The sequence below is a fragment of the Artemia sp. Qi Xiang Cuo genome, chromosome 5 (genome assembly GCF_049724085.1).
Source record: "Artemia sp. Qi Xiang Cuo chromosome 5, ASM4972408v1, whole genome shotgun sequence".
Classification (NCBI taxonomy): Eukaryota; Metazoa; Arthropoda; class Branchiopoda; order Anostraca; family Artemiidae; genus Artemia; species Artemia sp. Qi Xiang Cuo.
In genome coordinates this window covers 80,884,017-81,028,195 of record NC_142798.1, presented here as the reverse complement: position 1 = coordinate 81,028,195, position 144,179 = coordinate 80,884,017, and the positions used below count along the sequence as shown (strand labels likewise).

The window sequence follows — 144,179 nt, the reverse complement described above, 5'->3', positions numbered from 1 at the left end:
AATTGTTAGAATTTTGTTTTTTAAAGCCAAGGGTCATTAAACACAGATTCAAGCCTTGAATCTGTGAAAACATTTTTTTTTCGGAAAAGTTAAATTAGGTACCACATAGGTAAGGAATTCTTTATGTCCAGGCTCCCATTTAGAAATACGGAAGGGATGGAAACAATTGTTTGGCAATAGCCTTGTCTCCAAGTCTATACCAGATAATCAGTGAATTTTATATATTCTTTGGATTATGTTTTTTAAAAGACTTATTCTCTTTGCAGCCAAAGTGATAATGGGAGATAAGATAAAATAATATTTATTTTTGAAAAACTATCACAAGCTATAATAGAGGCAAATTTGCTTCAAAGGTCAAAGTAAAGAAAACAAAACAGAAACAACAAAGACAGCTAAACAAATGTGGAAAACTAATCAAACAAGAAATCTGTCAAATATAAAAATGGTAAAAAAAAACTAATACATATTAGTAAAATATAACATTGCAAAATTTTGTGTCCAAAAACTAGTAACAAACCATGCACAATTAAGGGGGGGGGGAGGAAAAGATAATAATTTTCAAACAAATAGCAATCATAAGTTAAAAAAAAAAATCATCTCAAGTTAAATAATGTAAAAGTCAAAACATATGGAATTAAAAACGTAATTCAAGTCAAAAGTAGCATTAATAAGAGAAGTGATCAGATAAGTGAAAACAAATCATCATAAGTGAAAACAAATCATCATAAGTGAAAACAATATCAGATTGATAAGTGAAAACAATATAAAAGTGTGTAAAAGACTAGAGTAAAAAAATAGGGCTAAAAATTTGGAACATGGTGAAAGAAACTGAAGCCTAAAAACCATCACAAATGGGTAAAAATGGAAATGGGTATAGAGAAAGGGGGAATAGTTATTGTAACAGTACACCATCAACTAAAAAAGAGACAAAGGAGTTGTTTTTGGTCCAGGACCTGTATCAGGAATTATTAAGGTGCGTCAAAATAAATGGGATTGATCTTTTTTGGAAACCTCTTGGTAACAGCATGGATTGGAGAGTAAGTTGGGATTGCTGTGGATGCTAAGTGGGGGAGTTGGGGTGTAGTGGGTTTGTAAAATTTGGGAAAAATTTTCCCAGTGCGGGGATTGGAAGTGAAAATGAACTGTCTGTTGTTATTTTACCCATCTCCTTAAGAAAAGTTACCTGGTTCTCCTCCTCTCTAGATGCAGGAGATGTGTGTATCTATGCCAATAAGGGTAGCATGTGTATAGTTCAATGTAAGAAACTAATCTCTATAAATAAAGTGGAACTCGAAACATTGAATATGAATACTATTCTTGATAATAATTGAGCAGGGGTGCCAATTGGGGGGATGGGGAGCGGGTTAACCACCATCCCCCACTTTGTTTGGATTTTTTTTTGTATTTTAAATCAAATAGATCAAAATAACAAAATAATTTTCCACTCTTTGGTTTTGAAACACATTTTCCCCCTCCTTTTACATTTTCATGAATGGCATCACTGTTATTGAACAACACAAGATACATTTAAATTGAATTTCATTATTGATTGTATGTTCCATTAGGCTTGCTTAGCTTTTTCCTAAACAAGACTTTTGATTTAAATACAGTTTGGACCTCTGTAATCTTTCAATTTGAAAAATTTTATAATCTTGAATTTGTTTTTTCACAGTTGAAAAAAAAAAATACCAAACAAATCTTAGAACTAACAAGGCTGTGGAGTTGGTTATCAATTATACTGACTCCAGACATATCATTATACCAGCTCTCATAAAGAAAGGAAAAACTAGCAAAAATGGGATTTTTAAAGGCCAAACAAAAATACTGAAAAAACACAACAAAGCGAATATTTTGAGGGGACAAACGCCTCTCTTCTTCAATGCCAATGTCAGGCCAATGTGGTTTAAGAAATTATCTATAACATTTCTAATTGTGACTCCAACTCCTGAAATTTTAAATATAGTTTCTTTGACTCCATCCTATAATACTTCCTTTTTTGCCATAGATGACATGACGCCATTAGTAATCAGTCCTCCTCTTTGGGTAAGTTGAAACATTCTTTGTTTCCAGAAAAAAGCTCCTATTGTTAAATCTTCTGCTAGTGATACAAATAATTGAATAAATTGTTTCTGTAGTAGTACTGTAGTACTATGGTGTTTCAAAAATCAATATAATATAAAATATAAAATTTTATATATAAAAATTCAATATAAATAGCTTACAATATTAATTTTGTTATTATACCCACTTTTTAGTATTTGAAAAGGATTTGGCTTGACTCCAGCCATTATTTCTGCTACTCTGACTCCATTCAGCAAAAATTTCTTGAAACTCCATGACTCCAACTCCAAATCCCGAGAACTAAGAATGGGATGTTAGGGACCATAGCAATGGCAGTTGTCATTAACTATGACTGAAATGTGGGCACTTCTAAAGATGGGGGAACCTCTGGTGTATGCTTTTGAGAGAAATTGTCAAAGCCTAATTTAAACCAATTGTTTTTCCTCCCTGGCTTTTTTGAAAGTGTTAAGTTCTCTTCCAAGTAAATTATCAGATCCTTTCAAAAAAGTATGTACTGTATTTACTGTTGAACAACTACATTGTGCAATTATATAGGATGCTATAGTAAATTACTTGAATTTATTTTTGTATATACACAAATTATGTAGAGGATTATTCAATAAATGTTGAATGTAAAACACATCAAGTGCCATTCAGATATTTAGAGCTAGTGGTCATTCTAAGCAGTTTGTATTATTTTTCTATATTTTAGGAACTTCAAGATTTAGGGAGGGACCCACCTGCACAATGTTCAGCAGGGCCAGTTGGTGATGACTGTAAGTAGTTTTTTTTTATCTCTTCATCTCTGTAATACTAAATTTAAGTCTCTTGATTTTATGTTACAGAGGTGGAACCAAGTTAACTTCTTTTGGGTGTAGGGGATCAGAGAACTCTTGCTCTTGGTTGATTTTTAGGCAGCATTTTCAAGGAAGGTAGGGGGTTTGCAGACAATTCTGGGAGCCCAACCCCACTGTGATTTTCCAAAAACTAACACACAAGCATTTGTCCAATAAGAGAGTCGTACATACTCCCGCCATTTACCCTTGCCATTTAAACATTTGCTTCTCAATTATTTGGACTATCTGTCTTGGCTTTTTCTATAGTTAGCCATGTCTTGATGCCTACTGCAAAATACTTGATTTTCAATTCAATTGAAAATCAAGTATGTTGCAGTAAGCATCAACACATGGCTTACTGTAGAAAAAGCCAAGGCAGATAGTCTGAGTAATTGAGAGGCAAATGTTTAAATGGCACAGATAAATGGCGGGAGTAAGTATGACTCTTATTGGACAAAGGCTTGTGTGTTAGTTTTTGGAAAGGCACGCCTGCCTAGAGTCTCAGGCAGGTAGACCAAGAATAGGACCATTAGATTGCCTGGAATGAGAGGCAAACAAGGCACGCCCGCCTATGGTCTTAGGAAGGTTGACCAAGAATTTAGAATTGACACAGGACCATTAATTTGCTTGGAATAACAGGCAAACAATCGTTTAAAGCCATCTTCACCTTCCAAGTAGTACCTATTCATTGCCTAAGCATCTGCATCAGCCCTGCATTCTGAGCAAATTTTAGTTTTTCACAAATTCTTCAAATTTTTGGGTCACTTGCCCAAGACTCTGGCTAGGTAGGCGCCCCCATATATTGTCCCAAATTTTTCTCTCAGTTTAGCACTTGTTCACAGATGTTCACCGTCTCCAATCACTTTCCAAATAGTATCTGTTCATTGCTTCAGCTCAGTCCAGCATTCTGAGCAGATTTCAACCTTTCACAAATTTTACAAATTTTTGGGTCACTTGCCTGAGACTCTAGGGCAGGTGGGTGCCCCAAATTCCTCTCTCACCTTAGAACTTGGCATATCAAATATGCCAAAATTAAGTCTTGGCATCTTTTTCCATTGATAAAAAGTAAAATATTTAGAGTTTTTTTCAGTAGAAATTTTATTTGTGCAGCAAAAAAAATCGATATTATAATACTTTACATTTACCAATAAAAAAAAAAAAAAAAAATCAAAGGGGAGGAGAAGTCTTTTCAACTCATTAATGATTATTTCCAAATTTGTAGTTTTAGAGTATCCACCCTGTTTTGTTAATTGCTGGGGCATCTAATCAAAACTTCCAGAGATATTTTTTCTGGTGAAGGGGATGTGGCGACTTTGAATTAAGTAATGTATTGATTTTTTATGTGCCATTTCAAGCCCATGCTGTATTTGTGAGATACAAAGCAGTATCAAGATAAAATGTAACCCTGTATAAAGAAATCTTGATGTCATGACGTCCAAATGGACCTTAAATTAGAAGTTGGGCTTTTGTAAAATTACATTTGTTTTTTTATTGGACCTTTAACTTTTGCCTCGGCTTGTCTTTTACCATTATGAAAGACATATCGCCGAACCTTTGTTTCTTTTAATTGTTCAGGGGGTGGGACAAAAACTTTTTTTTCTTTCAACGATTTATCTAGTCCAGGTTTTTGATTTTCAAAGGTATGGAAGGCATTCACGACCACCTTTGTTTCTTTTAATTGTTCAGGTGGTGTGACAAAACTTCTTCTTTTGCCTTGGCTTGTCTTTTGTCATTGTGAAAGACGTATTGCTCAACCTTATGTTTCTTTGAATTGTTCAGGGGGTGTGACAAAAAATTCTTTTTCTTCCAACAATTTATTCAGTCCATATTTTTGATTTTCAAAAGTATGGTAGGTGTTGATGACCTTATCCATGTCAAAACCCAATCATCATCGCTATCATTTTGACTTTGTTTTGTTTGTTACACTTCGGCTTATCTTTCGTCATTATGAAATACATATCGCCGAACCTTTGTTTTTTTAACAATGGTATGAGGCACGCTGCAGTCTTCTATATATAGATTCTCACTGTCGCTTTTCTTCTATACGCAGACAATTTGAGCCTTTTCTTGATGTCATGACGTCCACATGGACCTTAAATTAGAAGTTGGGCTTTTGTAAAATTACATTTGTTTTTTTATTGGACCTTTAACTTTTGCTTCGGCTTGTCTTTTGCCATTATGAAAGACATATCGCCGAACCTTTGTTTCTTTCAGTTGTTCAGGTGGTGGGACAAAAACTTCTTTTTCTTCCAACGATTTATCCAGTCCAGGTTTTTGATATTCAAAGGTATAGAAGGCCTTGACGACCATCTTTGTTTCTTCTTGTTGTTCAGGTGGTGTGACAAAACTTCTTCTTTTGTCTTGGCGGGTCTTTTGTCATTGTGAAAGACGTATTGCTCAACCTTATGTTTCTTTGAATTGTTCAGGGGGAGGGACAAAAACTTCTTTTTCTTCCAACAATTTATCCAGTCCATATTTTTAATTTTCAAAAGTATGGTAGTTGTTGAGGACCTTATCCATGTCAAAACCCAATCATCATCGCTATCATTCTGAATTTGTTTTGTTTGTTACACCTCGGCTTATCTTTCTTCATTATGAAATACGTATCGCCGAACCTTTGTTTTTTTTAACAAAGGTATGGGGCACGTGGCAGGCTTCTATATATAGATTCTCACTGTCGCTTGTCTTCTATACGCAGACAATTTTAGCCTTTTCTTGATGTCATGAAGTCCAAATGGACCTTAAATTATAATTGGTGCCTTTAAAAAATTACATTTTTTTATTGGACCTTTTAATTTTGCTTCGGCTTGTCTTCTGTCATTATGAAAGACATATTCTCAAACCTTTGTTTATTTAAATTGTTCTTGCGGCGAGAAAAAAACTTCTTTTTCTTCCAATGATTTATCTAGTCCGGGTTTTTGACTTTACAAGGTATGGAAGGCATTGACCACCACCTTTGTTTATTCTAATGTGTTTTTGGCGGTGGGTCAAAAACTTCTTCTTTTGCCTTGGCTTGTCTTTTGTCATTATGAAAGACATATCGCCAAACCTTTCTTTTAATTGTTCAGATGGTGCGACAAAAATTCTTTTTTTTCCAACAATTTATTAAGTCCATATTTTTTATTTTCAAAGGTATGGTAGGTTTTGATGACCTTATCCATGTCAAAATCCAAAAAGTTTATCCTTAGAACTTCTTTTAACCTAAACATACATATACAAACAGGGAGGCAGGTAAGGACCCCTCCCCTCAGTTTTGATCTGAAGCCCTCCCCCCCCCCCCCGCCTCCAATGTCGGTCTGAAGAAGCTGCCTCTACTCTCTAGGAAAACCTGAAGATCAAAATTAATTTTTATGATCATTTAAAGAATTCCCTGGCACTCCACTTTTGCCCCTTCAAAGGTTAGACCTGTGTGCACATATGAATGTAGCAATTTAACAGGGACAAAGTTTTTAAGCCTTGATACCCATATGGGCATGTCTCCCGAAAACTCAAGAAATTGATGGCCTAAATATCTAACTTTTTAATGATTTCGACTCCTCTCCTTGAGAAAAAATCCTTTAATGCCCCCTCCCTAAGCCGTAGGGTTGGGCTTGTTTGTACCTTGTGGATTTTCCTGCATTTAACCGTGTACGCTGACTTAATGATATATTGATTTTTTGCTTTGAGACGAAATTTTCTTCTGTAATAAGCGGAAAAATCCTTAACTCTATGTCCTATTAGATTGTTCTAGCTCAAAATATGTCCCTAAACTTGCAAATTTTAGTGGCATGTCAAGCGCCCCCGGGACGAGAATCTTTTAAACAATGTCTTGCCACATAAATATTTCATTTTCTTCTTTTAAAATACTATCGCTTCCAAACTGGCTTGGGTTTTTTTAGTGTCATTTGACCAGTCTGTTTGTCAGTTCTTTTGAAATATTTGAGAATGAACTAGATAACAGAATAATCATGATTGTAAGACATGGCTATGTAGACATCCTGTATTATTATTGCTTCACTGTTGGGTTTAATTTGCTTGCCCCTAATAGTACATGTTTTGACAAGAGGTGGATATGTTTATGGATATTTATATGATATGTTTTTGGAGGAGGAGGTTTAACAGCTCACTATCCTCGCGGTATGGAGTTGCAAGTCCAGTGTCCGTGGTACACAAAAGAAATGAGAGGCAGATTATAGGAGGCACATTATTGGTAAAAGCACCTCTGAAATTGTCCCTCGTTGATAGTATGTTTGTTGTTACATATAATTGCCCTTATTTGTATTTTTTTTTCTTCTTGTCTGTTCTTCTTTGTTTTGGTTCTGTTTGTATTTGTCAGAATTTATTTGTTTCTTTCCATTTTCTTTCTTTATACTCCATCAGTGTTGTATTTTACATTTATGATGGGCAATAAATTTATACATATATATATATATATATATATATATATATATATATATATATATATATATATATATATATATATATATATATATATATATATATATATATATATATATATATATATATATATATATATATATATATATATATATATATATATATATATATATATATATGTAAATATAATGCTTCTAGAGGTCAGTTTTTGAGAGATTAGAACGAGTATAGGTATTAGGATGTTTTTTATGTGAATGTGGAATCTAATTCTTCTAAAAATGCGTTTTTAAGGCCCAAGTATAAAGACTCAAGACTTTAAGCGGGACTTTAGAAAAGTGTATTCCTCTGCTATTATGTTTCTTGGGAATGGGTTTCCATCTCCCCCCCCCATTCCCTTTTTGTAACTATACGTGTACTTTACACTTGATAGTATTCTGTTATGTATTTTTTGTAGCCAAAAATCTGGATGTTTTATATATTATGTAATGTATGTAAAAATACTTTTTAGCATAAAAATATGCATACGTAACGCATTTTTTATTTCAGTATTCCATTGGCAGGCAACTATCATGGGTCCGGTAAGTTTTTTGTTTTTTTATATTTTTTGGGGGTTTGTCCTGTTCGTTTCTTTGTTGTTGTGTTTCGTGTTATTTTTTACGTCGCAAAATTGGAAACATCGCTGGGTTTTGTTGCATTACCTGACTTTCTACAGAAACAATTTCTACTGTTTCAGTAAAATATATAATTGAAATCATAGTTATATTTATTAACTGACGCAAACTGGTTCTCTATGAAGTGTTTTCTCCAAATGTCCCAAATAGAGAAAAAAAATTAGAAAAGATTTAGCCTAATTGTTAGTTATCCCGAAATGGTATAAATGTATCACCCCCCCCCCCCCCCAAAAAAAAAGGTTAAACCGCTCTTCCTTTATTGCGAAAACTGGAGACTCATTGTCGATGCCCTAGGCTCCTCTGGAGGCACAAAAGGATCTAAGGTCTGAGATAAACCGCTCTTCCTATGTCAAATGCAGCATGTTACTTTTCATTAAACAACATTTGAGGCAAAAAGAAGCTTGAGCTGCTAAAGGAAGTTAGGTTCCTTCATCTTATTTTAGGATTTTCATATCTTTTAAAATTAATTCATATCTTTTAAAATTAATTCATATTACCCTTTATTATTGATATGTGAAAATAGAAGCTAAAAAAGACACACTTGCACAGTAAATCAAATTAGAAAAAAAAGTCCCAGAATAAGTCTGTTACAGACGAAAGGCAAACTTAAAAAAAACTATACAGTAGAATTCGGGGATTATAAGACAAAAGTAGTCGAAATTGAAATACCAGTCTCTTGGTAACCAAATGTACGACTTAGTCAGTGCATTGGTTTTGAGAGGGAAGAGGCAAGGGTGGGGGGGGGGGCATTCGTTAAAGGCCGGTTTGGTGTAAAAAGTATAAGCTGCTGGTAATTACTGATGTTCCACATTCCTACTAAATTTTAACTGACGATTCTGATCTTGTTGCCGTTATTTTGCCGTTTCTGATCTTATTGAAACTGTTATCTTTGTACCAAATACAGTTCAATGTACATTCAACCTTTAAACAATATGACAGAGAGTTGTTTAAGATGTCAATTGCTTTCCTTAAAGCGCAACTTAAATTTTGCCATAAAGAGCAGAGGGGATGGATGGTATCACCTTCATATTTAGGATAATTACTATTGATTTTAAGCATTAACCTAGTTCTTTAGTTTCATGTGAAAATTTTTTTTTTTTAATAAGCTAAGAACCAAATATAATGGTAACCTTGAGATAGTATGAGCTATAGTAATTGAGTAAGGCTTTAACGAAATTGAGAAACAACTGTTAAAGCTTTGTAAAGATGCTGATTTGAAATAAAAAGTAACAAAATAAGTAATAATTAATCAGGTCAAATGACTCAAGGCTAGCATTACCATTAAATGCCATCTAGAGTAGTAGGAGGCATTTATAATTTTTCCTGGATTGACCTTCATTTTGTTTTCTTTGCATTGCCTTTGCCAAGATTGAACATACCTTTATCTTTATTAATTAAAAAAACAACTTTCTGAAGAAGAAGTTTTTCAAAGAAAAGTAAAGAGGCATATTAAAGGCGAGCAGAAATGAAGTCCTATAGAACTGAAAACAACCTGAAATTACTATTAGAAAAATAAAGGAAGCGCATAAATAACAGATACTGATATAGATAAACAAGTAAACCCTGAACGAGAAGAAATTCAAATGAATGCTCAAGTCAAACTTAAAATGAACATACATACAGGAGTTTGATGCTCCCCCCCCCCCGCTAGTAGTTTGGATGCCCCCTCCCCCCACTAGTAAACCTGCGTTAGGCTGTTGCTTCATCTGCGTTCTATTGACAACCTATGTGCGTTTAATTACACACGAAGTTGGTTTAATTTTCAAAACGTCGAAGAAAAAAAAAGATATAGAATCAGCATAATAATCAAAATGACTTGAAAGAAGAGTTTTAGCAAATTAAAGTTTAAGCCCTTTTAATTTTGGCATTTGCTAGATAATGGATTGCCGGGTTTTGCTGTTCGTCTCTCTAATCATATCTAGATATTTCTGACACTGCAGGAACTGCATGACTTCCAAGGGCACACATTGCCGATTCCCGCCACGTTGAAAGTCACAAACTTGCACTTATCGGTATTGACATAAAGTCCGATAGATTGAAAATCACTGCAGTCGCCTCAGGTTATCTTGTAAGTTTGGTTTTGATCTGCTGCGAAGAAGAACATGGTCAGCGTAGGCTATGTAAGACAGGTCAGTGCCGTGGGGAGATGCAATTGAGACTCTTGGAGATTACACGTTTGAAAATAAGACGACGAAGGACTCTGGCGTTTCTCAAGCCTTTTCTGATTTTGGTGGGTTCAGAAACCGTTCTCTCTGTTTGGTAGACACTGTCAAATTTTTTTTACCAAAACTTGAGCTTTCACTACATTCACACTTACGCCACTGTGCAGCAGATAATTTATTTAAGTTCAACTGTTAGTAATTACAAATTAACAAACTTAACATTTCTTCTGGATTTAATGTTTTGTATTTTGTTAATGTTTTTTTACTTTTTTAATGTTTTGTACTTTGTAAAGTTTCTGTTAAAGTTTCAGAATTCAAGTAATTGAGACATAATTCAAAAAAGTTTAATGAAGGGAAGCCAAATATGTTTGCTTCAATATTACAATATACTCAAAATGGCGGCAGTTCGTGCATTATGTTAATGTAAACAAATTTTTTGAAGTAGTTAAATATAAATTAATCCGGATTAATCCGATCGAAAAAATGGGATTGTATATGGTTATGGGAACATGACCGAAGATTTTGAAAAAAAAAACAATCAAAGATTAATAGCAAGAGGACGAAACATCTTTTAGTAAAATAATCCAATCAATTTTTTGTAAAATATTTTTTTTTACGAAAAGTCCCTGATCGAAAAAAAATCAGTTGCATTTTCCTATGGGAGCTGAGCCACTTGATGCTTAGCAAATAATTTTTAAGATCCTGGAAATAAATAGCGTCGTATGTGCTCTCGAAATATGCCTTTGTGATTAAAATGTTAGTGAAAGTCATAGTGAAATAGAAAGAAAACGAAAGAATTGTCTAGATCTGATAAAAAACTTAAAAGTTCAGGGAAGAATTTTTTTAGTAGAATCGTTTTTTAGCAAAAGTCTCTGTAAAAAAAAATAGATTTTTTTAGATTGTTTTGTAATAGATTTGTTAAGATACTTGTGACTCTTAGGTTAGACTATTGTGTTTCCGCCCTTGTTCTGGGAAAGTAGCTTCTGGACTAAACAGATTAAAATTTCTTTCTTCTTGTAGCCTGACAGCCCATACCAGGGAGGTGTGTTCTTCTTAACGATTCACTTTCCTACAGACTATCCTTTCAAACCACCTAAGGTAAATATTCTCTTATTTGTCACCCTTTTAATTCCTTATTTTATTATTTCCTAGAGGTTTTGTCCTTAAAAATCGGTGACTGCTAGTAAATATCTCGTTTATAAGAAAGAGGCAACACAACACAAATATTAAAACATAGATGCTAGCATTTAAAAATAATGGACTTGAGCTAAAATTAATAGAAAATAGTAGACGAATTAAAATAAGGCGTAAACGTAAATGCGGTAGGGTTACATATACAATTTTAAGGAAAAATGACAACCATGAGAATACCAAATGGTGAGTGTTTGGAGCCTGACGTTTGAGGTAGAATGACCCCTAAAGTTTAAACATTAGTAAACTATGTTTCCATTTTCTTCACGTTCGGAATGTCAAATAGTTGTTTTTCGTATTCTATTCCATTCCCCTCCCCCTGAAACAAATAAATTGCTATGCCCCCCCCCCCCCGAGAAAAATTACTGCGTATGTGCCTTATTGCTACATAGCAGAATAATAAAGCTTAATTATAATTTATTAATATACTGATTTCAGTTAGGATCTAGTTTTATTTAGATTCAACCTTAAATATTCTGTAAGTATGCAGACTCTTTTGTTTTTGAATTACTTTTATTTATTATAAAATAGTTAAGATTAGATGAATATGAAGAACACAAAGAAATGTAATTTTTGAACGCTTTTTGAAAACATTGTTCTCTTTATCTTGTACCTGATTTAAAGCAAAAGTGAAGAAAAAAGATTAAAAAAAATAATACAACAGTTTTCTAGGTTATGCAATAAAGTTTTGATTTGTTAAAGCTAGATGGCGTTGTTTTTTTCTCTAAGAGACAAAAGTGAGTTTCCTTTTTTGTCAGCCTTTACACTCTTTGTTTCACTCCTAATCACAAACCTGAAATGGATCTGTTGGGTAATGCAAGATGGCGTTGTTTTTTTTTCTCTCAGAGACAAAATTGAGTTTCCTATCTTGGTCAGCTTTTACACTCTTTATTTCACTCCCAATCACAAACCTGAAATTTGGCTCTTGGCCAAACACCTAAAAATCCAAAAATTAGCTGCAGCCTCGATACAAAACTCTAATTTAGGAATAGGTGTAGCTTGTGGCAGGTTAAACATGGTATATCAAATGGTCAAGCTGTTACATCAGGACCCATTGAAATGGATTAAACCTTAAATCATCTTGAAAATTATGTAAAAACTCTTGTCAAAATAAGGTCTAGCATAAGAGGGTAAGAGAGGTGGCTTTAATAAAACATCCTTTATTAAAGTCTGTATTATGATATGTATTTGAACTTAAGCTGGGCTATATCTTCATAAGGCTAAAATCCAATAGCTTGTCTTTACCTCTATCACTGGGTAAGATCTAAAATTAAAACACATTCCGCACGTATTTCAGAAACGTTGAATGAAATTCGTTTTCAAGATCATTGCATGGTTACTCTTACCGTAACTACTCGCATACTGAGAACTACTACTAAGTGTGTACAATCAGTTAACACTAACTCCTATTATTAGTAAAACTTTTTAGCTAATGTTACTATTATTCATGTATGCAAGAACTAGGTCAATCAAAAGACGAAAATACATGTATAAACACACAAGTTTTTCCTTAAGAACGAGCTGTGGATTTAAAGGTCGATATTAACAGAAGTTGTAAAGAATTTTAAGGCTTAACTGAAAATAACGTAAATTTCCGCAAATAAGTATGGCGTTACCACCCCTCAAAACCTTCAAAAGATTGGCGTATTATTTGCGTTTTACTGCATAATTTTGTTAATACTTATTTCGTTTTTCATTTTAAGATTAAAAATTAGAGCTTCCAAAAAAACTTCTTGGCTGTTATTAATCACCTTTTTTTCATCAATCAGAATCATTAGTTTTTAACATATAATCCTAAAGAAGAAGATGATTTAGTAGTCCCTGGATTACCCATACCTACCACAATAGCTCATGCGCAGACCCCTCTGGGACGCGAAAGGGCATTCATAATGGTCCATATTCCTCGCTAAACAGAAGAAGAGGCCTGAACATAACTTTCAGTTTAAGCAATCTATATAGTTTTCAGTAAAGTGTGAATGGTGCTCTAGCCTGTTTGGGGTTGGAGTCAGGGGGGGGGGTAACGCTCAATATCTATGATACCTAATGCTTGTTTTTTTCCTCATTACTATTTCTGATCTTTTTGGAAATTAAATCTTATGTAACCAGTTTACGATTCCTTTGAGTTCCGAATTTCTCTCTTCTTTTCTTATGTTTGTTTATAAGATGTTGTAAAAAAAAACAAAAAAACAATAAACACTGTTATATAAACTCTTAAAATCCGGTCAGAATGCATTCTCTGCATGCTAGCTGCTAACTTCTATCTATTTGTATCTAATTTCTATATTGATCAATAATTTATATCCAATTTCTATATATATATCTAGTTGATTTATTCAATTTATCTGTTGAAATCTTTGCAAGATTTGATTCAAGTGAATCCAAAAATTAGCATTTGCAGAATCTTTATGAAACTAAAATCTTATGGCTAACGAACATTAAGCAACTCCTATCTATATCTCCGATGATTTTTTTTCTGTTTGTGTCTATTCTTTTGTTGTGTGTTGATAAAACACTTTTTTTATTTGACAAAAGAAATTTTATCTCTGTTATGAAGAGTTGCTTCGTTTTTTAGGTTGCTTTCACAACAAGAATCTACCATCCAAACATAAATAGTAACGGTAATATCTGTTTAGATATTCTACGTTCACAGTGGTCTCCGGCTCTAACAATTTCGAAAGGTACCAGTATATCTACTAATTTTTTCAACCCCCCCCCCGCTTTCCTCCATCTTTATTTTTTCTCCTCCTTTTCCCCTTACCAATCTTCTTCTCTTCCTCTTTCCCTCCATCTTTTTCTTTCTTTCTCTCCTTCTATCTCCTCCCTGTCTGTATCTCTTTTCTCTCTCTCCCTCTCTCCTCTATCTTTCTCCTACTCTCTATCTCCGCCCCCCTCTCTCTCTGTTTCTTTCTGTATTTTATTGATGTGTTTCATCTGCTATCTATCTGCTTGTTTTTCACCGCAGTGGCATTTTTGTGAATGCGAAGTTGTACGCCCACATAGGACTGTATGAAATTCATCCTTCTGATAAATAAATATGTTTGTAACAACAAAGCCATAGAGGTTGCAGTACTATCCAATGGAAGAAATACGTTTATGCTATTAATGACTATTTTTTTTGTTCAGTTATTTGACATATGTTACTTAAATGCAACATTTTATTGTGAATGTGCAATCAAGAGTCTTGTATTACAGTTCTTTTTTGCCCCAGAATATAGTCATATTTTTCCCAGCATCCATAATTTTTGAATCATGATTATTATTCTGAATATAATTCCCTAAACCAGTTTGTCCTGACAAATTCAGAAATGCAATCAGATATTGGCTGCGCTGATCTTTTTTGCTTATTTTTTTTTTGCCTGAAATACCAAGAAATTGGAGCGAGAAATTGAAAAAGTCTTCACGCAAACTATAAATGCTAGTAAACAACTGATTCGGTTTCTGAATTCAGCACATTTAATTGTTCCCAAAACTTCAGCTAATGCTTAAAGCTCTCAGTTAAAAATTTTTTTCCACCTATAGGTAAAGTGTGCAGGCTTCAGACTTTGGCTGCACTGATAATTTTTGTGTAATGATTTGTTTATATTTTGCCTGAAATACTAAAAATTCGAGTGAAAAATCGTAAAAGTCTTCACGCAAAACTATGATGCTAAAAATCTGACTCGGTTTTAGAATTCAACATATTTAATCGTTCCCGAAAACTTCAGCTAACCCTTAAAACTTTCGGGTAAAATTTTATTTCCACCTAAGGATGAAGTGTTCACAGATGTGTTGGCTTCGGGTGGCTTGGTGCTGCACTGAGGCGTCAGTAGTAGTATTAGTGACCTATTTTCATTTTTTAGTTCTTTTTTTCCTTGAAATTAACTAAAAAAAAACAAGTTTTTTTAACTGAAAGTAAGGAGCGACATTAAAACTTAAAACGAACAGAAATTATTCCGTATATGAAAGGGGCTGTCCCCTCCTCAACGCCTCGCTCTTTACGCTAAAGTTTTTTATTGTTTTAAAAGACAAAGTTGTGAGACAGAGTCAAACTTTAGCGTAAAGAGCGAGGCGTTGAGGAGGGGACAGCCCCTTTCATATATGGAATAATTTCTGTTCGTTTTAAGTTTTAATGTCGCTCCTTATTTTCAGTTAAAAAAACTTGTTTTTTTTTATTTAATTTCTGAATCTTTTTGAATTGATGCAGCTTTGATTTTGGCTCACCGTACATGAATATTCAAAACAAAATTCGCATATTAATTTTCCTTTTTTTGGCTAATTGGCCATCTCGAAATCTTGTTCTGAGACAACTTACAAATTAAGTTAAGTGTCGAGTTTCTATATTCGAATGTTTTCATTACGTATATTAGAGAATTTGGTCCCCAGTCGATTTCTCGCCCTTTACAATGACGTTCAAATTTTGTTCGAATCACAAGCCCCTGAATCACACAGTCCATGAAATTATAATAGATAGCTCTTTTGAAAGTACTAAAAAACTTTTGCGTAAAGAGTGAGGTTTTGACTAGGAGGCGAACCCATTCATATACGTAATAATTTCTGTTTGTTTTAAGTTTTAATGTTGCTCGTTATTTTCTGTTGAAAAAAACTTGTTTTTTTTATTTAATTTCTGATCGCTTTTTAAGTAATGCTGGGAAATCTGGCACTTCATGGAAATGCTCCTTCCCCCAAGGAAATATCCCCCATTGAAAGATCCTTTCTCATAACCCCTACCCTTACCCCGACCTCCCACTAGAAAAGAAAAGTCCTCCTGAAAACACCTGTATACTTCCCAATAACCAATATACTGTATGTAAACAATGGGCAAAGTTTATAACCTGCAGCCCTTCCCCCGGGAACTTCGGGGGATTAAGTCATCCTCAAAGACACATTTATTAGGTTTTCGACTATGCTGAACAAAATGGTTATCTCAAAATTTTGATTGGGTGACTTTGGGAAAAAAATGAGCGTGGGAGGGGGCCAAGTTGCCCTCCAATTTTTTTGGTCACTTAAAAAGGGAACTAGAACTTTCAATTTCCGTTTGAATGAGCCCTTCCACGATATTCTAGGACTACTGGACCGAGACGATCACCCCTGGGAAAATCAAAAAACAAAAACTAATAAATAAACCACGAATCCGTCATCTTTCTCCTGGCAAAAAATGTAAAATTCTATATTTTTGCAAGTGGGACCCTTTACAATACTGTTTCCTGAGATGCTGAATTTGAGGATGTGAATATCAATAGATTTCTATGACTTTCGTAGCTTGTTTCCCCCCTTTTTTCGAAAGAAAGGTACATTTTCTCAGGCGCGTAGCTTTTGATGGGTAAGACTAACCCTTGATGAAGCTTATATATTTGAAACCAGCATAAAAATCTGATTCTTTTAATGTATCTATTGATATCAAAATTCCGCTTTATAGAGTTTTGGTTACTACTGAGCCGAGTCACACCTTGCTTACAATTCGTTACCACGAACTGTTTGACACTGAATGTTGAACCAAAGAATGTCTTTGGATAAATCTATATTTCGTTCTAAGGGGTTAAAAAAATGTTCTTAGAGGAAATCCGTCTGGTTCTTTCTACGTTTGTATTTAGTGCAACATTTCGTTGTGTTTTCCGTTCTTCTGAAAGATTTGGCTTTAAAATTCATTATGTGCCCCTCCCCCCCCCCCCCCCCTGCAACAATCCTTTGCCTAGATCCGTAGATACTGATGCCATCAAAATTATTTATACCAAAGATTCTAAATAAAATAATGTTTAGTCCAAGTGCAGTTTGTTTCTTTCTAAACGTGTGCGTAGTGTAAAGTTGATCTACTTCGTTTTTAACGTTGTTGTCAATCCGTTCACTTCTCTGTGAATGGAGGTACCAATCAATGTGTTTTGTTGTAGATACTGTGCTCTAACTTGGTTTTTCTTTTCTAGTATTGTTGTCAATCTGTTCACTCCTCTGTGACCCAAATCCAGATGATCCATTAGTGCCAGAAATAGCTAGAATATACAAAACTGACCGGGAGAAATACAATGAATTAGCAAGAGAGTGGACTAGGAAATATGCTATGTGAAAAGGGGTTATTTCCCTGTCTGTCTTTTTCTCTGTTTCATCTGGTGTAACTCATATCTTTCTTTTCTCCTGTATTTAATATTAGTCTTTTGTTTTAGTTGATAAGAGAGAATTTTTTTTTGTATGTCGGTCTTTGTGCCTTTATTTCTGACAGCGTAAAAATCATATTAAGCTTATTAAAATACAATATCTGTTATTTTCATTTATGGTCCGTTCAGACGCATGGAAAAACCAATGAGAAAAACCAATCGGTACGATGGGAAAAGTATTCAAACGATAGGTGCCAAATTGTTTCTAAAAAAAAACACAGATAACCCATGCTTGGTCAGGCCAAGTCTCTAAGCCAACTGTTTTTTTGCCCAATATCTTCCTTTTTCGTGTCAGTTTTATTCATTTGTGTTGGATAAAAACTGATTATTATAGATAAGAGCCACCAAATCTCGATTTTTTGTGCGCTCAACAGTTGACATGCCACACGAAAACCGATTGGTACCGTAAGGAAAGAAGAAAAAAATAGCCCTTAAACCGATCGGTACTATGGGAAAAACCGATCGGTTTGTCCTTGGTACCGATCGGTATTTTAGCGTTTCCCCATGCGTCTAAACTGGCTATTAGAAGAGAAAGTTTAACAACAACCATTTATGCCACGTGTTTGATCAAAGATTGTAAAAATCTAAGCAAAGAAATGACAGGGTATAGCTCCTAACGTGAACAAAATAGTAAGATTGTTGCCAATGGGATGATGTTTTCGTGAAAACTGACTTAGAACAAAAAAAAGCGGAGTTGTAAGATTAGTTAAAGAGAAAGCTGACTGTTCCTAGCGGTTCAGCAACTCTTCCCATATGTATTAACTTGGTGGTATTTTGCCATGTAGAAATTTACTATGAAGCTTACTATCAGTTACATTAAACAAAAATATTTTATGTGGAAGCATAAATACTATCTTACTATCAGTTACATAAAAAAAATTTTTTATGTCGAAGCATAAATAAATAAAGTTTTTATGAGGAATGTCGTTTCATAGGCTACGCAAATGAAAAATACTGCCATCTATTTTGATGGATTGCTTTCTGTCACATTTGCTTAAAGTGTCATTTCTTCTTTGGTTGTGATATTCTGTGTTCTAATGGATAATAAGAAACTAAATTGTAGTTATTTTATTATTAATAATTTAAGGGCCCAAAATTATTTTAAATTAGAAAGAGGATTTTAAACTTTTTTTTTGCGTTGCTTTAAAATTATAGATAATAAACTGATAAAGTAATTCATACCAGAAAAACGATGTAATTCTAATATGACTATAAACATTAATTATTAAAAATTATATCATGAATTTCTTGAATTAAACTAAAATATTTGGCTTAGCAGATTTAGCGATCATCTATAGTAAAATGGGACGAAAGTTTTTTTTTAATAAAAGTTCTTGGGAAACTACATGTTTAAATGTACTGAAAATAGTTTTTATTTCTATGTTTTGAACGCTTAAGGTACATCTCCATTTGACAGTTTTGAAAATATGAGAGAAACATGTTTCTGCTGTCTACTCCAGTGGCCATTTAAAAATCTTGCAGATTTGCCAGGGCTGCCAAATCTTCGCAGGCGGAGGAACAGCCTATTTACGATACCTACCAGATAGGCAGAAACTGCCAGTTACAGATGTGCTTGCACTGTACTTCCCTCTTTTTTCCAAAAATCATAACTGAAGAAACTATCTATTGTTTATGATAATTTCTCAACGCATTATTGTATATCTGATTGTTATTGAACATTTTATTTATGTCCAACTGGGGGCTATATTCTATTAAGACTAAGTTTGATTGACTTTCTGCAGACTTGTTTCTATCGAAAAGGCTCTCCAATGCCCTTTTATCACTGTTATGAATTGTCACGCTAAGTTTACGGCTATAAAGCTGGAAAACGGCCCAATTTTGCACTTGCTTGGCTATAAAAGTTGATCTAATAAAAGTCCTAGAGCCTTATTAATTGTCTAGACATCTGATGATAGAGGAGACCAATTCTTCATAAGTCTTTGATTTAATTCAAGATGTCTGTCTCATAAAAATTCTCTCTTTCCTCCATATTTTTTTTGAAGGTAGTGACACCGATTTTTGTGATGAAAGCAGTGAATAAAAGTTTTTATTACTTTTTTGTATACTCTTTAGCTGTGATGAACCGTCGGTTTGTATACCGCTATACTGTCGGTTTAGTTACTCGTTATTATGAGCTTTTATTTGGATCTACACATCTTTCAACAGTAAAGACCAATTCTTTCACAAGTCTTTATTTTTGGTTTTTTTCATTTTCCCCGTTTTCCTTTTTTTCATTTCTTTTTCATTCTTTTCATTCCTTCTTTTCATTCCTTTTCATTTCTTTCTTTTCATTCCTTTTTCATTTCCCCCTTTCTTCTTTCTTCTTCCTTTTTAAAGCTGGCGAAACCGATTTTTGTGATGAAAGCAGTGAATAAAAGTTTTTATTATTTTTTGTACAGTCTCGACCTGTGATTAACTGTCGGTTTGGCTGCTCGTTACTGTGGGCAACAAGCTTCACATATTTCAACGCAGAAGACAAATTTCTTCATAAGTCTTTGTTTAAAGCGAAGATCTCTATTAAATAGAGATCATTAAGAGATGAAGATCTTTTCTTTTTTTTCGAAGGTCGCTATTAGAAGGCTATTTTTCCCATTGTTTTTGCTTTGCAGTTTTAGAGGTGTTTTTGTAATGTCAGCATCAATAAGTGGACTAAATTACGACCATATTTTGCAATGTAAAATGAAATCCCTTGTATATGTATTTTCAATGTATAGCATTTCATATTATATATCTTAACATTAAAACAGTAGATTAAAAAATAAATAGCTTGTTGAAATCATTGTATCTCTCCAGTAACGGAAAAATTATAATTAGTGTTGAAAGTAAAAGACTGTTCCTCATAAATAGGCTAATCCTTTTTTGTGGAAAAAAATAGTCTATACTACAAAAGAAAAACGAACATAAATATAAAATAAAGAATGTTTCCAAATATAAGTAAAGAGTGACGTGAAAGCTTAAAACGATCCGCAAATCCTGGAACGGAGGAGGGTTTGTTTCCTCTAGGTACCTCACTCGTAACGTTCATGTGGTTGCTAGGGCTTTATTGAAAACATTTTATTTTATGAAAACGCGCAATTTTTTGAATAACGACTAAGTACGACTATGTACAGTTATCAATTGGGAATTTCCTGTATTGTAAGCTTTTAGTTTTCAAGTTAAGCACAAGCAGCTACCAAAATGTTATGAGGAAGGGACCTCACCCTCTCCACGTTGGGTACTTGTTGCTTGTTTCATGGCGTAAAGTTTTAGTTTTTAGAATGCCACTTTTAACTTGAATTTGAACGTTTTTTTTCATGAAAGGAGCGAAGTTTGTATTATTTTTTGTACAGTCTTTAGCTCTGATGAACTGTCGGTTTTTATACTCCTACATGTTGGTACACTCTGTTGCATATAAGTTAATCAGAAGAGTTAAAAGCTTGACAATTTTTGATACCATTAAACGCTTAAGGGGTTTACAGTTTCGAAAAAATGAGTATCATCAGGGGTTAACTTCTAATTGTAGATGATTGCATCAAATTAATCGCTACTGCCATGGAGTTTTAACCCAAGATCGTCTGAACTTCCGACCTTCGACCGACAGACATACCTGGCGATCTTTCATACCTTTTATTTTAGACTTTGAAAACTCCAGGGCTGGAAGCTGTGCCCCATCAACACCGAGTAACCTTGGATTCGACTCCCATACCCGGTGCTATTTTTCTATGTAATTATTTTCAATTCGTAAATGAAAGTCAAGGAATTTATGTATATATATATATATATATATATATATATATATATATATATATATATATATATATATATATATATATATATATAAAGTAGGCTCAGCTATGCTTGTGCAGCGCTGGAACCAGTTTGTATATTTTTAATTTATTTTTTTACCGTATAAAAAATATCTTAAGTTTAATTGCTATGTCAAGCTATTTGATTACGTGTTTTTCTAACGTACCTTTATGTATTTAGATATTAAAACAAGATTCTGCAAAATTTTAATTGTGCGCCTTTCTGACGAAACTCCTTTGTTGAAATTTGACTAATCATAGGCAGCGCAACAGCGCTGCCTCAGTAAAGAGCGATGTGGGCATAATGTATGATTTTTTTATTATTTTTTTTAGACCAGGGCACTTTGTATCGAAGGAGTTGTCGTAGAAACTCCTAAAAGGGCTTATTGGGATTGACATTGAAAGGGCTGGTGTCTTTTTAATAGTCGAAAGTGATTCGAGGACAACTAACCCCCATTTCCGCAGACACATCCAATCAAAATTTTGAGAAACCCCTTTTTTCAGCGTAGTTAAAAGGTCTGGAAATTCATGTCTTTGAGAATAACAACTCCCCACAGCCCTCAGTGCCAGGGTTGTAAGTTATGCCCTGGGGGCATATAAAGTTTGTATAGAAAGGATGGTCGTAGAAACCTCGGAATGGGCTCATTGAATAGGAAATCAGATCTTTTAGTACCCTTTCTAAGATTCAGAGGGTGAATCCCCCCTCTACATTTTGTATTTTCCGGAAATGAATGTAATAGGAATTTTGAGATGGCCATTTGTTGTCTTGGAAACATCAAAAACAGCTCATTCTATTGGAAATTGAAAGGGCTAGTGCCCTTTTTAATAGTCGGAAGTGATTGGAGGGCAACCAACCCCCTCCCACGCCCACTATTTCCCCAAACCCATTCAATCCAAATTGTTAGATAGCCCTTTCGTTCAACGTAATTGAAAGGTCCAGAAATTATGTCTTTGAGGATGACCCCTCCCCCCCCCCACCCACACCCTCATGGCAAGGTTAATTATGCCCGGGGGGCATATAAGGTTTTTATAGAACGGGTTATCGTATAAACTTCGGGGGGGGGGGGGCTCATTGGATTGGTAATCAGAAGTTATAGTGCCCTTTTTAAGATTCAAAGTGATCAAAGGGTAGATACCCCCCTCCAGACCTTGCATTTTCCCGGAATGCATCTGATAAAAGTTTTGAGATGGTCATTTGTTGTCGAAAAAACTTGGAAAACAGCTCATTTGATTGGAAATTCAAAGGGCCAGTGCCCTTTTTAATAGTCGAAAGTGATTCGAGGGCAACTAACCCCCCTCCCTCCCCCCCCATTTCCCCAAACATATACAATCAAAATTTTGAGATAGCCATTTTGTTCAACCTAATTGAAAGGGCCGGAAATTACGTCTTTGAGGATGACAACCTCACTCAACAGCCCTCAGGGCAAGGTAAAATATGCCCTGGGGGTATATAAGGTATATATGTATATATACACATATATATATATATATATATATATATATATATATATATATATATATATATATATATATATATATATATATATATATATATATAGAAAGGTCTATCGTATAAACTTCGGAGGGGACTCGTTGGATTGGTAATCAGAAGTTCTAGTGTCATTTTTAAGATTCAGAGTGATCGGAGGGTGGATAACCCCACCCCTCCAAACCTCGTATTTTCCAGTAATATATCTGATAGAAATTTGAGATGGTCATTTACTGTCGTAGAAACTGCGAAAAAGGCTCATTCGATTGGAAATTGAAAGGGACAGTGCCCTTTTTAGTAACCAAAAATGATTGGAGGGCAACTAACCCCCTTCCTCGCTCACTATTCCCCAAACACATCCGATCAAAATTTTGAGATAGCAATTTTGTTCAACGTAATTGAAAGTACCGGAAATTATGTCTTTGAGGATGACCCCCCCCCCACAGCCCTAGGGGCATATAAAGTATATATATATATATATATATATATATATATATATATATATATATATATATATATATATATATATATATATATATATTTATATATATATATATATATATATATATATATATATATATATATATATATATATATATATATATATATATATATATATAGAAAGGGTGAGCGTATAAACTTCAAAGGTGGCTAATTAGATTGGTAATCAGAAGTTCTAGTGCCCTTTTTAGGATTCAGAGTGACCAGAGGGTGGATAACCCCCACCTCTCTCCCCACTCTCCCCACCCCCAACACAAAACGAGCAGAAATTAATCGGAGCAGGGTTCTAAACCACCAAGCTTTCTAAAAGCCAGAATATAATTTGTACTTTAATGAAAAAAAATCTTTTAAATGTTTTCACTTTTCTAGCTTTAAGAAATTAATTAAGATTCTAAGGAATAAATATCAGCATATGTATGCTAAACTGACAATGCAGGTTTTTTTTAGTATATTCATTTGAATTTTATTCAGTAAAGTACAAATTATATTCTGGCTTTTAGAATGCTTGGGGCGTAGAACCCTACTCATATTAATTTCTGCTCGTTTTAGTTTGACTCTTATTTATTTTAATTTCAGTTTTTTTTGGGTTTCATTTATTTATTGATACTTATTTGTGGTACTTATATTCTTGGTAGATTATTTGATTCTACTTTTGTTCATGTTGGTTTAATGGAGTTCTTTACTTTTTTTTTTAAATTTATTTTGTTGAAAAAGTTTTTTTAATTATAAATGCAAAAGACCAGTTCTTGACTGCAGTATGATAACCACTGGGGATCAATATTGACAGAAAACTTTATATATCAGAGGCAACGCTATAGCGTTGCCTATAGTAAAGGCCTACGGCTCCAATGTTTTATTATTTATTTATTTATTAATTAAAAAAAACTTTCCGAAAAATAAATTTTTCAAAGAAAAGTAAAGGCCATTTTAAACTTAAGCTCAGCAGATACAAATACCTTTTAAAATTCAAACTCAAAACGACCAAAAATTATTATTCAATAATAACTGAAAAACAAAACGAACATAAATTAAATAAAAAATCATATCAAAAAACATACAACAATTAATAATATAAATGATTAAATATATATTAACGAGAGTAATTATTAGATTTAATATTTAAATAAATATTAAAAATAAAAAAAATATTTTTTTGTTAAAGCATAAATGAAACTTAAAAAGAACAGAAATTAAATAAAAAATCAAAACTAACAAACATACAATATATATTAATGTAAATGAATGGATAAATCTTAAAACGAGTGAAACTTAAATTGAATATGCAATTAAGTTTGAATCGAATAAGAATAACTACAAACAAGAGTTTGGGTATCGTCTCACTGTAGAAGCCTAAAACCTACTGCGTCATTGGCGCTTTACTGAAAACAATTCTTTGAAATATTTTCACTTTTGCAACTTTAAGAAATCAAAAATTAATTAAGATTTTAGGGAATAAATATCAGCATATGTATACTAAATTGACAATGCACCTTTTTTTCAGTAAACTCATTTGAATTTTTTTTCAGTAAAGTACAAATTATATTCTGGCTTTTAGAAAGCATAGGGGTTTTGAACCCTACTCACATTAATTTATGCTCGTTTTGAGTTTGACTCTAATATTTATTTTAATTTTCGTTCGTTTTGGGTTTCATTTATTTATTGATACTGATTTTGGGTAGTTGTATGCTTGGTAGATTATATGATAGTCTGGACGCCAGGTGTTGAAAATGTGAACCATGCCACGACGGAATGGGGCTGCTACGAGAATTAGCCTACCCTCCACCCCCTAAATTGACCATGCTATAAATTGACAATACCAGTGGCACTTGCTTGCGAGTGGTGGAACACTCCGAAACTTGACATTTTATTATATTTTGGTATTTCATGCAAGAAAATGCATGTTCCACAAAGTTTGAGGTGCAGTTTTCCGCTCAAATAGAAATGCCTAGAAGCCATAGAATGTTTTCATAACAAACTAACACGATTAGTTATAAAAAATGGCAGAGTTAAAAAAAAATGGCAAGACTATATGAGTCTTGAACAGTCTTGGAAAGTATAAACAAAATCAAATTGAATATTAGATGTATAATGATATTAATTGTTGAAAGATCCATCAGTTCAAGATTTTTTTTTTCACTGTAATTTTTAGTTTAATTTTCAATGCTGCAGGAACTGTAAAAGAATAAACATTCAAAAAACGAGCATGTCATTTTGAATGAAGCACTACAGACGCCGAAGGCTTTAGTTTTTTAAAGTTAAAAACTAGGATAGCATCACTGTGGAACTTGTGATGAAAATATATTTGTCTTGACCGATATTGAAAATAACTAATGAACTAAACTGAATATTCAATGCATAATGATATTAATTACTAAAAACTCATCAATTTAAAATTTTACTGTAATTTTAATATTTATTTTCAATAGTAAGTACAAAAGAAAACATTTGTAATATAATTAGTTTTCAGTAAAGCGCCAATGACGCAGTAGGTTTTAGGCTTCTGCAGTGAGACGATACCCAAACTATTGTTTGTAGTTATTTTTATTCTATTCAAACTTAATTCTCATATTCAATTTCAGTTTCACTCGTTTTAAGATTTATTTATTCATTTACAATAATCAATATTGTATGTTTATTCGCATTTATTGTTTATTTAATTTCTGTTCGTTTTAAGTTTCATTTATAATTTAATAGCAAAGCATTTTTTTTCATTTTAAGCTTGATTTTCATATTCAATAGAAATGTTACTCGCTTTGAGATCTATTTATTCATTTATATTATTACTTGTTGTATGTTTTTTGATATGATTGTTTATTTAATTTTGTTCGTTTTGGGTTTCATTTATTCTTCAATAGTAATTTCTAGTCATTTTGAGTTTTAATTTTAACAGGTATTTGTATCTCCAGAGCTTAAGTTTGAAATGGCCTTTACTTTTCTTTGAAAAACTTATTTTTCGGAATGTTTTTTTTAATTAATTTTTGTTCGTTTTGGATTGCAAAAAGTTTCAAGTTTTTACGGCATGGGGGGGGGGGTCCCTTACTGTCCGATTATTCTTGACTTTAAAAATCGGATCTAGAACTTTCAATTTAAATCGAATGAGGCTTTTTTCAAAGTATATACGATTACCTCTTTGATAAAAAACTTATATATGAACAATAGACAGCTTGCATAACTTGTGGAAAGCAATTGAAAACAAAGAATGGATTGAACAAATAGCTCCAATGAGGGGGTTTAGACCATTTCACTTGCTGACAAAAAGGGATCACGACTGTTTGGAGTTGACCTTAATAGGAATTTGTGTGTCAAAGCAATTTTGCATCTATCACAGAGTATGTATTTTAACCTTATAATTGAATAATTATAATAGATTTCTAATGTGTTCTTCCTATATAAAACCCCTTCCCATAAGTTATAAGCCTTCCTTAATAAGTTATGCCCCAGGGCATAACTTACAACGCCTACCCCTGGGCCCTGGTGGGCTGTGTCAACACCGGAGTTTTCCGTTATCAGAACTTTGAACTATTTTAACAAAATGTCTATCTCGAAATTTGTACCCAATACATTGAGGGCATAGAGGAGAGATGGGGGCTAGTCGCAATTAAATATCTTTTGACTATTAAAAAGTGAAGAAGAACTTTCAATTTTCAATCAAATGAGTCCTTTCTAAATTCTATATGAGCATCCCTTCCTTAAGAAATAATATGAAGGATTCGGAGAATCCTTAAATTACAACCCTTCTCCTGAGGGCTTTGGGGGAGTTGTAATACTCAAAGACCTAATTTCCAGAACTTAAAACTACGTTTAATAAAATGGTTGTCTTAAAATTTTGATTGGATGTGTGTGGGGAAATGGTGGGCTTGAGAGGGGGGCTAGTTGCCCTCAAATCACTTTCGACTATTACAAAGGGCATAAGCCCTTGAAATTTCCAACTGAATGAGTCTTTTTTGAAGTTTCTACGACACTGCCTTCTATAAAAACCTTACAAACCCCCAGGGCATAACTTAAAACCCTTGTCATAAGGGATGTGGGGGATTGTCCTCCTCAAAAACATATTTTCTATCTAGAAATCAACTACGCTGAACAAAATGGCTATCTCAAAATTTTTTTTGGATGTGTTTGGGGGTATGATGGGCGTGGGGGCGGGGGCTAGTTGCCCTCCAATCACTTTCGCCTATTAAAAAGGGCACTAGCCCTTTAAATTTCCAGTTGAATATGCCTGTTTTGAAGTTTCTACGACAATGCCTTCTATAAAAACCTTATATGCCTCCAGGGCACAACTTAAAACTCTTGCCCTGAGGGTTGTGGGGGAGTGTCCTCCTCAAAAACATATTTTCTATCTGGAAATCAACTACACTGAACAAAAGGGTTATCTCAAAAGTTTGATAGGATGTGTTTGGGGAAATGAGGGTCGTGGGGGGGGGCTTGTTTCCCTCCAATCACTTTCGACTATTAAAAAGGGCACTAGCCCTTTAATTTCCAATCGAATGGGCCTGTTTTTAAGTTTCTACGACAACGCCTTCTATAAAAACCTTATATGTCCCCAGGGCATAACTTAAAACCCTTGCCCTGAGGGTTGTGGGGGAGTGTCCTCCTCAAACATATATTTTCAATCTGGAAATCAACTACGCTCAACAAAAATGGCTATCTCAAAATTTTGATTGGATGTGTTTGGGGGTATGTTGGGCGTGGGGGGTGGGGCTAGTTGCCCTCCAATCATTTTCGACTATTAAAAAGGGCACTAGCCCTTTAATATCCAATCGAATGAGCCTGTTTTGAAGTTTCTACGACAACTCTTTCTGTAAAAACCTTATATGCCCCCAGGGCATAACTTAAAACCCTTGCCCTGAGGGTTGTGGGGGAGTTTCCTCTTCAAAAATATATTTTTATCTGGAAATCAACTACGCTGAACAAAATGGCTATCTGAAAATTTTGATTGGATGTGTTTGGGGAAATGATGGGCAGGGGGGGGGAGGGGGGCTAGTTACACTTCAATCACTTTCGACTATTAAAAAGGGCACTAGCTCTTTAATTTCCAATCGAATAAGCCTGTTTTGAAGTTTCTACAACAATGCCTTCTGTAAAAACCTTATATGCCCTCAGGGAATAACTTAAAACCCTTGCCCTAAGGGTTGTGGGGTGTATCCTCATCAAAAATATATTTTCTTTATGGAAATCAACTACGCTGAACAAAATGGCTATCTAAAAACGTTGATTGGATGTGTTTGGGGGAATGATTGGCTTGGGGGGGCTATTTGCCCTCCAATAATTTTGACTATTAAAAAGGGCACAAGAAATCTTGATTTCCAATCGAATGAGCCCCCTTTGAAGCTTCTACGACGACCCCTTCCATATGAAGTCCCTCTGGGGGAAAATAAATAATAAAACATTGCAGCCGTATGGCCTTTACTATAGGCAACGCTACAGCGTTGCCTCTGATTTATTGTTATTATTTTTTTCCTCAGAGGCACTTCATATAGAAGGGGTCGTCGTTGAAACTTCAAAGAGGGCTCATTTGATTGGAAATCAAGATGTCTAGTGCCCTTCTTGAGGGTCAAAAGTGGTTGGAAGGCAACTAATATCCCTTCCACGCCCACCAGTTCCCCAAAGACATCCAATCAAGATTTTGAGATAGCCATTTTGTTCAGCGTAGTTGATTTCTAAATAGAAATTATGCTTTTGAGGAGGACACTCCCCACAGCCCTCAGGGCAAGGGCTGTAAGTTATACCCTGGGGGCATATAAGGTTTTTTTTTATAGAAAGCTTTGTCGTAGAAACTTCAAAAAGGACTCATACGATTGGAAATTCAAAGGGCTAGTGCTTATTTTAATAGTCGAAATTGATTGGAGGGCAACTAACTCCCCTCTCACGCCCACATTTTCCCCAAACACATCCAATCAAAATTTGAGATAGCCATTTTGTTCAACGTAGTTGAAAATTCAGGGGATTTGGTCATTTAGGATGACAACCCCCCTCCCCCCACAGCCCTCAGGGCAAGGGTTGTAAGTTATGCCCTGGGGGCATATAAGTGTTTTTTTTTATAGAAATTGTTGCCTTAGGAACTTCAAAAAGGGCTCATTCGATTGGAAATTTAAATGGCTAAAAGTGATTGGAAGGCAACTAACACCCCTTCCATACCCAGCATTTCCCCAAATGCATCCACTCAAAATTTTTAGACATCCACTTTTTCCCACGCAGTTTAAAGTCCTGGAAATTATGTCTTTGAGCAGGACATTCCCCCCACAGTTTTCAGGTCAAGGGTTATAAGCTATACCCTGGAGGCATGTATGGTTCTTAAGGAGGGAATACTCTTATAAACTTTAGAGGGTTCAATTGATTGGAAATTGAAAGTTGTAGTTCACTTTTTAAGAATCAAGAGATTGATGGGCACCTAGCCCCCCTCCTTCAAAGTATTTTTTCCCTCAAACCTATCTGATGAGAACTTTGAGATAGCCATTAATTTAAAAACAGATCAAAGACCATATAACGAAAACTCCGGGGTCGACACAGCCCCCCAGGGCCCGAGGGCAGGCGTTGTAAGTAATATCCTGGGGGAATAAATTGTTCTTATGGAAGGGATGCTCGTAAAAACTTCAGAAAGGGCTCATTTGATTGAAAATTAAAAGTTGTAGTTCAGTTTTTGAGATTCAAAAGAGATTGGAGTACAACTAGCTCCCCACCCCGCCTTTTTTCCCAAATGCATCCGATACAAAATTTTAGATAGCCATTAGGTTAAAAATTGTTCAAAAGTCAGAATAACAAAACTCAGGTGTCGACACAACCCCCCAGGGTCCGGGGGCAGACGTTATAAGTTATGCCCTTGGGCATATACGGTTCTTATGAAAGGGATGCTCGTATAAACTTCAGAGAGGGATTATTTGATTGGAAACTGAAAGTTCGAGTTCACTTTTTAAGATTCAAAAGAGATCCGAGGGCAACTAGCCCCCCCCCCCCCACAATTTCTTTTTCCAAAGTCATCTGATGAAATTTTTGAGATAGACATTTTGTTAAAAAAAAATTATATAGATTTTTAACTTTTGTTTGTTGACACTTATTTTCTTTTCCAAAACCTCTTCAAAGGTTCACTTTATATGATTTTGCAAATAGCTTTTGCCAAGCTCTCGCTTTGGCGAACTAGAGAGTTGGAAATCTCTTATCAACTAATGAACGGATTCTTTTAATATTGGTATAAACCCCCCAGGGCCCTGGGACAGGCGTTATAAGTTATGCCCTGGGGGCATTTATGGTTCTTATGGAAGGGATGGTCGTATAAACTTCAAAGAAGGCTCATTTGTTTGGGAAGTGTAAGTTTTAGTTCACTTTTTAAGCGTCAAAGGAGATTGGAGGGCAACTAGCCCCCCCCCCGATACGCCCTTTTTCCCCAAATGCATCAAATAGAAAATTTAATGCATAAATAAAGTAAAATAAAATAAAAAATAGTTCAAACATCAGATATTAAAACTTCTGGGTTGACACAATCACCCAGGGCCCGGGGACAGGCGTTGTAAGTTATGCCCTGGGGGGATATATGGTTCTTCTAGAAGGGATGATCGTATAAACTTCAGAGAATGTTCATTTCATTTAAAATTTTAAGGTCTAGTTCAATTTTATAGAGTCAATAGAGATCAAAGGGCAATTAGCTCAAGGACATGGAGTCTAGGTTATACTCTGGGGATATGTATGATTCTAATAGAAGTGATACTTGTATAAATTTCCGATAGGGTTTTTTTAAGTGACAATAGAAAGCTTTAGTTAACTTTTAAAGAGTCAAAAGAGACCGAAGGTTAATTAGCCCCCCCCCCTACGCCCTTTTCCCCACACCCATCCGATAAAAATTTTGAGATAGCCATTTTGTTAAATATAGTTCAAAGATAAGCAAATAAAAACTGTGCGGTGGACACAAACCCGTTTTTTCACTTTGAAATTGTTACTTTGATACCAGTTTTGATACTTTGACAAACATTTTATTTTTTTTTAAGTTTGATTTTGAAATAAGGAATTTTATAAAAATTTAAACTTTTTGCAATCAAAAACGAACAAAAATTAATTAAAAAAAAAACTTTCCGAAAAATAAGTTTTTCAAAGAAAATTAAAGGCCATTTTAAACTTTAGCTCAGCAGATACAAATACCTTTTATAATTCAAACTCAAAACGACCAGAAATCATAGGCAGCGCGCTAGCGCTGCCTAAGTAAGCCTAAGTAGCCTGCCTAAGTTTTTTTTTCTTTCTTCGACAGGCACTTGGTTCTGAAGGAGTTGTCGTAGAAACTTCGAAAAGGGCTCATTCGATTGGAAATTCCGAGGGCTAGTGCCCTTTGTAATAGTCGAAAGTGATTTGAGGGCAACTAACCCCCCTCTCACGCCCACCTTTTCCCCAAACACATCCAATCAAAATTTTTAGATAGCAATTTTATTCTATGTAGTTTAAAGTTTTGGAAATTAGGTCTTTAAGGATGACAACCCCTCCCCCCATAGCCCTCAGGGCAAGGCCTGTAAGTTATGCCCTTGGGCATATAAAGTTTTTATTGAAAGCGTTGTCGTAGACACTTCAAAAGGGCTCATTCAATTGGAAATTGAAAGGGCTAGTGCCTTTTTTAATAGTTGAAAGTGATTGGATAGTGACTAACGTCTCTCACGCCCACCATTTTCCAAAACACATCCAATCAAAATTTTGAGATATCCATTTTGTTTAAAGTAGTTAAACTATCTGGAATTTAGGTATTGTAAGGATATAACCCCCTCAGAACCCTCAGTGCAACGTTTGCAAGTTAGGCCCGTCGGGCATGTAAAGTTTATATAGAAAGTTGTTGTATAAATCATAGGCAGCACGATCGCGCTGCCTAAGTAAAGAACGGGGACACTCGAGAACGAGACAAAAAACGGGGACTAAGTAAAGAGGAGGACACTCCCCCCAAACCTTGGGGCAAGGGTTTTAAGTTACGCCCTGGGGGCACCAAATTATAATGGGATGCCCGCGTCTACCACACCGGTCCTGCAAATATCGGGTTTTGTACTACCCTATTTACAGTATACCCTGCCCCAGGGTATGATAACTTGATCGAGCGGTCCAATGGACAAATTCTAAGGCCCAAGGGTGTACCCAAACCCGGGTCACGACTAAAAATCTCTAACTCTCTCCTTGGAGGTAATGAACCCTCCTGCCAATATAATAATGACGGTATCTCGTAACTCTGTTCCTACCCTGCCTTGGTTCCGGGAAAATTAATACACAGTTTTTAGAAAATACCTTACTTGTATTCCTCCAAACGGTCACATATAACAACCAAAAAATATGCTTCCCCGAACGGGGTCTAAATGCAGATTAACTCAAAAATAATATTATGTACACAAACTTTCCCTAGGGGTGGACCTTCGCTTGGCCTAGACAATCCTCTCAATCCCCATTCAAAACCCATTCTACTTTTCTTAGCTTTATCTTTCAATGACTCAAACCAGGAAGTCCAAAATGGAATTTAATTCAAAGCTTTCTTATTGCAAAAAGACTATAGTTTAGCAATGAGACTTTAAATTGTCATTATATTATAGGCAAATCTAAGCAAATGTAATTACGGAACGAAAACAGGTCATTTATCTGACAAGAAAAGAAACAGGGGTAGAACCCCAACACCTTCCCCCGTAAGATAATGACCGCCCACGCGCTACCTTGGTCCACCCTTACAAACACAAACACATAACTTCAACTTCACAAAATCCATTTGCCTTCTCTCTTCCACCAGTGTCTGTGCTACTAATTCCACCACTTGGCTCTGGATCGGTCGTCATCAACACGTCTCTACTGTAGAACCACCATGGTGTTGATCGTATAGCATCCGCATTAGGTTTTGATAGTTGAAGTCCCCAAGATTCTTAGACAATGATTGTGCGCAGCAAAATCAAAAACAAAATTTTCTCGCTCTCACAAATTTACATTTGAGAGGAGCAGAGGATCAGTTTCTGGCACATTTGATGATGCCAGCCATCATGAAAAATTGGCTGCACTAGCCTCTTAATTTCCATCTGTGGAAACAACCCCACATCTCAATAAAAAAGTAAGTTGCCCTTTGGCATAATTTCAAATACTATATGGCCGAACACGCAAAGGCCTGTGAAAACGATAAGGATAATGGCAATTCAGTAAAATTTTGAGCACGCCATGAATCGCCTTGTTTCTGGTCTTTCTCCCCTGGGATAAATAAATGCAGAATATGCATTGGTCCTAATTGAAAATGACATTTGGATACATCTCCCACTGAATACAATTTGCCGGAAATAATTGTCGGTTCCCATGAAGAATAAAAACTATGAATAGGGCTACTGGATAAAGGTTTGGGTGAAATGTGAAGTGACCGGGAGGCAATATCCCCCAAGGACTCCAGATCAGAGAGGCAAAATCTCGGTAAAGGAGTCACAATTTGTCCGCACACTTACCATTGAGAGGAAGAACAACCCTTTGCAAAGGTCGACAGGGATCTCCCCCGCAGAATTCCTCTCCCTCACAAAAGAGTGATATATCTTTTTGAGTATACCGTACTACCCTCAGGGTTCTTTCCAAGTTTTACCATACCAATTCAACATTAAATATCTCGCACCTTTCCCCCAACCCGTTTTAGGTCATTCATCTCTATTTTGTAATCATCTTGTTTTATTCCCCATCCTTGACTTCTTTCCCCCCTATTATTTATGTTATCAAGGCACAGCCCATCCAACATTTTATTTTTCTCTCTATTATTTATGTTATCAAGGCACAGCCCATCCAACATTTTTTTGTTTTTCACCACTGCTGGCTGAATCGCCAAATTTTGTCTCTTTTTTACACTCCTCTTTTCATCTCTACTTTTCTCAATTTTGTCATTCGCGCAATATAATAAATCATCGTTAAATCTGATTTGGACTCCAGTGTCCACCATCTTTGACTGTATTTCTTCATTGTAGCTCCGTTTAATATCTATTTTCTCTCTTTTATTTCTCTTTACTCTTACCGCAGTAGCAAATATTTCGTCATCAAATGGGAATTGAACTCCGACATTTGGTTTTTCATATTGTACTAAAATTTCTCGAACTTTCCGAGGAAAAGCGCGTACAATAAATTTCGTTTCATTTTTCTTTCGTACAATCAGTGTTTCATGTTGTCCTGTACTTATTAGTGTCTCATATTCAATAAAAGTGTTCTGAAGTTTTCTGTTTTCTGCATATTTTCCTGAAAAATCATTTTCGCGCGTCTTATTTTCAATATTATGTTGTCTTTTTACTTCTACATCCCATTTCTGTGGATTATCAATATTTCGAACACGCGTATCAAGCATTTGGCTTTTCCGACAAGGTAGCGCAGCCTCCCAATTTGTTTTATGGGCCGGTCCACCTCCCCCCGTAGTCAACGGTGTTGTATATTTTTCCGTCATAGCGTAATTTTGTAATTTTCCCACTGTTAAAGAAGTCGCTTCTAACGATAGGAGATTTCCGATATCCCCAAAGTCTCCTCCTACTAAAACATCGACTCCTAGCGTAGGTACTAAGCCTACTTTTATAGTTTTTCTCTGGACCGTACCTTCCTTATTTGCAATTTCTATTCTTACCAAAGCAGACGGGCATTGGTGCTTATCTCCATAATAAAACACTGTTGTAATATTATTTTTATGGTTTATTTCTGTCTTTTTAATTAAGTCCATTCGCACAAAAGTTTGCTCGCTCCCTGTGTCAATTACCATTTCGGTCAATTTTCCGTTTAATTTTTCTTCTATTTTGTGTGATTTCAAAAACTCGTCAATATTTCCTTTATTATGGGCTATAGCCCAATCTGTTCTTTTATTGGTTACTTTCTCTTTTGTATTATGGTAACTTTTAAAAAAGGCTCTGAAGAATCAAATTTTAATGGATTAATAGTTATTTTGACCATCCACTATGTCATCTTACCGATAGGGTGGTGCAGTCTCTAAATTCTCTTTTTGGAACGATTTCCACCTCTGCCTTGTCCACGAAGCTGCGTTATTTTCCGTTTTAGTACTTAATTATTAATAAATTTCTGATAACATCTCATTCACTGACATTTCTTTACAGGTTTTCATTTTTTTCAAATGAAACACATGATGTATTCCATTGGCTTGACTATCTTTTTCAATTTTGTCTATACGGGCCTGATGACGTATTTCATTGACTTGACCATCTTTTTCACTTTTGTCCATACGGGCCTGATGAAGTATTTCATTGGCTTGACTATCTTTTTCAATTTGATCTATATCATCCTGTAATGTTTTCATGTACTCTAGGTATTTTCTCTCAAAGGCCTCTATATTAGCCTTCCTTTCCATTTTCCTACTTTTTCTATGGGCTTCACTCGCCCTTCTCGGTCTTGAGTTAATCTCATCTCTGTCCGACATAATTTCAAAATTCTGTTAACTTCAAATTACTTCTTCAGTCTAAATGAAAATTCTCTCACCCATGTAACTTCCGGTCTCTCACGAATAATTGCTGCGTGTCAATTAGCCTGTTATTTTTGCACACTAATTAGTTGCGCGATATATTGATTCGTAAATTTTTCTATTATGATCTAACAAGGCACAGCCCATAATAGATCTTCATAATTCTGTTAGTCGATTCCGTATTTTTTTCTCTTTATATGTAATCACAATAGGCTACTCTGTAGGCTAAATTAACTTGTCTCTTCGAAAACACGGAATTCTTTTAATACCAGGTTTACTGATAGGACCTTTTCTTGCTGCCACCAATGTTGGGGTTGATAGCCACCACTGCCACCAATGTTAGGGTATATCCCTCCGCTGTCACCAATGTTGGGGTATTTAGCCAAAAATATTATACCGGTAGGCCAAGATACCACCAGTGTTATAGTGGTAAGCTACAATGCCACTAGTATTGGCGTGGTAACGTACGGGTTTCACAACTTATTGGAGAGGAAAGCCCCGGCCCCAAATTATAATGTGATGTCCGCGTCTACCACACCGGTTCTGCAAATATCGGGTTTGGTACTACCCTATTTACAGTATACCCTATCCCAGGGTATGATAACGTGATCGAGCGGTCTAATGGCCAAATTCTAAGGTCCAAGGGTGTACCCAAACCCGGGTCACCACTAAAAATCTCCAACTCTCCTTGGTGGTAACGAACCCCCCTGTCAATATAATAATGACGGTATCTCGTAACTCTGTTCCTACCCTGCCTGGGTTCTGGTAAAATTAATACACAGTTTGTAGAAAATACCTTACTAGTATTCTTCCAAACGGTCACATATAACAACCAAAAAATATGCTTCCCCGAACGGGGTCTAAATGTTGAGTAACTCAAAAATAATATTATGTACACAAACTTTGCATAGGGGTGGACCTTCGCTTGGCCCAGCCAATCTTCTCGATTCCCATTCAAAACCCATTCTACTTTTTCTTAGCTTTATCTTTCAATGACTCAAACCAGGAAGTCCAAAATGGAATTTAGTTCAAAGCTTACTTATTGCAAAACAACTATAGTTTAGCAACGAGACTTTAAATCGTCATTGAAAATTATACTATAGGCAAATCTAAGCAAATGTAATTACGGAACGAAAACAGGTCATTTATCTGAAAAGAAAAGAAACAGGGGTAGAACCCCAACAGATAACAATTTGCAGCTCAGAGATCTTAATTCTTTGTGCCATTAATTTTTGAACACACAGAGCTCGCATGAGTCAGATGAATAATTTTGTGGTATTAGGCTTGGCTTTCTTTAGCACCTTGCATTTAAAGCTGTAATACGCATAGTTTATTGCATATTTAGGCAAGGTTTTGCATGGATTATCGTTTGTGTTCACGCGGGGGCCAATACGTCTCGAGTACTTAATCAATCTATGTCCATTTTTTAAATTTAGTGTTGTAATGGGTTAATTGAAGGAATATCTGTAAATCTTTTTCAATACTTCTTTTAACAGCTAAGATATTGGATCAAAGTTGAAATTTTTGCAAAAGTTGAATATTCCGTCCAAATATCCGCTCAGCTGTAATTTTGTGCAGCAATTCCTTAAATAAAATTTATATTATAAGACTCAGGACTGATAGAAAGGTGGAGTTTCAGTCAGACGGGTTACAAATCTGCAACAGAACTGGCTTTTATGAAGTAGAAGCTATCCTGACTCTTGTTTTGCAAACATCTTTCAACATAAACGTACCTTAACACGTCATTCTATTAAGAGGATTGTTTTACGTTCTGTTTTTCTTTTGGAAGTGTTTGTTCATTTAGATAAGTAGATGTTTAAGTCATTTTTAGAAAGATTTCTATTTTGCGGTCATAAAAAGAAGCAAAATGGACTAAGAATCTATAATGGTAAAATGGTGCTAAATACATGCTCTGTTAATTCCAAGCTGATCCATTATTAAAAACTCATGTTTCTCGTCACGAATCGGTACAGCCAAATCTTCTGCCAACTATTGTTTTTAACTTGATTAATATCCTTTGTTTCTAATTCACATGACCTGACTGGAATTAGTAGAACAAATTGGTGGCTCTGCCAGATAAAAACATATTTATATTTTTTTTTTCAGATGGATATGTTAGAAAAACTATTCAATAGGGGTTTTTCAAGCATTTATTGCCAAAATAAAATATAAAAAATAAAGAAATATTGAGCCAAGCAATATTTGCTTTGAATCTACCATACCTTTCTGAAGAGCTTGTCCTTCATAAATTTTGCTCTAAATGATTGAAATTTAGAAAGAAATCTTAGAATCTCCAATTGAACATAGATACAAGAATAAAATTATTGCCTTTTATTTATAATTCAATAATTTTGTTTAGATTTCATCAGTACATTTATGTGGTTTTCCGTTTGTTTTGAAATCAAAATCAAGGTTTAATTTGGTGTGCACTTTTGAAACAATTTAAGATTAAATTGCTCATACCCGCTCAAAAGGATCATAATTTTTTTTTTACAAAACCTCGCACAAATTGAAGACGGCTTATGTACTAAAGGGCTGGGCACATGTAGCTGATTTTGGGAACCGATTTCAGTAGCTCGGTGGACAAACGATAGTGATAAGAAAAACTTATTGAAAGAAAAAGTTATTACGGGAGATTTTCAAAACTAAAAATCATGGACACAAATAGTCAACTGGAGTTTAATAATAGCTGCATCATTGATCTCAGCTTAGTTCTCATTCTAGTTGCGAGGTCTTTCACAACAGATATCTCTGGCTGACTATGTATTTTCCATTTATTTGTATCCCTATTTTTTGTAATGATCACGATAAAAATCGGCGCTGATTTTATAAATCGGCGCCGAAAACTAGAAAATATTTCAAGCTTAAATCAAAGAGTATGGGAAACTATAGTTTTCCATACTCTTTGGCTCTAATCGACGCCAATTTCTTTTAAAATCGGCACTGATTTGGAAATCAGTTCCCGAAATCAATTACGTGCGCCCAGTCCTTAAAGCCGAGATTTGCTTATTAAGATTTTTTTGCCCCGTAACTTTGCGTTATGAATTAGATTGGCCAGATCGGGTGCATTTGCACGATTCTGGTGCTTTTCTGAGGCGGTTTCGCATTGAATTTTTTTAATCGGCGCATTTTGTTTAGGGGAAAAATCATTCATTCGGTGCATTTTCACTAGAAAAAAGAGCTTTCGGCGCATTTTCACTTTTAGACGGCGCAACTTTAGACCAAGCAACTTGCAACACCGTTATGGTTTGTGGAAGGAGGAGAAGGAACGTAAAAACAAGTAGGGTATAGAAATCGACATCTATCATCTTATATTTGAACTCCTAGAGTCGAAAGATCTGCTGAAAGATATCTGAATATATCTAATAAATATGAGGCAATCAAGCCAGTAGCTCTGTAGCCCACAGAGTGAAGCAAAAGGAAAAGGGCTAAATAGTGTTACTGAAAAGCCCGCCTGCTGTTAAATAGAAGAAGAAGAAGAATTCCTATTTGGTCTTTCAGCCAGTTTATCCTGTAGGAGTCTCAGCTATTACTGCAAGAAGTTTATAGACTTATGAGTCTTGACTTATCTTGCATAAGAAGGATTTAGGCTAAGGTATTTAATGTAGGCCTAAAATAAGATAAGCTTCTAGCCTATAGGTATAGGCTAGAGTATGCACACTGGTTTCCAGCACATATAGACTTGATTACTCTTTAATTGCTTATATTTACCTCGTTAATTACATAATTTTGGAAATTTTAATAGTAAATATTGAGCAGTTCATATTATTGACTTATGAATAGGCCTAAAGTAAATAGGTCTATAGGCTACCACTTGATGCCTTTTTAGGCTATGCTCTTTCTGAATATAATAATTACTTTTGGCAAATTGAACTTCACTCTCACTCTTATATATACCAATACAGGGTATATATTGGTGAATATTCACCAAATCATATTATTGAGTTACAACTAAAGTGAATATAGCCTACCACTTGATGCCTTTTTTTATGCTCTTTACAAACATAATAATAATTTTTGTCGGATTTGAATTTTAGCCCCCATCCCTATATATACCAATTCAGGGCATATATTTGCACATTAGGGGATGAGGGTGATTTTATTTCTGATGTAAATAAGATGTAAGATTAAAAGGTCCCCTTACCCCCTACTATTCGAATATATACCCTGAATTTGTATATATATAAGTTGGGGCTAAATTCATTTCCAACAAAATTATTGTTATACCTGAAAAGAACATAAAAAAGGTTTCAAGTTATGTATTTCACTTAGTTGCAACTTATAAATATGATTTGGTAAATATTTATCTATATATTTGTACATTAGGGTGGTGAGGGTAAAGTTAAAACTTACCTCTATAGTCAGAATTGCATTCTGAATCTAAATGCAACATTCATTTGCATCAGAAATAAAATTTACACCCCATCCCACCCCTAATGTACAAATACCAGTAAATTTTTGCAGTTTGTATTATTAACTTACAAATAAAGTGAACATACCACTTGATGCCTTTTTAATGCTCTTTACAAATATAATGTTGCAAATTCAAATTTACCCATTCCCAGATGTGCAAATATATACCCTGAATTGGAATATACCATGAATTGTTGACAGCAAAGTTTCAAATAACAAAATTTGGTGCTATTTGTTGACAGCATTCAACAAACTTGAAACAGTAAGAAAATTTTTTATATTTGAGTTGCCAAATAAATAAGATTTGAATTGTTATAAATAAGTATTTTTGGAATATGTTACTCTTGAACAACTTATTTATAAACTAGTGATATGTTTTTAAGCACTTTTCAATAACTTAAATAGTGTTGATAACTTCCTTGTGTGGTTGCAAATTCAGGGTATATGTTTGCACATTAGGGGGTTGAGGGTAGGTAAATTTGGATTTGCAATAGAAGCAATTATTATATTTGTAAAGAGCATAAACAAAGGCATCAAGTGGTATGTTCACTTTATTTGTAAGTCAATAATATGAACTGCAAGAAATTTAACCAAATACATACCCTGAATTGGTATATATAGGGGTTGGGGGTAAAGTTCAATTGCATCAAAAGCAATTATTAAATTTAGAAAGAGCATAAAAACACATCAGTTGGTATGTTCACTTGGTAAATTTCTAGATGGTCCTATAATTTAGCTAGGATGAAAGTGAAAACATCATTTGATGCCTCTTTCACAATTCAATAATCACTACTTTTGCAAATTGCATCTTGAGCCCTTAAAAAGGCCCTAAAGGTATTTATATGAATTATGAAAGAGCATAAAAAAAGCATCAAATGAAGTTTTCACTTCATCCTAGCTAAATTATATGGCCCACTGCAACCATACTGTAAACTTTACCCCCCTAATTTGCAAATATATACCCTGAATTATTGATGGCAAAGTTTTTAATTGCGAAATTCAGCACTATTTTTGTTGACAGCATTTGAAAAAGTTTGAATCAAGTATTTTGCAGGTTAGGTTATAACTTCTTTGTGTGGTTACAAAAATGAAATATCTTTGGGGCCCCTTTAAGGGATAAAGATGCAATTTGCAAAAGAAGTGATTATTGAATTATGAAAGAGCATAAAAAAATGTTTTCACTTTCATCCTAGCTAAATTATAGGGCCACCTAGTAATTTATCATTCACTTAGTTGGTCAAACTTTGTTGATCACTTTGTTTATTTGTTGGTCAATAATATGAACTCCTCAATATTTACCATTCTAACATTACTAAAAACATGAGGTGTCAGAACTTTCATAGTTTGAAAGTATGCCATTTTCATCTTGTGTCAGAATTAACTAAACTCTTGAGTTGCATGTAGGCTTATGCACTAAATTTGATAAATTTGCTGTTTACAACATAATTTAGCATAAAATTCTAGTTGTAGCTACTTTTTGCTATCTTTGAAAGGGGTTAGTTTAGGAATATGAAACTTTCAGGGATGGGTCTATAGACTAAAGTATGTCCCAGGAAGGTACTATGAAGTACCTACCTCCACTCCTTCTCCCTCTAGAGGGCCCTGACTTTAATGATCTTTGAAAATCTTTTTATTATAAAAGTGAAACCTTTCAAAATAGATCTCCTGCTTAAATGAAGTACAACAAAACTGTTTTGATCCTCACAACTTTGCTCAATCCTAATTTATAAGGTTTGAAAGATCTGCAAATAAGTTTCAGGCTCTTAAAAAAACAAAACTCTACATATATGTTTTCTAAATTGGCCCTAATATTTTATAATTAGGACTAAGGAAAATAATGATTACTATTCTGGAATCAGTTACAAATGACAATTTTTTTCTCACTAGCCAGTTTATTTTAAAAACATGCTTTTAAACCTTTGGTGACTATGGGCTGTTTAGAGCCCTTTTGGGGCTCAAAACAGCCTATTATTGAGTACCAAAGGCCCTCTTCTAAGGGAGAAACTATAGTAACAAAGAGTAGCAAGTCTACTATTTAGCTCTCAAATTAATAGCTTTCCCAAAAATATTACCTTAATTTGCACTTTGGAGCAAAATAAGGTCCATGCTGGATCTGTTTTGCTCCATGTCAATGATAGTAATTTGGAATTTCACTGTGTATGGGCCCAGTGATGTTGCATTAGTTGGCAGCTGAGAAGGATGGGCTGTTCCACTTATATTTCCATGGCTTATTGTTCCATTTTTTGTATTGCCAGAACCTTTAGAGTTGTAGCTCATTCTACCAACAGTTCCAAATTTTGATTGTGCATTATCCTATGTATTGGCTTAATACTAACTTCCCCAGACATAATCTGTATAATCTGTTAGTTTCAGAAGATGGGTTTCAACCTGCTTGTTGCTGCTGAATTTCAACCTAGGCTATTGCTAGTCTAAGGAATAATAATAATGAATACACAAACTGCATCACAAACATAGAATTTCAAAGATATGCTAATGTAAAGATCTGCCAGAAAAAAAGTATGAGAGACTAGGCCTATATTTATTTACCCCAAAAGATCATAATTCTAGGAAAATCATGGCTCATATTTGAGAGTTGTGGAACAGTTTCTCCTTTCAGGAACTGGACTTCAGTTTCAAATTTGAATTGTAAGCCTGACCAAAATTTGATTTTGGGAAAAATAAATATATACCCTAAGAAATAATCAGTACACAATTGAAATTTGACTTGCAGTCCAATTTCCAGTTACAGATACTGGATCACTAGTCTTGAATTGAACTGCGAGTCTCATGAAATTTATTTTTTGGCATAAAAAAAATATAGGTAGAAACAAAAATTAACACACTGTTCAAATTTGTGACTTGAATTTAAACTGGAAGTCTTAATATTTTGATTTTTTGGAGACAAAACACTTCTAAAGGGTGCTACAAAACATTGTTAATATTTGGCATTTGGAGATCCTTGTTTATGGAAAAATCTGAAGGTGAACATATTCAAAATTCTATAAATGAGGGAGGGACAAGGTGAACACAATATTCACTTTCACTTGCAGATGTCCCCCCCCCCTCTTAGGTCCAATGTATAGCTATAGGACATGGGATTGTACAAGACTAAAAAAACAACAAAATTCTTATTTTATAATATGCAGCTTATTTTTATTAATCATGTTACCATATTACCTTAAGTTGCAGCTTGGATCAATCTAAAGATCTCTCCTTGTGAAGCTCCAGAGTTGTTGGTTGAAGTTGTTTTCTGTGTTAATTAGTGACAAGGTGCAGTTGGATTAGGAGAGAAAAAATGAGTTTAATTTAATTAAAGCATTGACAAAGAAAAAAACAAAAAGAGAGAGAGAGAGAAAAAAAAAACAACCACATTAATTAATAAAAAAATTTGAATATTTTGACTCCAGATCCAGGAACCTTTATCAATGGGGAAAAAAGAAAAAGAAAAAAAGGTTAAATTAAATGCAACATATAAAGGAAAAAAACAAACAAATAAATAAAACTCACATCTTAATAACCTTCAAAATACTGCAATTGATAAAAGCCTGAGTAATCAGAGGCAACGCTGTAGCGTTGCCTATAGTAAAGGCCTTACGGCTCCAGTGTTTTATTATTTATTTATTTTTTCCCAGAGGCACTTCATATGGAAGGGGTTGTCGTGGAAGCTTCAAAGGGGGCTCATTAGATTGGAAATTGAGAGTTCTATCATTTCCCCAAACACATCTAATCAACATTTTGAGATAGCCATTTTGTTCACCATAATTGATTTCCAGATAGAAAATATATTTTTGAGGAGGATACTCCCCCACAACCCTCAGGGCAAGGGTTTTAAGTTATGCCCTGGGGACATATAAGGTTATAGAAGGTGTTGTTGTAGAAACTTCAAAACAGGCTCATTCGATTGGAAATTAAAGAGCTAGTGCCCTTTTTAATACTTGAAAATTATTGGAGGGCAACTACCCCCCCCCCCCCCCACGCCCATCATTCCCCCAAACACATCCAATCAAAATTTTGAGATAGCCATTTTGTTCAGCATAGTTGATTTCCACATAGAAAAAATCTTTTTGAGGAGGATGCTCCCCCACAATCCTATGGGCAAGGGTTTTAAGTTATGCCCTGGGGGCATATAAGGTTTTTATAGAAGGCGTTGTTGTAGAAACTTCAAAACATGCTCATTTCGATTGGAAATTAAAGGGCTAGTGCCCTTTATAATAGTCGAAAGTGATTGGAGTGTAACTAGCCTCCTCCCCCCCCCCACACCCATCATTTCCCCAAACACATCCAATCAAAATTTTCAGATAGCCATTTTGTTCAGCATAGTTGATTTCCAGATAGAAAATATATTTTTGAGGAGACACTCTCCCACAACCCTCAGGGCAAGGGTTTTAAGTTATGCCCTGGGGGCATATCAGGTTTTTATAGAAGGCATTGTTGTAGAAACTTCAAAACAGGCTTATTCAATTGGAAATTAAAGGGCTAGTCCCCTTTTTAATTGTTAAAGGTGATTGAAGTGCAACTAGCCCACCCCCCCCCACGCCGGTCATTTCCCCAAAGACATCCAATCAAAATTTTGAGATAGCCATTTTGTTCAGCATAGTGGATTTCCAGATAGAAAATATGTTTTTGAGGAGGACACTCCCCAAAAACCGTCAGGGCAAGGGTTTTAATATATGCCCTGTGGTCATATAATTTTTTTATAGAAGGCGTTGTCGTAGACACTTCAATAAAGGCTCATTTGATTGGAAATTCAAAGGGCTAGTGCCCTGTTTAATAGTAAAAAGTGATTGGAGGGCAAATAACCCCCCATGCCCATCATTCCCCCAAACACATCCAATCAAAATTTTGAGATAGCCATTTGGTTCAGCGTAGTTCATTTTCAGATAGAAAACATGTTTTTGAGGACAATCCCCCACAACCCTCAGGACAAGGGTTTTAAGTTATGCCCGGGGGGCATATAAGGTTTTTATAGAAGGAATTGTCATAGAAACTTAAAAAAGGCACATTCGATTGGAAATTCAAAGGGCTAGTGCCCTGTTTAATAGTCAAAAGTCATTGGAGGACAGCTAGCCCCCCCCCCACGCCCATCATTCCCCCAAAAATAACCCATCAAACTTTTGAGATAGCCATTTTGTTCAGCATTGTTGATTTTCAGATAGAAAACATGTTTTTGAGGACAATCCCCCACAACCCTCAGGGCAAGGGTTTTAAGTTATGCCCTGGGGGCATATAAGGTTTTTATAGAAGGCGTTGTCATAGAAACTTCAAAAAAGGCTCATTAAAGTGCTTAAATTAAAGTGCTAGTGTCCTTTTTAATAGTCAAAAGTGATTGGAGGGCAACTATCCCCCCCCTCCCACGCCCATCATTTCCCCAAACACAACCAATCAAAAATTTGAGATAGCCATTTTGTTCAGGGTAGTTGATTTACAGGTAGAAAATATGTGTTTGAGGAGGGCACTCCCCCACAACCCTCAAGGCGAGGGTTTTAAGTTATACTCTGGGGTTATATAAGGTTTTTAGAGAAGGTGGTGTTGTATAAACTTAAAAAAAGGCTCATTCGATTGGAAATTCCAAGGGCTAGTGCCCTTTTTAATAGTTAAAAGTGATTTGAGGGCAACTAGCCCCCCTCTCACGCCCACCTTTTCCCCAAACACATCCAATAAAAATTTTGAGACAGACGTTTTATTACACGTAGTTTTAAGTTCTGGAAATTATGTCTTTTAAGACTACAAATTCCCCAAAGGCATTAGGGCAAGGGTTGTAATATTAGGGTTCTCTGAATTCTTCAAATTATTTTTTATGGAAGGGATATTTGTATAAATTTTGGAGGTGGCTCATTTGATTAATAATTGAAAGCTCTTGTTAACTTTTTAATATTCGAAAGAGACTGAAGGGTAACTAATACCTCTCTCTTCTCAAAGCCCTAAATTCATCAGATAAAAATTTTGAGATAGACATTTTGTGAAAATAGTTCATAGTTCTGATAACAAGAAAATCCGGGGTCAACACAGCCCACCAGGGCCCAGGGGTTGGCGTTGTAAGTTATGCCCTGGGGCTTAACTTATTAAGGGGGGTTTATAACTTATGGGAAGGGGTTTTGGGTGGGAAAAACACATAGGAAATCTATTATAATTATCCAATTATAAGCTTAAAACACATACTCTGTGTTAAATGCAAAATTGCTTTGGCACACAAATTCCTAGTAAGGTCAATTCCAAACAGTCGTGATCCCTTTGTGTCAGCAAGTGAAATGGTCGAAACCCCCTTATTGGAGCTATTTTTTCAATCCATTCATTGTTATTAATCGCTGTCCACAAGTTATGCAAGCTGTCTATGGTTCATATATAAAGTTTTTATCAAAGAGGTAATCGTATAGACTTTGAAAAAGCCTCATTCGATTTTAATTGAAAGTTCTAGATCCGTTTTTTAAAGGCAAGAATAATTGGACAATAAGAAGCCCCCCCATGCAATAAAAACTTGAAACTTTTTGCAAAAGTTTCAAAAACGAACAAAAATTAATTAAAAAAAACTTTCCGAAAATTAAGTTTTTCAAAGAAAAGTAAAGGCCATTTTAAACTTAAGCTCAGTAGATATAAATACCTGTTAAAATTCAAACTCAAAACGACCAGAAATTACTATTAAAGAATAAATATTAAATAATGTTAAAGGATGAAACCCAAAACGAAAAGAAATTAAATAAACAATCGTAGCAAAAAACATACAACAAGTAATAATATAAATGAATAAATAGATCTTAGAGCGAATAATGCATCGATTGAATATGAAAATCAAGCTTAAAACGAAAACAAATATTTTGCTATTAAAGTAGAAATGAAACTTAAAACGAACAGAAATTAAATAAACAATCAATGCGAACAAACATACAATATATATTAATGTAAATGAATAAATAAATCTTAAAACGAGTGAAACTTAAATTGAATATGCAAATCAAGTTTGAATCAAATAAAAATTACTACAAACAAGAGTTTGGGTATTGTCTCACTGCAGAAGCCTAAAACCTACTGCGTCATTGGCGCTTTACTGAAAACAATTCTTTGAAATATTTTCACTTTTGTAACTTTAAGAGATCAAACATTAATTAAGATTTTAGGGAATAAATATCAGCATATGTATATTAAATTGACAATGGACATTTTTTTTTCAGTAAACTCATTTGAATTATTTTTCAGTAAAGTACAAATTATATTCTGGCTTTTAGAAAGCATAGGGGTTTGGAACCCCACTCACATTAATTTATGCTCGTTTTGAGTTTGACTCTAATATTTATTTTAATTTTTGTTAGTTTTGGGTTTCATTTATTTATTGATACTGATTTGGGGTAGTTGTATGCTTGGTAGATTATATGATAGTCCGGACGCCAGGTGTTGAAAATGTGAAACATACCACGACGGAATGGGGCTGCTACGAGAATTAGCCTACCCTCCACCCCCTAAATTGACCATGCGGATTCAAAAATACCAATTGCACTTGCTTGCGAGTGGCGGAACACTCCGAAACTTGACATTTTATTATATTTTGGTGTTTCGTGCAAGAAAATTCATGTTCCACAAAGTTTGAGATGCAGTTTTCCGCTCAAATAGAAATGCCTAGAAGTCATAGAATGTTTTCATAACAAACTAACACGATTAGTTACAAAAAATGGCAGAGTTAAAAAAAATGACAAAACTATATGAGTCTTGAACAGTCTTGAAAAGTATAAACAAAATCAAATTGAATATTAGATGTATAATGATATTAATTGTTGAAAGATCCATCAGTTCAAGATTTTTTTTTTCACTGTAATATTTATTTTTATTTCAATGCTGTAAGAACTGAAAAATAATAAATTTGTAATATACGAGTAATTCGTTTTCAGTGAAGCACCAATGACGCAGAAGGTTTTAGGTTTTTACAGTTAAAGAAGGGGGCAGTATCCAAATTTTGCTTGTAGTGAAACTATATTTGTATTGACCAATCTTGAAAAGAACTAATAAACTAAACTGAATATTTGATGTATAATGATATTAATTGCTAAAAGATCATCAGTTGAAAATCTTACTGTAATTTTGACAATTTTTTTAAGTATTAAGTACAAAAGAAAACTTTTGTAATATAATTCGTTTTCATTAGAGCACCAATGACGCAGTAGGTTTTAGGCTTCTGCAGTGAGGCGATACCCAAGCTCTTCTTTGTAGTTATTTTTATTCGATTCAAACTTGATTTGCAAATTCAATTTTAGTTTCACTCGTTTTAAAACTTATTTATTCATTTACATTAATATATATATTGTATGTTTGTTCGCATTGATTGTTTATTTAATTTCTGTTCGTTTTAAGTTTCATTTATACTTTAATAGCAAAATATTTGTTTTCGTTTTAAACTTGATTTTCATATTCAATTTAAGCATTACTCACTTTAAGATCTATTTATTCATTTATATTTTTGCTTGTTGTATGTTTTTTGCTATGATTTCATTTTTAATTTTCGTCAGTTGTTTGGTTCATATAGTGTCCAAATGTAATTTCCAGTTATTTTGTTCTTGAATTTTAACATACATTTGTATTTGTTGCGCTTAATTTCAACATTGTGTTTGATTTGCTTTTGAATCACAGTTTTTCGGAGAGTTTTTTTTTAATTAACTGCACAGAAATGACAAAGATTTGTGTGTGGTACATCAAATTGTGTCTCAAATTGTGACAATTTTAGATTGACAATGAGATCTAGCACAAATGAAATGCTGTATTTATTTGAAAGAATTTACTTAAGACCCCAGGTTATCACCCATAAATAAAATAACAAGGTTAAGATTATTTGAACTATAGAGGCAATATATGTTTAAATATGGCAACAGGTCAAAGAAACTTGTGTATTAAACATTAAATGGATTTTTTTTTTACTTGCTAGTTTAGCTGCAGCCCATTGACTTTTGCCTGTTTTGACCTCATCCTGACTTTTGCTTGCAGGGTTATCACTTTTTTGGGAACTATTATGGAACTCACTACTGTTAGAAAATTTTACTTGCCCCCTAGTTAGATTATTATAAATTGGATTCATTTTAAATTCCCCTTCATCTCTATTAATACTAATTCCCCCATAGATTTTTTTCTTGATTTCAGTAATTTCTCTAAAACTTTGCAAGAGTCCTATAGACATGTTTACAATTTGTTTGATCAAATAAAATATTATGATGAGGAAAATCAAACAAATGTATTGCTACAGCTGATTCAAACATTTCCAGTTTTGGATTGTATTTAAGTTAGCAGTCTATTGAATTTTTATGCTACTGTAATGCATTTTTTAAATTTTGCTGTGTTCTTCCTACATAAAATTTACCACAAGAACAAGGAATTTTGTGCACCTCCTTAATATGTTTTTTGGAATCTTATCTTTTCCATTATTTAGTAAAAAACCTATAGTTTGTCTGGATTTGAATGCTGTTTTTATATTATATTCTCTTCTTAATATATGTGACCAAATTTGAATATATGGTAAAGTTATGTAACTTGTTTTTTGATTTGAAACAACTTCTTATATTCTTACTGGCTTCATTAACTTTTTTCCTTTTTTTTATTATTTGAGAAACCATCTTTTTGAGGTATCCGTTACCTATTAAAATCCTTAATAAAAAAATACTTCATGACTTATGTATTCTAGTGATGCTAATTCTAATACCCTATCAACTAAAGAAATAACCACTCCCCTGTTTACTTGGATTGGATTATTTGACATGAAAGACAATAGCAGTTTTTTTGGTTTATTTATGGGAAATTGAAAAGCTAATTAATTATTTCTATGGATCCAGCTATCCAATAATGGTAACTTTTTCTCTGTTTCTTTTTCAATTGTAAAAACTAATGCCTCTCTTGAATTATCTAAATGTTCCAGAAAACCTCCAATTTTTGATTCACCACAGTTCCATAATTAAAATATCATCCAAATATCTTCCACAAAATTTAGGTTAAAAAAACTTATGTTTCTACAGTTCAAGTTTCTGTATATTCTACATAAATGTTTTCTAACAGAAGACTTAAAGCCCCCTCCTCCCCTATTGACCTCCCAGACCTTTCAACTATACTGAACAAGATGGGTATCTCGAAATTTTGATTGAATGTGTTTGGGGAAATGATTAGTGTGTGAGAGGGGCTGGTTGCCCTCCAATTACATTTTACTATGAAAAAGGGCAGCTCTCTCATTTTCCGATCAAATGAGCCATTTTCAAAGTTTCTACAACAACTCCTTCTATAGAAAGTGCCCTAGTCTAAAAAATAAAACATTATGCCCACATTGCTCTCTACTTAGGCAGCACTATTGTGCCGCCTATGATGACAGTATTTTGGAGGTTATTGAGATATGAGTTTTATATATTTATTTTTAATTTTTCTTTATATGTTGCATTTAATATGGTTTAACTTTTTTGTTGTTGTTGTTGATAAAGGCTCCCAGATGTAGAGTCAAAACATTTAGATTTTTTTTATTGATGTGTTTTTTTTTTCTTTTCGTTGTGTTGTTTGTCACTGCTTGTTTACATTAAACCCACTTTTCTCTCTTAATTTTTTTGTAAACGGAAAAACAGTGTGGTCTAAGAAATTATTTGCAGTTGGATGATCAGTATTTTGCCAAAGGGGACCACTCAGCCTCCAGCCTTCACTTGAGAATGTCAACAGATTCAGCCGTAACTGTGTCTTTACAGAGATTATTTCAACTGTTGACAGTTTTTGAGGGAAAGAATTGAGTGCCAACTCTGGATAGGGTAGGCTGTTTAACAAGTTTCGGATAATGACCTCAAGCTCTTGAGTTAGGACCAACAATACGAATTAATGCCGGGAGAGTATTAGCCGTCATTAAGTGCTCCATTTTTCCAAGAATGCGAAAAAATAAAGTCAAATAATCTTCCAAGCATAAAACTGCCACAAATCACCATTAACAGATAAATGAAACTCAAAACAAACAAAAATTGCAGTAAATAACCGAGTCAAACTCAAAACAAGAAAAAATTAACATGAATAGGGCTGATAACCCCCATGCCTTCTCAAGACCAGAACACAATTTGTGCTTTACTGAAAAACAAACAAACAAATGACCATGCATTGTCAGTTAATTGACATATACTGTCATTTCTTTGTTAAGGTTTTGATAATTTTTATTTATGAAATTAAGAAAGGTGAAAACATTTCAAATGTATTTTTTTTTTCAGCAAAGCACAAATTGCGTTGTGGTCTTGAAAAGGCATAGGGGTTATCAGCTTTTGCTCATGTTAACTTTTGAAAATATTTGCATCATAATACTACTGCTTCTACTCCTACAACTACTACGTACTGCTACTACTACTACTGCCACTAAAGCTAAGCCTACTACTATTAACTCTACTCCCAGTGCTACTACTGCTGATGCTACTACCACTGGTAATAAACCTAAAGATATTAAGGCGAAAATTTTGGGCAATATTGTAACTGTATTGAAATAAATCAAAACACACTGTCCCCATATAGGTTGTCAAGAGGATATATCAGCAATGCTTCAGGACTGTTTGATGGTATTAAGTTAAAAATATCATTATGTGTAGAAAGGGATGCTGGAAAAAACGGTGCTATTTGCATACTGCTACTAATGCATACAATTATTTGTATAATTGTAAGTGATTCTCTCAAATCACTTTGGCTCTTAAAAAGAGCACTACAACTCCCAATTTAATATCAAATGAGACCCATCTGAATTTAATGCAACCACCCTTTCCATAAAAACCTTATATGGCCCCAGGGCATAATTAAAGCCCTTGCCCCAGGGCTCTTTGGGTTGTGCCAACCCTGGAAGCATTTTTATATGTTATTTGGACTATTTTAAACAAAATTGCCGTTGTACACTTTCAATCAGATGTATTTGGTTTAAAGAGGGATAGTTGGGGGGGGGGGGGGAGGGTACTACTTGACCACCATCACTATTGACTCTTACAAGGGAACTAGAAATTCCGATTTCAACCAAATGAGCCAACTCTAAAGCTTATACAACCATCCCTTTCATAAGAACCTTAATGCTCCAGGGAAATAACTTACAACCCATGCCCTGAGGCTTCGGTGGTTTGCATCAACCTCAAAAGCCTTGTTATATGATATTTGAACTATTTTGAATAAAAGGACTGTCTCAAAATATCTATTGGTTACATCTCAGGAAAACACAACGTGTTTGTGTATATGTGTGGAAGGGGGGGGGGGTAGCTGTGCTCTGATCACTTTGACCCTCAAAAAGGGCCCTAGAACTTATGATTAACAATCCAATGAGTCTCCTCCAAAGCATATACGACCACCCTTTTTATAACAACTTTATATGCCCCAAGGGCATAACTTATAACCCTTTCCCTGAGAGCTGTAGGGGAGGGAGGGGTTGTCTTCTTTACAGGCATAATTTCCAAAACCTTCAACTACGATGAATAAAATTGGTAAATGCCCTCCATCACTTTTGACGCTTAAAAAGGAACTAGAGCTTCCAATTTTCATGCATATGAACCTCTTCTAAAGCTAAACAACAATCGCTTCCATAAAAACCTTGAGTACCCCCCGGGCATAACTTACAGCCCTTGCTCCTAATCTTTGGGGTTTGTTTCAACCCCAAAAACCTTGTTATATGATATTTAGACTATTTTGATTAGACTGGCTGTCTCAAAATTTCTATTAGATGCATTTCACGAACATACAACGTGTAAGTGTGTTTCTGGGGGGGGATAGGTGCCCTCCAATTACTTTGACTCTTAAAAAGAGTACTAGAGCGTCTGATTACCAATCCAATGAGGCCTCTCCGAAGTTTATAAGACCACGCTTTCTATAAAAAACCTTATACTCCCCCAGGGCATAACTTACAACCCTTGCCCTGAGGGCCGGGGGGATTTGTTATCCACAAAGACATAATTTCCAGACCTTTCAAATACCTTGAACATAATTTCTACCTCAAAATTTTAATTGGAAGTGTTTCGGGAAATAATGGGTGTGGGGGTGGGTCATTTGCCCTCTGATCACTTTTGACTAATAAAAAAGGCACTAGTCCTCTCAATTTCCAATTGAATGAGCCCTTTTTGAAGATTCTATGACAACACTTTCTATAAAAACCTTATATGCTCTATGGGCATAACTTAAACCCTTGTCCTGAGGGCTGTGGGGGGGGGGGGTTTGTCATTCTCAAAGACCTAATTTCCAGAACTTTTAACTATGTTGAACAAAATGGCCATCTCAAAATTTTGATTGGATGCAATTGGGGAAATGGTGGTACGAGAGGGGGTTAGTTGCCCTCCAATCACTTTCAACTATTAAAAAGGGCACTAGCACTTTCAATTTCCAATCGGATCAATCCTTTTTGAAGTTTTTACAATCACCCTTTCTATATGAACTATAAATGCCCCCAGGGTATAACTTAACACTCTTGCCTTGAGGGTTCTTGGGGGTTGGATGTCATCCTCAAAGACATAATTTCCGGACTTTTCAACTATGTTGAACAAAATGGCTATTTTAAAATTTTGATTGAATGTGTTTGGGGAAATGGTGGGTGTGGGATGGGGTTTGTTGGCCTCCAATCCCTTTTGACATTAAAAAATGGCACTAGCCCTTTCAATTTCCAATCAAAAGTGCCCTTTTTGAAGTTTCCATGACAACCCTTCAATACAAAGTGCGCTGGCCAAAAAAAAAAAAAAATACATTGTGCCAACATTGCTCTTTACTTAGGCAGCGCAATAGCGCTTTTGATACCTTATAGGCCCCCAGGGCATAACTTACCTTGCTGTGACAGCTGTGGGGGGGGGGGGGGTGGTTGTCAACCTCAAAGACATAATTTCCAGTCGTTTCAATTACATTGAACAAAATGGCTATCTCAAAATTCCGATTGGATGTGTTTGGGGAATTTTGGGCAAAAGAGGGAGATTAGTTGCCTCCCAATCATTTTCGACTATTAAAAAGGGCACTGGCCGTTTCAATTTCCAATTGAATGAGCTGTTTTCGAAGTTCCTATGACAACAAATGGCCATCTCAAAATTTCTATCAGATGCATTTCGGGGGAATACGAGGTGTGGTGGGGGGTATCCAGCCTCCGATCAGTCTTGAGTCTTAAAAAGGGCACTAGAACTTCTGATTACGAATCGTATCAGCCCCCTCCAAAGTTTATACGATCACCCTTTCTATGTATACCTTATATGCCCCCAGGGCATAACTTAAAACTCTTGCCCTGAGGGCTTTGGGGGGATGGCTATCTCAAAATTTTATTGGATATGTTTGGGGAATGGTAGGCGCGGGAGGGGGGTTAGTTGCCCGTCAATCACTTTCAACTATTAGAAAGGGCACTGGCTCGTTCAATTTCCAGTCGAATGAGCTGTTTTCGAAGTTTTTTTGACAACAAAAGTAGAAGGGCCTTATTGAGTCCCGTACGTACACCAAATATGGGCATAGAGTCATTAGGGAGAACACGTGGTAATGTCAGTCCCGTACGTATACCATATATGGGCATAGCCTCCCTGGGGAGAACACGTGGTTAATGGGGTCAATGACCTCTTTTTCCAATGTGTCAACAACAACAACATCAACCTTGACATTCGCTGAGAGCGTGCCAAAAACAACAATAACAACATCGACCTTGGAACACCTGTGCTGTCGACCTCAATTCACCTATCGTGAATCAATAATTCCCCTTAGAAACAACAAATTAATTCCCCTTTCTTGACAGATCAATCAACCAATGACATCATCTGTCAGACTTTAAAAATTTTCGCATAGAAACGATTCTCTAGGAATAGATCCAAGTCATTAATGTCATTGCCTCGGAAACAACTCTTTTGGTCGAACTCCAAAGGATATTAATAGCCAAAGGCCATGGAAACAATTCTCCAAGAAACATCTTAGCGATGAATTGTTTTAGCGCGGGAATCAGGTTTCTTATTAATTTGAAATGCATTAGCGCAGAGATGCCAAAAACAAAAGGAACACGCTGAATTACGTTTAGGGATTATTTGGGCGAAACTGTTTTAGACAGGTTATGGAACTATTTCGGCGAAACAGTTAGAGACATTTTAAAAGATGATTTTTGAAGATATTTTAGAAGAGAATTTAATGGTGAAACTCTGTGGTCGTTATAATACACAAGTTTCATTTGAACAGTGTTGTGAGGTCCTCTAACCCACCCCAAAGGGTTCCAATCCTCCTACCCCAACCCCGAAGGAAGCCCCCGGTCCTCAAAGGCCCCCCAAGCTCCCAAAGGGCCACCGGCGCCCCCAAAGACCCACCCAGACCCCCAAAGGCCATCCCCGGGCCCCCCAAAGGCCCATCGAGCTCCCAAAGGACCAACGGGGTCCCAAAGGCCCTCCACCGGTCCCCAAATGTCCCCCAGGCCCCCAACTGCCCCCCGGACCCCCAAAGGCCCTCCCTGTGCCCCAAAGGCCCTCCCTGTGCCCCAAAGGCCCTCCCCCGGCCCCCAAAGGTCCCCCGGACCAGAGAAGCGCCGCCGGGATGCGCCGTGGGCCAGGAAAGCGCCGCAGGATGTGCCGCAGGGATGCGCCGCGGGTCAGGAAAGAGCCGCAGGGGATGCGCCGCAGGGAGGCACCGCAGGAAAGTGCCGCAGGGATGCGCCGCAAAAAAAAAGTAAACTAAAAAGTAAAAATTTCGAAATGTTATCCTCCAAACTCCCTCCTCAGACACTCAAAGGCCCTCCTCGGGTCCTCAACGGTCCCCCGGGTTCCCAAAGGGACAACCGGCCCCCAAGGGTCCCCCGGGCCCCAAAGGCCCTCCCCCTGTCCTCAAAGGTCCACTGGGCTCCCAAAAGACCACCCGGCCCTCACGGGCCCTGGATCCCCAAACGCCCTCCCTGGGCCCCAAAGGTCCTCCCCCGGTCCCCATACATGCACACAAAAACTTACACACACACGAAAACTTACACACACACACACACAAAACTTACACACACACACACGAAAACTTACACACACCCACACGAAAACTAACACACACACTCCAAAACTTTCACACACACACACAAAAACTTACACACACACACACACAAAAACTTACACATGCACACGAAAACTTACATGCAGACAAAAACTTACATGCACACAAAAACTTACACACACACACACGCAAAACTTACACACACACGCCAAAACTCACACACACACGCCAAAACTTACACACACACAAAAAATTACACACACACACACACACACAAACTTACACATGAACACAAAAAAAACTCACACACACACACACAAAAACTTACACACACAAACAAAAAACATCCAAACAACAACAAGAAAAATTACAAACAAACCCAAAAAAAAAAACAAAAACAAACTAAAACACACAAACACACAAACACACAAAAACACACACAAACACACACACACAAAAAAAAACACAAAAAAAAACTAACACAAAAACAAAATTATACACACACACACAAAAAACTTACACACAAAAAAACTTACAAACACACAAAAAACACAAACTTACACACACACACAAAAAAATTAAAACCACAAAAAAAAAAATAAACACACAAAAACATACACACACACACACAAAACTTACACCAACACTCAAAAACTTACATGCACACAAAAACTAACATGCACACAAAAACTTACATTCACACAAAAACATAAACACACACAAAAACATACACACACGCAAAAAAACTTACACACACACACGAACACAAACACACACACACGCAAACTAACACACACACACACATGAAAACTTACACACACACATGAAAACTTACACACACACGCCAAAACTTACACACACACACACAAAAACTTACACACACACACACACACACAAACTTACACAAGCAAACGAAAACTTACATCCATACAAAAACTTACAAGCACACAAAAACTCACACACACACACACACACACACACAAAACTTACACACACACACACACACACGAAAACACACACACACTCAAAAAAATACACACACACAAAAACTAACACACACACACACACACACACACAAAAACTTACACATGAACACAAAAAAACTCACACACACACGCATAAAAACTTGCACACACACACACAAAAACAAAACTAACACACACACACACTAAAACTTACACACACACTCCAAAATTGACACACACAAAAACTTACACACACACACACATACACCAAAACTTACACATGCACACGAAAACTTACATGCACACAAAAACTTACATGCACACAAAAACTTACACACACACACACAAAACTCACACACACACACACACGAACACTCACACACACACGCCAAAAATAACACACACACAAAAAATAACACACACACACACACACACACAAAAACTTACACATGAACACACACGCACAAAAACTTACACACACACACACTCACAAAACTTACACACACACACACTAAAACTTACACACACACGCCAAAACTTACACACACAAAAACTTACACATGCACACGAAAACGTCCACACACACACACAAAAACTTACACACACACGCCAAAACTTACACACACACACACACACACAAAAACGTACACACACACACACACACAAAAAAACTTACACAGACACACTAAAACTAAAATGCCCACAAAAAAGAACATGCACACCAAAACTTACACACACACACAAACACACACACACACACACACTAAAACTCACACACACACTCCAAAACTTACAAACACACAAAAACTTACACACACACACACACACACACACACAAAAACATAAACAAGAACACAAAAAAAACACACACACACACACAAAAACTTACACACACACACACACACACACAAAACTTAAAAAAAAAACCACCAAAAAAAACAAAAAAAAGCACAAAATAACACACACAAAAACTAACACACACAAACACAAACAAAAAAACATACACACACACACACAAAAAACTTACACACACAAAAAATTACACAAACACACAAACAAAAAAAAAACTTACACATGAACACAACAAAAACTCACACACACACGCACAAAAACTTACAAACACACACACACACGAAAACTTACAAACACACGCCAAAACTTACACACACAAAAACTTACACACACACACACGAAAACTTACACACACACAAAAAAAACTTACACACACAAAAACTAAGACACACACACAAACACACACAAACTTACAAACACACAAAAAAAAATAAAAAAAAAAAACAAAAGAACAGACACAAAAAAACTTACACACAGACACAAAAACTTACACCCACACGCAAAAACTTACATGCACACAAAAACTTAAATGCACGCAAAAACTTACACGCACACACAAAAACTCACACCCACACGCCAAAAATTACACACACACACAAAAAACTTACACACACACAAAAACTTACACACACACACACACAAACTTACACATGCATACGAAAACTTACATGCACACAAAAACTTACATACACACACACACACACACGAAAACTTACACACACGACAAAACTTACACACACAAAAGCTTAGACACACAAAAACTTACACACACACACACACAAAAACTTACACACACACTCAAAAACAAAAATGCACACAAAAACTAAAACACACACTAACACTTACACACATGCACAAACACATACACAAACACAAAAACTAACAAAGACATCCGAAAACTAACGCACAAACACACACACACAAAAAAAAAACTTAAACAAGAAAACTAACACTAACAAGCAAATAAAAACTTAAAAGCACACGAAAACTAACACACACGCACAAAATCTTAAACTCACACACAAAAACTAAAACACACAAACACTAAAACGAACAAACACACACTAAAAATTACACACAAACACACAAAAACTTACACACACACAATAAAACTTACACACACACACGAAAACTTACACACACACGTAGAAAATTACACACACATAAAAACTAACACACACACACACACACAAAAACTTACACATGCACACGAAAACTTACATGCACACAAAAACTTACATACACACAAAAACTTACATTCACACAAAAACTTACACACACACACACACACACACACAAAACTTACACACACACACGCGAAAACTTACACACACACGCCAAAACTTAAACATACACAAAAACTTACACACACACACACACACAAAAACAAACACAAGCACACGAAAACAAACAATCACACAAAAACATAAACACACACACACACACACACACACTCACACACACAAAACTCACACACACACACACACAAAAACTTACACACACACGCCAAAACTTACACACACACAAAAACATACACACACACACACACACACACACACACACAAACAAAAACATTAAAACAACAAAAACACACACACACACGCACAAAAACTTACAAACACATACACACACACACAACTTACACACACACACACACGAAAACTCACACACACGCCAAAACTAACACACAAAAAAACTTACACACACACACACACAAACTAACACACACACACACAAAAAAAACTTACACACACATATAAACACACACAAACTAACAAACACAAACACAAAATTACACCCACACACAAAAGCTAAGACACACAAAAACTTACACACACACACAAAAACTTACACCCACACGCAAAAACTTACATGCACACAAAAAATTACATTCACACAAAAACTTACACACACACACACACAAAACTGACACACACTCACACAAACTAACACCCACACACCAAAACTTACACACACCAAAAAACATACACACATCCAAAAAAACACACAAACACATAAACAAAAAATAAAACAAAAAAACATATAAAAAAAAAAACAAAAAAAAAAACAAAAAAAAACACTTACACATTCACATTAAAAATTACATTCACACAAAAACTTACACACACACACACGAAAACTTACACACACACACACGACAAAACTTACACACATAAAAGATTAGAAACACAAAAACTTACACACAAACACAAACATTCTAACACACACACTCAAAAACTTACACCCACACGCAAAAACTTACATGAACACGAAAACTTACATTTACACAAAAAATTACACACACGCACAAAAACTTAAACAAAATCAAAAAAAATTACACACACACACAAAAACTTAAAAACACACACTAAAAATTACACACACACACACACACAAACATACACACAAAAAACTTACACATGCACACTAAAACTTACATGCACATAAAAACTAACATGCACACAAAAACTTACACACACGCACAAAATCTTACACACACACGCGAAAACTTAAAAACACAAAAAATAACACACACACACACACACACACACAAAAATTACACACACACACATGAAAACTTACACAAACACACAATAGCTTAGACACACAAAAACTTACACACACACACAAAAACTTACACCCACACACACACAAAAACTTACATGCACACAAAAACTTACACACACACACACACACAAAACTCACACACACACACACACACACGAAAACTCACACACACACGCCAAAACTTACACACACACAAAAACTTACACACACACACACACACACACACACACAAAAACTTACACATGCACACGAAAACTTACACACACACACACACACACACACACACAAAACTCACACACACACACATGAAAACTTACACACATACACCAAAACTTACACACACATAAAAACTTACACACACACACACACACACACACACACACGCACAAACTAACACATGAACACAAGAAAAACTCACACACACACACGCACAAAAACAAACAAACACACACACACACACACAAAACTTACACACACAAAAAAAAAAACAAAAACCCAAAAACCCACAAAAAAAAAGAAACAAAAAAACACAAAAACAGAAAAACACAACCACACTCAAACACACACACACACACACACACACACAAAACTTACACACAAACACACGAAAACAAACACACACACCCAAAAAATAACACACACACACACACACACACAAACAAACACACACACAAAAAAAACTTACACACACACACACACAAACTTACAAACACACACAAAAACTAACACACACACACAAAAGATGATAAACACAAAAACTTACACACACACACAAAAAATTACACACACATGCAAAAACTTACATGCACAAAAAAACTTACATTCACACAAAAACTTACACCCACAAAAACTAACACACACGCACAAAAACTTACACACACACACAAAAACTTACAAAAACACACAATATAAAACACACACACACACACACACAAACTGACACATGCACACGAAAACTTACAATCACACAAAAACTTACACACACACACACACACGAAAACTAACACACACACACGACAAAACACACACACACACAAAAGCTTAGACAAACACAAAATTACACGCACACACAAAAACTTTCACACACACGCAAAAAATTACATGCACACAAAAACTTACATGCACACAAAAACTTACATGCACGCAAAAACTTACACACACGCACAAAAACTTACACACACACACGCAAAAACTTACACACACGCCAAAACTTACATACACACACAAACTTACACACTTACCATATCGCAGTTACATTGTCTTAATTTTTCAAATTTCATTTTGAATTTCTGTCGTGAAATGCAAGAGTTGGAATATTTCAGTAGTGACTTGTGGTGCTTTACCTTCTCACAGTTACATTCTCTTGATTTTTCGAAGTTCATTTTGAATTTCTGTCATGAAATGCAAGAGTTGGAAAATTGGGGTCTTAGTCCACCAGCCCGAATGGTGGAAATCCACTAGCTCAGTATTGGGGTCCCAGTCCACCAGCCTGAACGGTGGAAATTCACTAGCTCAGAATTGGGGTCTTAGTCCACCAGCCTGAATGGTGGAAATCCACTAGCTCAATATTGGGGTCTCAGTCCACCAGTCTGAAAGGTGGAAATTCACTGTTTAAGTTAGGTTAGGTTAACTTATCATGAGGGCTCATAATAAGTTAACCTAACCTTTTCCGGCGAGTATGGATAGGTTAGGCTAGATTAAGTTAGGTTAGGTTAAGTTAGGTTAGGTTAGCCCATGTACGCTTCACTTAGGTTAGCTTAGGTTAGGTGAGAGACAGGCAAAAAGTTAGGTATATGATTAGGTTAGGTTAGGTTAGATTAGTTAGGTTAGGTTAAGTTAGGTTAGGCTAGGTTAGCCTACGTACGCGCGCGTACGTAGGCTAACCTAGCCTAACCTAACTTAACCTAACCTAACTTAATCTAACCTAACCTAATCATATACCTAACTTTTTGCCTGTCTCTCACCTAACTTTTGCCTAACTTTTTGCCAGACAATGTAACTGTGATATGGTAAGTGTGTAAGTTTTTGTGTGTGTGTAAGTTTTCGTGTGTGTGTGTAAGTTTTTGTGTGTGTGTGTGTGTGTAAGTTTTTGTGTGTGTGTGTAAGTTTTTGTGTGCATGTAAGTTTTTGTGTGCATGTAAGTTTTTGTGTGCATGTAAGTTTTTGAGTTTGGGTGTAAGTTTTTGTGTGTGTGTGTGTAAGTTTTTGTGTGTCTAAGCTTTTGTGTGTGTGTAAGTTTTGACGTGTGTGTGTAAGTTTTCGTGTGTGTGTGTGTTTGTAAGTTTTTGTCTTAATGTAATTTTTCGTGTGCATATGTAAGTGTGTGTGTGTGTGTGTGTGTGTGTGTAAGTTTTTGTGTGTGTGTAAGTTTTTGTGTGTGTGTGTAAGTTTTTGTGCGTGTGTGTAAGTTTTGTGTGTGTGTAAGTTTGTGTTTGCATGTAAGTTTTTGTGTGCTTGTTAGTTTTTGCCTGTGGGTGTTAGTTTTTGTGTGTGTGTGTAAGTTTTTGTGTGTCTAAGCTTTTGTGTGTGGGTTTTAGTTTTTGTGTGTGTTTGTTAAATTGTGTGTGTTTGTGTGTGGGTGTAAGTTTTTTGTGTGTGTGTGTGTAAGTTTGTGTGTGTGTGTGTGTGTGTGTGTTATTGTTTTTTTGTGTATGTTTTTGCGTGTGTGTGTGTGTTTTAGTGTGTGTGTGTTTAAGTTTTGTGTGTGTGTGTGTGTGTGTGTGTAAGTTTTTGTGAGTGTGTGTGTGTGAGTTTTTTTTTTGTTCATTTGTAAGTTTGTGTGTGTGTGTGTGTGTGTGTGTGTGTGTGTAATTTTTTGTGTGTGTGTAAGTTTTGGTGTGTGTGTGTGTTCGTGTGTGTGTGTGTGTGTGTTTGTGTGTGTGTGTGTGTGTGTGTGTGAGTTTTTGTGTGCATGTAAGTTTTTGTATGTATGTAAGTTTTCGTGTGCATGTGTAAGTTTGTGTGTGTGTTTGTGTGTTAGTTTTTGTGTGTGTTTGTGTTAGTTTTTGCGTGTGTGTGTTAGTTTTGGAGTGTGTGTTTATGTTTTCATGTGTGTGTGTGTGTAAGTTTTTTTGTGTGTGTGTAAGTTTTTGTGCCTGTGTGTAAGTTTTTGTGTGCCTGTAAGTTTTTGTGTGCTTGTAAGTTTTTGTGTGCATGTAAGTTTTTGCGTGTGTGTCTAAGTTTTTGTGTGTGTGTGTGTGTGTAAGTTTTTGTGTGTCTAAGCTTTTGTGTGTGTTTTAGTTTTTTTTGTGTGTGTGTGTTTGTGTGTGTGTGTGTGTGTGTGTGTGTGTGTGTGTGTGTGTGTGTGTGTGTTTGTGTAAGTTTTTGTGTGTGTAATTTTTGGTGTGTGTGTGTATTTTTTGGTGTTTGTGTTTGTTTTTTTTGTGTGTGTGTGTGTGTGTGTGTTTGTAAGTTTTTGTGAGTGTGTGTGTGAGTTTTTTTTTTTGTTAATTTGTAAGTTTTTTTGTGTTTGTGTGTGTTTATTTTTTTGTGTTTTTGTTAGTTTTGGCGTGTGTGTGTTTTTTTTAGTGTGTGTGTGTGTGTAAGTTTTGCGTGTGTGTGTGTGTAAGTTTTTTTGTGCATGTAAGTTTTTGTCTTCATGTAAGTTTTCGTGTGCATGTGTTAGTTTTTGTGTGTGTGTGTGTGTGTGTAAGTTTTTGTGTGTGTGTGTGTCAGTTTTGGCGTGTGTGTGTTTGTTTTAGTGTGTGTGTGTTTGTTTTCGTTTGTGTGTGTAAGTTTGTGTGTGTGTGTGTAAGTTTGTGTGTGTGTGTAAGTTTTTGTGTGCATGTATGGGGACCGGGGGAGGACCTTTGGGGCCCAGGGAGGGCGTTTGGGGATCCGGGGCCCTTGAGGGCCGGGTGGTCTTTTGGGAGCCCAGTGGACCTTTGGGGACCAGGGGAGGACCTTTGGGGGCCCGGGGGACCCTTGGGGGCCGGTTGGCCCTTTGGGCGCCCGGGGGCCCTTTGAGGACCAGGGGCGGGCCTTTGGGGGTCTGAGGAGGGCGTTGGGGGGATAACATTTCGAAATTTTTACTTTTTAGTTTACTTTTTTTGCGGCGCATCCTGCGGCGCTTTCCTGCGGTGCCTCCCTGCGGCGCATCCCCTGCGGCGCTTTCCTGCCCCGCGGCGCATCCCTGCGGCCCCTCCTGCGGCACTTTCCGGGTCCCGGGCGCATCCCGGCGGCGCTTCTCTGGGCCGGGGGACCTTGGGGTGCCGGGGGAGGGCCTTTGGGACACAGGGAGGGCCTTTGGGGCACAGGGAGGGCCTTTGGGGGTCCGGGGGGCAGTTGGGGGCCTGGGGGACATTTGGGGACCGGTGGAGGGCCTTTGGGACCCCGTTGGTTCTTTGGGAGCTCGATGGGCCTTTGGGGGGCCCGGGGATGGCCTTTGGGGGTCTGGGTGGGCGGTTGGGGGCGCCGGGGGCCGTGGGGGAGCGGGGGGGGCCTGGGCGGCCCGGGGGCGTCCTTCGGGGTTGGGGTAGGAGGATTGGAACCCTTTGGGGTTGGGTTAGAGGACCTCACAACACTGTTCAAATGAAACTTGTGTATTATAACGACCACAGAGTTTCACCATTAAATTCTCTTCTAAAATCTCTTCAAAAATCATCTTTTAAAATGTCTCTAACTGTTTCGCCGAAATAGTTCCATAACCTGTCTAAAACAGTTTCGCCCAAATAATCCCTAAACGTAATTCAGCGTGTTCCTTTTGTTTTTGGCATCTCTGCGCTAATGCATTTCAAATTAATAAGAAACCTGATTCCCGCGCTAAAACAATTCATCGCTAAGATGTTTCTTGGATAATTGTTTCCATGTCCTTTGGTTATTAATATCCTTTGGAGTTCGACCAAAAGAGTTGTTTCCGAGGCAATGACATTAATGACTTGGATCTATTCCTGGAGAATCGTTTCTAGGCGAAAATTTTTAAAGTCTGACAGATGATGTCATTGGTTGATTGATCTGTCAAGAAAAGGGAATTAATTTGTTGTTTCTAAGGGGAATTATTGATTCACGATAGGTGAATTGAGGTCGACAGCACAGGTGTTCCAAGGTCGATGTTGTTGTTGTTGTATGTGCACGCTCTCAGCGAATGTCAAGGTCGATGTTGTTGTTGTTGACACATTGGAAAAAGAGGTCATTGACCCCATTAACCACGTGTTCTCCCTAGGGAGGCTATGCCCATATTTGGTATACGTACGGGACTGACATTACCACGTGTTCTCCCTAATGACTCTATGCCCATATTTGGTGTACGTACGGGACTCAATAAGGCCCTTCTACTAACAAATGGCTATCTCAAAATTTCTAGCAGATGCATTTCGGCAAAATACAAGGTATGGGGGAGGGTATCCACCCTATGATCACTTTGATTCTTAACAAGGGCACTAGAACTTCTGATTACGAATCGAATGAGCCCTCCGAAGTTTATACGATTACCCTTTCTATGTATACCTTATATGCCCCCATGGCATAACTTAAAACTCTTGCCCTGAGGGCTTTGGGGGGATGGGTATCTCAAAATTTTTATTGGATGTGTTGGGGAAATGGTGGGCGTGGGAGGGTTTTTAGTTGCCCTCCAATCACTTTCGACTGTTAAAAATGGCACTAACCCTTTCAATTTCGGCACAAACCTTTTCAATTTCGGCACAAAAATGGCATAAACCTATGGGGGGGGGTATCCACCCTATGATCACTTTGATTCTTAACAAGGGCACTAGAACTTCTGATTACGAATCGAATGAGCCCTCCGAAGTTTATACGATTACCCTTTCTATGTATACCTTATATGCCCCCAGGGCATAACTTAAAACTCTTGCCCTGAGGGCTTTGGGGGGATGGGTATCTAAAAATTTTTATTGGATGTGTTGGGGAAATGGTGGGCGTGGGAGGGTTTTTAGTTGCCCTCCAATCACTTTCGACTGTTAAAAATGGCACTAACCCTTTCAATTTCCAATCGAATGAGGTCTTTTCGAAGTTTCTATGACAACAAATTTCCATCTCAAAATTAAAATCAGATGCATTACGGGAAAATACGAGGTGTGGGGTTGTATCGACCCTCCGATCACTCTGAATCTTAAAAAGAGCATAAGAACTTCTGATAACCAAGCCAATGTGCCCCTTCCAAAGGTTATACAATCACCCTGTCTATATATAGGCTACCGTATATGCCCCCAGGGCATAACTTACAATCCTTGCCCTGAGGACTGTGGAGGGTTGTCATCCTCAAAGAAATATTATCCAGAACTTTCAATTACATTGAACAAAATGGGTATCTCAAAATTTTATTGGATGTCTTGGGGGAAATGGCGGGCGTGGGAGGGGGGTTAGTTGCCCGTCAATCACTTTTAACTATTGGAAAGGGCACTGGCTCTTTCCATTTCCAATCGAATGAGCTGTTTTCGAAGTTTCTTTGACAACAAATGGCTATCTCAAAATTTCTAGCAGATTTATTTCGGGAAAATACAAGGTGAGGGGGAGGGTATCCACCCTCTGATCACTTTGAATCTTAACAAGGGTACTAGAACTTCTGATTACCAATCCAATGAGCCCCCTCTGAAGTTTGTACGATCACCCTTTCTATATATACCTAATATGCCCCAGGGCAAAACTTACAACCCTTGCCCTGGGGGCTCTGGGGATTTTCATCCTCAAAGACATAATTTTCGGACCTTTCAATTACGATGAACAAATTGGCTATCTAAAAGTTTTGATTGGATGGGTTTGGGGAAATGGTGAGTGTGGGAGGGGGGCTAGTTGCCCTCCATCCACTTTCGAATATTAAAAAGGGCACTAGCTCTTTGAATTTCCAATCGAATGAGTTCTTTTTGAAGTTTTAAAGACAACCAAAGGCCATCTCAAAATTTCTATTAGATGTATTTTGAGAAAATATGAGGTGTGGTGAGGGGTATCCACCCTCCGATCCCTCTGAATCTTAGAAAGGGCACTAGAACATCTGATTTCGAATAAAAATGAGTCCATTCCGGAGTTTTTACGATCATCCGTTCTATATATACCTTGTATGCCCCCAAGGCATAACTTATGGTGCTTGCCGCGAGGGCTGTGGGGTGGTGGGGTTGTCATCCTCAAAGACATAATTCCCGGACCTTTCAATTACGTTGAACAAAATGGCTATCTCAAAATTTAGATTGGATGTGTTTTGGGAAATTGTGGGCATGGGAGGGGGTTTTTGCCCTCCAATCACTTTCGACGATTAAAAAGGGCAGTAGCCCTTTCAATTTTCAATCAAATGAGCTCTTAATTTTCTACAACAACAGATGGCCATCTCAAAATTTTTATCAGATGCATTTCGGGAAAATAGGGGGTGTGGGGGAGGGATATCCAACCTGTGATCACTCTGAATCTCAAAAAGGGCACTAAAACTTCTGATTAGCGATCTAATGAGCCCCCTCCAAAGTTTACGCGATCACCCTTTCTATATAAATCTTAAGTGCCTCCAGGCGATAACTTACAACCCTTAACCCAAGGGCCGTGAGGGATTTGTCATCCTCAAAGACATAATTTTCGGATCTTTTAACTACGTTGAACAAAATGGCTGTCTCGAAATTTTGACTGAATGTGTTTGGGGAAATGGTGGGCGTGGGAGGGGGATACTTGCGCTTCAATCACTTTTGACTATTTAAAAGGCCACTAGTCCTTTCAATTCCCAATCGAATGAGCCCTTTTTGAAGTTTCTACGACAACTCCTTCGATACAAAGTGCCCGGGTCTAAAAAAAAGAGAAATAATACATTGTGCCACATCGCTCTTTACTTAGGCAGCGCCATTGCGCTGCCGGTGATACAAGTACTTAGAGGTTCAGCTTTGCTTGTCTTGTACGGTAGGAAAGATTCTGCATTGCTGATATCACCTTGGCAGAGCATCTCTGCACATCTTTCAAAACTTTTGTCGTTTTTTTTTAACTAACAAACCTTTTCCAAGAAATAAGTTTTCCAAAAAAAAGTAAAGAACTCCATTAACGAACAGAAATTAAAATACATAACAGAGTCAAACTCAAAACGAGAAGAAATTAATATGAGTAGGGTTCAGAACCCCTATGCTTGCTAAAAGCCAGAATATAATTTGTACTTAACTGAAAAAAATTCAAATGAATGTCTATTGTCAGTTTAATATACATATGCTGATATTTATTCCTTAAAATCTTAATTAATTTTTGATTTCTTAAAGTTATAAAAATGAAAACATTCAAAAGAATTTTTTCAGTAAAGTACAAATTATGCTCTGGCTTTTATGAAGCATAGGGATTTTGAACCCTACTCATATTAATTTCATATTAACTTAACCCTCCGTTCACTTTGACTCTTAAAAATAGCAATAGAGAGTCTGATTAGCCAATATTTGAGAGAACTTGCCCAGTAAAGAGCATAAAGGTGAGAAAAAAGGATCCCCGGAAACCTTGGGTAACTATGGAGCTACTAGACTTAATTAGAAGGAGAAATACATTGTATTTGAGTTACTTAAATAGTAACCATAGTCTCAAGATCTAACTGAATTTAAACAAATCCGTAATAAAGTAAATCGGCTAAGGCGGTCATGCATCCGCGAATATTATGGAGAGGAATTTAAGGAAAACAAAGGCAATACGAAGCGACTTGGAATATTATAAATGAAGTCGTAAATAAGAAGAAAGAGACCGAGATTCCTGCTAGTCTGATCTTCGATGGTAAATTTGTTGTTGGAAATGATGAGGTGGCTAATTTGTTTGGTGAATATTTTTCTAAGATTGGTGAATCAATTAGTGAGAATCCATACGATGAAAATAATGAAATTAATGAGACGTTTAGTGATGAAAGGGGAGTTTGATTCGAAATGTCTGCAGATGAAATGAACGTTGAAGAATAAAACAGATAATAGAATAGGTAAAATCAAGTTCTTCAGTGAATGCTGGAATTAATTTGAAAACGTTCAAGCATGCTATGGCAAATATGTTGCCTTGTATTGTATTTTTGATAAGCCTTTCTTTGAAGAAAGATAAATTTCCTACTTGGCTGAAAGAGGCTAAAGTTATTCCGCTCACAAAGGGAGGCTCGAAGGCAGATCCGTCTAATTGGAGGCCGATTTCAATATTGTCCCTGTCTGCTAAGCTGTGTGAAAAAGTAATGCATCGACGGCTTTATAACCATCTTACTACTTATATTTTTCTTAGTGATACCCAGTTTGGATTCAGGAAAAACCACTCTGCAATACATGTAGTCCAGCACCTAACAGAATTCATTAATAGTGCTCTCGAAAAACGTGTATTGGTACTTTCAGTATTTATAGACTTTAGAAAGGCTTTTGACATGGTGCTTCATAAAATTTTATTGCGTAGGCTAAGTCGTTTAGGGATCCAAGGGGTTATTCTGAAATGGTTTGAATCTTATCTTAACCAGAGCATTATTCGAGTCTCTATTCAAAATTCTATTTCAAAAACTTTTAGTTTTAATTCTGGTGTGCCTCAGGGTTCCTTGCTTGGCCCACTTCTTTATCTAGTTTACGTTGATACCATGCGTTTTTATATATATCAAATGCACTGATAACGTATTTTGCTGATGACACGGTGTTTACGATTACAGCTACTTGTCTGAACCAGTTAATTGAGAAGACAAATAAGGCCCTCGCTGAATTGATAAGTTTTACAAGTTCTAGTTATTTGGCAGTGAATATTTCCAAAACAAATTTCATGACATTTTGTGGAAATGGAGTTTCATGTGTTTTAGATAATACATTTTTTTTTATGGTGAATTTTTAAAGCATGTAAATGGTGTTAAATACTTGGGGTTTAGTCTTGATTTTAATTTAAGTTGGAAATCACATTGTGATCTTGTGACAGTTAAGATTTCAAGAGTGTTGGGTGTGATAAGAAGACTGAAAAATCAACTACCGTCAAATGTTTTACTTTTACTATATCATTTTATTGTTAGCCCTTATTTATCGTATGGTTGCATGCTATGGACTATTAGTTTTATTTCAAGTTTTAGAAAGGTTCAAATTTTACAGAATAAAATAGTTCGCATTTTAGGTAATTATATTCAGTTTGAAAATAGCACGTTGAATTGCTTTACAAGTTTGAAAATTTTAAATATTCATCAGTTACGGGATTACCAGCTAGCAATTTTTCTTTATCAATGTTTGAATAAGTGTTCACCGGAGGGGTTTTGGGAAATTTTTCAAGCTAATTCATCTTATCACTGTTATTATGAGACTAGAAATTTCGAATGATCTTGCATCTGAGCTCCGGAATACTCAACGTGCTGCGTTTCTGCCTTGTTTTGCGGGACCGGGGGCGTGGAATTCCCTCCCGGATGCTATTAGACAAGCTGATAATGTAAGGCAGCTCATGAGTAGATTGAAGCGTTACCTTTTGGGCGATAATTTGAATGATTAGTCATTTGCGCTCTGATCACTTTCGACTTACAATAAAGGTACTAGTCATATCAATTTCCAATCAAATGAGCCCTTTTTGAAGCTTCTACGACAAGACTTTCTATAAAACCTTATATGCCCCAAGGGCATAACTTAGTACCCCTTGTCCTGAGGGCTATGGGGGGGAGGGGGTTCATCCTCACGGACATAATATCCAGACCTTTCAACTACGTTTGGTGAAATGATGGGTGGGGGGGGGGGGGATTAACACCCCGATTACTTTCGACTATTAAAAAGGGCAATATCCCTCTCAATTTCCAATCGAATGAACCCTTTTTGAAGTTTTTACGACAACGCTTTCTATATGAACCTTATATGCCCCCAGGGCATAACTTAAAACCTTAGCCCTGAGGACTGTAGGGGGTTTATCATACTAAAAGACATAATTTCCTGGCCCTTCAACTACGTTCAACAAAATGGCTAATTCAAAATGTTGATCGGAAGTGTTTGGGGAAATAATAAGCGGGGGAGGGGGGCTTCGACCTCCAATCACTTGACTATTAATAAGGGCACTAGCCCTCTCAATTCCCAATTGAATGAGCCTTTTTTTAAGTTTCTACGACATTGCTTTCTATAAAAACCTTATGTTCCCCCAGGGCATAACTTACAACCTTTGCACTGAGGGCTGTGGGGGGTTTTTCATCCTGAAAGACATAATTTACGGACCTTTCAACTACGTTAAACAAAATCGTTCTCTCAAAATTTTGATTGGATGTGTTCGGGGAAGTGGTGGGCGTCAGAAGGGGGTTAGTTGTCATCCAATCTTTTTCGACTATTAAAAAGGGCACTAGCCCTTTCAATTTCCAATCGAATGAGCCCTTTTTGAAGTTTCTACGACAACGCGGTTTCTAGAAAACCTTATATGCCCTCAGTGCATAACTAACAACCCTTGTCCTGAGGGTGGGGGGGGGGGCTGTCATCCTCAAAGACCTAATTTCCAGAACTTTCAACTACTTTGAACAAAATGGCTATCTCAAAATTTTGATTGGATGCATTTTGGGAAATGGTGGGCGTAAAGGGGGGGTTAGTTGCCCTCCCATCACTTTCGACCATAAAAAAGGGCACTAAGCCCTTTCAATTACCAATCATATGAGCACTTTCGCTTTCTATGAAATCCTTATATGCCCCCAGGGCATAACTTACAACCCTTGCCCTGAGGGCTTTGGAGGGAGTATCCTCAAAGACATAATTTCCGGACCTTCCAAATACGTTGAACAAACAAGCTATCTCAAGACTTTTATTGGATGTGTTTGGGGAACTGGTGGTCGTGAGAGGGGAGGGGGTCAGTTGCCCTCCAATCACTTTCGACTATTGAAAAGGGCACTAGCCCTTTCAATTTTCAATCGAAGGAGCTCTTTTTAAAGTCTTCTACGACAACGCTTTATATAAAACCTTATATGCCCCCAGGGCATAACTTACAACCCTTGCTCTGAGGGCTTTGGGGGGGGGTGTTCATCCTCAAAGACCTAATTGCCAGAACTAAACTACGTTGAAAAAATGGCTATCTCAAAATTGTGATTGGGTGTGTTTGGGGAAATGATGGCGTCAGAGGGGGGTTAGTTGCCCCCCATCACTTTCAACTATTAAAAGGGGCACTAGCCCTTTCAATTTCAAATCGAATGACCCTTTTTTGAAGTTTCTACGACAACGCTTTTTATAAAGACCTGATACGCCCCTAGTGTATAACTTACAACTTTTGCCCTGAGGTCTTTGGGGGGAGTGTCATCCTCAAAGGCGTAATTTTTGGACTTTTCAACTACGTTGAAGAAAATGCCTGTTCAACGTCACAATCAAATGTGACAATTTTGATTGGATGTGTTTGGGGAAATGGTGGGCGTTAGAGGGGGGATAGCTGCCCTCCTATCATTTTCGACTATTAGAAAGGGCACTAGCCCTTTCAATTTCCATTCGAATGAGCCGTTTTTGAAGTTTATATGAAAACGCTTTCTATAAACACCTTATATCCCCCCAGGGTATAACTTACATCCCTTGTGAGGGGTTGTCATCCTCAAAAACCTAATTTCCAGAACTTTCAACTACATTGAACAAAATGGCTATCTCAAAATTTTGATTGGATGTGTTTGGAGAAATGTTGGGCGTGAGAGGGGGGTTAATTGCCCTCCAATCACTTTCAACTATTAAAAAGGGCACTAGCTCTTTCAATTTCAAATCGAATGAGCGCTTTTTGAAGTTTCCACGAAGTTTCTTTCTACAAAAACCTTATATTCCCCCAGGGCATAACTTACAACCCTTGCCCTGAGGGCTGTGGGGGGAGTGTCATCCTCAAAGACATAATTTGCAGACCTTTCAACTACGTTGAACCAAGGGGATATCTCAAAATTTTGATTGGATGTGTTTGGGGAAACGGTGGGCGTGAGAGGGTTGTTAGTTGCCCTCCGATCACCTTTGACTATTAAAAAGGGCATTAACCCTTTTAATTTCCAATCGAATCAGCTCTTTTTGAAGTTTTTATGACAACTCCTTCGAAACGAAGTGCCCTGGTCAAAAAAAAAAATATATACTGCGCAGACATCGCTTGCAAACAGATTTGAGCTAGCACCAGCAGCAGATTTCTTAGCACGAGTACTGAATTTTAGTTCATTGTCAATAGTGACTCTAAGATCTTGCTCATTATTTAAAAAGGAGATTGTAGGGCTTTAGAAATCAGGGGGGGGGGGGTGGCCTGAGTGATCAGTATTCTGAAACCATTTTTAAATAATAGTATATATCCAGCCAATCTGAAATTCTTCTTTAATCAGATATAGCTCTAATGGTTTTGACAGGTCAAAAACCTATTCACAAAGATTCAAAACATTGTTAAATATTGTTCAAGAAGGTTCAAGAATCATTTAATAGAAATAGCTATCATTGTTACTGCTTGTGCTGCAACTAATTTATGCTACCTTTTACACCATACTCAGCACAAAGTACAATTTATCACACTAGCAAAAAACGAAATGACTGAATTACTGAAGCAATTAGTTCTGCAGTGCACTGGTTCAAGCTTGTTCTTGTGGCATGTGTTTTGGTTGACTGCAGCAGCAAGTGGTAGTAGGGAACAGCGTTATCACTCAAAATCATGGAGTCCCCAAAATTATACATCAGATGGTACCTGCATTTTTTAAGCGTTGGGATTTGTAGAGCTGCAAAGGCCGATTTACTTCAGTTAACGAAACTAAAGACCTATTGTCTTTCTGTATCTTCAGGTCACTATTAATGAGTTTTCAGACAAATTTTTGACTTTATAGTTCACTTATGGGGGTTAGTTGTCAGCTGTAGAGTAACTTTATCACAAACGTATGCTTTCTTAGCAGCTCTGTTCGTTTTCACAGTATGATCGCACAGCTTTTTTGCTGATGCAACTTTTCTCCTGAAGTGGAGTTGGCATTGGGTAGCACTCATTGATAAGCACTTTTTAATAATAATAATCTTTATTCGTTCTCTTTATCACACTAAAATAACATGGGTATCATCAATTTAAGCACAAAAAAAAGAGAAGTACAAAAAGACACAACACCAAAAAATAACACACAAATGATGAACCATCACCTCTACTTCAGGTCACTGTTGTTGTAATACCTGTCTTAGTAGGGCATAAAGCATTTTAACAGTCTTGTCGTTGAGTGTGTAGGCAAGCATTCCAGCAGTTGTTTTTCCCTCTTTCAGAGTTGCCAACCATGTTTTTTTTTGCGTGGGTCTCTGAAGTAAACGGAGGCAGGGTATCTCGATGTGTTGAGGACTTCCGGATGTCAGCTCCAAACTTCATCAGCATTTCATGCCTCCTTTCATCCAGGGTTGGGAGCTTGAGTTGGCTCAAGCTTTGTTCATAGTTTTTATAATTTGGCCCAAGAATTATTTTGTTTATTCGTTTATTTAATTGCTTTTTTTTTATCTAAGGCAAATCACTGTCACTCACTACAATGGTTTTGGACGTGTTCATGAAATTTTTGTAGAAGAACAGAGTTCAGAGCCTCAGCTTTGAGGTTAATTTCTGATTATTGAGGAGATCTCATCTAAGTCCATTCCAGTATCCAAAGGAACATGTACTTTCCCTAGTCAAAGGCCATTACTTTAGTTTTGTTTGCTTTTGTAAAGTTGACTCTGGCATCCCCGAGAATTACAAAGTGATCCAAGTTTTGTAATGGGTCTACACCCATTGGTGGATTGACACCCATTACCTATCACATCATTGAATGATGTGGTAGGTAATGGTTGGAAAGGCTCGTGAAACTTAGGTTGAGTATGCTCCCACTTTGGTGAGTTGGAATCGTCACTACTTGTTTCAGGTCTAGCATATTCGCCATCCACTGCTTATTTGTTTGATTGTAGCCTCTCGCATTAATAAAAGCTGGAGCTACATACTGTTAATGAATATATGTCGACGAGTTTGTAGGATCAAGTCTTTCCTGTTCTTTGTACTTTCAGGATAATACAGCAAACCCAGTTTAGCTTTTTTTTTGCATTCTTTGCGGCGATTTTCTGTGAAATATTGCAAGTAATCAAAGCATTAGTCATTCTTGCTTCATTAAGTGCATTAATCATGCCGATCCGAGACGAAAAAACTACATTAAACAAAGCTAATTCATTTTGTTTGTTCAAAGCGCCATCTATTTTTTTCAAACTACTAAAATCCCACCTACTCAAAATCCCACCAGATGGCATTGCTTGCTTGACAGCAAAGTCAAGACATAAACGGCAAGGGAAAAGAGGAGGGGGGGGGGGCAAAACCAGCGCTTCTTGATTACTGTACAGATTTCAGAGAATAGAATGAAGCTTCATGGAAGAGACCTCGGATAGTAACGGTAGTTCAATGTACGTCTCCGTACGAGATTCTGCCTCCATGGTATGAAAAACCTGTCATAATGACTGCTTCAGACCTCTAAAAAACAACTTAGACAAGCTAGTAGTTCTTATCAAACAGACAAGTTGTCTGATTGCAGCTGTTACTGAATGCTGGGACATTACTGACGAAACTGGCAATATAAACGGTTATATGAACTTTTTAGGCTTGCAGTCCCGCAATGGAGGTGTTGGCGTTCACATTTGGAAAGACATACTGTGCAAGCTGATAAGCCAACCTACAGACACTTGTCATGAAGTGATGTGGGCTGAATGCAAGTTGAACTTTCTCTTTAGACGATTTTTGTGTCTTTTACTCGCAGTTGTGTACTATCATGAAGCTGCTAAAAACAGGAAAGACCTGATAAATTATCCACAAACGTTAATTGATAGTGTGTGCGGTCAGTACGCTGCTCTTGCGTTCGTAGTTACTGGCGATTTCAATCAAACTCACAAACAATGTGTGTCCAGCATGCTCTACTTGTAGCAAGTTGGGAAAATTCCCACCCACCAGAGTGGTAGTACACTGGATCTTATACTTATCAACCTTTCTGACTATTACCTCCCTCTCCATTCTCTTGGTCCACTAAAAAGCTCTGATCGCTTGATCATTCTATGGCAAGCTAAGACTACTTACCTCAAACCAAAGAAGAAGAAGTTTACAGCTCGACCTATGATTAAGGAGTCTATCTGTTCTTTCGGGAGGTGGATAGGAACATTCGACTTTGACGAAGTTTGTTCATTAACAGATATCAAACTCAAAGTGGAGTCGCTAACGTTTCTACTCATGCAGAAAAATCATTAACATTTTCCCACTAAAACAATTTTGGTAAGCAACAGCAACAAGCCTTGGATAACGAAGGAATTAAAAGCCGTAATCCTGACCCACTGCAAGTTGCACGCGAGTGGTCAAACCATTGCTGTGAAGAAACTCCGTAACCGCATTATGAAAGTTAACAGGGTGGCGCAGAAAGCATACCTTTGCGATAAAGTGTCGCTACTTCTGACGGCTGAACCCTGAAAATGGGACTTTCAGGTCAAGCGGCTATCTGGTGAGAATGTTAGCAGTGACCTGAAAGTGCAAAAAGACGATGAAACTTTTCTGTCGTCTGCCGAAGTGAACACGTTCTTCGTAAATGCATGTTCGACGTACTCATCTCTCTCTAAAATAGATGTCGAAAGTCTCACAGCTGACCTTTCTGACTACTAGTTTGCTGAGATACCTGAATATGTAGTTTGTAGGGAACTGCAGAAGTTAAAAGCATTCAATGTAATCCGCCACATTACTGCGGTACAAAACCTGAAGCAAATGGGGGCTAGAAAACAGACTGCTGTTGATAGTTGATTTCCTCAGAAGCTGTCACTAGTGTGACTATGCCCTTTTTGCTGGGGATCTCAACTCTGAATGGGCTGAAATAAATTGTGGGATTCCCCAAGGTACCAAGCTGGCTGCCTTACTGTTCTTGGCTGTGATCAAGTATGTCCTCGTTGACTTTGATGAACTCTTTAAATACGTCGATGATCTATCTACCTTGCTCAAATTTGTCGTGGATAAATCCCAAGCAATACCCCAGTTCCAAGGTGAATTGGAAAACAGTTTCACTGATCAGTGCGGGAATAATGGACTTCAAATTAACGTCAATAAAACAAAAGTGATGCGTTTGGATTTGCTTAAAAGGGACGTAGCTTGTCCTGAACCTGGTTCCCTACCACTTCAACTGCAATTATTCTTGGTCTGACTTTCAGTACTGACTATTCATTCAGCTACCATATTTCTAACCTTGTGAAAAAGGGCAACTATGCTTTTCGATCACTGATTACACTCCGACGACTAGGTTTCCCAGTGAATCAGTTACGACTAGCGTATATCTACTATATACGTCCCCTGCTAGAATGCACCTGCTCTGTTTGATGACCACAGGTGCACAACATTGACTACTTAAGTGACGATCTTGAGGCTGTATATAAATGTGGGACAAAAATAATACTGGGCCCCAAATATGACACGTATGCAATTTCGACTGCAACGTTGAAAATACATACGCCGAGAGAACGGATGTTCCATCTCATGTGCAAATTTGGACTGTCACTCATCGCTAGTGAAAACCACAGTACATTGTTGTCTCCTCTTATTGCCTCCAAAGCCAATACTCACACACAAAACAGTTCAAGCCAATAAGATGCAGAACGAATTCAGCAATTCTTTCATTCCGTTTTATACAAGTGTCATTCATGATGCTTAGTTTTTTTTTTTCCAGTGTTGTGAGAGATAGCATAATTTAGGTGAGGCTTTTGCCAATACTACAAAAGCTGTTTTAAAAAATGAATCGTCAATCTACTGCTAGGATGAGGCAGGAGAACTTTCTTGACAAGAATTTAGGTTTGTACTCGGCCCGAATCCCTTCATGACAGGATCCATTATGATCACTTAATAACTTGCAAGGAATGTCTTGTCAGATATACAAACCAATACTTCCATCACGGTGCTCTTTACCACAATGCCGCCTTGTGTTGAAAATGCTCGGATAGCCTTTAATACAACCAGTTTCTTCAGTAACATCTCAACAATCAGTCACTGCTGCTATGTGACAGCAAGGTTGTTTCATTAGGACTTCTTGTTAATCCATTTTGTTGTTCAGTGAGCAGGCATTGTAGAGTAAAAAGTTCTGCAGTTTTGTCTTTGCTGAAAAGCACTCTTGTTTAAAGGGCTGGTGGATTTGAATGTAATGGGGGAAGCACTGGGGCGCTATACCACAGTCTTAGAGCTGGTGATGATTTATAGTTAATTAGGGTTAGGGTCCTTGGTCTACAAACGCATTTATGACTCTGTTTTACCCCTTCTGACCTCGCCTAGGATGGAATGGGGTACAAGTGATGAGATTTTTCAATTCCGATGTTATTTTCGATCTCCCCAGACCTGAATAAATGGGAAACGACAAGTCGGTCGAAAATAGAAACCATACAAAACATCCCAAGTAAACTGGCTATTTGATTGTGTGGCCTAACCATCACTTGGAAAGTGCCACTTTTATCTGGTCTACATTCTGTTCCTCATTAGTTTTTAAGTACTTAGAAACAGCATGATGTTTTCAAGCTACATTTTGCACAAAAATCTCTCCAGCAATTTGTTACTAAAAAACAAAAACAAAAAAAAACAGTGATTTCTGGTAGTTTGATGTGTGGCATTATGATAATATATTACATAATTTTAAAAAAATATACAATTGAAAGGCCATTTTCTATTATTTCAAGTTCGAGGAAACCAAAAATTACATCAGAATCGGGAAATTCCATCAGTTAGTACTCCATTTCCACCTTAGGCGAGGTCAGAAGGGGTAAAAACACCATTTGTGGCATTATGCTAATGTAATACATAATTAAACAAATTCAATTGAAAGGTCGTTTCCTGTTATTTTAACTTTTGGGAGATCAAAAATGACATGTTAATTGGAAAATTCCATCAAATAGTACCCCATTTCCACCCTAGGCTAGGTCAGAAAGGGTAAAAATACAATTTGTGGCATTATAATAATATAATACATAATTAAAAAAAAAATACAATTTAAAGGCCGTTTCCTATTATTTTAAGCTCGGGGAGACCAAAAATAACATCGAAATTAGAAAATTTCGTCACTTAGTACCCCATTTCCACCCAAGCAAGGTCAAAGGGGGTGGAAAATCCGAAACTTAATTTGTGTAGTATTTGATTGATTAAAAGGTCGTTTCCTATTTATTCAAGTCTGGAGAGACTGAAAATGACATCAGAATTAAAAATTCTATCACTTAGTACCCTATTTCCACCATAGGCGAGGTCAGAAGGGGTAAAAGTATGATTTGTGGCATTATTATAATATATTACATCATTGAAAAAATGTAATGACAGGTTTTCTTATTAATTCAAGTCTGGAGAGACCGAAAATGACATCAGGATCGGAAAATTCCATCTTTTCAATTTTTCTGAACATTTTGGTGCTAAAAAGATCTGTGTTGCTCAAATGCTGGACCAATGCCGTATTTTTTACTAGACTAAAGTCAGAATGAAATAACGTTTGCGTTAAAATATCACGTCATTTGTTTTTTTTTTTTTTTTTTTTTTTTTTTTTTTTTTTTTTTTTTTTTAGTAACAAATTGCTGGAGAGATTTTTGTGCCAAATGTAGCTTGAAAACATCATGCTGTTTCTAAGTGCTTATATTGTACTTAAAAACTAATGAGGAACAGAATGTAGACCAGATAAAAGTGGCACTTTCCAAGTGATGGTTAGGCCACACAATCAAATAGCCAGTTTACTTGGGATGTTTTGTATGGTTTCTATTTTCGACCGACTTGTCGTTTCCCATTTATTCAGGTCTGGGGAGATCGAAAATAACATCGGAATTGAAAAATCTCATCACTTGTACCCCATTCCATCCTAGGCGAGGTCAGAAGGGGTAAAACATAGTCATAAATGCGTTTGTAGACCAAGGACCCTAACCCTAATTAACTATAAATCATCACCAGCTCTAAGACTGTGGTATAGCGCCCCAGTGCTTCCCCCATTACATTCAAATCCACCAGCCCTTTAAACAAGAGTGCTTTTCAGCAAAGACAAAACTGCAGAACTTTTTACTCTACAATGCCTGCTCACTGAACAACAAAATGGATTAACAAGAAGTCCTACCTTGCTGTCACATAGCAGCAGAAACCCCATGCGTTCTAAAAGCTAGAATATAATTTGTATTTTACTGAAAAAAATTCAAATGAATTTAGTGAAAAAAGTGTGTATGGTCAGTTTAATGAACAAAATAGAATCAAATAATCTACCAAGGATACAACTATCACAAATCAGTATCAATAAATAAATGAAACCCAAAGCAAACAGAAATAAAACTAAGTCAAACTCAAAACGGGCAGAAAGTAATCTGTGAATGGTTCTAAACCCTATGCTTTCTAAAAGCTAGAATATATTTTGTGTTTTATTCAATATTTTTTTTTTAATGTTTTCGAATTTAAAACCTTAAGAAATCAAAAATTAATTAAGATTTAAAGGAATAAATATCAGCATATGTACAACCGACAATGCAAATTTTTTTCAGCAAATTCGTTAGAATTTTTTTCAGTTCTTTACTGGAAACGTTTGACACTAAGAGTTCAAAATCTTATTCTATGGCCAAAAAAATGTATTCTTTTTCTTTTTAGTTCTTATATAGCAATTCTTTAAACAAATTCTTTTTAATGTTTTCACTTTTCTAACTTTAAGAAATCAAAAATCAATTAAGACTTTAAGAAATAAATACCAGCATATGTATATTAAACTGATAATGCAGAGTTTTTTTCAGTAAATTCATTGGAATTTTTATCAGTAAAGTACAGATTATATTCTGGCTTTTAGAAAGCATAGTGTTTAGAACCCTATTCAGATTAAGTCTTGGTTACATCATGTGTTGGTTAAGCCTGGGCATGAATTAAAAAAAAAAATCGAAATTAAATTTAAAAAAGTATTTTTAACTATGACTGGGTGAGGGGGGTAATTTTCTTCAGGGAGTATACTTAATGGGTTGGAGAATTTTCTAAGAGAAAATAACTATTCGGCCCTTTTGGGCTTGTGATAGCCGTTTTTCAGCAATAAATCTTATCTTACCTAAACCTATAGATAATAGCCTAAGTAATTAAAGTATTTCTGAAGGATAGATTGTCTTTGGACAATTTATTAATGTCTAAGGTGCTATAGACGAAAAACGCGCCGAATCTAATGAACTAGCATTGCTTATTTTTTGCACCGTGGTAATTTAGACGAAAATGTAGCATTTCCCTTGAAAATTTTGAATGAAAATTCTGTGAATGTGGGATAAAAACACAATTGAAAAATTAAAATGAAAAAGAAAAAAAATAATACCGTTTTTGACACATTTTCTTGACTAATTACAAATACATACATTGGTGGGCGTGTAATAATAATTTAAGCTCGAAAGATAACTAACTTACAATAATAATTCTTCTCATGTTAAAAATTACCTTATTAGCAGTCATGTTAAAATTACTAGGAATTACAAAGTTGAATCGGAGCTCTCAAGCAGGGATGTAGCTCCAACATTTTATTGGGGGGAGGTGGGGCAAGAGGGATCTCAATCCAAAAAGTCAAGAGCATGGGCTATAGAATCATTTTTTCTCCAAATCGTTGCCCGTCTGAAACAACGCCACTGCTTTCAAGGTTATTTTTAGAAATATAGTTAATTATGAATACATTTTTCAGTAATTCATTTGAATTTTTTTCAGCTCTTTACTGAAAACGTTTGACACTAAGAGCTCAAAATCTTGTTCTATGGCAAATTTATTCTTTTTCTTTTTAATTCTTATGTAGTAATTCTTTTAAAAAAATTCTTTTTAATGTTTTCACTTTGATAACTTTAAGAAATCAAAAATTAATTGAGATTTTAAGGAATGTATACCAGCATATGAATAATGGACTGACATCGCACATCTTTTCAGTAAATTCTTCTGAACTCTTTTCAGGGAAGTATAAACTATATTCTGGCTTTTAATAAGCATAGGGTTTGGAACCCTATTCAGATTAACTCTTGGTTACATCATGTCTTAGTTAAGCCTGGGCATGAATTTAAAAAAAAAATAATCGAAATTAAATTTGAAAAAAAATATGTTCAACTATGACTGGGGTAGGGGGTTATTTTCCTCAAGGAGTATTCTTAATGGGGTTGGAGAATTTTTCAAGAGAAAACACCTAAACCTATAGATAGACTCATCAAATTGTTAATGTCTAAACTTTTATAGACGAAAAACGCGCCGAATCTAATGAACTAGCTTTGCTTATTTTTTGCACCGTAGTAATTTAGACGAAAATGTAGCATTTCCCTTGACAATTTTGAATGAAAATTTTGTGAATGCGGAATAAAAACACAATTGAAAAATTAAAATGAAAAAGAAAAAAATTAGTACCGTTTTTGACACATTTTCTTGACTAATTATAAATACTTACATAGGTGGGTGTGTAGTAATAATTTAAGCTCGAAAGATGACTAACTTACAATAATAATTCTTCTCATGTTAAAAATTACCTTATTAGTCATGTTAAAATTACTGGGAATTACAAAGTTGAATCGGAGCTCTCAAGCAGGGATGTAGCTACAACAGTTTATTGGGAGGAGGGGGGGACAAGAGGGATCTCCATCCAACCGTGGTGGATCCAGGGGAAGGGGCTAGGGTGGCACGTGCCCCCCCCCTAGCGTAGTCTAACCTAGTGTAATTTACTTAATTAACCCAAGTTTGCGTTAATTAAACTTGCTTTTAACGCAAGTTTATCGTATCAACCTATTTTGCACCCCCCCCCCTAAATTTTTTTATCGGATCAACCTATTTCGCCCCCCCCCCCTAAAAAAAATCATGGATCCACCCCTGCCATCCGAAAAAATTAAAGAGCATGGGCTATAGAATCATTTTTTCTCCAAATCATTGCCCGCCTGAAACAACGCCACTGCTTTCAAGGTTATTTTTGGAAATATAATTATGAGGGGGTTGTAATCCTCAAAGACCTAATATACAGAATTTAAAACTACGTTGAATAAAATGGCTATTTCAAAATTTTGACTGGATCTGTTTCGGGAAAAGATGGGCGTGCGAGGGGGGTTAGTTGCCCTCCAATCACTTTCGAATATCTAAAAGGGCACTAGCCCTTTGAATTTCCAATCGAATGAGCCTTTTTTGAAGTTTCTACGACAACGCCTTCTATAAAAACCTTACGGTATATGCCCCTAGGGCATAACTAACAACCCTTGCCCTGAAGGCTGTGGGGGAGTGTCCTCCTCAAAAACATAATTTTTTCTGGAAATCAACTACGCTGAACAAAAATGGCTGTCTCAAAATTTTGATCGGATGTGTTTGGGGGGATGATGGGCGTGGGGGGCTAGTTGCCCTCCAATCACTTTCGACTATTAAAAATGGCAGTAGCCCTTCGAATTTCCAATCGAATGAGCCTTTTTTGAAGTTTCTACGACAACACCTTCTATAAAAATCTTATATGCCCCAAGGGCATAACTTACAACCCTTGCCCTAAAGGCTGTGGGGAAGTGTCCTCCTCAAAAAGATAATTTCTATCTGGAAATCAACTACGCTGAACGAAATGGCTATATCAAAATTTTTATTGGATGTATTTCGGGAAATGGTGGGCGTGGAAGGGGTGTTATTTGCCTTCCAATCATTTTGGACTATTAAAAAGGGCACAAGCCACTCCAATTTCCAATTGAATGAGTCCTTTTCGAAGTTTCTGACAACTTCTTCGATACGAAGTGCCCTGCTCTAAAGGAAAAAAATAATAAATGATACATTGTGCCAACATCGTTCTTATATGTCCTCAGGGCATAACTTAAAACCCTTGTCCCGAGGGTTGTGGGGGAGTGTCCTCCTCAAAAACATATTTTATATCATGAAATCAACTACGCTGAAAAAAATGGCTATAAAAATTTTGATTGGATGTGTTTGGGGGAATGATGGGCGTGGGGGGGGGGTAGTTGCCCTCCAATCACTTTCGATTACTAAAAACGGCACACGCCACTTGAATTCCCAATTGAATAAGCCCTTATTGAAGTTTCTACGATAACTTCTTCTATACTAAGTCCCTTGCTCTAAAGGAAAAACAATAATAAATGATGTATTGTGGCAACCTCGTTCTTATATGCCCTCAGGGCATAATTTAAAACCCTTACCCCGAGGGTTGTGGGGTAGGGTCCTCCTCAAAAATATATTTTCTATCTGGAAATCAACTACGCTGAACAAAATGGCTATCTCAAAATTTTGATTGGAGGTGTTTGGGGGAACTATGGGCGTGGGGGGGGGCTATTTGCCCTCCAATTACTTTCGACTATTAAAAAGGGTACTAGCCCTTTGAATTTCCAATCAAATGAGCCTGTTTTGAAGTTTCTACGACAACACCTTCTATAAAAACCTTATATGCCCCCAGGGCATAGCTTAAAACCCTTGCCCCGAGGGTTGTGGGGGAGTGTCCTCCTCAAAAACATATTTTATATCTGGAAATCAGCTACGCTGAACAAAATGGTTGTCTCAAAATTTTGATTGGATGTGTTTTGGGGAATGATGCCCGGGGGGGGGGGGCTAGTTGCCCTCTAATCACTTTCGACTATTAAAAAGGGCACTAGCCCTTTGAATTTCCAATCGAGTGACCCTTTTTTGAAGTTTCTACGACCATACCTTCTATAAAAACCTTATATGCCCCCAGGGCATAACTTAAAACCCTTGCCCTGAGGGTTGTGGGGGAGTGTCCTCCTGAAAAACATATTTTTTATCTGGAAATCAACTACGCTGAACAAAATGGCTATCTCAAAAGTTTGATTGGATGTGTTTGGGGGAATGATGGGCATGGGGGGGGGGGCTAGTTGCCCTCCAATCACTTTCGACTATTAAAAAGGGCACAATCCACTCCAATTTCCAATATAATGAGCCCTTTTTGAAGTTTCTACGACAACTTCTTTCATACGAAGTGGCCTGCTCTAAAGGGAAAAAATAATAAATGATACATTATGCCAACATCGTTCTTATATGCCCTCAGGGTAAAAAATGAAAGCCTTGCCCCGAGGGTTGTGGGGGAGTGTCCTTCTCAAAAACATATCTTCTATCTGGAAATCAACTACGCTGAACAAAATGGCTATCTCAAAATTTTGATTGGATGTGTTTGGGGAAATGACGGGCGTCGGGGGGGGGGGGGGGGCTTGTTGCCCTCCAATCACTTTCGACTGTTAAAAAGGGCACTAGACACTCCAATTTCCAATCGAATGAGCCAATTTCGAAGTTTCTACGACAACCCCTTCGATACGAAGTGCCCGGGTATGAAGGAAAAAAAATAATAATACATTGTGGCAACATCGTTCTTTACTTAGGCAGCACTATAATGCTGCCTATCACTTAGGCAGCACTATTGCGCTGCCTATGAAACTGCAAATTATGTTCTGGCCTTGGGAAAGCATAGGAGTTTTGAGCCCAACTTATGTTAATTTCTGCTGGTTTTGAGTTAGACTCGGTTATTTATTGTAATTTCTGTTCGTTTTGGGTTTCATTTATTTATCGATGGTGATTTGTGGTAGTTTCTCGCTTGGTAGATTATTTGATTTTAGTTTAGCTCATTTTTTGTTTAATGGAGTTCTTTACTTTTCTTTGATATACTTATTTTGTGGAAAAAGTTTTTTTTTTAATAATTTCTGTTCGTTTTATATTGACATATTCTTTTCAGATAAAAAGAAAATAATACTTTAATTCTTTTTGTTTTTTAAGACTTTATAGTTTGGTCTGCTGTTTGTATTCTGGAGAAAAACTTTCACCAATTTTTAACAACATACACCCTCTAAAAAATCTGGACACAAATAGTAGTGTTTAATTTAGTTTCATACCTTCTCTAGATGACCTGAAATGGAAAACTTGATACCATTCGCAAAATATCTGTTTACTTTCTTTGATACCTTGGATACACTTACGCTATTTTGATTTGGTTAAATTTTAAGAGCAGATGCAGCCCCGAAAGTTTGAACATAATACCCTCAGTCGTTCTTGGGATGCTGCTGAGATGCCTTATTGGGAATTAGCATTAACACAGTGCATTTTGATTTAATCTTATGGCAACATTTAGTTTTTAAACATAAAAGTCAATTGCGAGGGTAGGCGTGGGAGGGGGTTTAGTTTTCCTCCAATCACTTTCGACTATTAAAAAGGACATCATCCCTTTAAATTTTCAATTGAATTAGTCCTTTTTGAAGCTTCTATTGCAACTCCTTCTATACAAAGTGCCCTGGTCTAAACAACAACAACAACAAAAAAATAATACATTATACCCACATCCTTCTCTACTATAAAAATGTCAAGCCTTCCAATCATTTTCGACTATTAAAAAAGGCACTAGGCCTTTCGATTTCCAATCGAATGAGCCCTTTTTGAGTTTCTACGACAGCACTTCCTATAAACACCTTATATGCCCCCAGGGCACAAATTACAACCCTTACCCTAAGGGCTGTGTGGGTGGTTTTCTTCCTCATATACAGAATTTCCAGAACTTCCAACTACGTTAAACAAAATGGCTATCTCAAAATTTTGATTGCATGTGACTGGGAAAATGGTGGGCGTGAGAGGGTTGTTAGTCTTTCTCCGATCACTTTCAACTATTAAAAACGGCACTAGCCCTTTCAATTTCCAATCAAATGCGGCCTTTTGAAGTTTCTGTGACAACGCTTTCAATAAAAACCTTATATGTCCCCAGGGCATGACTTACAACCCCTGCCCTTAGGGCTGGGGAGAGGGGAGAGGGGTTGTCATCCTCAAAGACCTAATTTCCAGAACTTTCTGCGACGTTGAACAAAATGGCTATCTGAAAGTTTTGATTGGATGTGTTTGGGGGAATAGTGGGCGTGAGAGGAGGGTTAGTTACCCTCCAATAACTTTCAACTATTAAAAAGGGCACTAGCCCTCTCAGTTTACAACTGAATTAGCCCCTTTTGAAGTTTTTACGGCAACTCTATCATTAAAAATCATATATGTCCCCAGGGCATAACTTACAACCTTTGCCCTGGGGGCTCTGGGGGTTTGTCATCCTTAAATACATAATTTCCAGAACTTTCAACTGCGACGATCAAAATGGCTATCTCTAAGCTTTGATTGAATGTGTTTGGGGAAACGGGGGTTAATTACTCTCCACTCACTTTCGACTATTAAAAAAGACAATTTCCAATCCAATTGAAAGCCCCTTTTGAAAGTTCTACAACAACTTTCTATAAAAACCTTATATGCCCCCAGGGCATAACTTACAACCCTTGCACTGAGGGCTCTGATGGGGTTATCATACTAAAAGACATAATTTCCAGAACTTTCGATTACGTTGAACAAAATGGATATCTCAAAATTTTGATTGGATGTGTTTGGGGAAATTATGGGCGTGAGAGGGGGGGTTAGTTACCATTTAATCATTTTTGACTATTAAAAGGGCACTAGCCCTTTAAATTTTCAATTGAATGAGCCCTTTTTGATGTTTTTACAACATCGCTTTATATAAAAACCTTACATGCTCTCAGGGCACAACTTACAATCCTTGCCCTGAGGGTTTTTTTTTGGGGGGGGATGGGTTGTCATCCTTAAAGACCTAATTTAACTTAAAGACCTAACATAACTTTCAACTACGTTGGATAAAATGGCTATCTAAAAATTGTGATTGGATGTGTTTGGGGAAAAGGTGGGCGTGAGAGAAGGGTTAGTTGCCCTCAAATCCATTTCAACTATTATAAAGGGTCCTAGACTATTGAATTTCCTCTAGACTGAGGCGTGTTTAAATTTTCTACGACGAGACTTTCAATAAAAACATTATATTCTCCTATGGACTAGCGTTTAACACTCGCCCTTAATACTGTGGAGGGAGTGTCATGCTCAAAGGTATAACTTTCTGAAATTCGAACTGCGAGGAACAAAACGGTTATCTAAAAATTTTGATTCGATATGTTTGGGGAAAGAGTGGGCGTGGAAGGGGTGTTAGTTGCCTTCCAATCACTTTCGACTATTAAAAGGGGCACTGAGTTGTGGGGCAGTGTCCTCCTCAAAAGCATACTTTCTATCTGGAAATCAACTACGCTGAACAAAATTGCTATCTCAAAATTTTTATTGGATTTGTTTGGGGAAAAGGTGGGCGTGAGAGGGGGGTTAGTTGCCCTTCAATCACTTTCGACTATTGAAAAGGCACTAGCCCTTTCAATTTTCAATTGAAGTTTTTACTTCAATTGATGTTTTTGATGTTTTTACAACATCGCTTTATATAAAAACCTTACATGCTCTCAGGGCACAACTTACAACCCTTGCCCTGAGGGTTTTGGGGGGGATGGGTTGTCATCCTTAAAGACCTAATTTAACTTAAAGACCTAACAAAACTTTCAAATACGTTGGATAAAATGGCTATCTAAAAATTGTGATTGGAGGTGTTTGGGGAAAAGGTGGGCGTGAGAGGAGGGTTAGTTGCCCTCAAATCCATTTCAATTATTAAAAAGGGCACTAGCCCTTTGAATTTCCAATCGAATGCGCCCTTTTTCAAGTTTCTACGACAAAGATTTCAATACTTATAACACTTGCCCTGAACATTGTGGGGGGAGTGTCCTGGTCAAAGGTATAATTTCCTGAACTTTAAACTGCGTGGAACAAAACGGTTACCTATAAATTTTGATTGGATATGTTTGGGGAAAGGGTGGGCGTGGAAGGGGTGTTAGTCGCCTTCCAATCCCTTTCGACTATTAAAAGGGGCACTAGCCATTTCAATTTCCAATCGAATGAGCCCTTTTTGGAAGTTTCTACGACAACGCGTTCTGTAAAACCCTTACATGCCCCCAGGGCATAACTTACAACCCTTGCCCTGAGGGCTGTGGGGGAGTGTCGTCCTCAAAAACCTAATTTCTATCTGGAAACTCCACAACACTGAACAAAATGGCTATCTTAAAAATTTCGATTTGATATGTCTGGAGAAAAGGTAGGCGAGAGAGGGGGCCTAGTTGCCCTGAAATCACTTTCGACTATTAAAAAGGGCACTAGACCTTTGAATTTCCAATCGAATGAGCCATTTTTCAAGTTTATACGACAAAGATTTCAATAAAAACGTATATGCCCCCAGGGCATAACTTATAACCCTTGCCCTGAAGACTGTGGGGGGATTGTCCTGCTCAAAGGTATAATTCCTGAACTTTAACTGTGTGGAACAAAATGGGTATCTCAAAATTTTGATTGGATGTGTTTGGGGAAATAGTGGGCGTGGAAGGGGTGTTAGTTGCCTTCCAATTACTTTCGACTATTAAAAAGGGCACTATCCATTTTAATTTCGAATCGCACGAGCCCTTTTTGAAGTTTCTACGACAACGCGTTCTATATGCCCCCAGGGTATAGCTGACAACCCTTGTCCTGAGAGCTGTGAGGGTGGTGTCTTTCTCAAAGACCTAATTTCAGAACTTAAAACTACGTTGAACAAAATGGCCATTTCAAAATTTTTATTTAATATATTTGGGGAAATTGTTGATGGCAGAAGGGGGTTAGGTTTCTTCCAACTATTTCCGATTCTTAATTAGAGATCCCCTTACAATTTCATATTAAATGAATTTATTTTCAAGTTTTTGCAGCAAAATTTTATATAAAAACCTTTTATGCCCCCAGGGCATAACTTACAACCCTTGCCCTGAGGGCTCTGGGGGAGTGTCCTCCTCAAAAAAATAATTTCTACCTGGAAATCAACTATGCTGAACAAAATGGCTCAAAATTTTGATTGGGTTCGTTTGGGGGAATGATGGAAGTGGGGGGGGGGGCTAGTTGCCCTCCAACCACTTTCGACTATTAAAAAGGGCACTAGCCCTTTGAATTTCCAATCAAATAAGCCTTTTTTGAAGTTTCGACGACAACGCCTTCTATAAAAACCTTAAATGTGCCAAAAACATAACTTACAACCCGTGCTATGAGGGCTGTGGGGGAGTGTTATCCTATAAGACACCATTTACGTCGGAAGATAAGGCATATCGAATAAAACGGTGACCCCGTATACGGGACGGAATGTGTTTCGAGAAATGGGGGGTGTGAAAGGGATGTTATTCACTTTACAGTTACTGTTTAAAGTAATAATTAACACGATTCGCTCCAATGTTCGGTTGAATGAGCCGTTTCTAAAGTTTCTATGACAACTCCTTAGATACAACGTACCCTGGTCTAAAAGAAAAAAAAATAATAAACGACACTTTGTGCCAACATCGTTCTTGTATGCCCTCAGGGAATAACTTAAAACTCTTGCCCGAGGGTGTTGGGGCAGTGTCCTCCTCAAAAACATACTCTCTATCTGGAAATCAACTACGCTGAACAAAATGGCTATCTAAAATATTTATTGGGATATGTTTGGGTGAAAGCCTGGCATGTCAGGGGTGTTACTTGTCCTCCAATCACTGTTGAATAATATAAAGGGCGCTACCTTTTTGAGTTCCAGGTTGAATACGCGCTTTGTGAAGGTTTTACAACAAAGCCTTCTATAAAAACCTTATGTGCCCCCAGGGCATAACTAACAACCCTCGCCCTCAAGGCTGTGGGGGAGTGTCCTCCTTAAAAAAATAATTTCTATCTGGAAATCAATTACGCTGAACAAAATGGCTATCTCAAAATTTTGATTGGGTTCGTTTCGGGGAATGACGGACGTGGGGGGGCTAGTTGCCCTCCAACCACTTTTGACTATTAAAAAGGGCACTAGCCCTTTGAATTTCCAATCGAATGAGCCTTTTTTGAAGTTTCTACGACAACGCCTTCTACAAAAACCTTACATGCCCCAAGGGCATAACTTACAACCCTTGCCCTGAGGGCTGTATGGGAGTGTCCTCCTCAAAAATATCATTTCTATCTGGAAATCAACTACGCTGAACAAAATGATTATCTCAAAATTTGTATTGGATGTGTTTCGGGAAATGGTGGGCGTGGAAGGGGTGTTAGTTGCCTTCCAATCACTTTCGACTATTAAAAAGGGCACAAGCCACTCCAATTTTCAATTGAATGAGCCCTTTTCGAAGTTTCTACGACAACTTCTTCGTTACGAAGTCCCCTGCTCTAAAGGAAAAAAATAATAAATGATACATTGTGCCAACATCGTTCTTATATGCCCTCAGGGAATAACTTGCCCCGAGGGTTAGGGGGAGTGTCCTCCTCAAAAACATACTTTCTATCTAGAAATCAACTACGCTGAACAAAATTGCTATCTCAAAATTTTGATTGGATGTGTTTGGGGAAATGATCGGTTTGGGGGGGGGGGGGCTAGTTGCCCTCCAATTACTTTCGACTATTAAAAAGGGCACTAGCCCTTTGAATTTCCAATCGAATGAGCCTTTTTTGAAGTTTCTACGACAACGCCTTCTATAAAAACCTTATATGCCCCCAGGGCATAACTTATAACTCTTGTCCCGAAGGTTTTGGGGGAGTGTCCTCCCTCAAAAATGTATTTTCTATCTGGAAATCAACTACGCTGAACAATATGGCTATCTCAAAATTTTGATAGGATGTTTTAGGGGGAATAATGGACGTGGCGGCGGGGGGCTAGTTACCCTCTAATCATTTTCTAGTATTAAAAAGGGCATTAGCCACTCCAATTTCCAATCGAATGAGCCCTTTTCGAAGTTTCTACGACAACTCCTTTGATACGATGTGCCCGGGTATGGAGGAAAAAGAAAACAAAAAAAAACAAAACAATGTGCCCACATCGTTCTTTACTTAGGCAGTGCTATTGCGCTGCCTATGAAAGAGGGCATGTTTTATCCTGTTTTTCCAAAAAGGCATAGGGTATTAAGGTGAAACTTTAAGGAAATGCTGTGAGGAATAAAGACCAAAATCAAAACGCGCTATGTGCTTGCTGGTTATGGAAAGGGAATTTTTGCAATATGTAAAAAGAGCTGAGGCCATTAAGTTGAAACACTTTGAAGCTATGTTGAAAAGATGTTGAAGAGAGATTGGAGGGCAAACAACCCTTCTCCTCCCTCCTACTTCATTTTTGGTACCTCTTTGCTCAGCACTGAACGAAATTTTGAAACTGTCGTTTTGTTCAAACTAGTCAAAAGGTCTAATAGCCATACCTCCAGGGATGCCATGCCCTCCCCCATAGCCCCAGAGAAAGGATTGTAGATTATGCAATATGCCCATTATTTATATGCAGGATTTATCATAAGGAAAAAGAAAATATTTTATTCTGGGTGCATCTGAAAAAGGTTGAGGGTATTAAGGTGAAACTTCAAAGAATGTTGCGGGGAATGTTATACTGATTCAAAAGGCATTATGTGCATCCAGTTTATCAAAAGGAAGATCTGCAATATCTTAAGAACAGCTAAGATTATTAAATTGAAACTTTCAGGGTATGTTGAAGAGGATGTTAAAAAGGTGGTCAGAGCGTGACCAGGCCCCCTTCCATTCTATTTTTAGATGCACTCCTTCCAAAGATTTCAGATAAAATTCTGGAATAGCCATATTGTTCAACATAGTCGAAAAGTCAAATAACTTTCCTTCAGAGATGACCTTACCCCTCACAGCCCCTGTGGCAAGTATTATAAGTTATATCAGTTGCCCCTTGTTTATATGCAAGGTTGCTTATTGGGAAAGGGGACATATTGGATCCTGAGTCTCTAAAATGGCTAAGGATATAAAGGTAAAATTTTTAGAAAATGTTGAGGGAGATGTCAAACCAAATCAAAGCACACTATATGCAGGAGGGTTGTCGAAAGAACACAGCAGCAAAATCTAAGTAACGGCTATTGTTATTAAGTTGAAACTTTTATGGCATGTCGAGAGGGATATTGAAAAAGGAACGGAGGGAAAGCAGCCCCCTCTCGACCTTTTGTTGCCCCCCCCTAACACCGATAGAAATCTCAAAAACCCATTTTATTCAAAATAAACAAGACGTCTAATAGCTATGCCTCAAGGAAATAGCTATGAACAAGGAATGCAAATTATCTAATTTGTCCATTTTTTACATGCAGGATTCATCATTGGGAAAGGGAGGAAAGTTTGATGAGGCAATTGAGGCAAAACTTCGAGAAATTTTAAGGGACATTTTGAGCTAAATCAAAAGACTATCTGCATCCAAGTTATCAAAAAGGTGTATCTGCGATATTTTAGGAACGGGTTATGGTATTAACTTGAAACTTTCAGGGCCAATACTATTACTACTACTATTGCAGCTGCAAACGAGAGTTGTTGCGACTGCAACCGTGACTACTTCCAAGTGTTACAAATTACAACTGTGACCGCGACTTCTTCAACTGCTAGTACATTTACTTGTGACTAGTTTCAGGGAATAGTGAGGGGATGTTGAATTTTGAAACTTTGACGTTGAAAAAAACATCACTTTGATATTTGGAAACTTTGATGTTAAAATTGGGGATGCTGAAAACTTGAAACTTTAGCAATCAGAAACGAACAGAAATTAAATTCTGTTCTTAAAAATTTTTAATTTAAATTAAAAAAATCAACAAGAAGTTTTTCAAATATAAGTAAAGAGCTATATTAAAATTAAGATCAGCTGAAATGAATTCCTATAATAATTCTAACTCAAAACGACCAGAGATTACTATTAAAAAATAAGAAAGTTTTCCTGTGGAAGGGACCATTGAATAATGGCGTTCTGGGGAAAAAATTCTCCCATCTTAAAACAATTAATAACAAACCATATTCGAAATTGGAAGAAACCTTAAAATTTGAATCAATAAACACAGTTCTTTTGCCCCCCCCCCCCCCCCCAAGTGTTTTCATCCACGATTTTGCCCATATGTTTGTCTGCTAACGTTTTTTTTTTTATTTATATAGAAAGGGATCGTTATTCAAGCTTGTACAAGTGATTTTAGAAGTAAATCACCGGTAATATATAATGGCTTTGAAGAGGATAACTAAGGTTAGTTTTTATTTCTCACTTGCTTCTCTCTTTAGAAATATTTGAAAGATTTAGATTAAATGAGATTTTTTTGGTCTTGTGGCTAAGATATGAAGATTAAATTCTTAAATAATCATTCAGAAGTGTCTAATTCATCAAATTCCTTTAGTCCTTATTTTTATGATTATGAACAGGCATTTGACCCAGCTGTTAGAAAAGCTTTAGTGAAGGTCAAAGCGCTGTATGGCATACCAGATGATTACATTAAAATAATTATTTTTATGAGGCTCCTATTGCTGCGGTTAAGTTAGGAAGTGAGGTTAGTAGTTGCTTTGATGTGTTTAACCACCAGTTAAGCAGGTCTGTGTCCTATCCCTATTTTTACGGATTATATCGAAGGACTTTGTCCTAAGGAACATAGCAAGGGCTATTCATTCATAGCTAAAAATTCGTAGACTTTTTACCTTCTTATCTACCACTGTAAAGAACAAGTGTTTTTTTTTGCCGCTTTTACATTGAGTATGCTCCTTGGTGTGGTGCCCAGATTATAATTTCATTTGAATATATAGTTTGAATATATCTCAATTTATTTGAATTTAAATATGTTTGAATTCATATATACATATATATATATATATATATATATATATATATATATATATATATATATATATATATATATATATAAACGAGCAATAATTGTGTATTTATTTATTTTTTCTCGAAAATGGCTCCATGTTTTTTCTGGAAAATTGGCATCCTGGAATTTTTTGGCCTAAAAAAACGCCCTGAATAGGTCAGAAGTTTGGGAAAATTTTTTAAAACCCCATTTTTGGGGAAAAAAATATCTATGTCATAAGTTACGTCATATTTATGAATACATTCGGAAAGCACACATACGTCATATTTACCTCAGTAGTGGTTGTATTGTTTTCAGTGTCTATGATGTAATAAAAATTACCCAAGAAACGAATGATAGACAAGAAAAACGATATGATTGACGTCATATTTATGAGTATATTTTAATAGAATAAACTATATAATTAATTAATAGAATAAATTAATTTCTTTTCTACTTAATATTGAGAATAAACATTAAAATTATAGTGACATTTTGAACTGATGAGCTTTCAGCAATTAATATCATTATACATCAAATATTCAGTTTAATTTATTAGCTCTTTTTAAAGTTGTTCAAGACAAATTAAGTTTTACTACAAACAAGTGTTTGGATACTGCCTCCTTCCTTTACTGTCAATAAAAACCAAAAGCCTACTGCGTTATTTGTCTTAGAAACTTGAAAAGGGGCTCTTTCGATTGGAAATTCAAAGGGCTAGTGCCCTTTTTAATAGTCGACAGTGATTTAAGGGATGTATTTAAGGATGACAAACCCACCAGAGCCCCCCAGGGCAAAGGAAGTAAGTTACGCCCCAGGGGCATGTAACGTTTTTACAGTTAGAGTTATCGTGGAAACTTCAAAAGGTGCTCATTCAATTGGAAATTCAGAGGGCTGGTGTCCTTTTTAATAGTCGAATGTGATTGGAGGGTAACTAACCCTCCTCTCATGCCCACCATTTCCCCAAACACATCCAATCAAAATTTTCAGATAGCCATTTTGTTCAGCGTAGTTGATTTCCAGATGGAAATTATGTTTTTGACGAGGACACTCCCCGTATCCCTTAGGGCAAGGGTTGTAAGTTATGTCCTGGGGGCACATAAGGTTTTTAAAGAAAGTATTTTCGTAGAAACTTCAAAAAAGGCTCATTCGATTGGAAATTCAAAGGGCTAGTGCCCTTTTTAATAGTCAAAAGTGATTGGAGTGCAACAAACACCCTTCTCACGCCCACCTTTTCCCAAAACACATCCAAACAAAATTTTAAGATAGCCATTTTGTTCAACGTAGTTTTAGGTTCTGGAATTTAGGTCTTTGAGGATGACAATCCCCCCCCCCCCATATTCCTCGGGGCAAGGATTGTAAGTTATGCCCTGGGGGCATATAAGATTTTTATAGAACGCGTTGTGGTAGAAACATCAAAAAAGCTCATTCAATCGAAAATTGAAAGGGTTAGTGCCCTTTTAAATAGTCAAAACTGATTGGAAAGCAACTAACACCCCTTCCACGCCCACCATTTGCCCAAACACATCCAATCAAAATTTTGAGACAGCCATTTTGTTCCACGTAGTTTAAAGTTAAGGAAATTATATCTTTGAGCAGGACACTCCCCCCACAGTCTTAAGGGCAAGGGTTATAAGTTATTCCCTGGGGGCATATAAGGTTTTTATTGAAATCTATGTAGTAAAAATTTGAAAAGGGGCTCATTTGATTGGAAATTTTTAATAGTCAAAAGTAATTTGAGGGCAACTAACCCCCCTCTCACGCCCATCTTTTCCCCAAACACATCCAATAAAAATTTTTAGATAACCATTCTATTCAACGTAGTGGCATTTTTTGGAAATTAATTTTTTGAGAATGACAACCCCACAGCCCTTAGGTTAAGGGATGTAAGTTATGCCTTGGGGGCATATGAGGCTCTTATTGATAGCGTTTTGCGGAAACTTCAAAAAGGGCTCATTAAATTGGAAATTCAAAGGAATAGTACCCTCTTTATTAGTCGATAGTGATTGAAGGGCAACTAACCCCCCTCTCACGCCCACCATTTTCCCAAACACATCCAATCAAAATTTTGAGATATCAATTTTGTTCAGCGTAGTTGAAAGTTCTGGAAATTAGGTCTTTTAGGATGATAACCCCCTCAGAGTCCTCAGTGTAAGGGCTGTAAGTTATGCCCTGGGGGCATATACGCTTTTATAGAAAGTTGCTGTAAAAATTTGAAAAAGGGCCCATTTGATTGGAAATTGGCCTTTTAATTTAATAGTCGAAAGTGGGTGGAGAGTAATTAACCCCCCTCTCACGCCCACCATTTCCCTAAAAAACATTCAATCAAAGATTAGAGATAGCCATTTTGTTCAACGTAGTTGAAATTTCCGGAAATTATGTGTTTAAGGATGGCAACCCCCTGGGGGCATGTAAGGTTTTTATAGGTAGAGTTGTCGTAACAACTTCAAAAAGGGCTCATTTAATTGGAAATTGAGAGAGCTAGTGTCCTTTTTCATAGTCAAAAGTGATTCGAGGGTAACTAACCTCCCTCTCACGCCCACCATTCCCCCAAACACATCCAATCAAAATTTTCATATAGCCATTTTGTTCAACGTAGTAGAAAGTTCTGGAAGTTAGGTCTTTGAAGAAACTTGTATTGGGGGTGTGGGGTGTATTGAGTATTGGGGTGTAAGTACGGGGGTCACCACTTATTGGTGTAAAAATGGCGCAAAAAGGTTGCTATGCCACTTACTCGAGGGGGAAAACCCCTTGTCGACCCAAATGTTAGTGGGATTCTCGCGCTTACTCCAACGGTTCCGTGTCTATCGGATTTACTGATAGGACCTTTCCTGGCTCCCACCAATGTTCGTGGTATTTTTAGCCACCGGCACCAGTGTTATACCGGTAGGCCACAGCACCACTGGCGTGGTAATATACGGGTGTCACCACTTATTGGAGGGGAAAGCCCCGGCCCCAAATTATGATGGGATTCCCGCGTCTACCACACTGGTTCTGCAAATATTCGGTTTGATACTACCCGATTTACAGTATACCCTGTCCCGGGGTATGATAACGCGATCGAGTGGTCAAATGGCCACTTTCTAAAGCCGAATGTACCCGCCTTCGGTTACGGCTAGAAAATCTCTAACTCTCTCCTTGGAGGTAACAAACCTCCCTGTCAATACAATAATGACGATACCTCGTAGCTCTATTCCTACCCTTCCTCGGTTACGGAAACTAGTACACAGTTTGTAGAAAATACCTTACTTGTATTCTTCCAAAAGGGTCACAATAATAACATCTATAAATTCCAATTACAGACTCCCTATACGGAGACTAAAACAAAATAATATTTTGCACACAACTGTTCATAGGGGTGGACCTTCGCTTGGCCCAGCCAATCAGCTCCATCCCCATTCAAACCCAATTCTACCTCTTAACTTTATCTTTCAATGACTCCCAAATCAGGAAGTACAAAAGTAGAACTTACTTCAAGCTTACTTACTGTGGCACCTCTAACTTAGCAACGAGAATTTAACCTGTTTTTAGAAATTATACTATAAGCAAATATAATTAAGAAAACGAAAACAGGTCATTTATCTGAAAGGAAAAGAAACAGGGGTTGAACCCCAACATTGAGTGAAACTGAAATTGAATATGCAAAACAAGCTTGAAACGAACAAAAATCACTACAAACAAGAGTTTGGGTATCGCCTCCTTCTCTCACTGTAAAAGTCTAAAACCTACGACGTCATTGGCGCTTTACTGAAAATCAATTTTATGACAAATATGTTATTTTGTACTTAATATTGAAAATAAACATTAAAATTATAGTAAAATTTTGAACTGATAAGCTTTCAGCAATTAATATCATTATACATCAAATATTCAGTTTAATTTATTAGATCTTTCTAAACTTGTTCAAGACGAATTTAGTTTCACTACAAAAAAGAGTTTGGATACTGCCTCCTTCCTTAACTGTAAATAAAAACCAAAAGCCTACTGCGTCATTGGCGCTTTGCTGAAAACGAATTATATTACAAATATTTTCTTTTGTACTTCATATTGAGAATAAACATTAAAATTATAGTGACATTTTGAACTGATGAGCTTTCAGCAATTAATATCATTATACATCAAATATTCAGTTTAATTTATTAGCTCTTTTTAAAGTTGTTCAAGACAAATTAAGTTTTACTACAAACATGAGTTTGGATAATACCTCTTTCCTTAACTGTAAATAAAAACCAAAAGCCTACTGAGTCATTGGCGTTTAACTGAAAAAGAATTATATTAAAAACATTTTCTTTTCCAGTTCTTACAGTAATGAAAATAAAAATAAAAATAAAATTACAGTGAAATAAATTGTTGAACAGATGGATCTTTTGACAATTAATATCATTATCCATCAAATATTAATTTTGTTTTTTTTAATACTTTCCAATACTTTTCAAGACGAATTTTGTTTTCATTAAAGCGCCAATGACGCAATAGGTTTTAGACTTTTACAGTGAGAGAAGGATGTGATACCCAAATTCTTGTGTTGTGATTTTTGTTCGTTTCAAGCTTGTTTTGCATATTCTATTTAAGTTTCACTCGTTTTAAGAATTATTTATTAATTAACATTAATATCTATTGTATGTTTGTTTGCATTGATTGTCTGTTTAATTTCTGTTCGTTTTAAGTTTCATTTATACTTCAATTGGAAAATATATTTTTTTTTTAAGCTTGATTTTCATATTTAATCTAAGTATTACTCGCTTTAAGATCTATTTATTCATTTATATTATTACTTGTATGTTTTTTGCTATGATTGTTTATTTAATTTCTGTTCGTTTTGGGTTTCATTTATTCGTTAATAGTAATTTCTGGTCGTTTTGAGTTTGAATTTTAACAGGTATTTGTATCTGCTGAGCTTAAGTTTAAAATGACCTTTACTTTTCTTTGAAAAACCTATTTTTCGGAAAGTTTTTTTTTAAGTAATTTTTGTTCGTTTTTGATTGCAAATTTTTTTTAGAATTCCTTATTTCAAAATCAAACTTCTTTAAAAAAAATCAAATGTTCATCAAAGTATCAAAACTGGTATCAAAGTAACAATATCAAAGTGAAAAAATGGGTTTGTGTCAACCTCGGAGTTTTTATTATCTGATGTTTGAACTATTTTTAACAAAATGGCCATCTCAAAATTTTTATCGGATGGGTTTTGGGGAAAAGGGCGTTTGGGGGGTATTGGGGCTAATTAACCTTCGGTCTAATTTGTCTCTTTAAAAGTGAACTAGAACTTTCTATTTCCAATCAAATGAGCCCTCTCTGAAGTTCATACGAGCATCCCATCTATAAGAACTATATATATCCCCAGAGTATAACTTACAACGCCTGTCCCCGGGCCCTGGGGGGTTGTGTGGACCACGGAGTTTTAATATCTGACGGTTGAACTATTTTTAACAAATGGTCATCTCAAATTTTTATCGGATGGGTTTATCCATCTGGTAATCCCAAAGGCTTGGAGGGGGAGGGGCTAGTTACCCTTCGATCTTTTTTTCACTCTGAGAAAGTGAACTACAACTTTTAATTTCCATCCAAATGAACCCTCTCTGAAGTTTATACGAGCATTCCTTTCATAAGAACCACATACGACCCCAGGACATTACAATGCCTGCCCCCCGGGCCCTGGGGCGTTTTGTCGACACCAGAGTTTTGTTATCTGACCTTTGAACTATTTTGAAAAAAAGGCTCTCTTAAAGTTCTTATCGGATGGTTTTGAGGAAAATAGGGCGTGGAGAGGGGGGCTAGTTGCTCTGCGATCTCTTTTGACTCTTACAAAGTCAACGAGAACTTTCAATTTCCAATCATATGAGCCCTCTCCGAAGTTTATACAAGCATACCTTCCTTAATAAGCCTATATGCCCCCAGAGTAATACTAACCACATCTACCCAGGGCCCTGGGGGGGGGGTTGTGTCCGTGCAGGAGTTTTTTTTATCGGACCTTTGAACTATATTTAACGAAATGGCCATACGTAAAGGAGTTTTGTTATATGGTCATTGAAATACTTTTTACAAAATGGCTACCTAAATTTTTTATCAGATATATTTGGGGGAAAAGGGCTTGGGGGGTATAGTTGCCCTCCGGTCACTTTTGACTCTTAAAAAGGACACTAGAACTCTCGATCTCCAATCGAATGAGGCCCCTTTGAAGTTTATACGACGACTCTTCTATATGAAGGGCCTCTGGGAAAAAATAAATGGAGTTTGGGGGGAGGCTAGCTGCCCTCCAGTCACTTTTGACTCTTAAAAAGTGAATTACGACTTTCAATTTCCAATCAAATGAGCCCTCTTGGAAGTTTATACGAGCATCCCTTCCATAACAACCATATATGCCCCCAGGGTTTAACTTAAAGCCCCTACCCCCGTGCCCCGGGGGGGCTGTGTCGACACCGGATGTTTTTGTTATCTGAACTTATAACTATTTTTAACAAAATGTCTATCTCAAAATTTTTGTCTGATGTATTTAGGGCGTGGAGGGGGGGGGGCGCTAGTTGCTCTCCGATCTCTTTTGACTCTTAAAAAGTGAACAAGAACTTTCAATTTCCAATCAAATGAGCCCTCCAAAATTTATACGAGCATCGCTTCCTTAAGAACTATATATGCCCCTAGAGCATTACTCATAACGTCTGCCTCCGGGCCCTAGGGGGTTGCGTTGACGCATGAATTTTTCTTATCTGACCTTTGAACTATTTTTAATGAAATGGTTGTTATAAATTTTTATCGGATGGGTTTGGGGGGAAAAGGGTGTGTGTGGGGGGGGGGGGGGGTATTTGCCCTCGGATATCTTTTGACTCTTAAAAATAGAACTAGAACTTTCAATTTCCAATCAAATGAGCCCTCTCTGAAGTTTATACGAGCATCCCTTTCATAATAACCATATACGCCTCCGGGATAACACTTACAACGCCTATCCCCCGGGCTCTGGGGGGGGGGGGCGTTTTTGTTATCTAATTTTTGAACAATTTCGAAAAAACTGGCTATCTCAAAATTTTTAGCAGATGGGTTTGGGAGAAAAGGGCGAGTGGGGGGGGGGTTTGTTGCCCTTAACTCTCTCGACTCTTAAAAAGTGAACTAGAACTTTCAATTTCCAATCGAATGAGCCCTCTATGCAGTTTATACGAGCATCCCTTTCATAAGAACCATATATGCCCTTGAGGCATAACTTCGAACGCCTTCCCCTGGGCCCTGGGGGGTTATATTGACACCGGAGGTTTTCTTATCCGACCTTTGAACTACTATTAACAAAATATTTATCTAAAAATTTTCATCAGATGGGTTTGGAGAAAGAAGGCGTGGGGGGGGGGGGGTCTAGCTGCCCTCGGATCTCTTTTGACTGTTAAAAAGTGAGCTCGAACTTTCAATTTCCAATCAAATGAGCCGTCTCTGAAGTCTATACGAGCATCTCTTTTATAAGAACCATTTATGCCCCAGGGCATAACTTACAACGTCAACCCCTGGGCCCTGGGTTGTGGCGAGACCTGAGTTTTTGTTACCTCACTTTTGAGCAATTTTTAACTGAATGGCTATCTCAAAATTTTCATTGGATGTATTTGGGGAAAAAGAAGCGTGAGGGGGGGGGGGCTAGTTGCCCTCCAATCTCTTTTGACTCTACAAAACTGAACTAGAAGTTTCAGTTTCCAATGAAATGAGCCCTCTCTGAAGTTTCTACGAGCATCCTTCCAATAAGAACCATATATTCCTCAAGGACATAATTTACAACGCCTGCCCTCGGGCCCTGGGGGCTGTGACGACCCCGGAGTTTTCGTTATATGGTTGTTGAACTATTTAAAAAAAAGTCTTTCTCAAAGTTCTTATCGGATGGGTTTGAGGAAAAAAGGGCTTGGAGGGAGGGGGGTTAGGTGCCCTCCAATCTCTTTTTACTCTTAAAAAGTGAACTAGAACTTTCAATTTCCAATCAAATGACCCCTCTTTGAAGTTAATACGAGCATCCCTTCCATAAGACCCATATATGCCCCCAGGGTATAACTTATGACACCTGCTCCCGGGCCCTGGAGGGTTGTCTCGACACAGGAATTTTTGTTATATGATTTTTGAACTATTTTTAACAAAATAGATATCTCAAAATTTTTATCGGATGCATTTGGGAAAAAAGGGTTTAGGGGAGGGGGAAGCTGGTTACCCTTCGAAATCTTTTGACGCTTGAAAAGTGAACTAGAACTTTCAATTTCCAATAAAATGAGGCCTCCCTGAAGTTTATCTGAGCAACATTTCCATAAGAACCATATATGCCCCCAGGGCATAACTTATAACCCTTGCCCTGAAGACTGTGGGGGAATGTCCTGGTCGTGTATATAATTTCCAAAACTTTCAACTACGTATAACAAAATGGCTATATCAAAATTTTGATTGGATGTGTATGGGGAAATGGTGGGCGTGGAAGGGGTGTTAGTTGCCTTCCAATCACTTTCGATTATTAAAAAAAGAACTAGTCATTTAAATTTCCAATCGAATGAGCCCTTTTTGAAGTTTCTACGACAACGCTTTCTATAAAAACCTTATATGCCCCCAGGGAATAATTTACAACCCTTGCCCTGAGGGCTTTGGGGAGGTTATTATCCTCAAAGACCTGATTTCCTGAATTTTCAACTACGTTGAACAAATGGCTATCTCAAAATTTTGATTCGATGTGTTTGGGGGAATGGTGGGCATGAGAGGGGAGTTAGTTGCCCTCCAATCACTTTCGACTATTAAAAAGTGCACTAGCTCTATAAATTTCCAATCGAATGAGTCCTTTTTGAATTTTCTACGACAAAGCTTTCTATTAAAACCTTATATGCCCCCAGGGCACAACTTACAACTCTTGCCCTGAGGGCTGTGTTGGAGTGTCCTCCTCAAAAACATAATTTCTATCTGGAAGTCAACTACGCTAAACAAAATGGCTATCAAAATTTTGATTGGATGTGTTTGGGGAACTTGTGGGCGTGGAAGGGGTGTTAGTTGCCTTCCAATCACTTTTGACCCTTAAAAAGGGCACTAGAACGATCGATTTTCAATCGAATGAGCCCCCTTTGAAGTTTCTATAACGACCCCTTCCATATGAAGTGCCTCTGGGGAAAAAAATAATAATAATAAAAATTGGAGCCATATGGCCTTCACTATAGGCAACACTAGAGCGTTGCCTCTGATAAGTGACAATGAGAATCAATATGGACAAGCCTGTCTCGTAGCCATGACGGAACCTGGCCTCGAAATCGGCTACATAGTTTTTTCTTCTTAAAACTAGCAAATTGACACTTCTGGCCGCAAAAACGAATTAAATAGGTCACAACTTTAAGAAAAAAATCGTAATTGTCTCAGGGTGGCTTTATGGAACCTGTGGTGACGTCATCAGAAAAGGCTCAAATTGTCTGCGGTTAGAAGACAAGTGACAAAGAGAACCCATATATGGAAAGCCTGCCGGGAACCGGTACTATTATTATATATATATATATATATATATATATATATATATATATATATATATATATATATATATATATATATATATATATAAGAGTGGATCCAGGATTTTCGTTCAGGGGGGGGGGGTTACTAATTTTCATCAGATGGGTTTGGAGAAAGAAGGCGTGGGGGGGGGGTCTAGCTGCCCTCGGATCTCTTTTGACTATTAAAAAGTGAGCTCGAACTTTCAATTTCCAATCAAATGAGCCTCTGAAGATTATCTGAGCATTCCTTCCATAAGAATCATATATGCCCCCAGGGCATAACTTATAACCCTTGCCCTGAAGACTGTGGGGGAGTGTCCTGCTCATACATATAATTTCAAAAACTTTCAACTACGTATAAAAAAATGGCTATATCAAAATTTTGATTGGATTTTTTTGGGGAAATGGTGGGCGTGGAAGGGGTGTTTAGTTGCCTTCCAATCACTTTCGATTATTAAAAAAAGAACTAGCCATTTAAATTTCCAATCGAATGAGCCCTTTCTGAAGTTTCTACGACAACGCTTTCTGTAAAAAAAACCTTATGTGCCCCCAGGGCATAACTTACAACCCTTACCCTGGGGGCTGTGGGGGGGGGGGGGTTGTTGTCCTCAAAGACCTAATTTCCTGAACTTTCAACTACGTTGAACAAAATGGCTATCTTAAATTTGTGATTGTATGTGTTTGGGGAAAAGGTGGGCGTGAGAGGGGAGTTAGTTGCCCTCCAATTCCTTTCGACTGTTAAAAAGGGCACTAGCCCTTTGAATTTCTAATCGAATGAGTCCTTTTTGAATTTTCTACGACAAAGCTTTCTATTAAAACTTTATATGCCCCCAGGGCACAACTTACAACTCTTGCCCTGAGGGCTGTGTTGGAGTGTCCTCCTCAAAAACATAATTTCTATCTGGAAGTCAACTACGCTAAACAAAATGGCTATCTCAAAATTTTGATTGGATATGTTTGGGGAACTTGTGGGCGTGGAAGGGGTGTTAGTTGCCTTCCAATCACTTTTGACCCTTAAAAAGGGCACTAGAACTCTCGATTTTCAATCGAATGAGCCCCCTTTGAAGTTTCTATGACGACCCCTTCCATATGAAGTGCCTCTGGGGAAAAAAAAATATAATAAAACATTGGAGCTATATGGCCTTCACTATAGGCAACACTAGAGCGTTGCCTCTGATAAGTGACAATGAGAATCAATATGGACAAGCCTGTCTCGTAGCCATGACGGAACCTGGCCTCGAAATCGGCTACATAGTTTTTTCTTCTTAAAACTAGCAAATTGACACTTCTGGCCGCAAAAACGAATTAAATAGGTCACAACTTTAAGAAAAAAATCGTAATTGTCTCAGGGTGGCTTTATCGAACTTGTGGTGACGTCGTCAGAAAAGGCTAAAATTGTCTGCGGTTAAAAGACAAGTGACAAAGAGAATCCATATATAGAAGCCTACCGGGAACCGGTACTAATATATATATATATATATATATATATATATATATATATATATATATATATATATATATATATATATATATATATATATATATATATATATATATATATATATATATATATATATATCAAGAGCGGATCCAGGATTTCTGTTCAGGGGGGGGGGGTTACTAATTTTCGACTCGGTTTTCGACTAATTTTACTAATTTTTACTAAGGTTTTTCTAATTTTCGACTCGGTAAAAAATTTCGGAGGGGGGGGTTCAAACCGGGTAACCCCCCCCCCCCCGATACGGCCTTGATATATATATTTATATATATATATATATATATATATATATATATATATACACATATATATATATATATATATATATATATATATATATATATATATATATATATATATATATATATATATATATATATATATATATATATATATATATATATATATATATATATATATATATATATATATATATATTTATATATATATATATATATATATATATATATATATATATATATATATATATATATTATATATATATATATATTTATATATATATATATGTATATTTTATATATATATATATGTATATTTATATATATATATGTATATATATATATATATATATATATATATATATATATATATATATATATATATATATATATATATATATATATATATATATATATATATATATATATATATATATATATATATATATATATATTTAGCTTGATACATTTCTTAAGAATTTGAAAAAAGCGTTTTCCAAAAAATTGATTTTCAAAGAGTAGTCAAGAGTCGTAGTAAAACCAAGAAGGAGCAAAAGTCATATAATAATTGAAGCTTAAAACGAACATGAATGAATAAATGAAAGCTCAAACGAACAAACATAATATAATCAGGACAAACTTAAAATAAACAGAAATCACCACATATAAGAGCGGCGATGTAAAGGCCCCCTTAACACTGTAAAGGCGCCTTTTGAACTTAAGAAATGTACTCAATTTCAAGCAATGTGTTTTTATTGTTATAACATCAACAATACAAGGACTACAAAAAAATATTTATCATGCTAATCAAGATTTAAGAGTAAGAGTTACCCCAAAGAAGAGTTGGGCTGGCTCCCTCTCTTCTATAAAAGGTTTTTACGCCTGTAAAAGGCTTGCACTAAACTGAAAACATTATGCATTTTGAACAGTATGGTTTTGTTTGTCAAGACATAAGCAATAAAAAAGAGAAAATCACGAAACTAATCAGGATTACAGGAATGGAAAAAAATCTTAAAATAATCATATTTGTAACTTTAAACTTAATTGTACCGTTTTAAGAAGTCAATTTTTTGTCAAAACCTTTGCTTTCGATTCTATTTCATTCAAACATATAGAAAATTGATGCCTTAACACAGCTTTTAAAATGAACATTGGTGACTTTTGAAGCAGTCTATTTAGTTTGTCGAAGCAATATTTTGAATTGACCAATCAATAAACGATTTACCAATTTATTAATTGAATGTGTTTAAAAGGAAGGATAAAAATGCTCTGCATGTGACATTAGTTTAATTGCTAGATTAATTGCTTAAAATATTATGATGCTAATTTTTAGAAATCATGGCAATTTTTGGTTTTCAATGTTATAGTGTCAAAACAGAAACTATTGATTTTAAAAATAATTGAATAGTTCTAAAATTATTAAAATATGTTTAACGTATTCTTGAAAACAGGTACTTAAGTATGAATTTAAGGGCTTATAAATGCGGTTTATTACATGCTTATGCTTCCTTAACTGTGGCCTTTTGAGCAACTGCAGCCGAGTTGACTTCAGTTTTGCTGAAAAATTGAAAGATGCCATTCTTCAATGAACCCCAGGATGCAAAACTGGCACTTAATATTGCAAAAAAAAAAGAAAGAACAAGAAAAGCCCTATTTGCCAATTTCTAGAGCCTTTGTACAATAGATTTCTGAAGGTAATCATCGTTAAAGTAAAAGAAGCATGGTAGAAGTCTGGCCCAGAAATTATAATGGCATAACCTTTGATTTGCCCTCCAGGCTTTCAGTTTCATAAGTTCAGTGACGAAGAACGCATAATTTGTTTATTGAATATTGAGAGCAAAGTACAGTTATTTTTAAGTTGAATATTCACTAGTAAAGTGCTGAAATATGTCAGTTTTTACATTATCGAAAGCATTTTCATATTGAAAATTTTTATAATGTTTTAGGAACTTCAAGATTTAGGAAGGGATCCCCCAGCTCAATGCTCAGCAGGTCCCGTTGGTGATGATAGTAAGTTATATTTTAATTTTAATCTTCTCATTTCCGCCAAAAAAAAGGTATTCAGGCCCCGGCACGGCTACACGGCAGGCTTTAACACATTGATTCTCATTGTCGCTTGTCTTCTAACCGCAGCTTCTTCTTTATATTATGGCATCACCATAGGTTCAATACAACTACCCAGGGAAAAAATACAAATTCTTCCTTAAAGCTGTGATCTATTTAGATCTTGTTTGGGCCAGAAATGTTAATATGCCAGTTTTAAGAAAAAAAAAACAACAACTATGTAGCAGATTTTGAGGCCGGGATCAGGCACGGCTATGCGGCAGGCTTGTAGGCCTATATATTGATTCTCATTGTCACTTGTCTTCAAATCGTAGGCAATGTGAGCCTCTTCTTGATGTCATGAGCCGGACCCTGGCATGGCTACGCGGCAGGCTTGTGTTTATAGATTCTCATTGCTGCTTGTCTTGTAACCGCAGCCTCTTCTTGATGTCGTTGCGTCACCATAGGTTCGATACAGACACCTTAAGTTTAATACAAATTCTTCCTTAAAGTTGTAATTTATTTAGGTCGCTTTTTGGCCAGAAATGCCAATATGCCAGGTTTAAGAAGGAAAAAAACTATATAGCCGATTTTGAGGCCAGGCTCGGGCACTCCGCGTGCGGCAGGCTTGTATATTTTGATTCTCGCTATAAGTAGCAACCTCCATATGAATCACCTCTGTTTGTTGCTCTTTCATCGGGAAAATGGAGGGCTCCACAGGGAATACATATAACGTTGAAGGGTTACAATGACGTAATTAACACTTTTGTAGTTTAGGGCTTCTTTGTAGGTTTGTACAGGGTTTTGCGCCACATTTTGTTGGTGTCGAAGATTGTGGTGGCGTTGTTCTTCCAACGTAATATTTCTTTCTTCTTCACTTTCATTTTGACTATTTAATTTGTTCTGCTCTTCTTTGTTGCACGTCACGTCATGGCTATTTCTTTGTTCTTTACTTTAGTTTTTGACTCGTAATTGTCGTTGACACAAGTATTATATTATAATTGTATATTTTTTTGTTTTTCATTTTCTTTTATCATTACTTCAGATATTTTTTCAATTCCCTTTACCTTGGCTGCTCGTATTGGTCTTGTCACATTCGATGGTCTAGCTCTAGGTTGTTCATTTATCCTTTAGGCATTATGAAACTACTTAAAACGTCTTTTGTAAATAGACTCATTACACTTGGTATTTTACTCTTAGCTATGCTCCTTTTGTAATGTTGCATGCTTAATCGATATAAAACGATGCGATCACTTCTGGAGAGGGGGGGGGGAGGCGGAATGATGTAATTTGTTCTCTTGAAATGTGCTCTTAAATATGACGCCACTTAGATAATTTTGTTTCCGAAATCAAAGTTCTAAAAGAATTTTCTCAGTCACGTGATCTGTATATATCATTTTTTCTGGCCAGAAAATCCCAGGATGCCAATTTTTCAAAATATTTTCGACACGTTCTGATTCTCGCTATCGCTTGTAATTCTCGCTACCTTAACTGCTAGGATTGGTCCTTTCACGTCTGTGTCTGTCCTTTTTATAATTTTGCATGCGTTATAGATATAAAAACGACACGTTCACTCCTGGGGGGGGGGGTGACGTATTTTTTTCTCTCCAAATGTACCCATAAATATGACGTCAGTGATATGATTTTTATTTCCAATCATACGTTTCTTGTGTAATTTTGCCTGCATTATAGACAGTAAAATCGATACAAGTACTACTGAGGCAAATAGGACGTATTTATGCTCTTGAAATGTGCTAAAAGTGACAAAACATGAGTCTTTTTTTTAGACGTGTATATATATATATATATATATATATATATATATATATATATATATATATATATATATATATATATATCCCGCGTAGCCCCGGTACGGCTACGCGGCAGGCTTTCATATATGGATTCTCATTGTCACTTGTCTTCTAACCGCAGGCAATGTGAACCTCTCCTTAGTATCATCACCATAGATTCCATACAACCACCGTGGGAATAATAACATTTTTCTTAAAGTTGTGACCTTTTTAGATCATTTTAGTGGCAAGAAATGTCAATATGCTAGTTAAGAAAAAAATTATGTAGCCGAGTTTGAGGGCAGGACCGGGCACTCGCCCTTTGGCAGGCTTGTTTATATTGATTGTCACTGTAAGTAGCAACCTTAGAATGGGTCACCTTTGTTTTCTACTCTTTCTTGGGAAAATGGAGGTATTTCCAGGGAATACATATAACGTTAAAGGATCCCAATGACTTTAATCAACAGTTTCGTAGTTTCTGAAATCTTTGTAGGATAGTACTGTATTTCAAGCCTTTTCTGACAGTAAATTTTACTGCAGGGCTGCTACCCGTGGGCGCCCATATGGGGGGAGGGGCAGGGGGGCTCCTGCCACCCCTGGCTGAATGATGCTGCCTTGTTTTTATATTTTTGTTCTGAGATTTTTATTATATAGCATTAAAAGTGCCAATTAGACAAGGTTTGTCCCCCCCCCCTGGAATCCAGCTTATGGGCGCCCATGCTGCTACCGGCATGTTGCTATTTCAGCAGGACTATGTTACTGACCTGGTGCCATAACGCTAACTGTAGCGTTTCTAAGTTTTAAGCGGTTTTTTTCGTGCCACTGAGTGGTTCACTAGAAGTGTCGTCTACTTTGGAAGAACTAGAACATAACAAAAATGTTATTTGTATAGAAGCTAGAATTTTAGAATTTTTTGTTTGGACTCTTTATAATGGTATAAACTTATTGAATTGCAGAAGACTGCAAGTCAAGCTATCTTTATTTCAAGTCAAAACTGTGATTTCAGGTACTGGCAGCCCAAAGTAGCATGAAATAGTGCAGCAGCCTTTAAGTACGTTTTGTTTACATTTTGTTTACATTTTTTCTTCGTCATCCTTAGTTGTTGTCAGTATGAGCTATTATGAGCTAGTCGACTGTAACGTCTGAAACAAAGAAGAGCCTGATCTAAAGGTAAAATGCCATTAACGAAAGATTATGGGAAGTTTTTCACTTTCTAATATTGTAATGTCTCATTCTCCAAGCAAAGCCACTGTTTTAACTATTTTATTCTGAAATAGAAAAATGTAGCTACTTATTGTTATTTATATCTTCAACAAAAAAAAATTAGCAAAAACAGGTATTCCCTCCGCAAGGCTCCATTGCTGGGAATGCAGGAAGAGGGTACGAAAAAAAGAAGAAAATTAAAAAATTCAGTTCAATAACTTTATTCTAGCCTATTATAAGAAATGAGGACCAAAAAAGAACAGCAAATAAAGAAAAATAACTAAGAAGAAGCAAAAATACCAAAAAAATACTGTAGTCGGAATGATGAGGCTTGTGCAGCTTTTGTCTTATTGGCAATGAAAAGAATAAAAAAGAGGCACATAGTGTCTCAACAAGCTCATTATTTGGCATCAATAGACGCTCACGCAATGAAAAGCGCTTAGATGTGCATAGCTAGTTCAATATTGGCAAACAAACTTTAGCTGAGAGCTCATTAGCACTAAGATAGTGAGGCAGTTTATGCAGGAAGCGTAGGTTATGAGCGTGATAACAAACAAGAAACACCTGAAAAATAGACAACAATAAAAAAACAACGGCCATAAAAGCAAAAACAAAAGTTCGATCATAATAATAAACTTTGCTGCATTTTGAATGACTAAAGTAAGCAAAAGTATTTGTAGAAATAATAATGAGATATCAAGAAACTAATTTATAAATTAGGAGTTTGCTTCTGGAGGGAGGAGTAGTAACAGTAGAATGAGAAAAATATATACAGATAATTTTTTTTCTTTTTTCAGTGCACCATTGGCAGGCCACTATCATGGGTCCAGTAAGTTATCCTCTATTTACCGTTTTTGTTACTCCTTCTCTTCCTATCGCTATAATTTTGGTTCCATAGCTATCGACGCAGCTAATGTTTTGGTTTACCTAACTTCTGAATCTTATTTGTCTTGTTAGAATGTGAGACGGCTCAGTTTCAATAAGTTCGTCATGAATATGACTGAAGAAAATGTCCTCGTGTGTCTGTTAGGGAGAGCTTTTCATGGAAGTATTGTGGAGAAAATTCATTTCTCCACATCCCCCAAATGACTTTAATGCCGGATTCACACACATGAGATATTCCATCGAAGAACCAAAAGAAAAAGCCCAGGATTTGTTCACAGGGAAATTTCGACATTCACCTCTATTAAATATCATCTGCATAAATTTTTTTCAGTTCAAAAACAATATATTTCCCGGTGCATTTACCTTATTTCTATGTTTTTCCTTTAGTTCAAAACAGTATAATTATGTGCATTCTTTTCTAGAAACAATCAGATTATTCCTCCGCATGCCAGAGGCAAACCAAAAACCATAGTTTTTTCTATAACGAAAGTCAACCCTGTAATTCCCTCCTCTCCTACCTAAAGGGAAACCAAATGGAAAACCAATGTTTTTTTCATTCCTGTGAATTAGGTATAATATATATATATATATATATATATATATATATATATATATATATATATATATATATATATATTTATTTATTTATATGTTTTTTCATCTTGACAGGTGGATCGCTAACTTCGACTTTGATCCAGTCTGTGCCAAAAAAAATATCAGAGGCAACGCTGTAGCGTTGCCTATAGTAAAGGCCATACGGCTCCAATGTTTTTTTTTGTTTTTTTTTCTCAGAGGCACTTCATATGGAAGGGGTCGTAATAGAAACTTCAAAGGGGGCTCATTCGATTGGAAATCAAGAGTTCTAGTGCCTTTTTTAATAGTCGAAAATGATTGGAGGGCAACTAGCCCCCCCCCACGCCCATCATTCCCCCAAACACATCCAATCAAAATTTCCGAGATAGCCATTTTGTTCAGCGTAATTGATTTCCAGATAGAAAATGGGTTTTTGAAGAGGACACTCGCCCACAACCCTCAGGGCAAGGGTTTTAAGTTATGCCCTGGGGGCATATAAGGTTTTTATGGAAGTTGTTGTCGTAGAAAGTTCAAAACAGGCTCATTCGATTGGAAATTTGAAGGGCTAGTACCCTTTTTAATAGTCGAAAGAGATTGAAGGGCAAGTAGCCCCCCCCCCCACGCCCATCGTTTCCCTAAAAACATCCAATCAAAATTTTGAGATAGCCATTTTGTTCAGCGTAGTTGATTTCCAGATAGAAAATATATTTTTGAGGAGGACACTCTCCCACAACCATCAGGGCAAGGGTTTTAAGTTATGCCCAGGGGGCATATAAGGTTTTTATTGAACGCGTTATCGTAGAAACTTCAAAAACGGCTCAGTCAATTTGAAATTGAAAGGACTAGTGCCATTTTTAATACTCGAAAGTGATCGGAGGAAAATAGCGCCCCCCCCACGCCCATCATTTCCCCAAACACATCCAATCAAAATTTTGAGATAGCCATTTCGTTCATCGTAGTTGATTTCCAGATAAAAAAAAATTGAGGAGGACACTCCCCCACAACCCACAGGGCCAGGATTTTAAGTTATGTCCTGGGGGCATATAAGGTTTTTATAGAATGTGTTCAAAAAAGGATCATTTAATTAGCAATTCAATTAGCTAGGGCCCATTTTAATATTCAAAAGTGACTGGTGAGCAACAAGCCCTCCCCCCCCCCACGCCCATCATTCTTCCAAAGACATATCATACCGATTTTGAGGTAGCTCTGTTTATTGAAGTAATTGATTTCCAGATAGAAAATATGTTTTTGAGGAGGACAATCCCCCACAACCCTCAGGGCAAGGGTTTTAAGTTATGCCCTGGGGGCATGTAAGATTTTTATAGAATGTCTTGTCGTAGAAACTTTAAAAAAGGCTCATTCGATTAGAAATTAAAAGGGCTAGTGCCCTTTGTAATAGTCGAAAGTGTTTGGAGGGCAACTAGCCTCCCTTCTACGCCCATCATTCCCCCAAACACATCCAATCAGAATTTTGAGATAGCCATTTTGTTCAGCGTAGTTGATTTCCAGGTAGCAAATATGTTTTTGAGGAGGACACTCCCCCATAACCCTTAGGGCAAGGGTTTTAAGTTACGCCCCGGGGGCAAATAAGGTCTTTATAGAAGGCGTTGTCGTAGAAACTTCAAAAAAGGCTCATTGGATTGGAAATTCAAAGGGATAGTGCCCTTTTCAATAGTCGAAAGTGATTTGAGGGCAACTAGCCCCTCCCCCCCACCCATCATTCCCCCAAACACATCCAATCAACATTTTGAGACAGCCATTTTATTAAACGTAGTTTTAAGTTCTGGAAACTAGGTCTTTGAGGATGACCACTCCCCAACAGCCCTCAGGGCAAGGGTTGTAATTTAAGGATTCTCCGAATCTTCCCATTATTTCTTATGGAAGGGATGCTCGTATAAACTTTAGAGAGGGCTCATTTAATTGGAAATTGAAAGTTCTCTTCACTTTTTAAGAGTCAAAAGAGATTGGAGGGCAACTAGCTCCCCCCCCCCCCTCTCCTCCACACGCTAAATGCATCAGATAAAAATTTTGAGATAGACATTATGTTAAAATAGTTCAAAATTCTGATAGCAAAAAACTCCGGTGTCGACACAGCCCCCCAGGGCCCGGGGGTAGGCGGTGTAAGTTATGCCCTGGGGGCATATAAACAATCAAATAATCATTAAATAAACAATCAATGCAAACTAACATACAATAAATATTGATGTAAATTAATAAATAAATTTAGGGCTTATATTAATGTAAATAAATAAATAAATTTCTGCTGGGTGGAATTTAACGTGGGGGAATTATCAGCAGGAAAAGAAAATGTTCTATGAGGGTGGAGGAATTTCCCAGGGGTGGCTTTTCCAAATGTGAATTATTCGGGGAGGGGACGACTAAACCCATTCGATAATATTCTAAATTTTACATCTGAACGTAAAAGGAATAAAGAATCAACGGGAATGTCAGAGATAGCACTTCAGGTTCCTTTAGACGATTTTGTTCGTGTCTATTGAAACAAGACATTTTCAAAAGACGGATTATTTTCATTTGTATTACTTTCTCTGTGGCTGCTCAATTATACATTTGATGGGGGAGACTTCCCCCCACCACTGTCTACGCTAAGGTTTCAGTTTTTATCTCAAGGCATAGAAATGAACACAATGCGATAAAAGTATAAGTCAAAATAACATTTTTAGAATAAAATATGCACATAATACGGAACAATAAATCAAAATTGCATATTATGAGTTGAGGCTCACCCAAATGATGGGCCAGGGGGCTCACTATTCCAAAATCTATGAAATCAATTCTGCAATAACTGAAAATATAAAGTATTTTGAGTATTTTAACGTCTTCCACGGCTCAAACTGTCCAACATTCTACAGCCCAATGAGTCTGTCTAATCTCCTAAATCGGGAACGGAGGAGATAAGTGAAGTTCCGCCCCGTATTGGATGAGTCTCCAACCTCTCCCTCCCCCTCTCCTACTGTCTACGCCAAAGTTTTCTTCTTTATGCCAACTACACCGCCCCCATCCCAAAGACTTTAATAAGGTAAAGTTTTGTATGGGAAGAACACATAGTAAATCTATTATAAATATCCAATTATAAGGTTAAAATACATACTCTGTGATAGATGCAAAATTGCTTTGGCACACAAAATCCTATTAAGGTCAATTCCAAACAGTCATGATCCCTTTGTGTCAGCAAGTAAAATGGTCTAAACTCCCTTATTGGAGCTATTTTTTTCAATGCATTCATCGTTGTCTATTGCTGTCCACAAGTTATGCAAGCTGTCTATTGTACATATATAAGGTTTTTATCAAAGAGGTAATCGTATAGACTTTGAAAAAAACCTCATTCAATTTAAATTGAAAGTTCTAGATCCCTTTTTTAAAGTCAAGAATAATCGGACAGTAAGCACCCCCCCCCCCCATGCTATAAAAACTTGAAACTTTTTGCAATAAAAAACGAACAAAAATTAATTAAAAAAAAAAACTTTCCGACAAATAAGTTTCAAATAAAAGTAAAGGCCATTTTCAACTTAAGCTCCGGAGATACCAATACCTGTTAAAATTCAAACTCAAAACGACCAGAAATTACTATTAAAGAATAAATGAAACCCAAAACGAACAGAAATTAAATAAATAATCATAGGAAAAAACATACAACAATTAATAATATAAATGAATAAATAGATCTTAAAGCGAGTAATGCTTAGATTGAATATGAAAATCAAGCTTAAAACCAAAAAAAATATTTTGCTATTAAAGTATAACTGAAATTTAAAACAAACAGAAATTAAATAAACAATCAATGCGAACAAATATACAATATATTATAATGTAAATGAATAAATAAATCTTAAAACGAGTGAAACTTAAATTGAATATGCAAATCAAGTTTCAATCGAATAAAAATAACTACAAGCAAGAGTTTGGGTGTTGCCTCACTGCAGAAGCCTAAAACCTACTGCGTCATTGGCGCTTTACTGAAAACGAATTATAGTACAAATGTTTTCTTTTGTACTTAATATTGAAATAAATATCAAAATTACTGTAAAATTTTGAACTGATGAGCTTTCAGCAATTAATATCATTATACGTCAAATATTCAGTTTAATTTATTAGTTCTTTCCAAGATTGGTCAAGACAAATATAGTTTCACTACAAACAAACTTTGGATACTGTCCCCTTCTTTAACTGTAAAAACCTAAAGCCTTCTGCGTCCTTGGCGCTTCACTGAAAACGAATTACTCGTATATTACAAATTTATTCTTTTCCAGTTCTTACAGCATTGAAAATGAAAATAAAAATTACAGTTAAAAAAAAAAATTTTGAACTGATGGATCTTTCAAGAATTAATATCATTATATATTTAATATTCAATTTGATTTTGTTTATACTTTCCAAGACTGTTCAAGACTCATATAGTTTTCAGTAAGGCGCCAATGACGCAGTAGGTTTTATGCTTCTGCAGTGAGGCGATACCCAAACTCTTGTTAATAGTTATTTTTATTCGATTGAAACTTGATTTACATATTCAATTTAAGTTTCTCTCGTTTTAAGATGTATTTATTCATTTACATTATTATATATTGTATGATTGTTCACATTGATTGTTTATTTAATTTCTGTTCGTTTTAAGTTTCATTTATACTTTAATAGCAAAATATTTTTTTTCGTTTTAAGCTTGATTTGATGAAAAAGTCGAGACGTTACACTTGATTCTGCAGCGAAAGTACCGTAAGTTTTTTCCAGTCAAAGAGCGCAGGATTTGTGAAACAGATAAGCTGTGGTTAGATATGAAGATAAAACCATGATCAAAGTACGATGTAAGCTCCATGTCGCAGGAGACACACTAAATGCGAACAAGATGAGAAAGAAAGTGTCTCTGACTGCCAAGCTACCCGAAAATATATGTATGAGAAAAAGTAGCTCTACTCCTAAAGTCAGAGTCGCACAAGTGACACGACGCAGTAAAACGGCTTAGTGGAAAAAAGAAAGGAACTGAAGTACGAATCAACAACCCAAATAGTTGTTTAATCAATGCCTCTTAAGTTGAAAAGTTTTTTACTCAAATTGGTGCTGCCTACCCAACCATAATTGACGAGCAAACGAGTGACATCATTAACAATTGTAGCATGGACTAAATCGTAGAAGAGTCAGAAATGGCAGTTTTCAATGCAATTGGACGGCTACGTAACAACTGTGCATCATACCTAGTTGAACTCCTCGTTAAATTACTGAAAGAATACTAACCTTTCCTAGCCAAGCCAATTGCATCAGTAATAAACCAGTGTTTTACATAACAATTATTTTCAAAGATGTGGAAAGCTGCGTATGTCCGTGTCATACCGTCTGATTTATTTTGCTTGCTTAATATAGGCTACTATTGACTGAGGGTTTGTTTTATTTACTTGACTTTGTTGTTATACCTGTTTATTATTAACCTCGGCTATTGGTATTATGATTTGTTTGTGATGACTGACAGCACTGTTAGTAGTCTTGTCACCCCTGACCTGAATAATTGTAGTGTAAGGATTCTGGCCCTAGGAGTAGACGGTCCAAATGAGACCAATAAACCCCTGACATTTTGGAGTAGAACAGTTATTGGACACCTACAAAAAACTGTTTAGACACCTTCAGAAACATGTATGTAGGGGCTGTTATGGCTCAATGCTAGAAAGACTTGGATCAGAGGGCTCTATTATCATAATAGCTGTGAACCAATCAGTAGCTATTGCTATACTTTCTATCTTAGATATAGCAGTAAATGGTTGTAAGGTAAAGTTCGTGCTTGGTCCAAACTCCCAGCCCAATTCAATCAGAAACAGAAAAGGTATTCATCCCATCTGAGGAGGTCGCCAATCTGGATGATTTTGCTAGGGAGATCCAAGGTAATCATAGAATCCAACAAGTGACAATGGCCTTCAAAAATCCATGCCCTATGATTATCCGTTTGGTTTGCACCTTCAATCGGGATGTTCAGTTCCCACTGAAAATCTTTGTTTAGGGTGCAAAGTATACAGTAAAGCAGTTAATCCCCCGGGCAATACAGTGCTTCAATTGCCAAGGTTTTGGCCACGTGGCTTCTAATTGCCACAGAGGCAGAAGATGTCTACTATGTAGTGGACAACACGCCCTTGAAGAATGTCCCTAATCCACGACAGTAAAGGAAAAGCAGGTACTTAAGTGCCCAAACTGCAATGGAAAGCATGCTGCTAACTCCAAGAAGTGTCCAATGCTCATGAAAAAGAAAGCTATTGTTACTTTCTCATTCACCAATAATGTCCCCATGAGGACTGGTGCTGAGGTCTTGAAGAAGGGACTTCCAACGAATACAAAACATGTCCCCATGGTACATACAGGCTCTTTCCCTCCTCTGATCCCTAATCAACCTCCATTTGAGGACCTCAATATGAAGTACATGCCCATGTTTGAAGGTGTTGCAAGGCAGATCTCTGTTCTAACCCAGGTTATAACCTCACATTGAAAACTGGTTTCTCAGATAGCAGCACATTCTTTCAAATATGCAGTCCATAGCCTGAATAACTCAGTTGAAAACCTAAACAGATAAGGTTCAAGCCTTCCCACCATGTCAGCAGTATCAATACCCCTGGCAAAGCACGTAGAGGGAAGGAGTCTATACCTAGGCCAGAAGTTGTTATAACTAGGCTACAGAGACCTAGGTTAGACCCTTCTCAGACAAATAACTAGTTCTCTCTCCGCCATTGTCCCTTGACATTGGACTAAAAGACTAATTAAGACTACTGGTTTGGTTCATTTCCTATATTTTTTTTTCTCGTTTCCTGCATAATTTATTTTAGAGTTGTCATATTTGTATTTCATTTGTCTATATTTTTATACCTGGATTTAGGAGACAAGTTATAAGTTAAGTTTGTATTATTTGTTATAATTGTGTTGTATATTTATCATAATTGCTGTTTGACATGATAAATTGTATTATTTGGTTACTGTTTCTTAACGCAAGCAATTACTGAAGGTGAATGACCCCCTACCAATAGCAAGATAAGTGATACATAATCAAGTTTAGTAAATACTGACCAAAGTGACACCCAAGCAAGGTAGTGATTATATAAGGCACAGAATGATTGAGTGATACGAGCGCGTATGACCTCGTGGTCGAATGCGTCAAACAACAACAACAACAGTCTTCTCCTGTTCAGGAGGGATGTTTTTTGAAAAGGCGAACTTTTTATTTGTTTATTATTTTATTTATCTTCTTATTCTATTTAATATTCCAAAAAAGGTCGAGAGGTAAAATAGTGTTAATTTCCAGAGGCTTATTGCCAAAAACCGATATCATCTTCCAATTTCCTTTGCAGGTAAGGTCTGTAACCCTTAATATTTTTTAGCTCTTTTATTCCTTCTTATTTTATTTTAGACTGACAGTCCTTATCAAGGAGGAGTATTCTTCTTAGCTATTCACTTTCCGACAGATTATCCTTTCAAACCACCTAAGGTAAGATGGCTTTAATTTACAATATTTGAATTGATATATGTCAATGGGGGAGGAATTACCCCCCCCCCCCCCCTCTCTAGATTTATTTATTTATTTCATTGAAAAAAAACTTTTGTTTTTCATTAGAAACAATAAAAGAAACAAAAATGCCCCCACCCCTAGATTTTAGAAAATAGATTGGCCCCTTGTCCTAGATTTTAGTGAATTGACACCCCCTATAATTGAAAATAATTGCTGATATCACAATCTTTTTTTCTATGTAGCCTTGTCATAATATTTGAAGGTCTGAAGAAGATAGGATATCTAATACCTCAATATCATCAAAAACAAATGCGTAATCAACACATTCTATCTGGACACAAGATCAAATTGTTTAAGTGTTTTTTTTCGGTTATGGCCGTGTTACTATCGAGAATACAGTTATGTCTGTTGTTGATTTATCATTTATGAGTATAAAAGTTTTCATATGGAAGATTAGTTCTAAATGATTACATTTTTTATATTACGAGCAAGGCCGTATCCAGAGAGGGGGATTAGGGGGTTTGAGTCCCCCCCCCATCCCAAAATTGTTGTCCAGTTCGTAAAAAACGTAACACAAGTGAATATAAACAAACTTTTGATGCGTTTTTAAAAGTTGTTTTTGTACCCCCCCCCCCCGATAACTTATTTTGTACCCCCCCCCCCCCCAAAAAATCCTGGATACGGCCCTCATTACAAGACGAGATGTACCACAGGCTGCTTCTTTCTAAGCTAAATCTAATCTTCGTTTGCAATAATGTAATTAAGTTTATTAAAACTCAAATTATTTTTAATTTAAAAATGCTGTTGTTTTAAATGCACCTATCCTGTTTTATACTTCCTTTAAGCCCCTCTATCCCGTCTATTATAAGCTTTTTTAGTGTTTGTAGCCAAACTATTTGGAATTGATTAGGTGATCTTGCCATAACTTTTAGAGCTTAAATATGAGATCCGGATAAACGACAGGGAAGTAAAAAATGACGCCTACTTTCCTGGAAATCTTGGAAAACCCATTTAATTTCTCCCCTTTTGTGCCGGAGATAGATAGATTTCCTGGAAATCGCTTTGATTAAAAACTGTGCCGACACAGAGGACGTGTTATTTATAATGTAGGTACGTTGACTAGTTATCACTGTGCTTGACAATCAGTAAAAGATTATATGTGTCTTTATTTTAAACTAGCCTCTCGTTAGCTTTTTGAACTGTTGACACATTCAAGATCCCCTTCAATTTTAAACAAAATTTTAAGGATATATCATTTGAGTAATTTGACAGCTTAGGAAGTTCTTTTTGGTATTGGGAAAATTTGCTAATGGGCGCTTTGTCTTCGAGACGGTCAGCCGATGATGAGGCTCGCAAAAAGATTTTTACATTCCGAACGGCCTTAACTTAGGGTCAAACTTATAAACCGTCTAAATGAGAATAGTTGAAGGACGTAGGGTTTTCATTGGTGTGCCAGCTGTCGAAATAGAGATATAAAATATGTGCTTGATGCAAGTATTATTGTTACTGTCTTGAAAGAAAGCTTTACTGCTACAAAAGAAGTTATTTTTCAGAATAACATTTTAGTTTGTGTTTATTGTAAAAATGTTTTTTTGTTCAAATCATTTTTTTAAGTAATTTTATTAAAATGCTTTATAAACTGTATTAACCAATCTCAAATTAATCTTTTAAAATATTTATTGTTCAGCTGTTGAAATTATTTTATTATACCAATAAAATGATATCCTAATGCGTAAAATGTCAATAGTTGCCCTAATAATCATCTCGTAAAGCTTTCGGAAAGGTATGAAATTCACTTGGATTTAGGGAACATAATTTTTGTAATTTCCTTGGTAATTTTTAAATTACCAACTTGGTAATTTACATTTAGACTTGATAATGTAGATTTACATTAGTTTGTAAACCTGGTAACTTGGCAATTTTATATTTGGTAATTTCCTATAAATGGTTTCCTTTTGTCCCTTATTTCACTCGCAAAGACGGTCAAATATGCGGCCATTTACTATCTAAGAATCCGTAAAAATTCATATTCAGCGCTCCAAATTTTGTTAGTTTTAACGTTTAGCTTCAGACCTCTTCTGTGATTAGCTATATTAGTTGACATGACTGAAATTGAATTTAGTGAAATTTTGGTGAATAGATGTTTAATTATTAGTGAATAGATAGTTTATAATGCTATCACTAAAAAAAAGATAGTTTTAAGTATTAGCAGTTTTAGCTTTTTATGTTGGCTAAATGCAGAAGTTGTGGTCATTTGAATAAATCTCTATGTTGACCATTTTCTTTAATTTGTACTAGCATAAATAAATGAAAAAAAATCATTTTACTCTTTTTAGCTGTTAGTAATTTTGCAGTTAATGTCTCTCCCTCCCCACTTCATATTAACGATTTTCGCCTGTAATGTAATAATACTTCATGTCGTATAAAATTAAATGAATGAATAATTGCAATACTATATTTTTATTTAAAAAAAGTTAATAATAAATAATAAAAATATATAGAATAATAAATGAAAAGTAGAATAAAGTAATAATTCATGTCGAAACCGTGCCTACATCTCCACCAAACAACCAATTGGCCTTTAATTATATGTAAACAAATATTTGATCCGCTTTGAAGATTTGACCTACATTGACAGAGTTTAATAAGTACGCTTTCACAGAATATATTTTTTTTTTAACATTTCCTCTCCCTCAGCCATTCCTTTTGTTCCTTTTAGTATTCAGTTTTAATACTTTTTTTTATCCTTTTATAGTTTTAATTATAATTAGAATGCTCTTTTTAGGTTGCTTTTACTACAAAAATCTATCATCCGAACATTAACAGCAATGGTAGCATCTGTTTGGATATTCTTCGTACACAGTGGTCACCAGCTTTAACTATTTCAAAAGGTTATTCTTTTATTTCTCTTTCACTTTGTTTGTTCCATTTTTTATCAAGATTTATGATGCCATCATTTACTTGCTAATATGCTGCTAGTTTTGTTAATTATGTAATGACCAGTTACATGCTTGTCCCGAAAAAATAAGAATTCTAGAGACAACCTTGCTTCATAGAATTAGGGACGGCCAACAGACTTACCTATCAAACAGCTCGTTGTAACAAGCTTTTACCATGTCTGTAGAAGTGAGGTGAGAAATATCATGGCCCACTTAGATTTAATTCGTATTGGTAATTATCTTCCTCGCCATTATCAGTGGATACTCAACTTTTACAATTAATTAATAAAAAAAAAAGAAACTTTCTGTAAAAGAAATTTTTCAAAGAAAAGTATAGGCCATATTAAACCTAAGATCAACAGAAATAAATTCCTGTTGTAATTCAAACTCAAAACAACCAGAAATTACTATTCAAGAATAAATGAAACCCAAAACGAACAGAAATTTAATAAACAATCATAGCAAGCAAACATACAACAGGTATTAATATAAACGAATAAATAAATCATAAAACGATTAAAGTATAAATTGAATTTGCAAATCAAGCTTAAAATGAAAATAAAATCACTACGAACAAGAGTTAAACTGAATGTTTTGAATGTTTTTTCACATGTTTTTTCACAAAGAGTTGAATGTTTTTTCACATTTCTTTGTAATGCAATCATTCGCTAGTCAAACAGTTAGTGGTAACGAAAAACGAAACTCTAGAAAACGGGACTTTGATGCCAATAGATACATCAAAAGAATCACATTTAATGCTGATTTCCAATATATAAGTTTCATCAAGTTTAGTCCTACCCATCAAAAGTTACGCGCCTGAGAAAATCTGGCTGATTTTTGAAAAAAGGGATAAAGACCCCCTAAAAGCTATAGAACCTTAATGAAAATCACACCATCAGAATCAGCGTATCAGAGAACCCTACTATAGAGGTTTCAAGCTCCTATCTACAAAAATGTGGAATTTTGCATTTTTTGCCAGAAGAAAGATCATGGATGCGTGTTTATTTTTTTTGTTTTGTTTTTTTCAGGGATGATCGTATCGACCCAGTGGTCCTAGAATATCGTGGGAGGGCTCATTGGAACGAAAATTAGAAGTTTTAGTGCCCCTTTTTAAGTGACCAAAAAAAATGGAGGGCAACTAGGCTCCCTCCCACGCTCATTTTTTCCCAAAGTCACCCGATCAAAATTTTGAGATAACCATTTTGTTCAACATGGTCGAAAATATGCAAACTATGTCTCTTAGGATGACTTAATCCCCCGAAGTCCCTGGGGGGAGGGCTGAAAGTTATGAACTTTACCCGATGTTAACATATAGTATTGGTTTTGGGGAAGTATACAGACGTTTTCAAAGGGGGGATTTTTTCTGGTAGTGGGGGGGGTTGGGGTTTATGTGGGAGGATCTTTCCATGGGGGAAGGGACATTGCTATGAAGGGGGCACCGGATTTCGTAGCATTATTTTAAAAAAAGATCAGAAATTATATTTTAAAAAATACAAGATTTTCAACTGAAAGTAAGGAGCAACATCAAAACTTAAGATGAATAAAAAATATTACTTAAATGATTGGGTTCACCCCCTAGTCAATACCTCGTTCTTTAAGCCAAAGATTTTTTATTACTTTCATAAGAGCTATTTATTCTAATTAACGGCCTTTGTTTTTAAGGGGTCGTTTTTAAAGAATTAAAGAATAGGAACAAAATTCGAACTTTAGCGTAAAGAGCAAGGTATTGACTAGGGGGGGGGGACCCCTAACATACGTATTAAAAATATATGAATATTGAAGTTCGTTACGTAAGTTAATTCGTAAGTTACGTATATTTATTATTAATAAAAAGGTTCATAAATAGAATTAAACGACTTTCGAGAAAGTCATTTAACCAAATAAAAGTAAAATTAATATGCAAATTTTTTTTTAATTATTCATGTAGGGTAAGCCAAAATCAAAACCTGTATTAATTAAAAAACGTTCAAAAATTAAATAAAAAAAAAAAAAGTTTTTTTAACTGAAAGCAAGGAGCGACGTTACAACTTAAAACGAACAGAAATTAATCCGTTTATGAAAGGGGCTGTCACCTCCTCAACGCCTCGCTCTTTACGCTAAAGTTTGACTTTCTCACAAATCTATTTTTTTAAATAATAAAAAACTTTGAGGAGGCGTTGAGGAGGGGACAGCCCCTTTCATATACAGAATAATTTCTGTTCGTTTTAAGTTTTAACTAGCCCCCCCCCCCACGCCCATCATTCCCCCAAACACATCCAGTCAAAATTTTGAGATAGCCATTTTGTTCAGCATAGTTGATTTCAAGATAGAAAATATGTTTCTGAGGAGGACACTCCCCCACAACCCTCAGGGCAAGGGTTTTATGTTATGCCGTGGGGCCGTATAAAATTTTTATAGAAGGCGTTGTCGTAGAAACTTCAAAACAGGCTAATTCGATTGGAAATTCGAAGGGCTAGTACCCTTTTTAATAGTCGAAAGTGATTTCCAAAAAAAATCCAATCAAAATTTTGAGATATCCATTTTGTTAAACGTAGTTGAGTGTTCTGTAAATTAGGCCTTTTAGGATTATAACCCCCTCAGAGCCCTCAGTGCAAGGGCTGTAAGTTATGCCCTAGGGGCATATAAGGTCTGTATAGAAAGTTGTTGTATAAATCATAGGCAGCACGATCGCGCTGCCTAAGTAAAGAATGGGGACACTCGAAAACGAGACAAGAGGACTAAGTAAAGAGAAAGACACTCCCCCACAACCCTCAGGGCAAGGGTTTTAAGTTATGCCCTGGGGCATATAAGAACGATGTTGGCACAATGTATTATTTATTAATTTTTTCCTTTAGAGCAGGGCACTTCGTATCGAAGAAGTTGTCGTAGAAACTTCAAAAAGCGCTCATTCAATTGGAAATTGGAGTGGCTTGTAACCTTTTTAATAGTCGAAAGTGATTGGAAGGTGATCAGCATCCCCCTCACGCCCACCATTTCCCCAACACATCCAATAAAAATTTTGAGATAGCCATGTTGTTAAACGTAGTTGAAAGTTCTGGAAATTCAGTCTTAGAGGATGACAACCACCCTAATAGACCTTAGGGTAAGGGTTGTAATTTATGCCCTGGGGGTATATAAGGTGTTTATAGAAATCGTTGTTATTTCCAAAAGGGGCTCATTCGATTGGAAATAGAAAGCTCTAGTGCCCTTTTTAATTGTTGAAAGTGATTGGGAGGCTTGAAATTTTTATAGTAAAGATCGAAGTGGGCATAATGTATTATTTTTTGTTGTTGTTGTTTAGACCAGGGCACTTCATATCGAAGGAGTTGTCGTGGAAACTTCGAAAAGGGCTAATTCGATTGAAAATAGAAAGGGCTGATGCCCTTTTTAATAGTCGAAAGTGATTTGAGGGCAACTAATCCCCCTTCCACTACCACCCACCCCCCCCAAACCAACCAATTCTGGGCTTAAAAATTAAACAAAACAAAATATCGTAAGTGTATCCAAGCTATCAAAGAAAGTAAACAGATTTTTGTTTTGCGAATGGTATCAATTTTTCCATTTCAGGTCAACTAGATGAGGTATGAAACTAAATTAAACAATACTATTTGTGTCCAGATCGGTAAATAAATGAAACCCAAAACGAACAGAAATTACAATAATTAACCGAGTAAAACTCAAAACGAGCAGAAATTAACATAAGTTGGGCGCAAAACCCCTATGCCTTCCCAAGGCCAGAACAAAATTTGCACTTTTTGAAGTGCACTTATTTGCATTTTGTTGAAAGTTCTGGAAATTTTATCTTTTAGGAGGATAACCCCCTCAGAGCCCTCAGTGCAAGGATTGTAAGTTATGCCCTGGGGCATATAAAGTTTTATTGAAAGCGTTGTCTTAAAACATAATTTGCACTTTACTGAAAAAAATACAAATGAATGTGCATTGTCAGTTTAATACATATATACTGATATTTAGTAATCAAAATGTTAGTATTATTTGATTTATTAAAGATATTAAAGTGAAAACATTTATATTTTTTTTCTGGCCTTGGGAATTATGCAGTTTACTGAAAAAATATAAATGTTTTTACTTTTGTAACTTTAATAAATCAAATAATATTAACATTTTGATTACTAAATATCAGTATATGTATATTAAACTGACAATGCAGAGTCATTTGTACTTTTTCGGTAAAGTGCAAATTATGTTCTGACCTTGGGAAGGCATGGGAATTTCACCCACTACTTATGTTAAATTCGGCTTGACATGAGTATGGCTCTGTTATTTATTGTATTTGCTCTGCCTTTTAGGATTAATTTATTTATTAATGCTGAGATGCGATGGCTCCACGCCTGGCAGATTATTTTAGTTTAGTTTTGCTCATTTTTTGCTGAATAGAGTTCTTTGCTTATCTTTGAAAAAGATATTTTGTGGAAAAAGTTTTTTTTAATTAATAACAAAAAAAGGATTGGCTGTGGATAACTGATAAGTGAATTTTTTTTTTTAAGTGTTATTGTCAATCTGTTCACTACTTTGTGACCCCCAATCCACACGGGATTTGATACCGACCAACATGTTTCTACGAGAATTTAGTAATGAGCTCTTGGCGGTCAAAGTACCGTGCGATGTCCAAATACTTAATAGTTACCACGCATTACCAAACATAATTTGGAGGAAAGTGGAATTTCTTGTACAAGGGTTATACAGGCTAGAAAATGTATTTCCCCTTAAAAGTCTGTCTTTCAGGAGATTTACTAAAGGATTGGTACAGGGGAAGAGACCTACCACCTTAATCGCTTATTTTTAAATCTTAAAGTAAAAGAAAATCAGACTCAGATCGATTAATGGAAATTTTATTTTTTCTTTCCAAGACTTAAACAGGTATAACTTTGTTTACAAGTTTATACCTATTGTAACTTTGTTACAATAAGTGTAACTTTGTGCAATTTCCTAAGCCTTAGAATAGGCTATGGAACGAGTAAATAGGAACTTAGAAACACTTTCCAAGGGAAATAACTTATTCTTGATTTCCTTTTTCAGTGCTGTTGTCAATCTGTTCACTACTTTGCGACCCCAATCCAGACGATCCATTAATGCCAGAAATAGCCAGAATGTACAAAACCAATCGTGAGAGGTATAACGAACTAGCCAAAGATTGGACTAGGAAATATGCTATGTGATAAGGACTTAAAACCTCTTCATTCTGCCAGTATAAACAGGGCTTTCGCTTTTAATCTTTCAATATCCCTAAATTTTAGGCTCTTCGGAATAGGATCTACATCACACATATATGAATTTTTTAATTGTCAGCCGGGGGGGGGGGGTAATAACAAAACAGCAGACTTTACTTTGTAATTTGAATACGAAATGCTTAGAACGTCAGGAAAAATGATTTCGGAGGGGGGCTAGACCCCCTATGTATGTCCTTGATATACATAATATTGAGCTTTGCCTAGGCTTATTTTTGAGCGGGTATTTTCTGGAATCAAATAGTTATTTTGTTTGTGTGTTTGATAAGTATGCAAACTCAAAACCTGCCTGCTTAGTTAAGGCTCTTAGAATCGCTTGCAACTCTTTATGTCTTTTTGGTCTGCTGCAAAACTTAGCTGTTAATGAAAAATGAGCTGTTATTCGCTTGATCAACAGAAAAAAGATAATGTTTATTTAGAGATTTTGACTTAGTCCATCCGAGTAATCCTTAAGTTCCGAATAAGTCTGTCCCCAGAGAAATTTTTGCACAAGCGTGCCGACTTCTGGCCTTAATAAGTCAACCATGAGCTGAATAATCAAACGACCACTTATCAAACACCATTAAGTAATTTCTTGAGTTTATCGTCATGTAAAAAATAGATTATAGACGCAGTTGTCTTTCTATAGAATATTTTATCTGAATGTGAAGGTCTGTTCTATTGGAGACTATTTTGGAGGGGAAATCTTCTTACCTCTCGGTCAGATCCCAGAGGTGTCTCGTATAAAAAATTTTATACGACCAAAAAATTTTTGGTTTTTCTCTGATTTTAATTAATTACCTGAATCCTCGTGAAATAACGATCTTATCCCCACAAAGTTCAGTTTTACTCCAGAGTAACTTCTCATATAGGGATAATAGGGATTTATGCTTAATGTGGAAGTCCTGAATATAAAGGACTAGTAATGTTTTATAATATCGTGTACACTTTGTAACCTTTAGCTTTAATTACATAAGAGAATTTTTTGTTTTGTTTTTCCTTCTTCTTTTTTCTTTTCGGCAGGGTCTACTTCTGCGACATCAGAGATAATAAAACAGACACATATCTTGGCAGGGATGGGACGCAATTAAACCAACACAAAAAAATAGGCGAACGAAATAAAAAAATATACGAAATTATACAATAAAGAGAAGGGCGTATAATTTGTGGGTTATGAAACACTTGATAACCCACAGATGTTTAAAATTATTCTCACCTGCAAAGCCCATGAACTTTACGAAATTAATTGTATAATTTCGTACAAATATACGAAATTATACAATAAAACTTCACGTATGTTTGAATTTTGGTAGAGCGGCTAAAAGCACTAACCAGAAAAAAAAAAGAATATAGCAGGTGAATTATCAGAAAATTATCACAAAACCTTATTCAAACTTATTGACCTAATCAATAGTACTGCATTGGCAAATTATGGTACAGAGTGTGAAAGGGATTCCGGAAGACCCCGATAAAGTTTAGTATGCTCCCTATTTGAGAAGAAAAAATTAGTAGCAGTCTGAATCTGAAGTTGATCATTTATAAACTAAAGAAATAGAGAAGGGCTCCGCAGATGTTATTAAACACTCTCGTAACATGTGCTGTTCGTTTGAGCTGTGCAAAGCGAGTGTCATGATTTGCTCCGGCTAATATTTCAACAGATCAGTGGGTGTGGTATTATGCGCAGGTTTTTGGGGTAAAAGACCCTACAGTGTCCTGTGTATCCTCCCCTCTCCCTTTGCGGAAATGCGTACCCCATGCCCTGATTCAAATATGAAAATAATCGTGTAATTTTTCCGGATGTAGTTGTTTTTTAAACAAAGGTGCAAAGGGGAAGGTATTTTTTAAACTCTAGGGGTCAATCCTCCCCATCCAATCGGCATCCCTAAAAAAGTGCAGAGGCTGGAAGATCTTATTCTTCTTCTAGGTTGCTCATTGAAATTGCCTTGGAGTTCTACAAATGGCAAAAATAGAACAAAACCCAAAATAAAAATTTCTACCTCTGTAAAATGACCTATATAGAAATAAAGAGTCCTAAGATATATTATGGAATAGCTTATCTTGTATACAAAAATCATAATTTTAGTGATATCCGCTTGTTCTCTTCTTTGCCTTGTTTGTCAATAACAAAAGATTTACTTACTTTTTCGTTGATCAGGCACCGTTTTAAGTTTGAATCATTATAGGACTTCGTTTCTACTCTTCTCAAGTTTAATACCAGAGGATCGAGCTTCGCTCGGTAAAGCAAATTTTAGACACAAAACCAGTGTCTGATGTGATCCCCCTATTATTGAAAACCGTCTCGCGGAAACGCAATCCCCCCATATCCTGATTCACACAAGAAAAGAACATTTTTGTGTATTGTTCTAGATTTGGTTGTGTTGACATTCATTTTAGTTTTGCCCACTCGGTTCGTGAATCGGTGGCCCCGAACTGTGGCCCGTGAATTAGTGGCCCCGAAAAAAAAACTGGGTTTACTAAAAATCCAGTCCAACGTAATAATACTTCTAGCTGAAGATCTTGCTAAAGTCCCTTTCAAAGTTTAAGTGGCCTGTTCTCTCGACCTTGATTAATGCGATGCAAAAATTAACTGAGATCGGAGCCTTTGATAATAGTAATGCGGGGAATCGTTTTGACAAACCTTTGCTCTTGCGTCAAAGTTTATTTGACTGATTTTTTCAGTTGATATCTAAATCTGTAATTCAGAGAAATTAAGAAAGATATATTAAGGGCAGGGAGGGGGTCCTAAAGTCGTGACCTATCTAGATTTTTTTTTTTAGACCAGAAAATGTTGGTGTGCCAATCCCCCCCCCCTTGAAAAAAAATTGAGCCGTTTTTGAGAAAATATATATAGCCTACATACATCCATACACAATTATTGCTCGTTTAAAGCTGCAAGATGTATATTGATACCTATTCCATTCTTAAATCATTTTGCACGAGGCTCGTCACAACAGAACCATTGCTCTAGTTAACGTCCTATGACAGTGCTTACTACCCATAGTTAGCTATTTGAATGAATTTTTTTCCGAGGTTGCTAGTAAAATGTAATATTCAATACAAGCAATTGGTATTACAAGAATTAGGGTTGAAGAGTTGTGCCTCATCTACTGAGTAGAATAATTTCTGGAGTAGAATATTTTGTTTCCCTTTTAACATTTGTAGTGTGAAGAGACTTTGGAATGGATTTCGTCGAAATCACGCCACTGCACATCCTGTAGTTAACTCCGTTTATATTATAATGGCAAACGACGAAATAGGTTACAAGGTCATTAGCGTTTTCCTGGACTTAACCAAAGCATTCCACGCAATCAGTCACAACAACCTCCGGGCCAAGGCAAGGCTCAATATAAGCCCCAATTTGTTCAATTCATTAGCAAGTACCTTGACGAAGAATATTCAAGGTGTAACGAAACTGCAGCCGATAATTCAGCCTATACAGGCTTGTCGTAACTGTATCTTTGCGCCACAAGGCTTGTAATCGGTTTGCTTAAGTTACACGGTGATCTGTAATGAGCGCTCGTGCGCCTCTGAAGTCTGAACCATATATTGCGAGTAAACCTAAATTTCAGTAATTTCTCCGTAACCTGCACGCATCAATCCAACCTTGGTGAGAGGACATGCTGGCAGCAGCATACCTACGGGAAGATTGACCGCTTCTTCTTGATGCCCTGGGTGCCTCGGGAGACACAGGCGGGTCTAAGGTAAGGTAAATCTAAATACCGAAATGTAGTGTCTTGGTAAATCTTGCATTCCTTAATCGAGATATAGCACCAAACAACATCAGGTGAGGACTCAAAATCATACCCTTAAAAACTGTCCTTTCTGTGCATTCCGTTCACTTGAATACCGTAACCATCATATTCATCAAATAAACGTCAGTGTAGGATATTAGGCAAAAATTACAACCATCAATTCAAAGACATAACGATAACTACCTAAATAAGCGTGTCTTGTATGATGCTCCATTAGAAATTGGAATGTTTCCCCAAATGAACACAAATCTGGATATTCAATTAAAAAATGGAAAATATTTTTTATCCAGCATTTAATTCATAACATATAGAGCGTTCTCCAGGTTTGACAAAAATTAATAATACTTAATATTAATAATATTTTTATTCCATGTGAGAGCGAATTAAGAGGTGGAACAATCGAAAATTAACTTTATATTACATTTGTTATGAATAAAGCATAGCATATATTAAATACATGACCTAACCTGACCTAGGTACTTTTTTTTCCTAAACCCCAAAAATTTAAATATTATAAACGCAATGACAAACCACGGTTTGCAATCCAATTCCCTATTGAAAGAAACCCGTTTGACTAGTTTCTTAAGCATCATCCATATATAATATATAGCGTGGGTTCCAGCTAATTGACAACTAGCATCGTTAGTACATTAACATCCGCCCAATCATTATCAAATTAGGAAAAATGGATTAAATGACTGATCTAATAAGAGTTAATTAGTATTAAGGCATCAAGATTTTTTTTTCAGTTTTTACTCCTTGAAGTTATTCATATTTTAATAATAAAATATAATGTGTATTAAGGCATTAGTTAATAAATTATTCCAAGTACTAGTTAATTCGCATTAAATCGGAAGTCATTATGATTTAAATTACAATTTCCACCTGGAACACACTCCTAGTTTATTTTTAGGGAAATAATGCAACACGAAAGTTTTTGGCTCTCCTGAAAAGTTTGGAAAATAGCGCATGTGCTCTTATTGACACCGCTGATTTACCATGACCACCATTATTCCCGCCCCTACTTTTAAAACCAAGACTACTCCAACGACAAATTTGGCTTTAGCCACTATTCATCCCAAGTATATTGTTAGAACGACTGCTCACACCGTGACTCAACTCCCATAACTGTCCTTACTGAAACTACCACTGCTGTTCACATCCCGACTACCTCTGTAGTCACTATTCCCCATGCGGCATCTCTCACCGCGAATATTCGTACGATTACTATTCTTACCGCAATTACTTTTACTAAAACTATTACTAACAGTTTTCTACTATTAATTAACATTAGGTACTATTATCAATGTAGCTTGTTATACAATGACTACGTCAATTCAAAAACGAAGGAAAAGTGAAGTAAAACTAACATTTCCATTAAAAGCAAAGAATGAATCAGACCGTTCATGCCAGTGAATGAAAGTAGTTCCACAGCATGCCTTGCTGTACGAAGGTAACTCCGTGATTATGGCTGAAGCCCAGACAAAGTTCTTGTCTAGATCCAATGATGCCAAAGCCCTTGTAGATGCAGCAACATACCCTAACATCATGTATTTTCCCTCTTCGCTCAAAAATCACACATTTCTAAGCCACTACTGTCGACAGATATCAAAACTCTTGATTGGCTCTTGCTGAAATATTGGTTTTATTGCAATGGCAAGTAAGTATTTATATGTTATAGTATTAGAGTACTCATGTTGGTTTATGACCCGTTGTAAACACAGTAACAAACGAAGCATAAGAGCGAAAAACAAGAAAAGAGAAAGACGGAAAACGACAAATAAAACAAAATTCATAACATAAGCACGCAAGCACAATAATTACACAACCAAAAACGCAATATATGTACTGTTTTAAAAGGGCATGCCATAGGCAGGGGCGTCCCGAGGGGGTGGGGCAGCCCCTCCCCCAACTTTTTTGGCATTCGGTAAAATTTTCACCTAAGGCAAAAATTTCGGCTGAAAATTTGCGAAATTCCTGAGTTCTGAAGAAAATTCGGCATAAATCAGCTAGCGATTCGGTAAAATTTACGAAGATCTCCCTCCCCCAATAAAATGGTCCTCAGGACGCCCCTGGCCATGGTTGTCCACTGATTCTGTTATTATATGCTTCAATGCATCTGCGGAAGGCACTATTAGGGACTATAATACCGTATCTCCTATTGGCCCAAGAATTACTTGCCCAAGGTGGGAGGCCGAGGAGATACTTAGCGTACCGGTAGTAAGCTCACCAGGGGCGTCATTTCGGAGGGGCTGGCTGGGGCTATAGCCCTCTTCTGATTTTAGGCGGGGCCCCAAATCAGTAGTCACAATTATATTGATTTGATCTTAAGTGTGAAAAAATTTTGTTGTCAATTAAAATAAATCTGTTTCTAATAGAGCTGTACTTCACAACAATCTATTGTGAGCTTCATTCCTGAATATATTTATTTATTATTCCTATTTCATGACACATTTTTATTGTCTTGTTGCAAAAGCCATAGTGCCCGACTTTCATCACAATAAAACAAGGCGACCCAGAACCTATAGCAAATTATAAATGTCAGTTACGTGATTCTGGAGCAGTGATCCCCTCTATATATGTTTATTATGTACTCTTTATTTCTTTGAGTGTGTTCTTGAATCTGTTCTAAATTGTATTGATTTCTCTTGAAATATAGCTTCTTGAACTTTGAGAGAATCAAAGTGAGAACGTCAGACCAGTTATTTTTTTATGATTTCAGGAAAGATAAGAAATAAATTTATTATATAAAAGAACAATTAAAAGATTCGATCCATACCCATACCCAAGATTATAACAAAATGAAATTATGGAAAAAGTACAATATTTGTTAAAAGGACAGTTAAAAAGAAATTTTACCAAAAATTTAAGACCAATATTTCTACTTCACAATTGAAAGGCATTATCAATGGAGGGGGGCGGGGGGGGGGACTTGGCTTGAACCAACTTATAAAAAAAGGCAAGAAAAACATGAAAAAAAAAAAACAAATAATAGACCTACCAATTAGTGTCAATTCAAGAAAATTTTGTATGGGGGGGGGGGGTTGAATTTACTGTTTTGACATCCAGAAGGGGGGGGGGGAATTTGTTACTTTTTCGATTTTTCTATGAAAATATCAAGCCAGTGTCATGAGCAGCTACATTCAGGTATGCAAGCTGGTATTAAAGCAGTTGCACCGCATGCAATTTACATTCACCGCCGTGCTCATAGACTCAACCTTTTTGAAAGGCATTACAATTGGGTGATTGTATATAGAACTTGAGACAAATGGCATTTTTATTTTCCATTCTTCAAGAGCTGTATTGTTTCATTGTGAATTTCAATTTACACCACCAACTGTTTGTTAGTTCTCAGAAATCCGCTAGCATAACTGTTCCTCAGTTGAAGAAATTATCTACTACATGATTGGTATGCTGATATATATATATCGGTGAACAGAGTAATGAATAGATACAACTGTATCTTGACTGTTTCATCAATTACCAAAACATTCTTCAGAGATGGGCTCAGGTCCACGGACTCGCAACCAGTCTTCAGACATTGGAATTTATATATATACACTCCATCTAGCAGAATTGTTTTTTGCCACAATATCTCTGTTTGAGCAACTGCAGGTGGTAAACCTATTTTTCTCTAGAGCTCCTGGTCTTACTGCAGCTACGCGGGATAAAATTATTGACAATCGATTAAAAAAGCTTTTGATGTAACGTTTCATAAAGCAAAAGAATTTTCTCGTGAGTGTGGCCTCACTGACGACCTTTTGCAAAATTTTCAGAATTCTGGTCCCTCATGAAAAAGACCAAAACATGCACAGTAAGTAGCTTCCAACTTACCTAATTTTGTAACCGTGTCGACTTTGGGAAAAGAGACCATGTTGAAGTGAAAAGACAGATTGTGCTGTGAGTTTGAAAGCCGCTTCACGAATAGTCTTTCATTGTTAGAGTCAATCTCTGCATTAGATCTTGATCCGCCGCACTTTCTCAATGCGAGCTGACTAGCTAGTGTGGCAACACATTACAAAAAAGTTTGAATTGACATAACCCTGTTTATCTTGCAAACAGATCTTGTGAGAAGATATATCGACTCTAGCCAATAGGCCAAAAGATCTCCTAGAACTTCACAATTTAGTGAAGACAAAGTTAATAGCACATTCTGAAGTTTTGAAAATCATACAGATCTTCATTACTGTGCCTATCACAACGGCTTGTAATGAGAATCTTTTTTAAGTTAAGCCTGATTAAAACCTATTTAAGGTCAACAATGGGTGACGAAATGCTCAGTGATCTGATGTTGGTGTTTAGTAAAGAAAAATTGTGTGAAATAATTGGATTTTGTGGCTCTGGTTGGGTTTTTGGAAAAATGAGACCTCGTTGGTTCCCAGTTTTGCAATAAAACTGTGAACTACTTTCCAAACTTAAGTTCTCTGTATTTATTAAAACTTTTAAATTGCTTCTTATTATTATTAGTTGATTTTGGAAGAGGCCTGTGCTAACCACTGTGAAGGAACGTTGCTCTTAAACAACTGTGAGCTGGCCACTTTGGGGGCCCACAGAGGTTTCTTAGCCCCCCCCCCTTAATTGAGAATGAAATGGTGCCGCTGAAGATCACTGGAGTTGGTTTGTTTTCGTTGCTGGGAAAGTGCACCAGAAAGGCACGGCTCAATAGTAACCAAAACTCTAAAAAAAAACAGAATTTAGACATCAATAGATATATCAAAGGAATTGGCGTATTATGCTGGTTCCAAATATTTATGATTCATTAAGTTTAGCGTTGCCCATAAAAGGCTATGAACCTGAGAAAATTTCCCTTATTTTCGAAAAAGGAGAAAATACCCAATAAAAGTCAAAGAATATTAATGAAAATTACACCATCAGATTCAACGTATCAGAAACAACTAAGGTTATTAAGCTAGAATTTTCATAGAATGCTGAGGGGTGTATTGAACTCAACAAAAAGACAGTATTCGCATCCCGGTTGTCAAAAGGGCGAATTTGCAATATCTCAGAAAGGGCTTATGGCATTTACTGGAAACTCCAGGAATGTTGAAATAAATCAAGATACTACTTGCATCCAGGTTGCCAAAAGTATATATGTGAAATATCTAAAAAAAAAACGGCTAACATATTAAGTTTGAAGTTTAAGGGAACGAAGAGAAAGATGTTGAACTTAACCAAAAGACATCTGCGTCTAGATTGCCGGAATGAATTTTTACCATGCCACAACTAGCAAACGCTCAAGTCAAAGTAACAACTAGAAGCATTCGAAGAGCTGGAAAAAAAGAGAGGTAAGGATTTTCTTGACATATATCCATTTTCGTTCCTATGTAATCTTTTGAACGTTCCCCTAGGAAGATTCTTTCAAGTTGTCCATATTATCTCAAATTACTGCTGAATTAAAATTTTAATTCAAGGACAGATCCAAACCCTGATTTCTAATTGAAAAAAAAAATTATACAATAATTATATTGAATTCAAACAAAACTAAAACACAGACGACCTTGTGCAACTTAAGAATTTAAATTATAATCGGATATTTAAATTCTTAAGCTGAAGAGCATTCAGGTCTTGGAGCAATATTCATTATACTAACCCATAATCCCATAATAAAACATTGACAATCGAAAACGAACAGAAATTAATCTTTGTAAATTTTCTGAAAGAGAAGTCTTTCAAAGAGAAGCAGAGTCAATTTTAAACTTAGACCAGCAGAAATAAAGTTGTATAAGAATTCAAACTAAAACGATCAGAAATTACTATCAATGCATAAATGAAACCCACAGTTCGTGGTAACGAGCTGTAAGTAAGGAGCGACATGAATCAATAGTAACCAAAACTCTAAAAAACGGAATTTGATATCAATAGCCATATCAAAGGAATCGGCTTATTATGCTGATTCCAAACTTATAAGGTTCATTAAGTTTAGTACTGCCCATAAAAGGCTACGATCCTGAGAAAATTTCTCTGATTTTTGAAAAAGAGGAAAACATCCAATAAAAGTTAAAGAAATTAACTAGCCCCCTTCCGCACACCTTTTCCCCCAAAATCATTCCATCAAAAGTTTCTTAAGTTAAAACTTTAAGTTATAAACTTTGCCCACTGTTTACATGTAGTATTCGTTATTGGGAAGTATACTGACATTTTTTTTCGGGGGGGGGGGGGAGAGGGGGTGTTTGGGACGGGTTTCCGTGTGGAGAGAAATTTTCGGGGGTAAACTGTCCGTGGGAAAATTTACACTGAAGGAGATATGACAGAACTCCAATACGAAATTCTTTTTATTTGTCTTACTTTCCCTTTGCCTACTCAATTTTGCATATGGAGTAGTTTCTGGGGAAATTTTCAGCGAATTTTGTATTTCCGGGACAAAAATTTTTCTGAGTGATCGGAAAAACGATTGGAACTGAAAGTCTTTTTCAAATGAAAGTATGCTAAGGAGATTTTTAAGGGCTAAATCATTTTCATAAAATTTTACGGAGGGGAGGGGGAATTTTCAGCGAGGATGGAATTGTTAGGAACGAATTTTACGGGGGGATTTTTTTACGTAGGTGGAACTTTCCTTGGAAGAGTTTCCCATGAGGGGAGGGAATTTTTCATGGAGTTTGAGACAGATTTACCGGCATTTTTTCAAAAACAGTCAGAAATTAAATTAAAAAAAACAAGTTTTTTTAACTGAAAGTAAGGAGCAACATTAAAACTCATAACGAACAGATATTATTCCGTATATTTAGGGGTTGCCCCACTCCTTAATACCTTGCTCTTTACGCAAACGTTTGACTGTCTTTCCCATTTTTTTAAGAATGACTCCTGAAACACATGGGTCTTTTAATTAGGATATGACCTTACCTTAGACCTTAGATCCACCTGTGCCTCCAGAGGCACCCAGGGCATCAAGAAGGGGCCGCCAATCTTCCCGCCGGTTTGCTGTTGCAAGTATGTCCTCCCACTGAGGTTGGATTTATGCGTGTAGTATACGGAGATCTGTCTGGTACTTTTGACGTAGGGTGTTTCTGGGTCTGTCACTGTGGTGTTGACTCAATTGCTACCAATGGAATTCTGCATTAGGTAGCCGGAAATTATCCATACTAAGTACGTGGCCAAGGTATATCCATCGGTGGACTCTTATGATATGTGTCACAAGAGGCTGGCCAGTCTTGTCACGGATGGATCGGTTTGTTATTCTCTGCTGCCAACGGATGTTGAGAATTCTTCTGAGACATGTGTTTTCGAAAGCAAGTATTCTTCGCTCTTGTTCCTGGTTCAGGTGCCAGGTTTTGGCAGCGTAAAGCAGCACTGGCATAACATTGCTATTGAACAGTCGTAGCTTTATCCGTATAGAGAAGCTTTGGGACCGCCAAACTTTCCGTAATCTATTGATGGCCCCATTGGCTTGGCCGATTCTTGTGAGCACTTCTTTTGTGGTCGATCCGGTACTTTCTATTATGCTTCCCAAGTATTTGAAATGGACAACTTGCTCTATGTGTTGGTAGTGATGCTCCGCAAGTGATGCTCAGGGGTGAATCTGTGGTAGCCATGCATTTTGTTTTCTCATTATTTATTTTTAGGCCGACATGGCCGCCTCTCTCCCTCACTTTGTCAAGGAGTTCTTGGAGTCTTTGCTTGCATGATTCTAGGACGGCGATGTCGTCAGCGAAGTCTACATCACTGAGGCGCGTTTCTGGATTTATCTGGATTCCGTCTGTGCTTGTACTTCGTAGTATGTAATCAATGACAATTACAAAAAGTAGCGATGACAAGACGCAACCTTGCTTAACTCCTGACATAATGCGGAAGAAACGGGTTTGGCCATCTGGTGTCTTTACTCAGCACTCGCTATCTTCATAAAACGCAACAATCAGTGAAACTATCTTTTCAGGGATTCCGTAATGCAGTAGGGTTTTCCACAGACTTTGGCGGTCTACTGAGTCAAATGCCTTCTCAAAATCGATGAATATCATATAGATTTTGGAGCGCCATTCTCTGCTTTCTTCCGTCAGTAGCCGTAGGGTAAATATCAAGTCTGCATATAAACGGTTCGGTCTGAATCCATGTTGCTCGTCGCGAAGATGTCTTTCGAGCTGCGAGCTGATTCTCTGCAGTAAAATGTGCGTTAGCAATTTTCTAGGTATGGAAAGCATGCAGATTCCTCGCCAGTTGCCTGGGAAGGATGTGTCGCCTTTCTTGAAGATTCTCAGAAGCGTGCTGCGTTTCCAATCCGAAGGTATTTTGGCGGTCGTCCAGATTACTGCAAACAACGCTGTCCAGAACTTGAGGCAGGTCATGACTGTCACTTTGATCATTTCCGCGGTTATCCTGTCTTAGCCAGGCAACTTCCCATTTTTCAGCTTCTTTGCTGCTGCTATAATTTCAGTGGATGACGGCGGATCCGTGCTGATATCTAAGGAAAACAGTGTTGTTGCTGGGATCTCTGGGGGATCCTCTGGTGGAGGTCTATTTAACAGCTTCTCGAAGTGACTGGACCAAACTTCGTTTACGTCAGACTGCTGTGTTATCAGGATGCCCGCGGGATCTGTTACTGGTCCATGTTGAATAGAGGATTTCTTTCCAATAATCTCATTAGTGATTTTATAGACGGTTCTTGAATCACCTCTCTCCGCCGCCTCTTCTGCCTGCGCTGCTTTTCGCTCCAGGTTTCTCCGGTCTTTTCTGGCACTCTTTTTTACCTCTTGATCCGCGGCTCTGTATTCATCCTTTCTGAGGATCTGTTGGTCGGGGGTTTGTCTTTGGATAACTGATGCTTTTACTTTTTTCCTTGTCTCAATGAGTTCCCAAGTTTGGTCAGATAGCCACTGGTCTTTTGGGCTGTTGCGGTACCCAATGGTGGCTTTTGTGGCATTGTGAAAGCACAACTTTATTCTTTCCCAGTGTTGATTGCTATCAGCATCATCTGGTAAAGACAAGGCTTCAAATCTATTCCACATCTCCAGTTTAAAGGCTTGGTTTAATTCTCTTAACCTCAGTTTCTCCGAGTCAAAGACTGGGTTTAAGGGAGCCTTATTTGCTTTTCTATTTCTTTTCACTTTGAGGCGGATTTTTGCTGCCATCAGATTATGATCTGAGCCAACGTCAGCTCCTCTATATCCCCTTATATTAAGTAGGCTTGATCTCCACTTCCTGCTCCAAAGACAATGGTCAATCTGATTTCGGGTGTGGCCATCGGGAGATATCCAAGAATATTTGTGTACATCCCGATGAGAAAATAGGGTACCTCCGATTACTAGGTCGTTAAGGAGCGCGAAGTCGATAAGTAGTTCTCCGTTTTTGTTTCGCTGGCCCAGGCCATGCTCTCCAAGAACCTCAGGGGAAAACGATCGATCGTTCCCTACTTTCGCGTTAAAGTCTCCTAGAAAACATGCCGCGTCATGCCGTTGTATGTCGTTTGTCACGGAGTTGAGAGCTCTGTAAAATTCGTCTTTTGCTTCGTAGGTGGCATCATTGGTGGGTGCGTAGCATACTATTACTGACAGTTTCACATGCGCAACGATGAAGCGGGCTTTCAGGATTCTAGATGACACCGGTGTCCAAAGTAGTAGAGCTTTGGAAGTCTGTTTTGTCATCATTAGGGCTACTCCGTATTCACGATTTGGCAGCGATCCACTGTATATACTCGTTACATCTCCATCCAGTTTATTTGATCCAGATCCTAGCCATCGGACTTCTGACACAGCCAGAAGGTCAAGATGGTAATCTTCCAGTGCTCTTAGCACTTGTTCAGTATTGGAGTCTTGAGACATTGTGCGGACGTTCCAGAAACCAAATTTGAGGTGTTGTTTCGCATTCATAAATCTTGTCCGTGGGCATGCAGAGGTCGTCATCAAAAGGGGGTTCGAAAATCCGTGGCTCAGACTTGATGTTTCGGTTGCAGTTAGGATTTCCCCCGAGGGCAGGCCCTTGAGGTCCCGGGTGTGGGTCGCAAGCCCACAGCCCAACCCTCCCTCTTTATCCTGGCTTGGGACAGGCTGCATACGCAGGCGAGGTTAATACGCTTAGGATATGACGCTTTTTAAAAATGTTAAAAAAATTAGTGTCAAAAGCAATGTATTGAGGAAACCCTTCATATACAGAATATTATCTCTTCGTTTTGATTTATAATGTTGCTACTAATTCTCAGTTGAAAAAAAATTGTTTTTTTTTATTTAATTTCCAAAAGGAATACCTCACTTCTTTTATTTAGAAACAGCAACCTTTATAAGAAAATCGAAATATATTTTCTTGTGATTATTATCTCTTCTAATCAGCAGTTGTACTAAACCAATTCTGCTCAAGTCATCCTCAGGGCTATACTGTGGTGTTTATCCTCCCCATATTATAGTGTAGACGTTTTGATATCATCTATTTTCCCTTCTTTTTTTAGTTTTATTTTTGTGTTTATAGCTTTTTCCAATAGGCAATGATTAGAAGTCCTCCAAAAAAAAAAGTCTCCCCAGATCCCAAATCCAATTTTCAGTGAAAGTGTCATAGTGAAAGATACCCATCCTGGCTGGTCAAGGACCCTATCTCAAAGTTCTAATGATAGATCAAATTCGGAGAATAGGACAATTATAAGTTTAGGGGATAATGTAACTATAAATGATGATAATGGGTTTCAAGAGGTCCTCTCTAGAAGTTCTAAAAAAAGGAAAAAAATCTCCCCAATTAAAAGCATTTCCCCTCTCCCTTCCCAAGATCCTCCCTCCAAAAACTTAGGAATTTACCTTAAAATTACTCCCACTACCCCCTTTGAAATAAAAATGATCACTGCAATAAGAGTTGCAATTTTTAAATTGCTAAAATAAATGTTATCTATTAACATTAACAGTGATGGATATCTGATAATAGCTGTAGAATATCAGAAATCAGCAGATACAATAATTAACCTTAAATCCCTTCTGAATACCCCAATTATTGCATCTAATTGGAACCCAAAACAATCACCAACAAAAATAGTAGTTTACAATGTTCCCCCAGAGATATCTACTCAGGAGTTAAAAGAAGGCCTTCCAGATAGGGCTGGAAACACAATCCCAGTTGAGGATGTTACCCAACTTGGAAAACCCAACTCTAATGGCCTAAAAACTAGTAGATCCTTCTTATTCACACTGAAGGATAAAATTGATATCCAAGAAAAATTATTCCTATTTGGGCAAATCAAACCACACAAGGAATACAAACCTAAGCCTATTCAGTGTCAGAAGTGTTTCAAACTGGGACACACAACAAACAAATGCAATGAAATTCTCCAAGAGTGTAGTAATTGTAAATCTTTCCATCCTAAAGAGCTGACAACTTGCAACAACACTCAGCCTACATGCATCAATTGCAAAGGCCCACATGAATCTACAAATAAATCATTATGCCCTGCATACAGGAACAGAGCTCTAACACTCCAAATATCAACAGAGAAGGCAATCCCATACCCCTTTGCAGCAATGGAAGCAAATGCTGCCCCACAATACCAAAGAAAGCCTGTAATGAAACCAACCAAAACCCCCAAGTCAAATGCCCCCAATGCATCAAGCACCCCATATAAAACACCATCTTCTAAGCCCCCTAACTCAAATCCCTATCAGAAGCAATCACCAAGCCAACAAGCCTCCTTGTCCGGTGAGATGAGGCCAGCCTGGCCCTCCCTCCCAAGAAGAAACAAACCAGAAACACTACCAGGAATTAATCCATTAACCAACAAACAGGATGCACTACCAAAAATGCAATCCCCAAATATATGATTATTCATTCTAAACTGTAATGCAGTTCAGGCCATGAACATACATCAACTACAGAAAACAAATATTATTGCAGAATTGGCAAAAATTTACATCCCAGATGATATGCTCATTCAAGCAAAAAACAATCTTGCTTTACTCTTAACAAAGCTGAACATTGATACACATCCATATGAAGAATAAATCAACAACACAACATTTATCAATACTCCAATGGAATGTAAGATCACTCACAGAAAATAAGCTAAATGAACTAACATCATTTATGAATAATAGTTCAATTAATATTGCTTGCCTCCAAGAAACTCATTTAACCCAAAATCAACAAATTAAGTCTCTGGGATATACTATCCTGAGAAAGGATAGATCTTCAGAGAGAAAAGGAGGTGGTGTAGCTTTATTAGTTAATAATAATATAAAATTTTGTGGCATCAAATTTCCAGATTTTGAAAATGATGTTGATGTAATTGGTATAAGTGTTTGGCTGAATAATTTAAAAACCTACATAATAAGCTTTTATAACCCTAATGGCCAAACTACAGATACCAAGGATTTCTTTAATTATATAAATAATTCTAATATGTTAAAAAATATCATTATTTGTGGAGATTTCAATGCCCACAGCCTTTTGTGGGGGAATAAACCAGCAAATAAAGCTGGTAAATTTATTGAGCATATGACTTCAAATAATAATGAATTAGTTGTTGCTACCCCTCCAAACCTGAATACTTATTTCAACCCCAAAAGTTGCAATTTCTCCACAATTGACCTACAAATTGTGTCTTTAAA

The 144,179-nt window shown here is 36.5% G+C and overlaps 3 protein-coding genes across 3 annotated transcripts in view; 2 read left to right on the top strand and 1 right to left on the bottom strand.

The window, feature by feature from the left end:
* The window catches only part of LOC148952608 (ubiquitin-conjugating enzyme E2-17 kDa), a 25,520-nt gene extending 6,041 nt beyond the window's left edge, over positions 1–19,479 (top strand). The window contains exons 2-6 of the mRNA XM_089089984.1: positions 2,774–2,837; positions 7,821–7,852; positions 11,128–11,205; positions 13,871–13,976; positions 17,196–19,479. Of these exons, the coding sequence (XP_088946110.1) occupies positions 2,774–2,837; positions 7,821–7,852; positions 11,128–11,205; positions 13,871–13,976; positions 17,196–17,335 (420 nt within the window). The 3' untranslated portion in view covers positions 17,336–19,479. The remainder of the gene's footprint in view (positions 1–2,773; positions 2,838–7,820; positions 7,853–11,127; positions 11,206–13,870; positions 13,977–17,195) is intronic.
* Positions 19,480–38,893: 19,414 nt separating this feature from the next.
* On the top strand, positions 38,894–128,916 carry LOC148952607 (ubiquitin-conjugating enzyme E2-17 kDa-like). Its single transcript, XM_089089983.1, has 7 exons — positions 38,894–39,205; positions 93,903–93,987; positions 107,739–107,802; positions 111,629–111,660; positions 119,680–119,757; positions 122,564–122,669; positions 127,734–128,916. Exons 2-7 carry the CDS (start codon positions 93,964–93,966, stop codon positions 127,871–127,873), a joined length of 444 nt encoding a protein of 147 aa, XP_088946109.1. The 5' UTR covers positions 38,894–39,205; positions 93,903–93,963; the 3' UTR covers positions 127,874–128,916.
* A 2,563-nt stretch (positions 128,917–131,479) lies between these two features.
* On the bottom strand, positions 131,480–141,422 carry LOC148952606 (protein CFDP2-like). Its single transcript, XM_089089233.1, has 2 exons — positions 140,352–141,422; positions 131,480–131,617 (listed from the first exon to the last, which is right to left on the bottom strand). The coding sequence occupies exons 1-2, from the start codon at positions 141,420–141,422 to the stop codon at positions 131,480–131,482; spliced, it is 1,209 nt and encodes a 402-aa protein (XP_088945359.1).
* Between the last annotated feature and the right edge of the window lie 2,757 nt (positions 141,423–144,179).

Coding starts and splice junctions, on each gene's coding strand:
- LOC148952607 (XM_089089983.1), top strand. CDS start 93,964: ATGGCTTTGAAGAGGATAACTAAG. Junction 93,988..107,738: donor CTTTGAAGAGGATAACTAAG/GTTAGTTTTTAT, acceptor ATAATGTTTTAG/GAACTTCAAGATTTAGGAAG. Junction 111,661..119,679: donor AGGCCACTATCATGGGTCCA/GTAAGTTATCCT, acceptor ATTTTATTTTAG/ACTGACAGTCCTTATCAAGG.
- LOC148952606 (XM_089089233.1), bottom strand. CDS start 141,422: ATGTCTCAAGACTCCAATACTGAACAAGTGCTAAGAGCACTGGAAGAT. Junction 131,618..140,351: donor ACAGAGCCGCGGATCAAGAG/GTAAAAAAGAGT, acceptor ACCTTACCTTAG/ACCCGCCTGTGTCTCCCGAG.